The sequence below is a fragment of the Somniosus microcephalus genome, chromosome 8 (assembly GCF_052327205.1).
Source record: "Somniosus microcephalus isolate GS21.2 chromosome 8, FLI_Smic_1.0, whole genome shotgun sequence".
NCBI lineage: Eukaryota > Metazoa > Chordata > Chondrichthyes > Squaliformes > Somniosidae > Somniosus > Somniosus microcephalus.
In genome coordinates, this window is record NC_140994.1 from 130,375,817 (window position 1) to 130,519,995 (window position 144,179).

At 48.0% G+C, this 144,179-nt stretch overlaps 1 protein-coding gene across 2 annotated transcripts; it reads right to left on the reverse strand.

Annotated features, from left to right (window-relative positions):
* Nucleotides 1–8,185: 8,185 nt before the first annotated feature.
* On the reverse strand, nucleotides 8,186–88,396 carry LOC147113792 (dedicator of cytokinesis protein 2-like). 2 transcript variants are annotated; one of them, XM_085995118.1, is made up of 11 exons: nucleotides 88,321–88,396; nucleotides 73,427–73,527; nucleotides 65,384–65,442; nucleotides 63,700–63,848; nucleotides 60,236–60,321; nucleotides 56,924–57,080; nucleotides 35,497–35,537; nucleotides 19,948–20,038; nucleotides 13,749–13,868; nucleotides 10,757–10,846; nucleotides 8,186–8,317 (listed from the first exon to the last, which is right to left on the reverse strand). In XM_085995118.1, the coding sequence occupies exons 1-11, from the start codon at nucleotides 88,360–88,362 to the stop codon at nucleotides 8,201–8,203; spliced, it is 1,053 nt and encodes a 350-aa protein (XP_085851244.1). In that variant the 5' UTR covers nucleotides 88,363–88,396; the 3' UTR covers nucleotides 8,186–8,200. The 2 variants fall into 2 exon arrangements, 1 of the variants encoding a protein (XP_085851244.1); XR_015079272.1 differs by lacking the exon at nucleotides 8,186–8,317 and adding an exon at nucleotides 11,856–12,055.
* Between the last annotated feature and the right edge of the window lie 55,783 nt (nucleotides 88,397–144,179).

Consider the following 144,179-nt stretch of genomic DNA (forward strand, 5'->3'; position numbering starts at 1 on the left):
AGAAGAAAAACAAAAGAGATGAAGAGAGACGCGACTGAGTGAATGATGTAATTTAAAGCAGCCTCTCCCCGCTAAAAGGTGAGAGCTGGAGGGAGATTTTGCGGGTGAAGAAGGGCGGCTTCAGGCCCGGCTGGTCTTTAATGGCCGCCACTCACCTCAGCTCAGCTCCCGCTCAGCAGTTTGAAGGATTAGGCCCCGCCCACAAACGTCATGAAACGCCCCCCAATTGGTCAACCATCACGTCACTCAACGCTAATGAGCGGTAGGATTGGTCAACCGCTAATGAGCGGATTCTTGAATGTTTTTTGTATACTGTCCGAACAATTTTTGTCTGACCAAAAAGTAAATACGCCTATGACATTCCCCTGATCATCAGCTTTCTTTTGATGTAACATATGTGTAGGTACGCTCTATAACTTTTGAGTATATAGCGGACAGACAGACAGACATACATACAGACGGACAGACAGACGGACAGACACCACTATCCTTTTATATATATACTAGCTCAAGTGCCCAGCGGTGCCGAGGCTTTTTCAAGGGCATGTTGTTGTTGGAAGAGAGAGAGATTTATACACTGTTTATACACTGTATGAATAGAACTGCGTTTATGTGCTAAACCATAAATGTATTTTGATGCATTGGCAACATAAGATGTAACTTATCATGCCAATAAAGCGATTTGAATTGTGAATTGTGAATTGTGAGAGAGAGCGCGACTGGGGGGGAAGAGAGAGAGCGACTGGGAGGTAGAGAGAGAGCGACTGGGGGGAAGAGAGGGCGGGGGGGGAAGAGAGGGCGGGGGGGAAGAGAGGGGGGATGGGGAAGAGAGGGCGGGGGGGGAAGAGAGGGCGGGGGGAAGAGAGGGCGGGGGGAAGAGAGGGCTGGGGGGAGGGCGAAGGCGGGGGGGAAGGGAGGGCGGGGGGAGGGGAGGGAGGGCGAGGGGGGGGAGGGAGGGCGGGGGGGGAAGGGGGAAGGGAGGGCGGGGGGGAAGGGGGAAGGGAGGGCGGGGGGGAAGGGAGGGCGGGGGAAGGGATGGAGGGGGAAGGGAGGGAGGGCGGGGGGGAGGGGGGAAGGGAGGGAGGGTGGGGGGAAGGGAGGGCGGGGGGAAGGGAGGGCAGGGGGGAAGGGAGGGCGGTGGGGAAGGGGGGGCGGGGGGAGGAGGGGGGAAGGGAGGGCGGGGGGGGGAAGGGAGGGTGGGGGGGAAGGGAGGGCGGGGGGGAGGGAAGGGAGGGTGGGGGGAAGGGAGGGAAGGGAGGGCGGGGGGGGATGGGGGGGAAGGGAGAGGGGGAGGAAGGGGAAGGGAGAGGGGGAGGAAGGGGAAGGGAGGAGGAAGGGAGGGCTTGAGGCTGAGAGACGGTCACGGCCACGCCCGGTTGCCGGGGTAACCCTGCCGCGCCGCCCCCGCCCCGCACTCCCGAGAGCCCCGCTCTTGAAGCCCCAGCCGCCCTGCCCCGCACTCCCGAGAGCCCCGCTCTCCAAGCCCCAGCCGCCCCGCACTCCCGAGAGCCCCGCTCTCCAAGCCCCAGCCGCCCCGCACTCCCGTTGCCTGGGTACCCCTTCCCGCTCACCAAGGCCGAGATCCGCACTCTCGAGAGCCCCGCCCGAGCCGAGCGCGGAACAGAGAGAGACGCCGAGTCTCACCTGCTCCTGCTGCGCGTGCACCCTGACCCTCGTGGCTGACGCCGTTACCCCGGGTAACGTGACACGGGGGGCGGGGGGTTGAGGAGCTTAGCAGAAGCCCAATTACCTAGCTCGGGCCTGGCTGGGCAAGAAAGGCCCAGGCTTTCAGGCCTAAGAAAAAAACGGGGAAAGGTAGGAAAAAGAATCTTCAGGTTAGATAAAATATTTACAAATGAGTGATTTTTTTTAAAACAATTTAATAAATTCAATTTTATTTTGCTGGAAATGTATATTTGAAAAGAAAGACGCAGAAAGCAGGAAAAAGAATGGAAGCAAGATGGCGGCTACTCACCTCGGTTCAGAACGATAAGGCCCGCCCACACATGCACCGATTGGTCGACCGTCAGGTGACCAAAGCGTAGGATTGGTCAATCGTCCCGTCACTCGACCGTAGGAGGGCCCGGCCGCACGCGGCAGCAAGCCGGCGTACGATTGGTCGAGCTCGAGGTCACTCTGTCGCTAATGAGCGGATAATGAGATGCTAATGAGCAGAATGTTAAGGTTTTTCGGATACCGCGGGCACGATTTTAGCCCGGCCGAAACGTAAATACGCTTAAAACCGTTTTGGAAAGGTAAGCTCTCTTTCGACGTAACGCACGCGTAGGTACGCCCTGTAACTTTCGAGCGCATAGCCGCCCAGACGCACACGTGCAGACAGACAGAAGGACAGACAGAAGGACAGACAGAAGGACAGACAGAAGGACAGACAGATCGACCGATTTATATATATAGATAGATAGATATAAACAAATGTGTTCGAAGACTTTTTTTTTTAAAACACAATTTTTAACAGCCTTTATGATTCTTCTCCCTGGGCGTTGCTGGCAGCAGCACCCTGGAGATTAGCCTTTAATTCCTGGAGACTCCAGGGCAATCCGGGAGGGATGGCAACCCTACTAAGGGGTTCAATCTTCGAGTATGGGCTCAGGCAGTGAATCTGTTTGTGAGGCATCGCAACCAAACACAGCGCCCATGCACGTGCATTTTTGGGCAGAAGTTGATGGGCGGTGATCAGGAGCAGGAGCTCTGGTGCATTTATCCTCCCCCCACCCCCCCGAGTCCAATGTGCTGAGGGCATTTAAAACACTCCTCGCACCATTCCAGCGGCGATGAGCTAAATCAGTACAGACCAGGAATTGGTGGGAGTATTTACTAGCCTTAATAAGCTTTAATCAACTATATGCTTGATTTTTAACTACCCCCCGCCCTCCCCCCCGCCTCCCCACATGGCAGAAACCAGGCTGGGGTGGGGGGGTCAGTTAAAATGGAGGGGGGGGGGAGCGGGGATTTACCTATTCCTTTCCTGCCCCGATCTGACTTACTGCACTTGACGGCAAAGACACCTGGCCCGGGCCAGTAGGGTCATCTTTAAATATGCAGATCGGGCTCTGATGAGGTCATCGGGGCCCAGTCTGCTATTGTAACCCAAAGCCTGGGCAGGGTGAGCAGTCACAGCTTCTCCGTCAGGCCTAACCTGCCTGGACACTAGGAGCCAGGGCCAGAGGATGGCCCAGTAAGGTGAGCTTTAAAAAAAATTTATGACAGGGTTTCATTGTGGGCCAGGAGGAGTGGGTGTCGGAAGTGGTTTGCAAACAAGACCGAGCCATTAAAATTGTCCGTGCCTCCCTGTTACCGCTCCTGGATGGGTGGCCTGTCGCTAGGCTGTGTTCCCGCCCGGGAGTCTAATTCACAAATGGACCCATCCCCACAATGTTGAAATCAAGTCTCATCGCACTGTGTCCTACTCTAACTCATTCTTTCTCTCTCACCTTTCCTCAGTTTTTTCTTCCTTCTACTATCTGCTGAATTTGAAGCTCACGGTTTGGGCATCATCTGGTCACAGCTTCCCAATTGACCTCATCTCTTCCTAGGATAAGCTCACCGATCCCTAGCTCCCAGCATCAAGCCACTGTCGCTGGGACCATGGAGGGGTTGGAGATGGGGCTACAACACTGCAGCCTCGATTCTCTGACCTCCGCTCTCTTTGGACGTAGTTCCCCTCTGGGAATGTGGGAATGGAGCGTTAACCTTTATTGATCTCGGTGGTGTCCCAACCCTTCACCTTAGGTCTCTGGAATGTAAAGGAAGCATGCAATCTCGGTGGCCATTTTGTAATTTGTTACAGGGTGAACGGAACATCCTCTTGTATATCCGTTTTTGTGTTTTTTAAAAAATATCTTGCTTGTCTGTCGGTTCACTCTCCACTTCCCAACTTTTTGCAAGTTGTTGTCACCTTGTTACATTAAAATGGAAAGCAACTCAAGTAGATACATAGGGGGGAATTTTCCCAGCCCTGGGGAGGTGGATATGGAGGTGGGACTGCCAGGAAAATGGCAGAAACTGGGAGCAGGTACCGACCGCGCTCCTAACCCACCTCCATGCCATCTTCCTGGGAGGCGGGTCCCTGAGTCGCGCGGGGACCCGTCTCCTCGTGGCGGGAAGGGGATTAGAGCCGATTAACTGCCAGTTAACAGGAAGTTAACAGGCAGTTTTGAGGCTTTTCCCCATTTTACGCCTGTAAGTGCGGGCTTCCCGATGGCTGCAAACCTCGCCAGGGTCAGCAAGGCGAGCAGTGGATCTGCGGGGGTGAGAGGGGTCGAAATGTCAGCTGTAGAGGTGAGTGTTGGGTGCAAGTTTGGACAGGTGAGTATGAGAGGTGAGTGTAAGGTGTTGGAAAAAGTTTCCTTACCTTTGCTTCTTTCTGTAGGCTTCAATCTTTGAGGATCCAGAGGTGCCTCATCTCAACGGCAGAGATGACAGAATGGCTGCTGCATTCTCAGATGCAACAGCCATCTGCTATCTGCTGAGGAGAGAGGTCTTGGTAAGCCTTTGTGCAAGGGCTCACATTAGAACAGAGATTGTCAGCGTTTGACAGCTTCTCAAAGCTGTCAATTCATCTGTCAAAAATTTTTCTACAGATGAAGCGTCATACGCTGACGTCATCTGTCACCGGCTTTCCCTTAATTGGTCGGGGTTTAACAAGGCCAATCCAGGGAAAATAGCGTGGGTTGGTCAGACGTCAATGGGGACTGAAACCCGTAAACCAGAAGTCCCACCTCCAGCATGTCTCCATTGACAAAATCCAGCCCCATAACAACAGGAGCCGGCCAGTCATCCCCTCGAGCCTGCTCCTCCATTCAATTTGATCATGGTTGATCTGTAACTCAACTCCATTTACTCACCTTTGCTCCATATCCCTTGATACCCTTACCCAACAAAAATCTATTAACCTCAGTCTTGAAAGCTCCAATTGTCCCCCAACATCCACAGTCTTTTGGGGAGAGAGTTAAGATTGCTACTAACTGTTATGTGAAAAAGTGCTTCCTGATTTCCCTCCTAAATGGCCTAGCTCTAATTTTAAGATTATGTCCCCTTGTTCTGGATTCCCCCACCAAAGGAAATTCTGTCTGCTTAAACCCCTCTTCCTGCCTCCTCCACCCTCACTTCCAACAAGTGCAAGGAGCGCATGGACTTCTTTGTCACTAAGACTGAGACCATCCATTCAACTACCACTGTTGCTTCCCTCACTTCTACTAACCCACTGGGTCAAACTTCCCCCAAGGTTTTCCCCGCCCTAGACCTGAACTTGCATATTTCTCTAGATTCTCTCCTATCTACCCTCATGCACTCCGAGCTCATCACTGACATCCACCTTCTGCTTCTTCGACCCTATTCCCATCAAACAGCTGACCACCCAATTTCCCTTCCTGGCCCCCATGTTAGCTGATATTATTAACGGTTCCCTCTCCTCAGGTACTGTCACCTTCCTCTTCAAATCTGCGTCATCACCCCTCTCAAAAAACTCATCCCTCTGTCCTTGCAAACTACCACCCCAGCTCCAACCTCCCTTTCCTCTCCAAAGTCCTTGAACGCATTGTCGCCTCCCAAATCCGTGCCCATCTTTACCGCAACTCCATGGTTGAATCCCTCTAATCAGGTTTCCGCCCCTGCCACAATACAGAAACGGCCCTTTTCAAACTCACAAATGAATCCCATTGTGATTGTGACCGGGGTAAACTATTCCTCCTCAGCCTTCTCAACCTATCTGCAGCTTTTGACACAGTTGATAACACCATTCTCCTCCAACGCCTCTCCTCTGTTGTCCAGCACTCGCCTGTTTCCATTCTTATCTATCCAATCGTCACCAGAGAATCTCCTGCAGTGACTTCACTTTCAGCTCCCGCACCGTTACCTCTGGAGACCCCCCCCAACGATCTATCCTTGGTCCCCTCCTATTTCTCACCTACATGCTGCCCCTCAGCGACATCATCTGAAAACACAATGTCAGGGTTCACACATACGCTGACGACACTCAGCTCTACCTTACCACCATCTCTCTCAACCCCTCCACTATCTCTGATTTGTCACACTGCTTGTCCGACATCCAGTACTGGATGAGCAGAAATATCCTCCAACTAAATATTGGGAAGACCAATGCCATTGTCTCCATTCCCCACACAAACTCCATTCCCTAGCCACCGACTCCATCCCTCTCCCTGGCAACTGTCTGAGGCGGAACCAGACCGTTTATAAGTTTAGTGTCGTATTTGACCCCGAGATGAGCTTCCGACCACATATCCGCTCCATCACCAAGACATTGAGTCTGCCTCCACCACCCTTTCAGACAGTGCATTCCAGATTCTAACCACTCGCTGCGTAAAAAAGTTTTTACTTATGTTGCCTTTGGTTCTTTTGTCAATCACCTTAAATCTGTGTCCTCTGGTTCTCGACCCTCTGTCAATGGGAACAGTTTCACTCTATCTACTCTGTCCAGACCCCTCATGATTTTGATCACCTCTATCAAATCTCCTCTTAATCTTCTCTGCTCTAAGGAGAACAACCTCAGCTTCTCCAGTCTATCCACGTAACTGAAGTCCCTCATCCCTGGAATAATTCTCGTAAATCTTTTCTGCACCCTCTCTAAGGCTTTCACATCCTTCCTAAAGTATGGGGCGCTGAATTGGACACAATACTCCAGTTGAGGCCGAACTAGTGTTTTATACAGGTTCATCATAATTTCCACGCTTTTGTACTCTATACCTCTATTCATGAAGCCCAGGATCCCGTAAGTTTTTTTAACTGCTTTCTCAACCTGCCCTGCCACCTTCAACAATTTGTGCACATATACCCCCAGGTCTCTCTGTTCATGCACCCCCTTTAGGATTGTACCCTTTAGTTTATATTTCCCCTCCTCATTCTTTCTACCAAAATGTATTACTTAACACTTTTCTGCATTAAATTTCATCTGCCAGGTATCCACCCATTCCACCAGCCTGTCTATGTCCTCTTGAAGTCTATCACTATCCTCCTCACTGTTCACTATACTTCTAAGTTTTGTGTCATCTGCAAATTTTGAAATTGTGCCCTGTACACCCACATCCAAGTCATTAATATATATCAAGAAAAGCAGTGGTCCTAGAACCAACCCCTGGGGAAGACCACTGTATACCTTCCCCCAGCCCGAGAAACAACCTGTTTCCTGACACTTAGCCAATTTCATATCCATGTTATGTGGCACTTTGTCGAATGCCTTTTGAAAATCTATGTACACCACATCAACCGCATTGTCTTCATTAACCCTCTCTGTTACCTCATCAAAAAACTCGAACAAGTTGGTTAAACACGATTTGCCTTTAACAAATCCATGCTGGCTTTCCTTAATTAATCCACACTTGTCCAAGTGACTGTTAATTTTGTCCCTGATTATTATTTCTAAAAGCTTCCCCACTACCAAGGTTAAACTGACCGGCCCATAGTTGCTGGGTTTATCTTTACACACTTTTTTGAACAAGGGTGTAACATTTGCAATTCTCCAGTCCTCTGGCACCACCTCCGTTTCTAAGGAGGATTGGAAGATTATGATCAGTACCTCCGCAATTTCTTCCTTCACTTCCCTCAGCATCCTAGGATGCATGCCATCCGGTCCTGATGACTTATCTACTTCAAGTACAGCCAGCCTTTCTATTACCTCCTCTTTATCAATTCTTATCCCATCCAGTATCTCCTCTACCTCCTCCTTCACTATGACTTTAGCAGCATCTTCTTCCTTGGTGAAGACAGATGCAAAGTACTCATTTAGTACCTCAGCCATGCCCTCTGCCTCCATGCATAGGTCTCCTTTTTGGTCCCTAATTGGCCCCACCCCTCCTCTTACTACCCTTTCACTATTTATATGCCTATAGAAGACTTTTGGATTACCTTTTATGTTGGCTGCCATTCTATTCTCTTACCCTCTCTTTGCCCCTCTTATTTTCTTTTTCACTTCTCTGCTGACCTTTCTATATATAGCCGGATTCTCGTGAAAGGTGTTACATAAATGCAAATTGTTGTTGTTGTTGTACCCTATCGACTTCCTCAATCATTTTAACCACCTTGGTCAGATCACCCCTCAATCTCCTAACCTCAAGGGTTTACAAGGCAAGTTTATGCAACCTGTTGTCATAATTTAGCCCCTTAAGCCCCGACACTATTCTGGTCAATCTGCCCTGCTCCTCCTCCGAGGCCAAAGATTCTGATGTCAAAGACTCACCCTGAGGAATAGCGGAAAGCCACGACCGTAATAACCGACAGCGAAGTAATCGGGAGTCGGCCGCAGGATTTTCATGATGTTCTCATAGAATGTGGCTTGCTGTTTCTGCAAGTAGACAAATAAGGCTCCATAAGTGCAAGAAAAAAAATGCTACAAAATTTCAATCAACTTTCTTGTAAGTTTACAGTATTCAATGTCAAAACATGAAGACCTGGAGTTTCCTCCTTGGACGCAACCCGGTAGCTGCACCTGAAATTGTGCCCGCTTTGCCAATAGTAACTTACACCCAAGTACCCTCCCAATCTCGTTAGATAATACCCAAACTCAGAATGGGCGTGAATTAGCATAAATCAGCAGAAACGATCAGTGCTCGAGAAACATCGAACCTACCATCCCGAAGTACAAGGGCAGCAGGTGCATGGGGACACTATCACCTCCAAGTTCCCCAACAAGTCACACCACATCCTGAGTTGGACATATATCGCCGTTCCTTCATTGTTGCTGGGTCAAAACCCTGGAACTCTCGACCTGAAAGCATTGTGGAAGCACCTTCACCACATGGATTGCAGAGGTTGAAGAGAAGGCGGTTCACCACCATCTTCTCAAGGGCAACTAGGGATGCGCAATGAATGCCGGCCTTGCCAGTGATGCCCATATCCCCAGAATGAACACCAGTATTTTTCTTTTTCGAGTCTTAAAATTTCAAAGTTCAACTCATTGAACCGTCATTCATGCACCACAGGCACAGCATGTTTATGAACCTGCAATCGGGGAAGCTTTTCAATTTGTGTACAGCCTCCTCAATGGCAGATGGATGAAGATGTGGTCGCCTGGTCCGGAACTGTAACCATTCACACCTGGAACAACCCTGCATTCCATCCTGGACTCTGTTGAGTTGGCTGGTCTCAGTGCCACTGAGGGAGGGAGGAGGGCAACTGGGACAGCAGTCAGGTCACTACTGTTGGTCCCTAAGGGGGTGGGAAGGTGTGGGAAAAAAACCCGCCAGAATTCTTGTTCGCTGTTCTGTTGGAACGTGCATGTGTCAGACTGTTTTTTAAAAGGTAATGGACTAGTACATGTTGGTATGCTAGAGGGCGTGACAAGGTAGGTGCTAGAGGCTGTTTCCCCTGGCTGGAGAGTCTAGAACCAGAGGGTCACAGTCTCAGGATAAGGGGTCGGCCATTTAGAACTGAGATGATTAGAATTTCTTCACTCAGAGGGCTATGAATCTTTGGAATTCTCTACCCCAGAGGGCTGTGGATGCTCAGTCAATGAGTAGATTCAAGACGAGATCGATAGATTTTTTTACACTAAGGGAATCGAGGAATATGGGGATAGGGCGGGAAAGTGGAGTTGATGTAGAAGTTCAGCCATGATCTTACTAATTGGTGGACAGGCTCGAGGGGCCGAATGGCCTACTCCTGTTCCTATTTCTTATGTTCTTATGTCAGTGCAGACGACAGCTGAGAGCAGTGGAACATGACTGCAAGGCCCTCCCCATTTCCGAATTGCCTGTCGGTGTTCACTATCCAGGCTGACATGTGAGGAATGGCACTAGGGTGAGGTTGTACAGGAACCTTACCCCCATCAACAGATTGGCATTGAGAAGAGAGGAGAAACAGTCAGAGCTTTTTTTCCCCCAGACTATTTTGTGAAAGAATTGATCTGCAGGATGAAGGATGAATCTGCCTCTTCACCGCGCCTAGGGAGCCACTGTTACCTTTGGTCTCCGCACACACTGTGCAACCCCGGGGGTTCTGCCGCAGGAAACGTAAGTGGGCCTGCGGCACAGATGCACCGTCTCAGCCCACTGCCTCATTTTGCTGAGGTACGCGATCATTGGGATCAGCGTAGAACGGGTCCTTATTTCCTTTTAATTTATTCTCGGGATGTGGGTGTCACTGGCAATGCCAGCATTTATTGCCCATGCCGAGTTGCCCTTGAGAAGGTGGTGGTGAGCCTTCCTCTTGAACCGCTGCAGTCCGTGTGGCGATGGTGCTTCCGCAGTCCTGTTAGATTGGGAGTTCCAGGATTTTGATCCAGCAACGATGAAGGAATGGCGGTATATATGTCCAAGTCTGGATGGTGTGTGTGACTTGAAGGTGATATCGTTCCCATGCACCTGCTGCTCTTGTCTTCCTAGATGGTGGCGGTCGTAGTTTGGGGAGCAGGGCTGCCGAAGGAGCCATGGCGAGTTGCTGCAGTGCATCCTGTCATGACTCCCTCAAGGAATGGCCAACCACTGGCGCATCAGCCAGCATTTAAGGAACCAGCAAGGGTTAGAAGAGAAGGCGATAAAACTATACCTTACCTAATGTATATCTGGTGCCTGTCCTAGTGACCTCCGCAGACTGGGGATGAAGACACAATAGGGCGAGTTTTTAATTTTACTTACAACCCCTCCCACCAACCCAGGACAAGCTAAAGCACTCGGAGGGGGGAGGGGTCCTTCTGGCTGCTGTACTTTGGGCCAGGCGGCCAATGGATACCAACAGAGAAACATCAAGCCTTGGTAGGCGTGGTAAGCTGCTCATGGGAACTTACCAGGTTCTGGCTGAGAAGCTCGTAGTCAAATATTTCCATTTCAAACTGATCTGCCAGCTCTTTGCAGAGGTTCAGGGCTTCCTCCCACATCTAAAAGAGAAGCAGCATCCGTCAGCAAGTGGCCATGGTACTGTGCCAGCATTAAGTAGGTTGATTAGCGGGGGGTTGGCGGGGGGGGCAGGGGGTGGGGTGGATGTAAGTAAGAGTGAATATTTCTGTATTCTCTTTCTGTCTGTGTTCAGACAATCCCTTCACCTCTGACATTTGGGCCTGACTCCAGTTCAGTCATGAGAGGGAAGCGCCCACTCTCTGATTACGAGTGGATGTCAGGGGAGGGGGGGGACGGGGGCGGGGGCAGGGGCAGCAGATGGCTCCAGGCTGTAATCAAGAGCTGGTGGGGGGAGAGCCTGAGAGATTGAGGTCTCGCGATCGGGAGGAGGGGTGGGGAGTGACAAAGATCGGAAGGGGTGAGTCCCCCCAGGCCTCCCAAAGAAGCCTTCGTCCTCCTCAACCCCGATCTCTCAGGCTCTCTCCCCCTCCCGCTCGTGGCCCCGATCTCTCAGGCTCTCTCCCCCTCCCGCTCGTGGCCCCGATCTCTCAGGCTCTCTCCCCCTCCCGCTCGTGGCCCCGATCTCTCAGGCTCTCTCCCCCTCCCGCTCGTGGCCCCGATCTCTCAGGCTCTCTCCCCCTCCCGCTTGTGGCCCCGATCTCTCAGGCTCTCACCCCCTCCCGCTCGTGGCCCCGATCTCTCAGGCTCTCTCTCCCTCCCGCTCGTGGCCCCGATCTCTCAGGCTCTCTCCCCCTCCCGCTCGTGGCCCCGATCTCTTAGACTGGAGCACATAACCCAAGCTGACACTCCAGTGCAGTACTGAGGGAGCGTTGCACTGTCAGAGGTGCCGTCTTTCAGATGAGACGTCTGTCTATTAGAAGAACAGGGGAGTTCTTCCCGGTGTCCTGGCCAATATTTATCCCTCAACCAACTTCACTAAAACAGATTATCTGGTCATTATCTCATTGCAGTTTGTGGGACCTTGCTGTGTGCAATTTGACTGCCACGTCTGCTACATTCTAACAGTGACTACACTTCAAAACTACTTACAGTAATTGACTGTAAGGTGCTTCAGGACATCCTGAGATTGTGAAAGGTGCTATAGTTCTTTCTTTCCTTCTTTCTTTATTGCTTTCAATTCTCAATAAAACCTGATTTGTAGTTTGTAGTGTGCGACACTTGGCCTTTCTGTTATTTGTCTGTCCAGCACATTATAAGACATTTCTTGTTGTTTTCAGTGAGTTTATCACCTGCAAGAAAGAGTTTATTGCTCACCAGAGCATACGGCATTATCACATGCTTTGCACACAAGGTCATGCTTGCCAGGGATAGCCGTCCTCTGCATTAGCATAAGAAGAAATAACTGGTGAGAGCACTAATTGGAACACCCATGCTGGCACATGTTGGGGCCAAAAATATATCACCCATGCTGGTTGGCACATGTTGGGTCCAGATTTATATCACCCATGCTGGTTGGCACATGTTGGGGCCAAAAATATATCACCCATGCTGGTTGGCACATGTTGGGTCCAAAATCCTGCTCTACCACATTATTAGATATTACTATTCCCATTTTATTTGTTTTGTTTTCCACTTCAGCTGTTTAATGGCATGTGCCCCTTTTGGCCAGACCAAAGGATTGGGGGATTGGATTGGACTCCACCACACTGAGCCAATCAGAGAGTTCCCTCCCTCCCTCCTTTATGGGGAGGATACCACAGATGCCTCAGGAATGGAGGCCTCTATGCAAACTGAAATTACATGACATACAGAAAAATAAATGGAATCAGAGCAGCAAGATTGGTTATGAAAACACAAGCGATACCATGCAATACACCACAACAACAGGCATGGATGCACCAGCAGCTTGGCTTAGTGGTAGCACTCTCGCCTCTGAGTCAGAAGTTGTGGGTCCAAGTCCTACTCCAGATACCTGAGCACCTAATCTCGGCTGGCACTTCAGTGCAGTAGTGAGAAAGGCGCTGCATTGTCGGAGGTGCCGTCTTTCAGATGAGATGTTAAACCAAGGCTCCGTCTGCCATCTCAGGTGGATGTAAAAGATCCCATGGCACTATTTAAAGAAGAGCAGGGTAGTTCTCCCAGTGTCCTGGCCAATCTTCCTTTAAACAGTGAACAACACCAAAAACAGATTGTCTGGTCGTTTATCTTATTGCTGTTTGTGGGACCTTGCTGTGCACAAATTGGCTACCGTGTTTGGCAACAATATAACAAGTAATTCATTGGCTGCAAAGCACTTTGGGATGTCCTAAGGATGTGAATGACACTATTTAATGGAAATTCTTCCTTTGAAGCATCCAGTAACCAGGACATACCCATAGCCTAAATCACCTGGGTATCTACTAAACATGGGCAGGCAGCTGGAGACACATGGCCTGTCGTTACTGGACTTGGGAATGGTGAAGCTGATTGAAACTAGGAGCAGGTCCACCGAGATACTCTCGGACCTGCTTCCACCAAACAGCAGCCCCCAATCAAACAATGAATGGGTCATCTTCAGGACTGAAGTCTCGGGCATTGCTTGCAAATGAGTGGGCCGAAAGGAGCAATGTTGGTCAGTGAGTGGTAATTGTCCGATATTTGGACAAAACTGTTGCAGTTTCCTTTAACAAATTAGTTTGGACGATCTCAATCCAGTTCCTAGTGCACATAGGGCCACCGTACAAAACTGTTCCTAATCTCACTCAGAGAGGCCAAAGATGGCTGGTGTGGAAAATAGAAGATTGTCACACTGGTTGTCATCTGCATCCAACCTGTGCTGTACCTAACCCGGGAGAGCTTGAGGCTGACACTGGGTGCCTGACATGGGATAGTGTTCCATTCCCCAGCACTAACATCTTGCTTTTAAAACTACTAAATTCACAAAACAAATGCTTGTGATGCTGTTAGGATCTGGAGGTTCAATCTCATCTGTCTTGCACTTACCTTTCCCTTGTCAAAGTAATTAATGATGGTTTTGTACAGATTTTCTTTCAGCTGCCGCTGTGTTTGGGAAATGTGGAAGTCTCTTGGCATAACGTGGGATGTACATTGCTCATCAGACCACTAAAGTAGAGAATGAAAACTGGGTCAGTTCACACATGTATAAGGGCTCCATAGCCTGTAAGAGATTTCTTTTGAGGGTGACATTCCTTTTATTTTTCTCTCCTTTTTTCAACATTCTTGGATTCCCCACAGCAACTCCAACAGAGAGTGCAGGCAAGTGACTTGTTCCCAGACCAATGCCGCTTTTGAAAAAAGTCGCCAGGTGCGAGAGCGACCCAAGACTATTTCCTTCATTTTGTTTCTTCCTTCTCCCTGTTGGGCAGTGCCTGGTTCTGAACTATACCTTCCACTGTGCCACATCTAAAGATTAGTGAGCTAGTGTTCTAGAGGATTGGAGAGGCAATTGGCAATGGTAGCCCAATTGCCCCTCACAGGTGGCTTTTTGGGAAGACTTAGTTGTCCCTGTGCCTTTGAACCTCTATTTAGCAACAAACAACAACAACTTGTATTTATATAGCGCCTTTAACGTAGTAAAACATCTCAGGGTGCTTCACAGGAGCGTTATCAAACAACATTTGACACCATTGTCACACCTTGCTTGGCTGCAGGTTGCTGACCAAGCTGCGATACCTGGATGTGCTCTCTCCGTTTCTTGCTCTCCAGAAAAGAAGGCAAGGGTATGCTCTTGGGAGACACCTTCCATACAGTAAGTGAAAGGACCCTGTTATTTAACAGAACGATTGGGTCGGTAAGGAGGGTGGGGGCGGTGTGTTCTCTTCCTGTGGGGTGGTGCCTGCCCACCACTCAGCAACTGCCTCAGTGTGATGACTGAAATTGGAAAGTTACACTGTAGGCACCGACCACAACTCCAGGCACTCTATGATTCAGCTCTCCTGTCGAACTGACCCTGAATAAAAATGCAACGAGTAATGCTGGTGAAGACCCACCCTGGCACTCCATGATGCAGATTGGGGCCCCGGCTGTTACTGTACTGTCCTAACTATGAGGGTCTTAAAAAAAATAAAAAGCTCCTCTACCCAATGCTACAGCTGAGCAACATGTTACAAACCCAGTTAATACTTCAGCAACTCTCATCATCCACTAGTGGGTATAGGATGGTGCAGTGTTTTGGACACCAGTTAGTCATACATGAGATAGCTCAGTTAAGGATGAGGTTCACTGATTTTATGCCAGGTTTCTTGGAAGGCTGGTCAAGACCAGCTCACTGGTCCTATTTAAGAGACAGGTCAGTGCTGTGATGGAAAGAGAGCAGGGTTGGTATTCTGGGAGCATGAAGCCAAATGGGCTGAATGGCCACTTTTATCTGGCTCTATCTTATAAGTGAGCAAGTAAATTGATGGAGGTGTCTTGAAGGACTGGTGTGACATCAATCAATTTTTTTTATATTTATTAGTTCGTGGGATGTGGATGTCGCTGGCAAGGCCAGCATTTATTGCCCATCCCTAATTGCCCTTGAGAGGGTGGTGGTGAGCCGCCTTCTTGAACCATTGTTCTTTGTAGCGGTTTGGTACAACTGAGTAGTTTGCCATTTCAGAGGACAGTTAAGAGTCAACCACATTGTTGTGGGTCTGGAGAGCTTCAGCAATGATCTTCACTGGGCTGCAATTCCTAGAACAGAAATAAGATACTCCAGAGACAAATAAAATTCCCACTCCTACCATTATCCCACTCCACTTTCTCAAATAATTTCCGGGTTTGATTTGAACTACCAGGTTCCCTGCCCCTACAGACTTGGTCATCATATCAACTCAAAGCTGCTGAAAATGGGACAAATCCCCAAACAAACAGTAAAATGAAACAAGAAGAAAAAAATGAAGGGATGAGATCATAGGGGTGAAGCTTTCACACAGAATTCCTCTGTCTGGTAAATCTTTGTAAAAGCCAACCCCTTGTTGCCTTGAGAAGGGGTAATGCACTGCCTCCTTGAGGATCAGACCGGGTAAGGACAGCAGGTTCCCTTCCCTGAAGGACATTAGGGAACCAGTCGAGTTTTTTTTAGGATGATCTGGCACTTTTCCACAGCCACAACATTACTCTGCCAAGATAAGTGTTTTCGGTAAAACACTGGAACAATTTCATGCAGGCGAACAGGCACACTTGTTACCAATACTACACAACACATTTCCAACTCATTAATGTCATTCCTTGTTGCATGAAACTTAATTTTACCTCTCGTACCCATGCAGATTCATCATATACTTTGTGTAAATTTCTTATTGCCCCTACAGGGTTGAACTTTAAACAGAGTGGTTAGAATGTGGAACTCACTCCCACATGGAGTAGTTGAGGCAAATAGCAGAGATGCATTTAAGGCAAAGCTAGATAACTACATTCGAGAAAAAGTAATAGAAGGATATGCTGATAGAATGAGATGAAGTAGGGTGGGAGGAGGCTCGTGTGGAGGATAAACACCTGCACAGACCAGTTGGGCCGAGTGGCCTGTTTCTGTGCTGTAAAATTCTATGAATTTAGATGTGAAATGTAAGGAAAAATGAGACACAGATCTTTGAAGAAAAGTTTAAGGGAACAAAGATATTTTTCTTGGGAAAAATTATGAGATATTTAGGATCCCTCTGGTCTCCATATTATAAAAAAAGATATAGAGGCACTGGAGAAGGTGCAAAAAAGATTTACTAGAATTATACCAGAACTGAGAGGTTATAACTATCAGGAAAGATTGAACAGGCTGGGGCTCTTTTCTCTAGAAAAGTGAAGACTGAGGGATGACCTGATAGAGGTCTTCAAGATTATGAAAGGGTTTGATAGGGTAGATGCCGAGAAGATGTTTCCACTTTTGGGGGAGACCAGAACTAGGGGACATAAAGAAAGTTAGTCACTAATAAACCCAATAGGGAATTCAGGAGAAACTTCTTGACCCAGAGAATAGTTAGAATTTGGAACTTGCTACCCCACAAGGAGTAGTTGAGGTGAATAGTATAGATGCATTCAAGGGGAAGCACATGAAAGAGAAAGGAATGGAAGGATATGTTGATGGGGTTAGATGAAGAGGGGTGGGAGGAGGCTTGTGTGGAGCATGAACACCAGCATGGACCTGTTGGGCCAAATAGCCTATTTCTGTGCAGTAAATACTTTGTAATACTTTGCAAAGTGGGAGCTTGTGAATGATTAGAATTAAATTGGGATTCAGGATAGGATTCCTGCTGTCAACATTTTAGAAGAGCAACTTCACCGATCAGGAGATTGGAAGGAAGAGTGGTTGGACTTGCTGTCAACTTTATACCACTTACGTTGAAACGACTTCAGATTAAACTGTAACAGTATCAGCAAAAGGGCCACTATTGAAAGGCAAACTCAAAACCAATATTGGGAAGTTTTTGACACGAAGAGTGACCAACATGTGGAATGAACTTCTGGGTTATCTTAAAATTGGAACAAGTCTATTCAGTAGTGAAATTAGGAAGGACTTTTTCCACACAAAAGCTAGTAGAAATCTGGAAAACTCTCCCCCAAAAGTGTGTGGATGCTTGGGGTCAATTAGACCTTTCAACACTGAGTTCGATAGAATTTTGTTGGGTAAGGGTATCAAGGGATATGGAACCAAGGCAGTTAAATGGAGTTGAGGTGCGAATCAGCCATGATCTAATTCAATGGCGGAGCAGGCTTGAGGAGCTGAATGGCCTACTCCTGTTCCTAATGTTGCTATATTCTTATGAGGTAAAAATCCTGGAATCATTTAGTATACAGTTGGATTCTGTAATAGGGATGGGGGCAAGAATATGTAGAATTTTCTGAATGGATGATCTAAGATGCACCTTATAGCTTTGCTCAGCAAAATGGGCCAAATGGCCTTCTTCATCTGTACCTATCAATTGATCATCTCCATGAGATATTTTTTTAATTACTTGTGGATGCCACGATTGAGAACAGACAGCACTGTGTGGTGGGGTGGGGTGACAGTAGGCAGTAATGTCACCACATTCACTTCGAATCTCCACATCAATGTAGTTCCAATTTCAATTCACACTTAAAACACTGATGGTCTGGTTATAAGGTCTGAACACTCTGCCTGACCCAAGCTCAGTCATAAGATGCAGATCTCAACTATACCGCAGCCAACCCTGTTTCCCTACATACACAGGGTTAAATCACCTACGGGACATCTAGCAGTCAGAGCGTGTTGCTGTGGCTGAGTTGGAAACTGGAGGGCTATCAGTATCTGGCGCCTTTTCTTAGATCCTTCCCTACCTAAGCCCTCCCCCACTAGCTAACCCCCCACAACCACCATACCTAACCTAAGAACAATGAGCATGGTAAATTATGCACCAGGAGGTTTCCTGGCCTATGCTTAACCTCTGACCACTACCCAATAATCAACACTAGTCATGCCCTTGTGCAGTGCTAGCTCAACTGTCTGTAAACCTCTGTGTGTGTATCTGGGAGCGTTATATACCCTAAAAAGTACCTTTTATTACTTTAAATAAGAATAAATATTAGAAGCTTCTCCTGGTTAAAGCTGTGGGTAGATGAACTGGACAGACCAGGTGGTGCCAGGTTCAATCCCCACTCTATGCTGAGTCAGCTAATCTCCGCCAGAATGGAAGTAGGGGTTCTGTAATTGGCTTTGTGCCTTTGTGTTGGGGATGGGAAAATATTCTACCCAGCAACTCCTGCTAGAAAGTGTGTACGTATGGGTTTTGGGCGAGGACAGGGATTGGGTTTGACCTTCATGTCTGCTTACGGCCACATGGACTTCCAGCAAACAGTCCTTTTTTTATTCATTCTTGGGATATGGGCATCGTTGACAAAGCAGACATTTATTGCCAATCCCGAGTGGCCCTTGAGCCTTCTGCTTGAAATGCTGCAGTCCATGTGGTGAAGTTGCTCCCACAGTGCTGTTAGGTAAGGAGTTCCAGGATATTGACCCAGTGACGATGCAGGAACGATGATATAAGTCCAAGCTGGGACGATGTGTAACTTGTAGTGTAACTTGGAGGGGAACTTGGAGGCAATGGTGTTCCCAGGCACTTGCTGCCCTTGTCCTTCTAGGGGGTGGAGCTCATGGGTTTGGGGGATGGGGAGCTACCGAAGAAGCCTTGGTGAGTTGCTGTATTACATCCTGTCTAGACTCCCTGGAGGAACAGCTAACCACTGGAGCACCAGCCAGCGTTTAAGGAACCAGCAAGAGTTAGCAGAGGTGGCAAGAAAAATATATATTACCTGAAATTGAGGTGGTTAATCTGCATAGGAAAGAACATAGGAACAGGAGTAGGCCAGTTAACCCCTCGAGTCTGTTCTGCCATTCAATGAGATCATGGCTGATCCATATCTTAACTCCATCTGCCCGCTGTGGCTTCGTAATCCTTAATATCCTTGCATAACAAAAATCTATCAGCTCAGTTTTGCAATTTTCAATTGACCCCGAGCCTCAACAGGTTTTTGAGGGAGAGAGTTCCAGATTTCCACTACCCTTTGTGTGAAGAAGTGCTTTCTGACATCACCCCTGAACGGCCTAGCTCTAAGTTTGAGGTTATGTCCCCTTGTTTTGGACATCCCCATCAGAGGAAATAGTTTCTCTCTATTTACCCTTTCAATTCCTTTGATCATCTTAAATGCCTTAATTAGATCACCCCTTAATCTTCTATATTCCAGGGAATACAAGCCTAGTCTATGCAACCTGTCCTAATAATTTAACCCTTTTAGCCCCAGTATCATTCTAGTGAATCTGCGCTGCACCCCCTCCAAGGCCAATATATTCTTCCTGAGGTGCGGTGCCCAGAACTGAACACTGTACTCTAAATGAGGTCTAACCAGAACTCTGTACAGCTGTAAGATAACTTCCACCCCTTTGTATTCCCGCCCTGTTGAGATAAAACCTTTTTAATTATTTTGTGTCCACCAGCTATTAGTGATTTCTGTACTTGGACTCCTAAAGTTCTCTGTTCCTCCACAGTTCCTCGCTTCTCGCCATTTAGAAAATACTCTATGTTTCTTAGGCCCAAAGTGGATGACCTCACACTTTCCCCACATTGAACTCCATCTGCCACAGTTTTGCATGATGATTCATCAAATGGAGTATTTGGATCTGATAGTTAAACACTGGCTCCTTTCCCATCTCTACACTCAGCTGTGCATTTTTGTTAAAAGGAAAGTTCCTAACCTTGAGCAGCTTAGCATGCAGGAGGAGTGTGTAGGCAGCCTCAGTGTAGTTTTCACAGTCCAGGTGCAGATCTCGAAGCTTGTACAAATATCTGCAGAGCACAAACAAAACACTGAGAAATGCTGAAGATTACTGTTATCGTCTCTGTAATTACTGAGCTGTAATTAACTCTAGAAAAATTTAATAAATTATATGATTTTAGATGGTTGCAATGATCGGTATTGTCAAAATAACATTCATTAGTGAACATAATTGTTCTCAAGGGATGCAATACTAGGATAATGTTTGGTAACAAGGCTTTGTAGAGCAACCAGTTAAAGACTGGAAATTACTGTCAGTGATGTTGTTGTGTGAAGGCTTTACATGCCCCTCCCCATTTATTTTAAATGGGTTACTGCCTCCATTAAAATGACAGAGAGAGGAGTTTAATCTGAATGCATTCAGCGTTTCTCTGATAACATCGCTCAAAGTAATTTTCAGTAAATGCCTTGACTTATTCTGGCACCCCGGAGTGCTCTGCGACATTGCAGAACATATACTTCTGCAGCAAGTTCATTTTACCTGATTTCTTCTCATAGAGTCATAGAGAGTTTTACAGCACAGAAAGAGGCCCTTCGGCCCATCGTGTCTGCGCCGCCCATCCATCCCTGTCCAGTCTAATCCCATTTTCCAGCATTTGGTCCATAGCCTTGTATGCAATGGCATTTCAAGTGCTCATCCAAATGCTTCTTGAATGTTGTGAGGGTTCCTGCCTCTACCACCCTTTCAGGCATTGAGTTCCACATTCCAACCACCCTCTGGGTAAAAAAGTTCCTCCTCAAATCCCCTCTAAATCTCCTGCCCCTTACCCTGAATCTATGTCCCCTTGTTATTGACCCCCCTACTAAGGGGAAAAGTTCCTCTTTATCTACCCTATCTATGCCCCTCATCATTTTGTACACCTCAATCAGGTCCCCCCTCAGCCTTCTTTGCTCCAAGGAAAACAACCCCAGCCTGTCCAGCCTCTCTTCATAGCTGAGGCACTCCATCCCAGGTAACATCCTGGTGAATCTTCTCTGCACCCTCTCCAAAGCAATCACATCCTTCCTATAGTGAGGCGACCAGAACTGCACACAGTACTCCAGCTGTGGCCTCACCAGCGTTTTGTACAGCTCCATCATAACCTCCCTGCTCTTATATTCTATGCCTCGGCTAATGAAGGCAAGTATCCCATATGCCTTTTTAACCACCTTATCTACCTGTTCCGCTGCCTTCAGGGATCTATGTACATGTACACCAAGGTCCCTCTGACCCTCTGTACTTCCTAGGGTCCTACCACTCATTGTGTATTCCCTTGCCTTATTTGTCCGTCCAAAATGCATCACCTCGCACTTTTCAGGGTTAAATTCCATTTGCCACTTTTCCGCCCATCTGACCAACCCGTTTATATCGTCCTGTAGCCTGAGGCTTTCCTCCTCGCAATTTACCACCCCACCAATTTTCGTGTCATCTGCGAACTTACTGATCATACCTTTTACATTCTCATCCAAATCATTTATGTAGATCACAAACAACAAGGGACCCAGCACCGATCCCTGAGGTACCCCACTGGACACAGGCTTCCAGTCACAAAAGCAACCTTCGACCATCACCCTCTGCCTCCTGCCACTCAGCCAGTTTAGGATCCAACGCGCCATCTTCGCCTCTCCTTATACCTTCTCTCCTATTTCCCCCCTTTTATTCCCCCTGCTAGTTTTCATGATCCTTTATTGCCTCTCTCGTAGCTCCTCATATCCTCTCTCCTACACCCCCTCCTTTTTATTCCCCCTCCTCATCCTCTCTATAGCCCCTCTCTGTGCTCTTCTAATGACTTCACTCCTAGCTCCTCTTTATACCCTCTCTCCTAGCTCCCCTTTTCCTTTAGGTCTCCTTTCTTAGCTCCCTTTCTTAGTTGGAAGGTAGGAAGCGGAGAGCAGGGATAAAGGCATTGTTCTCTGAATGGCGGGATGTGACAAGCGGCGTTCCACAGGGATCTATACTGGGGCCTCAGCTTTTCACCAAAATTGTCAATGACTTGGATGGAGGAATAGAGATTTGTATATCAAAGGTTGCAGTTAACAGTAAGGTAGGTGCCACAGTAAGTTTATCTCCCCTTTCCTAGCTCTTTTCTCCTACAGCCTCTCTCCTTTAACTCCCCTCTCCTAGCTCCCCTTCTCCTTTATATTCCCTCTACTAATTCCAGTTCTCTTTTCTATTCCCTCTCCATCCTCCCTTTCCCTTTTATAGGCCAACTCCTTTATATCCCCTCTCCTAACTTCCCTTTTCCTTTCCATTGCCTCTCCTTGCTCCGCTCTTCTTTATATCACCTATCCCAGCTTCAAAATCCACCTCAATTCTCTCAGCTCCACTTCTCCTTGCTTCACTCCTCTCCGAGCGTCTGTCTCCTAGTTCCCCTCACCTTTATAGCCCCTCACTTAGCTCCCCTTTTGTTGTACGCCTTCTCCTAACTCCATTTACCCACCTTTCCGTATCCCTTGATACCCTTACCTAACTAAAATCGATCTCAGTTTAGGTCCTGATCCATGATGCCAGCGGAAAGCTGTGCTTAAAGGGTGTGCAGGTCAGAGATGAGGCAAATACACTGCTGCCCTGATTGTCCGACTCACCCTCCCCGTGAACTTAGCACCCTGAGAGGATGGTGGGTTGCAGAACTAACCCTCAGGAATCTAAGCTTGGGACCAACAAATACTACGATTGTAAAGATATTTATATAAAACTTAAGGCACCTTATCTTAACAGTGACAAAAGGGGTTTAAAAATAAACAATTTTACGTAGGGATATTGCTGAACTGGAGTAGCAAATTAGGATGTAGGTGTCTCTTGAACAAGGCATTGTGGAACCTGTCAATCATTGTGATATAAAGAAAGGCTTACATTTCTATAGCACCTTTCAAAACCAAAGCGCTTTACAGCCAATGAAGTATAGTCACTGTTGTAATGAAGGATACGTTGCAGCACACAGCAAGCCGCCACAAACAGCAATGAGGTAACGACCAGAAAATCTGTTTTTGTGATGTTGGTTGAGGGATAAATATTCACCAGGACACTGGGGAGAACTCTCATATTCTTCAAATAGTGCCATTGGATCTTTTAGGTCCACATGAGAAGGCAGACGGGGCTTCCATTTAACATCTCATTCAACAGTACTGCAACACCCTCAATATTGCAATGGAGTGTTGGCCTAGAATTTGTGCTCAAGTCTCTGGAGTGGGACTTGAGCTAACAACCTTCTGACTCAGAGACACAGAATGGCACAGCCGACACGTGCCAGAAGCCCCTGATTGGCACCATTGTGATTGGTAGCTGAGGGTTTATTGTGCGGAGTTAACTGTACAGCTGGGGTCCTTCACCCAGCTCAGTTGAAGCTCAGCATGGTTCTCAGTCTTGGTGCACATGGCCCTAGTGGTGCCAAAGAATAATGGGGGAGGGGAGGGAGGAGGCTGTCAGGACTGCCAGAATTAATGTGTTTTTTTTTGTAATGATTTTCTCCGGGTTCCCTCCTCCCTTACTGAAGCTGTAGTCTCTTACTGTGGTACAGTATCTGCTGCCCTCTGGCGCTTCACTCAATTAGCCCTAGACAAGGCTATCCAACCCCGGAGGGCATCACAGACCTGCCAGATTCTACCCTCACCTGCCACATCTCAGAAGAGATCGTTGGACAACAGTCGAGACCGGAAACCCCTGGCTGATTTTCCACCCCTCTAGCCCAGAGGCCACAACTTGCACCCTGGCCGAGCCCAGATACAGGCCAGCGGGAGGGGTGTGTGGTTGGGGTGTAGAGCCTGGGCCATAGAAACATAGAAGATAGGAGCAGGAGTAGGCCATTCGGCCCCTCGAGCCTGCTCCGCCATTCAATGAGATCATGGCTGATCATCCAAACTCAGTACCCTGTCCCAGCCTTCTCCCCATATCCCTTGATCCCTTTAGCCTTAAGAAATATATCTAACTCCTTCTTGAATCTATTTAATGAATTGGCCTCAACTGCCTTCTGTGGTAGAGAATTCCACAGGTTCACCACTCTCTGGGTGAAGAAATTCCTCCTCATCTCTGTCCTAAATAGCTTACCCCTTATCTTTAGACTGTGACCCCTGGTTCTGGACTCCCCCGCCATCGGGAACATCCTTCCTGCATCTAGTCTGTCTAGTCCTGTTAGAAATTTATAAGTTTCAATGAGATCCCCTCTCATTCTTCTAAACTCCAGCGAGTATAAGCCCAATCGACCAATCTCTCCTCATACGTCATTCCTGCCATCCCAGGTATCAGCCTGGTGAATCTTCGCTGCACTCCTTCCATGGCAAGAACATCCTTCCTCAGATAAGGCGACCAAAACTGCACACAATACTCAAGATGTGGTCTCACCAAGGCCCTGTACAACTGCAGCAAGACATCCATGTTCCTGTACTCCAACCCTCTCGCTACGAAGGCCAACATACCATTTGCCTTCTTAACCGCCTGCTGCACCTGCATGCTTACCTTCAACGACTGGTGCACAAGGACACCCAGGTCTCGTTGCACTTCCCCTTCTCCCAATCTATTGCCGTTCAGATAATAATCTGCCTTCCTGTTTTTGCCACCAAAGTGGATAACCTCGCATTTATCCACATTATACTGCATCTGCCATGCATCTGCCCAATCACCCAACCTGTCCAAAGCATACTGGAGTTTCTCGGTATCCTCCTCACAGCACACACGCCCACTCAGCTTTGTGTCGTCTGCAAACTTGGAGATATTACATCTAGTTCCCTCGTCTAGATCATGAATATATATTGTGAATAGCTGGGGTCCTAGGACCGATCCCTGCGATACCCCACTAGTCACTGCCTGTCACTCGGAAAAAGACCCGTTTATTCCAACTCTTTGCTTCCTGTCTGCCAACCAGTTCTCTATCCAAGTCAGTACCTTGCCCCCAATCCCATGTGCCTTACCTTTACACGTTAATCTCTTGTGCGGGACCTTATCGAAAGCCTTCTGAAAGTCCAAATACACCACATCCACTGGTTCTCCCTTATCTATTTTACCAGTTACATCCTCAAAAAATTCCAGTAGATCAGTCAAGCACAGTTTACCTTTTGTAAATCCATGTTGACTTTGTCCGATCCTGTCACTGTTTTCCAAGTGCTCTGCTATTACATCTTTTATAATGGACTCTAGCATTTTCCCCACTACCGATAATTCCCCTTTTTCTCTCTACCACCTTTTTTGAATAGTGGGGTAACATTAGCTACCCTCCAATCCATGGGAACTGTTCCAGAGTCTGTAGAATTTTGGAAGATGACCAGCAATGCATCTACTATTTCTAGGGCCACTTCCTTAAGTACCCTAGGATGTAGATTATCAGGCCCTGGGGATTTATCGGCCTTCAATCCCGTCAATTTCCCCAACACCATTTTCCTACAAATACTGATTTCATTCAGTTCCTCCCTCTCATTAGACCCTATGTTCCCCGACATCTCTGGGAGGTTATTTGTGTCCTCCTTTGTGAAGACAGAACCAAAGTTTGTATTTAATTGGTCTTCCATTTCTTTGTTCCCCATTATAAATTCCCCTGATTCTGACTGCAAGGGACTTACGCTTGACTTCACCAATCTTTTTCTCTTCACATATCTATAAAAGTTTTTACAGTCAGTTTTTATGTTCCCTGCAAGCTTACTCTCATACTCTATTTCGCCCCTCTTATTTAATCCCTTTGTCCTCCTTTGCTGAATCCTAAACTGCCCCCAATCCTCAGGTTTACTGATTTTTCTGGCCAATTTATATGTCCTCTCCTTGGATCTTATTCTATCCCTAATTTCCCTTGTTAGCCACGGTTGAGTCACCTTTTTTGTTTTATTTTTATGCCAGACAGGGATGAACAAATTCTGTAGTTCATCCATGCGATCTTTAAATGTTTGCCATTGCCTATCCACCGTCAACCCTTTGAGTAACATTCCCCAATCAATCCTACCCAACTCTTGCCTCATACCATCGTAGTTTCCTTTATTTACATTCAGGACCCTAGTCTCTGAGTCAACTACTTCACTCTCCATCTTAATGAAGAATTCTATCATATTATGATTGCTCCGACCCAAGGGACCTCGCACAACAAGATTGCTAATTAATCCTTTCTCATTACATAATATCAGTTTAAGATAGCCTGGTCTCTACTTGGTTTCTCGACATATTGGTCCAGGAAACCATCCCGTATACACTCCAGGAATTCCTCCTCCACAGTATTGTTACTAATTTGGTTAGCCCAATCTATATATAGATTAAAGTCACCCATGATAACTGCTGTGCCCTTATTGCATGCGTCTCTAATTTCCCGTTTAATGCCATCCCCAACCTCCACATTACTGTTTGGGGATCTGTATACCACTCCCACTAACATTTTCTGCCCCTTGGTATTTCTCAGTTCTACCCATACAAATTCCACATCATTAGAGCTAATATCCTTCCTTACAATTGTGTTAATCCCCTCTTTAACCAGCAATGCTACCCCACCTCCTTTTCCTTTTTGCCTGTCTTTCCTGAATATTGAATACCCCTGGATGTTGAGTTCCCAGCCTTGGTCACCCTGGAGCCATGTTTCCGTAATCCCAATCATATCATATCCGTTTACCTCTATTTGCGCAGTTAATTCATCCACCTTATTATGAATGCTCCTCGCATTAAGACACAAAGACTTCAGGCTTGTTTTTTTTAACACTCTTAGACCTTTTAGAATTATTATTTACTGTGGCCATGTTTGATTTAAACCCTTGATTTCTTTGACTGCCACCTTTGCTTTTCTCCTTCCTGTCTTTTGCTTCTATACTTGTTTCCCTTTCCTCTGTCTCCCTGCTCAGGTTCCCAACCCCCTGCCATTTTAGTTTAACCCCTCCCCCAGAGTACTAGCAAACACTCCCCCTAGGACATCGGTCCCGGTCCTGCCCAGGTGCAAACCGTCCACTCCTGATCTGCAGGGCTCGGGACCCACTGAGCCATTGAGGCGACTGGAAGAGTTTCATGAAGCACTTTGGCAAAAGGAAAGGAGGGAAATGCATCCACGAAAGCACAAGAACTGACAGGAAAAGATTAAGAATTAGTGAGAGATTTCACTTGTTTATATTTAATATCTAGGAGTGATTACAAGGCAGTAATCTAATTGAAAGGTTGTGATTACATTAGAAACCGTGGCAGCGAAACTCCAATATGTTCCACCTGAGCGCTGGGATTAGATTACTGTCTTCACAAAGCAATCTTATTGTTGTATAATATACATGGTTTTATGTGGGAGTTTAATTGAGGTTTGGGTCAGAGGAGAGACTATGACTATTCCCCCCACCACCACTCCACTGCCTCCTTCCCCCCACCCCCCCGCCCCACCCCGTGTCAGTGACGTACCAGCGAGATCTGTGAGAGAACTTGCAGATAGGGGCACAAATACTGAAAGGCTGATCGAGAAATCATTTACATATGAACATTGACAGGCAGGAAGAGGCCCTCCGGTCCATCTAGCCTATCCCACACAACTGTGATACCTTGGGTATCACAATATATACACTCTCCACGCCACTCTAACCCCCTGGGTGATCAAAACTAGACCAGGATTAATGCTACTGATCAATTTACAGCATGGAGAATGTTAACAGTAGAGACCGGCAGTTTTTGGCAATTTTGCTCCCCCTCATCTTCGCTTAAGGACTTGGCTTAGTTGATAGCACTCCCGCCTCTGAGTCAGAAGGTCATGAGTTTGAATCCCAATCCAGAGACTTGAGCCCATGATCCAGGCTGTGCTGAGGGAGTGCTGCACTGTCAGAAGTACTGTCTTTCGGATGAGACATTAAACCGAGGCCCCATCTGCCCTCTCAGGTGGATGTAAAAGATCCCATGGCTTATTTGAAGAAGAGCAGGGGAGTTCTCCTGGTATCTTGGCCAATGTTTATCCTGCATCCAACATCACTAAAACAGATTATCTGTTCATTATCTCATTGCTGTTTGTGGGACCTTGCTGACGCAAGTTAGCTGCCGCATTTCCTACATTACAACAGTGGCTACACTTCAAAAAGTACTTCATTGGCGGTAAAGCACTTTGGGAAGTTCTGAGGCTGTGAAAGGTGCTATATAAATGCAATTCTTTCTTTTTTCCCCATGAGGAATCTTGCTGGTTTACAGTTTTATGCACACGGGCAGGTCGCTAGAACGCGTTTAAGTGTCCATTCTCCATATGTGACTCTAGAGACTGAGTATCGGTGGGCTGTTCCACCATGGGGACCCAGCCCTATGCTGTCCTCATCCCACAAGCATATGTGCACAGCAGGGGTCCGTGGGGTACAGGAACCTTGGGTCAATTTAAAAAGTATATATATTTTGTGCTGATTCAGGTGAATGGAATTTTTCCTGTTTTATGGTATCTAGCATCAAAGCAACCTCAGGTCAGGTACAGCACAGCTAGATGCTAGTAAAGCTCCCTCAACTCTGCCCCACCAAAGTGTCTCCCCCCGGCACAAAACCTCCCAACAGTGCTCTGTAATGCATCAGGGGGCCTTCCCCCCCCCAACCCCCACCATTTTTCACACCAGCCTTCCTGTACCCTCCCTGTGTGAGATTACCAGTTGATGCTGAATGAGGGACAGTTTTATGCTGTAGGCCCAAGTCTCACTCAGAACGGGATCGAGACTGACCAACCAATTTCATACAGGACCCTTCCAGCCAGCAGACAGAGGAGCTGTTCATCCCATCAGTGTGGGCTGGATTTGAACTCAGGCCCCAGAGGAGAAAGACCAGCGTCGAAGGCATTATGTCACCTAATTTCCCCCCTCCACCCCCAGCAACAAGTAGGAATCAAACCTCGATTCTTTGGGCTGCAAACCAAATATTAGACCAGACAGTGTCTTTACCTATAAGACTGTATTCAGTCTTAGAAGGAGCAGTTATGTTGCAATTGTTTGTGTTAATGCAACATATTTCAACACAGACTGAGGTTTAACTGGGGAGTGAACTAACCATCTAATCAGTGCGTCAAACTAGTAAAAGTGTCAAAACACCTCAGAGATGGTTGTAGGATAAGTGCAACATGTGAAGAATTTTATTCATTCTTGAGATGTGGGCGTCACTGGCAAGGCCAACATTTTTTGCCTATAGCTAGTTGACCTGAGAAGATGGTGTTGGGCCATCTTCTTGAACCGCTGCAGTCCTTGTGTAATCTTCAAAGCAGTTTGATACAACTGAGTGGCATGCTCGGTTCAGAGGGCAATTAAAAGTCAACCACGTTGGTATGTGTAGTGTATGTAACCGTTCCACCTTTAAGAGAACTATTTTAAGGGTTGCACTACTTTATCTTGGCGGCTGTATACTGTAATACCGGTGGTGACCACACCGGTATATAAGTGCTGTGTAAGGATTTATTGGGCAGTTCCGCCCTGACCTTCAACTAGCAAAGACCTGTTAAAGTTTACTCTTGTGGTCTGTGTAGTAATTCGCAATATAACACACAGACTTAACAGTGGCGACGAGTACGATCTTACCCTGCGGCAGAGATACATCCAAGGCAGTTTAACGGGGGGCGTCGAGAGGAGGCATCCGCCCTCATCATTCTGCTGAGAAAAGACTCGGGTCTGCAGAGCAAAGGAAGAATTCTGACACGAAGCCTTCCATCAGCAACAGGCAGTGATCATCCCTTCTATCACGGTGGTGGGTAAGCCGATCAGCGACGAGCAGCAAGTCGGCCACGTTGACTGTGAGTAGGGGAGAAAATTTAAAAAAAACGGAGGATATAAGGGCGGAGAACTCGACCACGGCCGGGGAAAGGAGCCGGACAGAAGTCGGGGCCAGAGGCGCTGAGACTGGGGCAGCGTAAGGCACGGAAGCCGCGGTGCATGCAAACGCAGCCGGTGCGAAAGACCGGGCTGCAAGCGGGCTGGGAGACGCAACAGCATCGAGAGAGAGCTCGACCGCGACCGGTGAAAAAGGCCGGGCAGCTACCGAGGCCGCGAGGCGCAGCGACCGGGTCAGCGTAAGGCGCGGGAGAAAATAAAAAAAACCGCGGAGAACTCAGCCGCAGCCGGGGGGGAAAGGACCGGACTGCAAGAGGGGCTGGGAGGCACGATTTGAAAACTGCTGGGGGAGGGCGAACGCAGCAAATCGGCAATCGCCATTACAGCCAGCGGGGGGAGAAAGGCAAACGCGGGAAGCCGCCATTTTCGGAGGCGGGGGAAGAAGACAAGCGCGGGAAACCGCCATTTTGTAAAAGGAAAAAAAAAAAAAAAAAGTAATTCTTTTGTTTCTCAAGAAGATCGCGAGGATGCCTAAGCGTGGTAACATCAACGATTTCGATTCCGATGTTGAAGATTGGGCCACGTATGTAGAACGCATAGAGATATATTGTAAGGCAAATAAAATATCAGATGAAGATAAAGCACTAACCTTACTAAACTCAATGGGTGCGAAGACATACGGGCTATTGAAGCATCTTCTATCACCAGCTAAACCGGCGGATCAGACTTTCGCTAATATTGTTGCTGTCCTGAAGAATCATTTGAACCCCACACCGCTGATGTTAGCGGAACGATTTAAATTTTATGTGAGAATGCAACTGAAAGAGGAAAGCAACGTGGAGTATTTAATTGAACTGCGCAAGCTAGCGAAATACTGTCAGTTTGGGGAAAGCCTGACAGAGGCACTGAGAGACAAATTCGTGTGTGGATTGTCGAAAGAAGGAACACAAAAGCGGTTGCTTGAAGAGAATGATCTTACACTTGATAAGGCTGTCACTATTGCAGCATCACACGAAGCCGCAGCGAGAGGCACCGCGGAAATGCAGCTGAAGGCAGCGGTACTCAGCGTAGATCAAATGGCTTCGGGTACAATGAAATGTTATCGTTGTGGGAAGACAACACACGATCAGAACCAATGCTGGTTTAAAAACCAGGAATGTAGAAAATGTGGCAAGCTTGGTCACATAGCTAAAGTATGCCGGTCAGGAAAGAAGACCAGCAACAAAAAGTCACCACAGGAAAAGTGCAGAAAGGTACATAAGGTGGCTGAGAAGAGTTCGGATGAACAGAATTCGGATTCAGACTCCAACAGCAAGGAACTGGGTAGTCTGAGAATTCACAACGTGAGTAAGGAAGCTGACCGACAAACTATCTGGGTCACACTGCAGATAGCAGGAGTCCAAGTGAAGATGGAATTGGACACCGGATCGGCGTTGACGGTCATGAATAAGCAAGATTACAAAAAGTTATTCAAACATATTCCCCTACGGGATACGGAGATAGTATTGCAGACATACACAGGACAAAAAGTATACCCCATCGGAAAAATAAAAGTCAAGGTGATACGCAAGGGCAAAGAACACCAAGGAATGGACTTATATGTACTACCTGAGGGAGGTCCACCACTTCTGGGACGGGAGTGGATCAGGAAAATAAATATGGACTGGCACTCCCTAAACGCAATAACGGTAGATTCCGGAGCGAAAGATGTCAAACCTGAACGATTGTCCAGAATATTGGATGAGGCTAAAGAGGTGTTCCAACAGGGACTGGGAACACTGAGAGGAATTAAGGCAAAAATCAAGATTGCAGAACATGCAAACCCAAAATTTTTCAAAGCCAGACCGGTACCGTATGCAATACGACCTGCTGTGGAAGCTGAGCTGGAAGGGCTGGAACGTTCAGGAGTACTGTCTAAGGTGGGCTGGAGTGAGTGGGCCACGCCCATTGTTCCCGTCATGAAGCGTTCATCGAGTAACAAGCCAGGGGAACCGGGGAAGGTCCGCATCTGTGGAGACTTCAAGATCACAGTTAATCCGGTGCTTCGCACGGTGCAATATCCGCTTCCGCGGATTGAGGATATCTTTGCTTCATTGTCTGGCGGGAAACGCTTCACCAAGATAGACCTGGCGCAAGCGTACTTACAGATGGAAGTTGAGGAAGAGTCGCGCCAGTATCTCACAATCAGCACGCACAGAGGCTTGTATCGATATAATAGACTGGTTTTTGGAGTGGCTTCGGCTCCGGCAATTTGGCAGAGGGCCATGGAGCAGGTATTACAGGGAATTCCAAGCACTCAATGTTACTTGGACGATATCCTGATTACAGGAGATGACGATGAGGAACACCTTGCAAATTTGAAACTGGTGCTCACCAGGTTGAAGGAATATGGCCTTCGAGTTAATCGCCAGAAATGTGAGTTCTTTCAGGAACGGATCTCGTACTGTGGTCATGTCATTGACCAGGAGGGGCTGCACAAGTCACCTGACAAGATTGAAGCTGTTGTGAAGGCTCCCGCTCCGGAAAATGTATCCCAGTTGAGATCGTTCCTAGGGTTGATTAACTATTACCATAAGTTTCTGCCAAATCTATCCACGGTGCTGCACCCGCTGAATGCTCTTTTGCAGAAAGAAGTACCATGGAAGTGGAGCGAGGACTGTAAGAAGGCCTTTCACAAAAGCAAGACATTGATCACCTCAGAGGAAGTGTTGGCTCACTTCAACCCAACGCTACCTATTCGTTTAGCTTGTGATGCTTCTCCTTATGGTATTGGAGCAGTACTCTCACACAAGTTGCCAAATGGCTCGGAAAGACCAGTCACATTTGCATCCAGATCATTGACCTCCGCTGAGCGCAACTATGCTCAGATAGATAGGGAGGCTCTCAGCCTGGTGTGGGGAGTAAAGAAGTTTCATCATTACCTGCAGGGCCAGAAGTTTACACTGCTGACAGACCACCAGCCGTTGGTATCCATATTCAACCCTAAAAAGGGCGTTTCCATTATGACAGCGCAAAGGCTACAGAGGTGGTCTCTTTTCCTAGGGGCACACCAATATGACATAGAATACAAAGGATCAAAACAGCATGGGAATGCTGACGGTTTATCACGCCTACCGTTGCCAACGGTAGAAGAGGCGCCTACAGTGGACCCAGTGGAGATGTTCCACACAACCATAGTGGAATGTCTACCAGTAACAAATTCTACGATCGAAAAGGAAACAAGAAATGACCCGACTCTCTCACGAGTCTACGATTTAACGGTGAAGGGATGGCCAGCACATGGCGAACCACTGTTGCCAGCATTTTCGCAAAGAAGAGAACAGCTGTCAGTGTGCCGAGGAACTTTGATGTGTGGATCCAGAGTGGTGATTCCACCCAAACTCCAGCAAAAAGTGCTAAAGGAGCTTCACGAGGGGCATCTGGGTGGAGTGAAAATGAATACCCTAGCCAGAGCGTTCGTGTGGTGGCCAGGTATCGATGGAGACATCGAAGAAATGACCAAGAGCTGTTTAGGATGCCAGAAGGTCCAAAACGCCCCACCACAAGCTCCTCTGCATCCGTGGGAGTGGCCCTCATCTCCATGGCAAAGGGTACATATCGACTTTGCTGGTCCATTTATGGACTCAATGTTCTTAATCGCGGTTGATGCACACTCCAAGTGGCCGGAGGTAATAAAGATGTCCTCCACCACCACGGAAAAAACCATCACAGTATTAAGGACCATATTTGCCAGGAATGGGCTGCCGGAACAGATCTGTTCTGATAATGGACCGCAATTTGTGTCCGAAGAATTCAGGAAGTTCTTAAAAAACAATGGGGTTAAGCACTACACGTCTGCCCCATACCATCCCGCCACCAATGGATTAGCTGAAAGGTTTGTCCAGACCTTCAAGAAGGCCATAAAGGCCATGGGTAATGAAGACATAAATCTACAACATAAGGTAGATAACTTCTTGTTGGCGTACAGGAATGCAACACATGCGGTCACAAACCAAACTCCCGCCATGATGTTTTTCAATAGAAGACTAAGATGCCGGCTGGATTTGATCAAGCCAAACATCAGAAGGGACGTAGAGAACCGGCAATTTCAAGGCATGAATGAAAGGCCAACTAGAACCTTCCAGATAGGTCAACAAGTTTTGGCCCGGGATTACCGTACCGAGAAATGGCAGCCTGGAACTATTTGCACACGACTAGGACCGCTGATGTATACCGTGGACATTGGTGAAAGCATAATAAGGCGCCATGCTGACCAGATCATAGCGTCATCCGAAAAGAGACAACCTACACCACAACTCTATACGCCTAATGATGAAGCAGAGATACCCATAGTATCTACCTCCGATCCGGTGATACTGGAACCAGATGAACCCGACACTGACATTCAAGCCGAATCGACCTTGCCAAAAGAACCTACTACACCACCGAAAACTACTACACCACCGAGGCATTATCCGGACCGAGTCAGGAAGCCTCCAGAGAGACTGAATCTGTGAACTGTTTTTACATTAAGTTGTGTATATATGTTATGATGTTATGTTTAATGGGAAGATATACTGTTAACCTAAAAAGGGAGGATTGTAGTGTATGTAACCGTTCCACCTTTAAGAGAACTATTTTAAGGGTTGCACTACTTTATCTTGGCGGCTGTATACTGTAATACCGGTGGTGACCACACCGGTATATAAGTGCTGTGTAAGGATTTATTGGGCAGTTCCGCCCTGACCTTCAACTAGTAAAGACCTGTTAAAGTTTACTCTTGTGGTCTGTGTAGTAATTCGCAATATAACACACAGACTTAACAGTATGGCCCTGGAGTCACATATAGGCCAGACCGGGTAAAGATGGTAGGTTTGGTTCCCTAAAGGACACTGGTGAACCAGTTGGGTTTTTACGATAATCCGAAAGATTCATGGTCACTTTTACTGATACCAGCTTTGTATTTCCAGCTTTTTCATTAAACCGAATTCAAATTCTCAAACTGCTACACAACCGTACCCATTTAATTGAACAAGCTGTTGAGAGAGTTTGTTTGTCATTGTCTTCCTTTTTATATTGGGCGTACTTGACCTCAGCATATATCCCCTCATCAATCCATACACCAAACGAACTGTCTGCTGTGTGGCGCTTGACTGTTACAAGGATCCTAGGATGAGCCGGAATTGCATAGACCTTCTCACAGTGTCACAATGGAGTCCAAGCTCGATCTCCACGTTATATCGCTACTCAGTTGATGCTGGTCGTAGGGCTCAGTGACAACATGGCGATAAAAACGTGCGACAGTTTGGATTTTTTTTTTAATGCTCTACTTAATGACCTGAATCCCATCAGTCTGACCAAACTGACCGATATGAACAGAGAACATTCAGACCCCATAAGCCTCTAGAAGCTGAGTAAAACAGCCTTCAGGTTCTGAGTCTCGGGGGCTCAGGGAAGGGAAAGAGATGGGATGTTTCAGGCTAGGGTGGATTTTAGCCTGATGAGATGCAACGGCACACAAATGAGCTTATCTGTGTTCAGCTGAGATTTACCTTTGCCTCAGCTCCTATTTGCTCCCTCTTGATTGCCCAATTATTTGCTACGTTCCCAATTTGAATTTTAAAACAACATGCAGACTCCATATTGTTGTTTATCAGCAAATATACAATTTATCCTTTTCACTTCAGAAAACAACGATGAAGAGATTACGGGAATCATGTGGAATATGAGTCTGCGATGCTAAGCTTATAAAGAAGACAGGTCACATGGTCATGACTGAATGTTATTATTTACATACCTTATGTACATCTCTTCCCGATTAATATCCTTGTAGAAATTCTGCAGGCAGAAATAATAGCATCTGGTTATTTAAAACAACACACACAACTTTAAATAGCTTCAAAATCTTGCAGGAGAATTCAATTACAAGGCCGGAGCAGACTAAAACAGCCTGACCTGGAAGTAGGTCTGTAAAGAGCGAAGGCAGGTTAATGTTTTGTGTACCTTCCTTTCATCAGAAGCTGGAGCTGCGCAGACAACCACTTCCGTTTCTCTGGTTACTTCTTGCACCCGGAGAGAGGTGTCTCAGCACTTTACTTGGGGGCGGAGTAGGGAAATAGGGGAACCAGAGAAGCTGGGGTTGAAGGGAAAATGGATAGGGTTGGGGGAGGGGGAAAAGGCATGGGCAAAGAAATGGGTTTTACGGCGAATTATGGAGCAAGAATGCCGGAGTCAATGCAAGGGATTTAGTGGAAGAAAATTCTAGAAGATATGGGGTATAGTTACTGAAAAAAGTAGTCATCGATGGTGAAATCAGGAGTAGCCAGAGGGGAAAAGGATGAATATGGAGCTGAAGGTCTGGATTAGATCACTACGGTAGGGCGAGGTGAAGCCACGGAGGCATCTGAAAGCAAAGTCGAGGATTTTGAAGTCTATTTGAAGACCCATTGGAACATGGAGAGGACGGGACTGGTGGGGAGTGTGTGACTCAGTGCATGCTTCTCGACCTGACTTCTCGTTCGTGTCCTTCTCAACCTGTCTGCAGCCTTTGACATGGTTGACCACGCCATCCTCCTCCAACGCCTCTCCACTGTCGTCCAGCTGGGTGGGACTGCACTCGCTTGGTTCCATTCTTATCTATCTAATCGTAGCCAGAGAATAACCTGCAATGGCTTCTCTTCCTGCTCCCACATCATTACCTCTGGTGCCCTCCAAGGATCTATCCTTGGCCCCCTCCTATTTCTCATCTACATGCTGCCCCTCGACAACATCATCCGAAAACACAGCGTCAGTTTCCACATGTACGCTGACGACACCCAGCTCTACCTCACCACCACTTCTCTCAGCCCCTCCACTGTCTCTAAATTGTCAGGCTGCTTGTCCGACATCCAGTACTAGATGAGCAGAAATTTTCTCCAATTAAATATTGTGAAGAACTAAGCCATTGGAAGACCGAAGCCATTGTCTTCAGTCCCCACACAAACTCCGTTCCCTAGCCACTGACTCTATTCTGAGGTTGAACCTAGCTGTTCACAACCTTGGGGTCATATTTGACTCTGCAATAAGCTTCCGATCACGTATCTGCGCCATAACTAAGGCTGCCTAGTTTCACCTCCGTAACATCGCCCGTCTCCGCCCGCCTCGGCTCATCCGCTGCTGAAACCCTCATCCATGCCTTTATTACCTCTACTTGACTATTCCAATGCACTCCTGGCTAGCCTCCCACGTTTTACCCTACGTAAACTTAAGGTCATCTGAAACTCGGCTAACTCGCACCAAGTCCCCTTCACCCATCACCTCTGTGATCGCTGACCTACAGTGGCTCCTGGTTAAGCAGCGCCTCGATTTCAAAATTCTCATCCTTGTTTTCAAATTCCTCCATGGCCTCGCCCCTTCCTATCACTGTAATCCCCTCTAGCCCCACAACCCTGAGGAGATATCTGCGCTCCACTAATTCTGGCCTCCTGAGCATCCCTGATTTTAATCGCTCAACCATTGGTGGCTGTGCCTTCAGCTGCCAAGGCCATAAGCTCTGGAATTCCCTCCCTAAACCTCCGAACATACAAAGTTCTTACAAGGCTTGATAGGGTAGATGCAGGGAGGATTTTTCCTCCTTGCTGGGGAGTCTAGAACCAGGGGTCACAGTCTCAGATTAAGGGGTCAGCCATTTAGGACTGAGATGAGGAGAAATTTCTTCACTCAGAGGGTGGTGAATCTTTGGAATTCTCTACCCGAGGGCTGTGGAGGCTTAGTCACTGAGTATATTCAAGACAGAGATCGATAGATTTTTGAATATTAAGGGAATCAAGGGATATGAGGATAGTGCAGGAAAGTGGAGTTGAGGTACAAGATCAGCCATGATCTTATTGAATGGCAGAGCAGGCTCGAGGGGCCGAATGGCCAACTCCTGCTCCTATTTCTTATGTTCTCTCCGCCTCACTTTTCTCCTTTAAGACGCTTCTTAAAACCTACCTCTTTAATCAAGCATTTGGTCATCTGCCCTAATTTATCCTGTGTGGCTCGGTGTCAAATTTTGTTTGATAACATTCCTGTGAAGTGCCTTGGGACGTTTTACTATGTTAAAGGCGCTATATAAATACAAGTTGTTGTTGTTATTGGTGGTGGTGTAGACATGAGGCTTCACCTTCTGACTGAGTTGTAATTTGTGGAGCCAAGAGAACATTGGAGTACTCAAGGGTCAAGGTGATGAAGGTATGGACTAGGATTTCGACTGCAATGGAGACGAGAGGCAGAGGTACGAGAGTGAACCAAATGAAGGGAAGGGAACAATAACAGGGAAAAGTTAACAGTCAACTGTATTGGCTCCATCACAAAGAGGCAGCTAATGAGTTTAATGTTTAATAGCCTGTAGATAGATATATTTAACATGCTGGAAAGAAGGGAGATCATGCTAGAACGGGATGCAAAATTCATCCCTGAATTTCTTGCTTTATGAGTTAAGAAATGTTCTGTTTCAGTGCCACGTGGATGTGGTAGCAGAGGTTGTCTGAGAAAGTGGACTGCACATTAAGCCGAGGCCCCTTCAGCTCCCTTGGGTGGGCGTGCAAGATCCTATTGCATGATTTGAGGAAGAGCAGGGGTGTCCTGGCCAATATTTATCCAACATCATTAAAAGACAGATTATCTGATCATTGTCTCACTGCGGCTCGTGGGATCTTGTTGTGCGCAAATTAGCTGCCAAATTACAATGCATTATAATTTAACGTCTTAATTTTGCTAAGAATCAAATCAAAGCAATAAAAAGTAATTGAAGTGCAGTGGAGCAGCAAGATATTTCTCCGTGGGCTATTTGAGTGTGTGGGAATTGTATCCATGGCAGATGTGTTTGAACACAATCCACTTGAAACGATTCCTTACTTCTGAATAATGGGCTCCATCTCAATATTAACTGGAGGGTAGGGGCCAAGTGCGGGACACGAGTAAGGGTTGGAAAAAGGGGGCGAGAAGAAGTAGAGTGGGATGTAATGGCTAGGTGGCGTCAAGCTTGGGTTTTAAAAACTTAACGACTGCAAGAAGAAAGACTGAATTAAACACTGAATGAGATGTGAAAGGATTCAGGCTGTCACTGCCCAATGTGACAGAAGATGCAAGGAAAACTGTCTTCATGAAGAGGGATTTGATCAACTTTTTTGGTTCTAGTGGGAGACGACGGCAATTTTTAAGCTTCTGATACATTGATATCCTTTTGAAGTTGGGTGTTAAGAATACACCTTGAACCCCAACCATCATGCTTTCCATCACGATTTAGTGAGCAGTCATGGGCAGAGTAAGAACTTCCGCAGTCAACTTCTCATGTGTTCCTCCTAGTGGCCAGTGTCAGAACAGCATTGGAAGAGGCCTCTGCCGAGGTTACTGGTGGAGTGGAGGAACCCCCGAGGAAATTTATCCCCTAGAGTAGGTCACGCATCTGGCATATTTAGCTAGAGCTGGTGAAAAAAAGAGAAAGAACTTGCATATATCTATCTATCTATCTATCTATCTATCTATATCTATAAAAGACCTCTTCTGTCTGTCTGTCTGTCCATTCTCTATACACGCAAATGTTATAGAGCGTACCTACACGTGTGTTACATCAAAAGAAAGCTTACGATTCCGGACCGGTCATAGGCGTATTTACGTTTCGGTGAGACAAAATTTGTGCCCACGGTATCCCAAAAACGTTCAAAATTCCGCTCATTATCCCCTCATTAGCATTGAGTGACTGTGATGTCGAAGAGCTGCTATGATGTCAGAGCAGTTTTTGTGCTGTCATAAAGAAATCAATGCTTTCACTGTGCCCAGCCTACAGAGCTGGGGTGACTTGGGCCGGGCCTCTTCCTCTCTTCTCTCTCTCTCTCCCCGTCTCTCTCTCTCTCTCCCCATCTCTCTCTCTCTCCCCCCTCAGTCTCTCTCTCTCCCTCTCTCTCTCTCTCTCTCTCCCCCCCAGTCTCTCTCGCTCTCCCCCCAGTCTCTCTCGCTCTCTCTCCCCCCCACTCGCTCTCGCGCTCTCTCTCCCCCCCACTCGTGCTCGCTCTCTCTCCCCCCCACTCGCTCTCTCTCTTCCCCCCACTCGCTCTCTCTCTCCCCCCCACTCGCGCTCTCTCTCCCCCCCACTCGCTCTCTCTCTCCCCCCCACTCGCGCTCTCTCTCCCCCCACTCGCGCTCTCTCTCCCCCCCAGTCGCTCACTCTCTTCCCCCCAGTCGCTCTCGCTCTCCCCCAGTCGCTCTCTCTCTTCCCCCCAGTCGCTCTCTCTCTTCCCCCCAGTCGCTCTTTCTCTTCCCCCCAGTCGCTCTCTCTCTTCCCCCCAATCGCTCTCTCTCTTCCCCCCAGTCGCTTTCTCTCTCCCCCCCACTCGCTCTCTCTCCCCCCCACTCGCTCTCTCTCTCCCCCCCACTCGCTCTCTCTCTCCCCCCCACTCGCTCTCTCTCCCCCCACTCGCTCTCTCTCCTCCCCACTCGCGCTCTCTCTCCTCCCCACTCGCGCTCTCTCTCCCCCCCACTCGCCCTCTCTCCCCCCCACTCGCTCTCTCTCCCCCAACTCGCTCTCTCTCTCCCCCCAACTCGCTCTCTCTCCCCCCCACTCGCGCTCTCTACCCCCCACTCGCGCTCTCTCTCCACCGCACTCGCTCTCTCTCCCCCCCCACTCGCTCTCTCTCTCCCCCCCACTCGCTCTCTCTCTCCCCCCCACTCGCTCTCTCTTCCCCCCACTCGCTCTCTCTCTCCCCCCCACTCGCTCTCTCTCCCCCCCACTCGCTCTCTCTCTCCCCCCACTCGCTCTCTCTTCCCCCCACTCGCTCTCTCTCTTCCCCCCACTCGCTCTCTCTTCCCCCCACTCGCTCTCTCTTCCCCCAATCGCTCTCTCTCCCCCCCACTCGCTCTCTCTCTCCCCCCCACTCACTCTCTCTCTCCCCCCCACTCGCTCTCTCTCTTCCCCCCATTCGCTCTCTCTCTTCCCCCCAACTCGCTCTCTCTCTTCCCCCCACTCGCTCTCTCTCTCTCTTCCAACAACAACATGCCCTCAAAAAAGCCTCGGCACCGCCGGGCACCCCCAGCTAGTATATATATAATTGCTCTTCTGTCTGTCTGTCCGTCCTCTATACACTCAAAAGTTATAGAGCGTACCTACACGTGTGTTACATCAAAAGAAAGCTTACGATTCCGGAACGGTCATAAGTGTATTTACTTTTCGGTGAGACAAAAATTGTGCCGACGGTATCCAAAAAACGTTCAGAATTCCGCTCATTAGCAGTTGACCAATCCTACGGGGGAATTAGCATTGAGTGACTATGATGTCGAAAAGCTGCTATGATGTCAGAGCAGTTTTTGTGCTGTCATAAAGAAATCAATGCTTTCACTGTGCCCAGCCTACTCAGCTGGGGTGACTCGGGCTGGGCCTCTTCCTCTCTTCTCTATCTCCTTCCCTCACTTTCTCCTTCCCTCTCTCTCTCTCTCCTTCCCTCTCTCTCGCTCTCTCCTTCCCTCTCTGTCTCTCTCTCTCCTTCCCTCTCTCTCTGTCTCTCTCTCCTTCCCTCTCTTTCTCTCTCTCCTTCCCTCTCTGTCTCTCTCTCTCCTTCCCTCTCTGTCTCTCTCTCTCCTTCCCTCTCTCTCTCTCTCTGTTTCTCTCTCCTTCCCTCTCTCTCTCTGTTTCTCTCTCCTTCCCTCTTTCTCCTTCCCTCTCTCTCTCTCTCTCTCGCTCCTTCCCTCTCTCTCTCTCCTTCCCTCGCTGTCTCTCTCTCTCTCCTTCCCTCTCTCTCTCTCTCTCCTTCCCTCTCTCTCTCTGTCTCTCTCCAAACGGGGCGATACCGAATTTCTAGCCCTCTTCCTCTCTCTCCCCCCAATCTCTCTCTCTCCCCATCTCTTTATCTCTCTCTCTGTCTCCCAGTCTCTCTCTCTCTGTCTCCCAGTCTCTCTATCTCTTCCCCCAGTCTCTCTCTCTCTGTCTCCCCCAGTTTCTCTCTCTCTCCCCATCTCTCTCTCTCTCCCCCCTTAGTCTCTCTCTCTCTCTCTCTCTACCTCCCAGTCTCTCTCTCCCCGTCTCCCAGTCTCTCTCTCCTCCAGAATCTCCCTCCTCCAGTCTCTCTCTCCCAGTCTCTCTCTCTCTCTCCATCTCTCTATCTCCTCCAGTCTCTCCCTCCTCCAGTCTCTCTCTCTCTCCCCCCATCTCTCTCTCGCTCCCCGTCTATCTCTCTCTCTCTGTCTCCCAGTCTCTCTATCTCTCTCTCTCTCCCCAGTCTCTCTCTCCCTTCCCCGTCTCTCTCTCCTCCGTCTCTCTCCCCAGTCTCTCTCTCTCTCCCATCTCTCACTCTCTCTCCCCAGTCTCTCTCCTCTCTCTCCCCAGTCTCTCTCTCTCTCCCCAGTCTCTCTCCTCTCTCCCCCCAGTCTCTCTACTCTCTCTCTCTCCCCCAGTCTCTCTCTCTCCCCGAGTCGCTCTCTCTCTCCCCCCTCAGTCTCTCTCTCTATCTCCCCAGTCTCTCTCTCTCTCTCTCCCCCAGTCTCTCTCTCTCCCCCCCAGTCTCTCTCTCTCTCCCCGTCTCTCTCCCCCAGTCTCTCTCTCTCTCTCCCGTCTCTCTCTCTCTCTCCCCCAGTCTCTCTCTCTCTCCCCAGTCTCTCTCCCCTCTCTCCCCAGTCTCTCTCCTCTCTCTCCCCCCAGTCTCTCTACTCTCTCTCTCTCTCTCAAATTAAAATTCAAATCGCTTTATTGGCATGATGACAAGGTACATCTTATGTTGCCAAAGCATCGAAAAACATTCATGGTTGAACACATAAATATAGATCTATCCATACAGTGTATAAACAGATATATCCCTGAGTGTATAAATATACATTCATATAATTTGTATATACTCTTTTCTTATATTTAGTGGTTGTCCCTCTGTTTATGGCAAGCTGTAACATAGTGTGCCGCTAAGGTTACACAATTTATTTCTTCCCCTAGTAGGTATGGGAGTTTTTGGTCGTCATTCAAATTTCTGAATTCCGGGCATATTTTTGTGAATTTTGGGTAGAAATTCTCCCTTATGCCCTGATATTTTCTACAAGCTGTGAGGAATTGCATCTCTGTCTCCACCACTCCCTGACTGCAGTGAGAGCATATCCTGTCCTCTCTTGGTAGCCGGGTCTGCCTGTGTCTACCTTTTTCGATCGCCAGGCTATGTTCACTAAGTCTGTACATTGTCAAGGTTTTTCTCAGTTTGCTATCCTTTACCATGGTCAGGTAATCAGCCATGTTGTATTATCTGTTTAGGGCCAAGTAGCAATTGAGTTTGTTTTGGGTTTTTGTTGTTTCTGCCCAATATGACAGATATTTTTCCTTTTGCTTAGTGACGATTGTGTTGGGTCGAATTCTTTGTGTTACGCTGTCACTGTCCTGGGGCTGGTTATTGTTAGTAGTGTAAGTAGTTACTTCATTCAGTCCCAGGACTAGTTGACTGAGGGTATTCTTCTTTATGGTCCTCTCTTGGCATTTCAGCGCTTCGTAATGATAGCAGTGGGGGTTGCTCATTTTTAGGTGTTTCCAAAATTTGGTGGCTCTTTTTTGGATAGTGATTATTAATGGATATTGGCCTAGTTCTGCCCTGCATGCATTGTTTACGGTTTTCCTTTGAGTCTGGAGGATACTTTTACAGAATTCTGCATGTAGGATCTAAATTGGGTGTTTGTCCCATTTTGCAAATTCTTGTTGTGTAAGCGGTCCCCACACCTCACTGCCATAGAGTCTCTCTCTCTCCCCCTGAGTCGCTCTCTCCCCCTCAGTCTCTCTCTCTCTATCTCCCCAGTCTCTCTCTCTCTCTCTCCCCGTCTCTCTCTCTCCCCCCCCAGTCGCTCTCTCTCTCCCCCCAGTCTCTCTCTCTCTCTCCCAGTCTCTCTCTCTCCCCCCCAGTCTCTCTCTCTCTCCCCCGTCTCTCTCTCTTCCCCCGTCTCTCTCTCCCCCAGTCTCTCAATTCAATTCAATTCAAATCGCTTTATTGGCATGATAAGGTACATCTTATGTTGCCAAAGCATCAAAATACATTTATGGTTGAACACATAAACGCAGTTCTATTCATACAGTGTATAAACAGGTATATCCCTGAGTGTATAAATATACATTCGCATTATTTATATATACTCTTTTCTTAGGTTTACAGGTTGTCCCTCTGTTCATGGCAAGCTGTAACATAGTGTGCTGCCAGTGCTACACAGCTTCTCTCCTCCCCCAGTAGGTATGGGAGTCTCTCTCTCCCCCCAGTCTCTCTCTCTCTCCCCTCCAGTCTTTCTCTCCCCCAGTCTCTCTCTCCCCCCAGCCTCTCTCTCTCTCTCCCCCACTCTCTCCCTCTCCCCCCAGTCTCTCTCTCTCCCCCACTCCCTCCACTCTCTCCCTCTCCCCCCAAGTCTCTCTCTCTCTCTCTCTACCCCCATCTCTCTCCCCTCATTCTCTCTCTCTCTCACCCCCACCCTCTCTCTCTCTCTCCCCTCAGTCTCTCTCTCTCTCCCCCCCACCCCCCCGGTCTCTCCCTCTCCCCCCCAGTCTCTCTCTCGCTCTCTCTCTCTCTATCCCTCTATCTCCCCAGCCTCTCTCTCTCCCCAGTCTCTCTCTCCCTTCCCCCGTCTCTCTCTCTCTCCCCCAGTCTCTCTCTCTCTCTCCCCGTCTCTCTCCCCCAGTCTCTCTCTCTCCCCCTCAGTCTCGCTCTCTCTCCCCATTCTCTCTCTCCCCAGTCTCTCTCCTCTCTCTCCCCCCAGTCTCTCTACTCTCTCTCACTCTCCCCCGTCTCTCTCTCTCTACCCCAATCTCTCTCTCTCCCCCTCAGTCGCTCTCTCTCTCCCCCCTCAGTCTCTCTATCTCCCCAGTCTCTCTCTCTCCCCCAGTCTCTCCCTCTCTCCGTCTCTGTCGCTCTCTCTCTCCCCAGTCTCTCTCTCTCTCTATCTCCCCATTCTCTCTCTCTCTCCCCAGTCTCTCTCCTCTCTCTCCCCCCAGTCTCTCTACTCTCTCTCTCTCCCCCGTCTCTCTCTCTCTCCCCCAGTCTCTCTCTCTCCCCCTCAGTCACTCTCTCTCTCCCCCCTCAGTCTCTCCCTCTCTATCTCCCCAGTCTCTCTCTCTCTCCCTCTCCCCCAGTCTCTCCCTCTCTCTCTCTCCCCGTCTCTCTCTCTCTCTCTCCCCCCTCAGTCGCTCTCTCTCTCCCCCAGTCTCTCTCTCTCTCCCCCCTGGTCTCTCTCTCTCTCTCCCCCAGTCTCTCTCTCCCCAGTCTCTCTCTCCCCAGTCTCTCTCCCACCAGTCTCTCTACTCTCTCTCTCTCTCTCTCCCCTGTCTCTCTCTCTCTACTCCGTCTCTCTCTCTCCCCCTCAGTCGCTCTCTCTCTCCCCCCTCAGTCTCTCTCTCTATCTCCCCAGTCTCTCTCTCTCTCTCTATCTCCCCATCTCTCTCTCTCTCTCCCCCAGTCTCTCTACTCCAATTCCAATTCCAATTCAAATGCTTTATTGGCATGAAAGTTTACAGAGAACCATATTGCCAAAGCTTACATTGCAAAAAGGTACAGTTTTCCAACATTCTGTAGGTGTCAATCGATTTGACATTTGTTGGGTACATACAATATTACTTTTAAACAATATTAATTTTAAACAGTCTTTGTACTTCATTTGGTACGTTCAATATTAATTTTAAACAGTCTTAATTTTAAACAGTCCTCAGGTTGTGACATGTTGTTACATATTTGGCCCCAAGGTATGGTCTGTCTCCTTCTCCTAGGACTAATCTCAATTTTGACAGGTCATCCAATTCCTTGAAATCTGGGGTTGTTTGGCTTAGCTTGTTGAATAATATGTTTCTTGATGTGTTGAATTTTTCGCATTTTAGGAGGAAATGCATTTCTGTTTCAACCTCGCCAGCCAGACATTGATCGCATATTCTATTCTCTCTAGGCTGCCAGGATTTCTTGTATCTGCCTTTTTCAATTTCCAGTTGGTGGTCGCTTAGTCTGTACCTGGTGAGGGTCTGTCTCTGTTTTGTGTCTCTGATGGTCGTGAGGTAGTCTGCCAGTTTATATTCTCTTTTTAGGGCCCGGTAACATTCTAATCTGCTTTGGCTTTCGGTTATTTTGTTCCAATGTTCCAGGTAGGTTTCTTTGCATTGTTTAATGATTTGGTTCACTCGGATTGGTGTTTGGACAGCTGTGTTGGTCTGGGGCTGGTCAGGGTCCGGCTGAGTACTTAGTTTCAGTAGCAGCTGACTCAGGGGACTCTTTTCTGGGTTTAGCTCTTGGGTCTGAAAGGCTTTGAAATGAAGGGTGTCTGGGGAGCTAGATTTGAGGTGATTTAGGAAGTTTAGTGCTCGTTTTTGGATGTTTATTATCAGTGGGTATCTGCCTAGTTCGGCTCTGCATGCATTTGTTGGCGTTTTTCTTTGGGTGCGAAGGATGCTTCGGCAGAATTCTGCATGTAGGGCTTTTATTGTGTGTTTTTCCCATTTAGTGTAGCTTTGGTGATTTAGCGGGCCCCATACTTCACTACCGTACAGTGCAATGGGCAGGATTATGCTGTCAAATATTTTGAGCCAGATTTTGATTGGGATTTGGATGTTGTAGAATTTTCTTTTTATTGCATATAGGGCTCTTCGGGCTTTTTCTTTTAGTGCATTCACTGCTATGCTGAAGCTCCCTGATGCTGTAATAGTTAGACCAAGGTAGGTGTAGCTCATAGTGTGTCCTATAGCGGTATCACTGAGGGTAAACTGGTATTTGTTTTCCTGACATCTGGGCCTTTTTTGAAAAATCATGATGTTGGTTTTCTTTAGATTTACTGTTAGAGCCCAATTTTGCCAGTATTTGTCGAGTAGGTCTAGTTTTTGCTGTAATCCCTCTTTCTCTCTCTCTCTCCCCCCAGTCTCTCTCTCTCCTTTCCTCTCTGTCTCTGCCTGTCTCTCTCTCCTTCCCTCTCTCTCTCTGTCTGTCTCTCTCTCCTTCCCTCTCTCTCTCTCTCTCTCTCCTTCCCTCTCTCTCTCTGTCTCTCTCTCCTTCCCTCTCTCTGTCTCTCTCTCCTTCCCCCTCTCTGTCTCTCTCTCCTTCCCTCTCTCTCTCTGTCTCTCTCTCCTTCCCTCTCCAAACGGGGCGATACCGAATTTCTAGCCCTCTCCCTCTCTCTCCCCCCAATCTCTCTCTCTCTCCCCGTCCCTTTATCTCTCTCTCTGTCTCCCAGTCTCTCTCTCTCTGTCTCCCAGTCTCTCTATCTCTTCCCCCAGTCTCTCTTTCTCTCTCTCTCCCCCAGTTTCTCTCTCTCCCCACTCAGTCTCTCTCTCTCTCTCTCTCTCTATCTCCCAGTCTCTCTCTCTCCCCCAGTCTCCCAGTCTCTCTCTCGCCTCCAGACTCTCCCTCATCCGGTCTCTCTCTCCCAGTCTCTCTCTCTCTCCATCTCTCTCTCCTCCAGTCTCTCCCTCCTCCAGTCTCTCTCTCTCTCCCCCCAATCTCTCTCTCGCTCCCCGTCTCTCTATCTCTCTCTCTCTCTGTCTCCCAGTCTCTCTATCTATCTCTCTCTCTCCGCAGTCTCTCTCTCCCTTCCCCATCTCTCTCTCTCTCTCCCCCATCTCTCTCCCCAGTCTCTCTCTCTCTCTCCCCCAGTCTCTCTCTCTCTCCCCAGTCTCTCTCCTCTCTCTCCCCCAGTCTCTCTCTCTCTCCCCAGTCTCTCTCCCCCAGTCTCTCTACTCTCTTTCTCTCTCTCCCGTCTCTCTGTCTCTCCCCGAGTCGTTCTCTCTCTCCCCCCTCAGTCTCTCTCTCTCTATCTCCCCAGTCTCTCTCTCTCTCTCTCTCTCCCCGTCTCTCTCTCTCTCCCCCCTCAGTCGCTCTCTCTCTCCCCCCAGTCTCTCTCTCTCTCTCCCAGTCTCTTTCTCTCTCTCCCAGTCTCTCTCTCTCAATTCAATTCAATTCAATTCAAATCGCTTTATTGGCATGACAAGGTACATCTTATGTTGCCAAAGCATCGAAAAACATTCATGGTTGCACACAAAAATACAGATCTATCCATACAGTGTATAAACAGATATACCTCTGAGTGTATAAATATACATTCATATAATTTGTATATACTCTTTTCTTATATTTAGTGGTTGTCCCTCTGTTTATGGCAAGCTGTAACATAGTGTGCCGCTAAGGTTACACAATTTCTCTCTTCCCCTAGTAGGTATGGGAGTTTTTGGTCGTCATTCAAATTTCTGAATTCCGGGCATATTTTTGTGAATTTTGGGTAGAAATTCTCCCTTATGCCCTGATATTTTCTACAAGCTGTGAGGAAGTTCACACACTTCTCCAATGCGATCTCCTGGGAAGCCACTCTCGCCACCCTCACTCAGCGCTTCCTCAGCGGAGGCATCTACGAGAAGCGTGGGACGCCTTTTTTTCCTTCCCTTCTTGTCATTAGAGGATCTCCAGCAGCAGAGGCGGCAGCAGCAGAACCAGGAACAGCAGGATGAGCACCAGGAGCACCAGGCTGCTGCTCACTCACCTGAAGCTGCACAGGCCAGAAGGGGCCAGTGCTTGGAAGTGGCTTGAGAACACCTTGCTGTGCTTTAGGGGGCCATGGGGACCCGTATCTGCACTGGCAGTCCTACTCAGAAGGACTTCCATGAGGATCTGGTTTCTCTGTTCAACAGATGGCCAACGCTCCTCAAGAGATGTCATTCTCTTATGTGCACTCACCATGTTTTCCGTATCCTGGCGAGTTATCTCCTCCATGGAGGTTGCCAACCTTTCCATGGTGATGCGTTCATGCGCCAATGACTCCACAAAGGCTCTGCTCATGGTCGCTTGGGACTCCTCCATTCACTCCACACTTGCAGCGACCCTGGAGACAAAACCTGCCAGACTCCTGCATCTGTGCATGGAGATCCATCACCTCTTCTCTTGCGGATGGACCCAGAGGCAGAGGGTCGACATGCAGCGCAGCTGAGCTGAGCTGGCAGAGTCTTGCGCCCTCCGACGAGGACTCTCCACTGCTGTCCCTGTCTCCAGAATCTGCTGAGGCTCACTTGTGAGCTGTGAAACACCAGGTGACAACACTACTCTATGTCCCGAAGGTTCCCCCGAGGTGTGAGTGTCTGCGCTGGTGCTGGGAGCGCTTACTTCTGCTGACGCTGCACCCTCAGAGGTTGGAGCTTCCTCTGAGGAGTCTGGCTGCACAGCCTCTTCCTCCTCCACAGTGAGGATGGGGGCTCTGGATGGTACTGTGGGGGAGTAAAGGAAGGAGATAGAGATGTAATGCCAAGGTTCTTCTGGTGACTCCCAGCGAGTTGGCATCTGCTGACACCTGCATCCATGCAGCATTGGTCTCAGTAGGAGGCCTCTTCCTCCCTGACCTAGGGAAGAGGACCTCCCTGTGGGCCCTAACCCCATCCAATAATGCCTGCAGTGAAGCCTCGTCGAATTTGGAGGCAGCTCGGGGTCTGGCACTGCCCACAGCTGCTGCAGGCTCCTCTGCCATCCTGTATGGTTCGTTTGGAAGCCTTCAGAGGATGCAGTGCTTGCTATGGACCTTGAAAGCACCACGAATGATGACATCATACTGTGGGGATTTCTGACATGAATTGGACAATTAGCAAGGCTTCCCACATGCTGGGAATTAATTGGCCACTTGAGGGAAAATTGCGTGGAGCTGGCTGACACTTATTAATGTGTGTCAGAAACCCCACATTCGGGGAAATCCGACCATTCCCCACACAAGCCGAAAATCGGGGCCTTTGTGTCACCACAGGTGCGCCCCACTAGCAGCATGGACAGCATAGCTGGTGTCCGGGAAGTGACAGCAGTTTCTGCTCTAAACCCGAGGCAGAAGTTCAAGTGGCCCAGGAACGAATTTGCCCCATTCCTGAACCCTCCACTGTTCACCTCACTGTAAAAGAGAATTTCACCAACCTGCAAAAGTATGTAGCGCATTTCGGCTACGAAGTTCCCCCTCTTCCAGAACATCTTACCTCAATACTCAAAGCAGTAATAGTCTCACAGAAACATTTCTACACTCTGGAGCAGAAGACAGTAGAGATAGGGGCCAAGATATTGGACATTGTAGTTCCACCCTGGTGGGACATTTTTGAAAACATAGAGGTCCCTTCGTGGATTAGGCTGGCTACCCACATCCTCGTGGTTTGCCAGCTGGGAATAGTATTGTACCTAGTGTGCACTCAGTGCAAGGGAAAAGGTCAAATACTAGAATTCCGAAACCAAAGGACCTGGAAGGAGCATTATGTGAAGGTGGAGGGAGATACACCTGTTTGAATTTTTTTGTGTGTTTCTGAATAAAGATTGTTGTTTCTTTGTGTTCTTTTGTTGCTTTTAATAAAGACTTTCGACGTGTTACTTTAATAAAGAAGTGTGTGTACCAAGTGGTGCAGGGGTGTTGGGCCCCCTCCATGCTTGGATGTGTGTAAACGACTGTAATTATTCTATGTATGCTTATCTACACTACATTTTAACAGAATGGGAAATGCATGTGTCATGGGATCATAGATAGGTAATTACAGGGGAAGATTGACTATGGAGGGTTGGGAATTTTACTCACCTTGAAAGGATGATACTTAAAGCGAGTTTAGTATCAACAGGGGGGAGTGTAGGGTTCTCAAAATTCCCACATTCCCCAAAAGTTATGGATAAAGGGACCCTGTATGGACAAGTTACTAAAAAAGGGTACCCGAAATGGCTTAGGAAACCTCGTGACCAAGGCTTGCAGGATTTTAAAAGCAAGGCCCTGCAGAAGGCAGGCCCATTCAAATCTTGAAACGAAACCTAACATTCATGGATCTGTGAAAGACTTTGCCATTTTCTAAAGCCAGACAGCTAGGTAAACACAGAATATGCATTCTTCACCTTGGAACAGATCAAGTCAGGGTGGACCTAATCTTGAGGCCATTAACTTTTTGCATAAATAATCGGTAACAGCTCACAGGTAGCTACCAAGCCAGGAAAGATGATTACATTTCATAAATGACAAACAGCCAGGATATCGAAGCCATTAAACAAGGAGACAACCGCCCCAAAAACAGTTAAAGTGGATGACTATAATCATTTTAGACGATTAAACAAAGAACTGACCTGATTTGGCGCGCAGATAAGGGGTGAAGAACCGGGTATAATTGTAGGCCCACCGGTAGCTCTCGCTTCTCTTGCCTCTTGCTCCTGCCTCCCTCTCGACACCGGGGAAGCCCATTACAACACCGGGGGCCAAACGCGGGAGGAGAACGGAACCCGATTTGAACACACACAAGACACACGGGGCCGCAAATAGACGAGACGAGACGAACGGCAAAACCGATAGGCAGAGAAGGGCAGCGAAAAGAAGCGTTGGGGACGAGCGGGCATACACCCCGGCCTAGTTATAAGCTGGCGTTTGAAGCATGAGTAGAAAAATCAAAATGACAATATAAACCGCCAACCGAGCACCAACCACAACAAAACCGTCGGCGACCAAACCACTGCCAGAAGAACAACCATTCCTGCAAGGTGAAGTACCCAACAAAAGACTTTACTCCCTATTTTTCTAACGAAGGAAAAAGAAGGGTACTTCACACAGACGACTCCGCCGCCGCGCCCTGTGACCACGTGACGACGGCAGGCCCCAAAGGACAACAAGAGCGAACCCCAAAACCACAACCGGCTTAATCGACAGGTTTCGAACTGTCAAGGAAACCCCATTGGTGAGCATGAATTCCTGGCCCCTCGTAGCTTAATCTAGTTAGGTATTGGGATGGGATAAGGGTAAGGGGATTTTTAATGTGTTTGTTCCCTTTATGTGCCATGTGTTCCCCATTCCCAAATAAGTGTAATTTTATATGCCTGTAATTATTCTAGTAATTCTCAGTGTTGTGATTTTATTGTGCCTTTAATAAAAATTGCGGTTTTCTTGCACCAAACCAATTGTCTACTCTATTTTCTGTATCGCCGCCTGTACCTAAGTCCGGTCTAGAACCCAGGGGTGTGGGAGCGATTCGAACCGCTCAGAGACAGTCAGGGGCAGAGCTGACTGGGCACACGCCACCCCCTACACAGAGGTGAAGGTAGAAAACATTACACTGTGACACAGTCGAATAGATTACCTCCTGAGCTATTCCAAACTGTCTGTCTGTGATTTATTCAGCTTGCTGCCTCTCGAGATTAAATTAAGCAAAGCAGCTCCCTGATGTCAGGGAGTTATGTACAAACTCTCCAACATGCATCATTATTAAACATGCAGTTAGCTAATTAAGATCAGGTAGTTCATTGTGTTAATTCGTTGATTGCCAGTCGGAATTTCAGCACCTTAATGAGATGCTAAGTTATGCAGATTGCTGGAATAAACACACTGTGCAATTTTGGCTGGATAAAGCTCCTGGAACATTCTGTCGATTCACATGAAGTTTAGGTTGAGATGATTTGTCTCCAGTTAAACGCTGGAGAGGCCTATCATGCTCTGATCAGCCAAGGTACCAGGGAGCTACATTTTTTTTCTACCGACGTCGATGACTCTTGCTCGGGTAGACTTCCACAGGCGGCACCTGCTTTTGAATGCCTCAGCCAAGTTGCCCTTGAGCCTGGTACCACGTCGCCAGCCTGTGCAACTGCGGAGAGGCATTGCCTCGGAGCCCAGTGCTGGTCTCACCTGGGCACTCGTACTCGGCACCAGGATCAATCCCTTCCCTAGCCCGAGAGATGAGGCTAATTATAGCAACCCTACCGGCATCTCAGCTAACTGAGTACGGACTGAGAATTGGATCTGGGATCTTCCTTGTCTGTGTAGGTCAGCATCACTCACATTCCTGGCAGTGCCTGTTGATCAAAGCCCTGAACACCGCAAGACCAGCGCTGGGACTTAGACTATTAGCGAGCGGCCACTGCAAAAACCCTGGAGGCCTTGAGATAATGGAGTGGTGCACATGGGCAACCGCTGAACACCTTAGTTTTGAATTGTTCTCCCTGCTGCATTAGATGAAGCAATAACCCATTTATTTTAAATCAGATAGTGCCTCGGCTGAAGTAGCAGAGCGAGGAGGTTCAGAGCAACGCATTATGTGGTCACCTGTTGGCATCCTACAGCGGATTGTCAAGACCAGGATCTGTTAGCTGGCAAGAGTAAGAGGGCGTGTATGTATGATGCTTACAGTTGCCAACTCTGATTGGACATATTCTGGGAGGCTTCATCACAGGACCCCCTGCCTCCAAATGCCCCGCCCCCACACTCCCACCATTGGTCAACAACAACAACAACAACTTGTATTTATATAGCACCGTTAATGCAGTAAAAAGTCCCAAGGCGCTGCACAGGAGTATTATAAGACAAAACAAATTTGACACTGAGCCACATAAGGATACATTAGGGCAGGTGATCAAAAGCTTGGTCAAAGAGGTAGGTTTTAAGGAGCGTCTTAAAGGAGGAAAGAGAGGTAGCGAGGTGGAGAGGTTTAGGCAGGGAATTCCAGAGCTTAGAGCCTAGGCAACAGAAGGCACGGCCACCAATGGTTGAGTGATTATAATCAGGGATGCTCAAGAGGGCAGAATTAGAGGAGTGCAGATATCTCGGGGCGGGGGGGTGGATGGGGGGGCTTGTGGGGCTGGAGGAGATTACAGAGATAGGGAGGGACGAGTCCACGGAGGGATTGAAAAACAAGGATAAGAATTTTGAAATTGAGGCGTTGCTTAACCGGGAGCCAATGTAGGTCAGCGTGTTGGGTGAACAGGTCTTGGTGCGAGTTAGGACACGGGCAGCCGAGTTTTGGATGACCTCATGTTTACGTAGAGCAGAATGTGGGAGGTCAGCCAGGAGTGTGTTGGAATAGTCAAGTCTAGAGGTAACAAAGGCATGGAGGGTTTCAGCAGCAGATGAGCTGAGACAAAGGCAGAGACGGGCAATGTTATTGAGATGGAAATAGTTATGGCGTGGATATGTGGTCGGAATCTCATTTCAGGATCAAATATGACACCAAGGTTGCGAACAGTCAATCAGACAGATGTTAGGGAGAGGGATGGAGTCAGTAGCTAGGGAATGGAGTTTGTGGCGGGGACCAAAAACAATCGCTTCGATCTTCCCAATATTTCATTAGAGAAATCCCCCAACATGTCCATCCTCATGGTGCACCGTCTTCCCACGGCCAATCGGAAAGTGGACAGACTCATTACCTAATTGGATGATCCTTCACTGTCAGTTGACAGCCTTTTTTCCCCATGTCTGTTATTTTTATAACTAATAAACAAAAGTGTTCAAAGAATTATTTATTTTTTACTTTAAGGGCGAAAAATTGAGTGGCGCCCCCTTTTCAGTGCCAAGTATTTGTAAAAATGTTTGGCAAAATTTTATTTTTAAACAAGGCAATGCCCCTTTAAATACATAAAACAGCAAGTTCTTACCCAACGCTGACATTTGCTGAATGTCAGAACTGGGCACTTTGCAGCCTGCCGCACTCAACATTGAGTTCAACAATTTCAGATAATTATCCCTGCCCCCATTTTTCATGCAGTATGATTTTTGCCATTCCCATTTGCAACATTTTATCTTTCCTGCCTCTTACAAAAGTACAGGATGTTCTTTCTATTTCTTCCTCCCCTCCTAACCGCCCCCCCCCCCCCCGTCTCTGCACCTGCTTAATATCTGTTACATCTCCAGCTTTTTCCAGTTCTGATGAAGGGTCCCAGACCTGAAACGTTAACTCTGTTTCTCTCTCCACGGATGCTGCCTGGCCTGCTGAGTATTTCCAGCATTTTCTGTTGTTATTTCAGATTTCCAGCATCCGCAGTATTTTGCAATTATACTCCCATTATCATAGATTGATATGGCACAGAAGGAGGCCATTCAGCCCATCAAGTCTGTGCCTGCACTTTGAGAGAGCTCTCCAATTAGGCCCACTCCCCTGCTCTTTCCCCACAGCCCTGCAAATTTCTCCTTTTCAATTATTTACCCAATTCCCTTTTGACAGTTACTATTGAATCTGCTCCACTGCCCTTTCAGGCAGCACATTCTCGATCACAACAACTCGCTGCGTAAGAAAATTCTCCTCATCTCTCCTCTGGTTCTTTTGCAGGTTATCTTCAATCGGTGTCCTCTGGCTACTGAACTTCCTGCCACTGGAAACGGTTTCTCCTTATTTACTCTATCAAAACTCCTTGTAATTTTGAAAACCTCTATTAAATTTCCTCTTAACCTTCTGAGGAAAGTAATCCCAGCTTCTCCAGTCTCTCAACATAACTGAAGTCCCTCATCCCTGGGACCACTCTGTGAGACGTCAAACCGAGGCTCTCGCTTTGTGTGTTTGTCTCTCTCACTTTGTCTTTATCTGTCTTTCTCTTTCTCTGACTCTCTCTTTGTCTTTGTCTCTCTCTTTGTCTCTGTCTCTCTCTTTCTGTCTCTTCTGTCTATTTCTCACTCTGTTCACAGGTCGATTCTTGCTCTTACAGACTCTGTACCTGTCAGTTCCTCGTTAGTATAGTGGTGAGTATCGCTGCCTGTCATGTGGGCGACCTTGGTTCAATTCCCTGACGGGGAGGATTTTTAACATCCCCAATTTTAAACCTTTGGGCAGCTCCTTAAAATGCTCCTTGGAAAAGTTGAACAGAAAAAAATTAACTACAATAATTTTAAAAGATTTACTGGCATATGAAGAACAACTTCCTGCACCAGTTCCTCGTTAGTATAGTGCTCGCCCTCTGTTTCCCTCTCCCTTTTGTGTGGGGCACAGAGGAGGGAGAGAGTGACAGAGCAAATGAGATTAACAGGGATACGCACAAAAAGCGGGCGGGGGGGGAACTAAGCACAGCTGCTCTTTCAAAGAGACAGCACAGGCACGACGGGCCGAATGGCCTCCCTCTGTGCTGCAAGCCTCCACGAATCCATGAAACTCAGATGGATATCTGAGACATACACACACAAAGAGAGCACACACACATGTCTGTGTTTGTGTGTGTGTGTTTGAGTCTGTCTCAAGCACTGCACAACTACTTCCTCTACCAGGTCCTTGATAGTATAGTGGTGAGTATTCAATTCCCCGACGGCTTCTCTCTCTCTTTCGCTCTCTCTCTGTCTCTGAGAAAAGTACAGAAGTAACTAGATATCAAGGGGATGCCTACCCGCACTTGGTGCTGTGGTTTTGCAAACATGGCTTTTGTGCTCTCGCCTACAAAAAGTCATTTTGTACGAAAGGTATGCCTGGCGTGAAAGTGATCTGAATTTCAAGGGAGCAAGGAGGAAAGACTGCGTTGCTCTGCTTGCTGGCAGGACGCCTGCTGCAGCTACCCTAGTGGTCTAGTGGTTAGGATTCGGCGCTCTCACCACCGCAGCCCAGGTGCGATTCTCGGTCAGGGAACAGTGCGTTTTGGGGCTGTTTGAACTGCCACCAATCAAAGCACCCGTGCGAAGCAATGCTTGCTCCTGATCAAACTGTCAACTTTCCACACCGCTGCTACTGCCTCAACAGTCAGCAGTGCATCATTCAGTACAGCGATACAAAATACACTTCATTGCCTTCTGTAAAATGCCTGTTGTTTCAAAGTCAGCAGGAAATGATGAGCCCTTTCTGTCAACATTTGGAACTAGACACGTTAAATGCCCACATTTAACTGCAGCTCACAGTATTAAATGTGTTATCCAAACAGGACCTCGGGAAGTCATCAAATCTTTCCAAAATGCTATTCACTACTCAGCTTTATCTCCCCTTTCCTCCAGTCCATCATGTTGCCTCTCGTGCTCTGAACTCACCTGTCCCTCTCAGTCTGCCAAAAAGTAACACTCATCCTGGTATAATGCTACCCAATGGTACCATATATTCTCTATAGCAGTGAGTGATGTATGACTCTCAGGCCATGACTCACCCTATAGACTATTTCCAACTTTGATGTCTCATTATGGACCCGGCATTACACATCGGCCTTTTGTTCCAATCGGAAGCAGAAAAGCACACATTTATATCGCGCCTTTAATGTAAAAATGTCCCAAGGCGCTTCACAGGAGCGTAATCAGACAAAAATTGACACTGAGCCCAAGGAGGAGATATTAGGACAGGTGATCAAAAGCTTGGTTGGAAAGGTAGGTTTTAAGGAGCGTCTTAAAGGAGGGGAGAGAGGGGGATGAGGCAGAGAGGTTTAGGGAGGGATTTCCAGAGGTTAGGTCCTAGATGGCTGATGGCACAGCTGCCAATGGTGGGGCGAAGAGAGCGGGGGGGGGGGGGATGGGGGAGGAGGGGGTATGGTGGGGAGATTGACAAGAGTGAAGACGTTAAGCGGAGTATCTAAAGGAAAACTCGGTGTACGTACCAGCAGGTTAACTGTGCAGCTCATGCGGTTCCCCTTGCTTTCGTCACTCATCACCGACCTATAATCCAGTAGTTTCTCCAGGAGACCCTTGACCAGGTTAACGAAATGCTGCACTGACTTAGCAATATTCGGATGTTTCGAGGCACATTCTAGGAGGCTGATGGAGAGAGTTGGAAGATGTAACATGTTAAATAAAAATAGAACAGTTGCCCTGAAGACCCAGTGGGTAACTTTAAACGTGTCTCTCCCTGGTTTTTTTTATTATTCATTCTCAGGATGTGGCGTCGCTGCCAAAGCAGCGACGAGATTAATTCAAACTCACTCCAGCTCATGAAACGCCTCTACACATGTTCCCTGCATGGCCTAAGCTGGGGCATGATGAAGGGAGGGGGAGAATATAAGGAGCAGGGACTCTTTAAAGGGCTGCTGCTCAACATTAAAAGGCTGCGGTCATTTAAAGGGAAGTGCTTTTGATATATGAAGCCCTTGGAAGACATTTAGGCCTAGAAATTGGGTATAGCCCCGCTTGAGGCGTTAGAACTGGCGCTGCGCAAAGTTTATAGCCAGGCGAAACTTATCGCCGCCTGGCGCGATATTGGGTTGCATCGCCCCTAAAGGGGATTGAGGCGCGAATTCAGGCGTTACACGGGACTCCTAAGGCGCTAATCTTCTGGCGCAACCCAATATCGGAGCGGACGGGCGCAGCGCAGGTGCTCTCTTTACTGATGACCACGAGACTTCCAGGCGCTGGCCAGCTCTTAAAGGGGTGGGTCAGTCAGCTTCAGCATCCACACTCTGCGCCTTGTAGGCCTCAGAATCGGCGCAGGCCCTTCTCTGGCACTAAAAACTTGGACCAGATGGAGAAGGTGAGACAGAGAGCAGAGCGCTTCAACAATGAGGCTCTGGAGCAATTGGTGGCCGCAGTGGAGCGCCGGCGAGATGTTCTCTACCCAGACAATGGCATGAGGCCGAATCATAAGGACTACCGACGAGCTTGGAGGGATGTATGCCAGAGGGTCAACTCCAGCAGCATGGTGACCAGGAGCCCTGTCCAATGCAGAAAGAAATTCAACGACCTCACTCGGGTCGTGAGGGTGAGCGTTGTTTCTGCAAACTTCTGCATCCCTTCATTTGCACCTGACTTTACGGCTACAGGGTGGGCTGTGCCCCATTGGCATCTGCCAGCAAGCACCCATGGCCCTTTCTGGGCACACGCATGCACACTCAAGGCGTCATGTAAGGGCTCTTGCACCATGGGAGGCATGAGATGATCACTCAGGGCATTATGTAAGGGCTCTTCCACCATGGGGGGCATGAGATGATCACTCAGGGCATCATGTAACATAACTTCCCCTCCTTTCCCCTGCAGTCCAAGCTGGCGAGGATTGGCAAAGACCAGCTTCGCACCGGTGGAGGACCTCCACAAGTGGTCACTCTCACGGATCTCGAGGAGAGAGTCCACCAGATTCTTGGAGGACGTCTGAGTGGTCCTGTAACCACTGCAGCTGCCGACCCCATTGTCGACGGCGATGGTAAGGTTCTCACCTTTTACAACTGTCTCCTTCCACTTGTTCCCCCCGCCAGCATGCTTTCTCACTGTGGACCTGTGTCATAGCCTTGCTGCAATCTGGCACCCCTTGCTGCCAAGCTGTCCTTTTGCTAAAGCCACTCTTCCACCTCCCTGCTTTCAGATGCTGCATCACCAGCTCGGGAGCCGGGCCCTCAAGCTGCCAGTGCCAGTGCCTCCGAAGGCTCAATGAGAAAATTACTGTCCAGCAGAAGGTCAGCAACTCTCTCCAGCAACGATCAGAATGGCCAGCCCAAATGGCTGCAGCTTTTATACTAATGCTGTCCCCTTTAAATAGCGCCCCCCGAGTCCGAGAAGGGCCTGGGAACGCTCCATCCAACTGTCACTAATAGCGCCAGGCGAAAAGATTGCGGGCTCCACCGAATATCCGGTCCGGGGCGCCAAAAAGGCGTTGCACACTGAAATGATGTCATGATCTGCCTGCGCCCGCGGGCGAGCGAAAAGAATTAGCGCCGGCGCTAAAAGGATACTCAATATGGGAGGTGGCGCTATATTCACTGTGCCCGCCCGAAAATTGGGTAATGCCCCAATTCTCGGGCTCTTTAGGCGCTAATCGCTGGCGCTACCAACCGAATTTCTAGGCCTTATATTTTTAAAGGGCTGCGATCATTGCATTAGGCAAAGCGGCAAATTCAAAATTCACAAGAGGGGGAGGTGGAGGCAAGGTGCTATGGACCCAGAGCCAGAGTTAGGCAGACCGTGAATCAGTGCAGAGGTCGATTCCTGAAATGCATGAAGCTCAGCACCGTGAACCCCTAATCTGTCAAATTTAACTCAGTGTGGGCAGGCGTGCTCAGATTATCTCGGTACTTTGGGATTGGAGAATTGTACCCATTTTGGGCAATTAGGGATGCCAGCTCTCCAGGATTATCCCGGAGTGTCCAGGAATTGAAGTTTAATCTCCGAGACACTGCTTCGCGCAACCCCGGGAGACAAATCATAGAGCATTAAAAAAATGGAGTGTTTTTATTCATTTTCTTTGAACACTTTTGCTTATTAGTAATAAAAATATTGGAGATGCAAAAAGAGGCTGTTTGACTGACACTCAAGAAGCATTCAAACGAGTAACAAAGAGTTTTGCATCACAGTGGCCCCCAGGTAAGTGGGTCCAGGGGTTGGGAGATAGGAGGCCAGGGGGGTAGGATTGGAGGCCAGAAGTCAGAAGATAGGAGGCCAGATGTCAGGAGATAGAAGGCCAGGGGAGATAGAGGAGGCTTGGGAGGGATTGAGGGCCAAGGGTCAGGAGATAAGATGTGCTCAAACAGCAATGAATTGCTCCAGTTTGTTCACATGACCTCTAGTTCTGAATCCAAAATCCTTGCCTTCATCTGCAAATCCTTCCATGGCCAGCGCTGCAACCTCCTCCACTAGTCCAACTCTGGCCTCCTTTACATCCCCTCCTCTCTTCTCTCCACTCCACCTTCAGCTCACTCTAAACCTTTGCTACGTCTCTCCACCCCCTTCAAAAGCCTTGCCAAAACCTACCTCATTGACTACGCCTTTGGTTCCTTTCCCACCAGCTCTTCTGCAACTAAATGCTGCCTGTTGAAGGATCTTTATAACAAGGATCTATAGAAATACAAATTGAGCTCTGTTCTACTTATTTCTGGAATTTCTCTGCTGTTCAGTTTGACCTGCGATTCTGATTCTCTCTGTATTCTTCTCCTCACTGTGAAGTCTTTTTGTGTGTGTCGGATGAAATTTCTAAACAAACGGGATCTTACATTATCTGGAAGAGCTGCATGTACTGCTCATCACCATATCCTCCCTCCACCTCGTGATCCAATTTCAGGATTATTTCATCTTCGAACTGTTAAAAAGATCATTAGTTACACGAGGCATCCAACAGCACATTGAACAAAGCAGAGGAAGAACAATATTTGTGAACCATTATTTGAAAGATGGAAAGCACTGCAAATGGTGAGAGACATTTAGATGGTGGAAATAATATTTGTGATCAACTAGTAATCTATTCAGATTCCTATTGCTCCTACTCTTACAATAGCAAAATACTGCGGATGTTAGAAATCTGAAATAACAACAGAAAATGCTGGAAACACTCAGTGGGTCACAGACCTGAAACGTTAGCTCTGTTTCTCTCTCCATGGATGCTGCCTGACCTGCTGAGTGTTTCCAGCATTTTCTGCTGTTATTTCTGCTCCTACTCTTGTCATACGTAAACAATGTTTTTTTTATTAGTTTGTGGGGTGTAGGCGTCGCTGGCAAGGCCAGCATTTATCTCGCCAGTATTTCATTGCTGTTGCTTTTGGATTGACTCCCAGTGTTTCTACTTTCAAGGTCCTTGCTGTTATTCCCATGAAACCTTATCAAGATGTCGTTTAGCTCCTGTCGTATTGATTAGCAGAAAACACTTACCCGTGGAAAACATCAAACGGACAAGAAAGGCCATTTGGTCCATCCTGGCTCATCCAATCAGCACAAGCCTACAATTTCTCCCTTCCCCATCACACATTCCAGCTTTTTCCCAAATGATTTCAGGTTTTTTTTGCCCCCCTACCATACCCAGATTTCCATTCAACGTGTGGATCACTCTTACCGTGCAGAAGAATTTTGTGACATCAATCCTACTTTTATCTGTCATTGGTTTGAACCTGTTTACCTTATCCTACTGTTGGAGTTTAATCTAATAGAATCATAGAAATTACAGCACAGAAGGAGGCCACAGAAGGAGGCCCATCATGCTTGTGCCATCGTTAGCCAACTGGAGCTATCCACTGAAATGGCATTTCCTGCTCATAATCCTTCCCTTTCAAATACTTATGCAAATGCTCTTTCAAGTGGCTATAATATTTGCTTCAACAGCCACTTATAGTAAAGCATTCCCTATTGTAATAATTCTCTGTGTGCATAAAGTTTCTTCTAACTTCTCCTTTCATTCTTTTAATAGAATCATAGAAATTTATGGCACAGAAGGAGGACATTCGCCCATCGTGTCTGTGCCGACCGAAAGAGCTATCCAGCCTAATCCCACTTTCCAGCTCTTGGCCTGTAGCCCTGTAGGTTATGGCCCTTTAAGTGCATATCCAAGTACATTTTAAATGTGATGAGGGTTTCTGCCTCTACCACCTTTTCAGTGAGTTCTATAACCCCACCACCCTCTGGGTGAAAGAAGTTCTCCTCAACTCCCCTCTAATCCTTCTAACAATTACAGGAAACTCTCTTTTAACCGGCACCTAAATATCCGGAAATCTCTCTTAACCGGCAAAATTCAGGAGTAGGTTCAGGTAAGTTTTACTGTATATTAGTGGCCGTGTAACTGGGGTTCCTGGATCTGTGGCCGTGTAACTGGGGTTCCTGCACCTGTGGCCGTGCAAGAGGGACTCCTGGATCTGTGACCGTGTAACCGGGGCTCCTGCACCTGTTTACGTGTATGGGGTTCTCGCACCTTGGTAAATATACCTCTCTGTAATCAGGACTTTTTGATCAACCGGCACCACGCCGGTCCCATCGGTGCCAGATAAAAAAGAGTTTCCTGTACTTTAAATCTATGCCCCCTGTTTATTGACCTCTCTGCTAAGGGAAATAGGTCCTTCCTATCCACTTTATCTAGGCCCCTCAAAATTTTATACACTAATTTAATTTAATTTAATGTTAAGTTTTAAAGTTTAACCAGCTTTCAAGACAGAGATCGATAGATTTTTGTTATGTAAGGGCAACAAGGGATCTAGAGCAAGGTAGGAAAGTGCAGCCATGGCCTAATTGAATGGAGGAACAAGCTCGAGGGGCTGAATGGCCGACTCCTGTTCCTAATGTAGCCAATTATAGCTCCCCATCAACTGCCTCTGCTGCCATCAGCTAACACGCCACTGGCCTGGCTTTGAACCTGGGACCTTCTGATCTGAGTATTCTCACAAGGGGCGGTCTCTTCATCCACTAGGCCGTGAGCTGAACGCTAGCGGTTGTTACCATTGGGAATGAATATCTGGGAAGTCTGATGTGAATCAGAATTCTGATTCTGACTCCATGTTATCCACAAGGAACAGAGTCCCATCAAGTACCATAAGTGCACCGTTCACACCACATAATTAGTGTCTGCCCACGTGCTGCTGTTTATAATGCTCAGATGCAGACACCCTACTTTACATTGAGATGCAATCAAAAGTGTGGCCATTTGCAGTCTTTAAGCTAACCTGAATTTCTGAGCCAGAGGGCTAGTCAAGATTGACAGGAGAGAAATAGCTACAAACGATTGGTGGGGGACAGGTTACTACATTAGGAGATCCTTGGTATAACTTTCCGTTTAATGGCCTCAAACATTGGGAAGATGCCATGAGCAGGATTTTCAGGACCAGAATGAACACTGCACTGTGTTTGAGGAACTTATTGGTAGATACTGCCTTTGTTGTAACGTGGATTGGTAGGGGAATTTACTCAGGTACTCTTTGACTAGTGGGCCCCAATTAAATGTAATAGTGTATCTCTGATGTGCGATGTATTCTAATGGACCATCTAGATTTACTGATGCTTCTTGTTGGATTGGAGATCGTATGTTAGGTTCCTAGATTGATCCATGCCAAATGTTGTGCAATTCGACCCCTTATGCGCATGTGCTCGTGGCTTTATTTTTAAATATTCACCGCACTCTGCTTTTGCCTCTGGCCAAGGGTGGGTGGCTTTGCCCTATTCTTGGGGTCAGCTACCTTTTTTCTGGAATGCACTGTCTGACAAGGTGGTGGCAGGAGAATCAATAGTAACGTTTAAAAAGGAATTGGATATATGCTTAAAAAGGGAAAAATTTCAAGGCTGTGGGGAAAGGGCAGGGGAAGTGCAACTAATTGGCTAGCTCTTTCAAATAGCTGACACACCTCTTTCTGATTTGTAAGGTTCTATGATTCTACTTGTTCCTGTGTTCCAACAAATCTCATTATATGTGTTCAGTAGGGTGCATGCAGTATTATCTATCACTTAGACCTTAAATCCACAAGCACAGCCATTTAGAGCAAGAGATCTAGCTAATGCTGAAATTGTTGATTGCCATCCTTACTGTGAAATTATAGTGAACAGGTATCCCTAAATCCCTCCCTCCCCATTCCCCACAGACCCCTGCCTCCCCCACCTTTGGCTTCTGTTTACCAGACAAAAATTCTTGAGAACCATGCCCCTTTAACTATCTTCCAACATACTGCTTCATGAAGACTAGGAGATGACCATTATTCTTCCTTCATACCTTCCTGAACTTATTGCACACAGCGTACTCGCACAGCATCATGTCAAAGAAGATTGGGATCGTGGCTTTGCGGAGTTCGATCTCCGGGATCAGGGTCATTTCTAGGATTGGGCCAACCATCTCTGGGATGAAGTGGATCTTGTTTTGTGCTGTCATTCAATATGTAAATAAAAGCTGATTAGAAAACATGATGCCTGGAAATATTCCTCACTGCAAACCTGACCTTAATCAGTAACATTGGCTTATTATTTGTTAGAACTAACTTGTATTGTCAATGCTGTGCTTTTGTTCCAAATTTTCTTCCCTCCTCTTCTGAAGCCGCTGACTCAGTCCCCTGGGTGCTGGTCACCGTCCAGTAATTAACCCGAGTGACTGTTCCCTGTGTGTGAGCTTAGACAGAGGGTCACGAACAGTGTGGGGTGATTACAGCAGACCCACATCCTGACCTCTTACCACCCACTTGAGTGTACTTTCCCAGCGGAAAATTGGATAGCGAATGGGGCGGAAAACTTATCTCTACTGGGTGATGATCAGGGGCGAGAGCCTTGGCTCCACAGGGTGGTGTTCAGGGGTGAGAACCTTGGCCCCACAGGGTGATGATCAGGGGTGAGAGCTTTGGCCCCACAGGGTGGTGTTCAGGGGTGAGAACCTTGGCCCCACAGGGTGATGATCAGGGGTGAGAGCTTTGGCCCCACAGGGTGGTGTTCAGGGGTGAGAACCTTGGCCCCACAGGGTGATGATCAGGGGTGAGAGCTTTGGCCCCACAGGGTGGTGTTCAGGGGTGAGAGCCTTGGCCCCACAGGGTGATGATCAGGGGTGAGAACCTTGGCTCCACAGGGTGATGATCAGGGGTGAGAGCTTTGGCTCCACAGGCTGGTGTTCAGGGGTGAGAGCTTTGGCCCCACAGGGTGATGATCAAGGGTGAGAGCTTTGGCTCCACAGGGTGGTGTTCAGGGGTGAGAGCTTTGGCTCCACAAGGTGGTGTTCAGGGGTGAGAGCCTTGGCCCCACATGATGGTGTTCAGGGGTGAGAGCTTTGTCTCCACAGGGTGGTGTTCAGGGGTGAGAGCCTTGGCCCCACAGGGTGATGTTCAGGGGTGAGAGCTTTGGCTCCACAGGGTGATGATCAGGGGTGAGAGCTTTGGCTCCACAAGGTGGTGTTCAGGGGTGAGAGCCTTGGCCCCACAGGGTGGTGTTCAGCGGTGAGAGCTTTGTCTCCACAGGGTGGTGTTCAGGGGTGAGAACCTTGGCCCCACAGGGTGATGTTCAGGGGTGAGAGCCTTGGCCCCACAGGGTGATGTTCAGGGGTGAGAGCCTTGGCCCCACAGGGTGATGTTCAGGGGTGAGAGCCTTGGACCCACAGGGTGATGATCAAGGGTGAGAACCTTGGCAGCACTAGATAGTGATCAGGGATGGGAACTCTGGTTGATTTTTTTTACCCCCTCCCTAGCCCAAAGGCAGTCAGGCCATTTGTAACGTTGCCATCACTGTCTTAGCTGAGAAAGATGCTAACTCAACAGTGACTAAGGATCTGGATGGGTACTTTGCAGCTCAATAGCACTTTAGGTGAAACATTCACCCACTGAGCCAGCGGGATCCTATCCTATACTGAATCTGCAGTAACAGTGAATGCACATTGATAAGCCACTTCATTCAAAATGATCGTGAAACAATCTTTCACTCACCAAGCTTGTACCACATGTCACGAATATCGAATCCAATTAGACGCCTCATATCCCCGTACCTGAAAGGAATGGAGTGCTTTAATGTAATATATTGTACAACAGTCAAAAATTGGAAATAAAAATGTTCCCGCTACTTTAGCCCATTATTACTACCATTTCCTCTTACTTTAGGATGGCAGGGTATCCTGTGGTGCTTATTTATTCACTGATAGCTTCTTAACTGACTGATGTGAAATAGTTTGTTTCTACTCAGCCTCAGGATAAGGGGATGGCCATTTAGGACTGAGATGAGGAGAAAATTCTTCACTCAGAGGGTTGTGAATTTTTGGAATTCTCTTCCCAGAGGGCTGGGAATGCTCAGTCGATGAGTATTTTCAAGACTCAGATCAATAAATTTTTGGACACTAAACGAATCAAGGAATATGGGGATCGGGTGGGAAAGTGGAGTTGAGGTCGATGATCAGCCATGATCTTACTGAATGGCGGAGCAGGCTCGAGGGGCTGTATGGCCCGCTCCGGATCTCATTGAATGGTGGAGCAGGCTCGAGAGGCCATATGGCCCACTCCTGATCTTATTGAATGGCAGAGCAGGCTCGAGGGGCCATATGGCCCACTCCTGATCTTATTGAATGGCGGAGCAGGCGCGAGGGGCCGTATGGCCCACTCCTGATCTCATTGAATGGTGGAGCAGGCTCGAGGGACCATATGGCCCACTCCTGATCTTATTGAATGGCGGAGCAGGCGCGAGGGGCCGTATGGCCCACTCCTGATCTCATTGAATGGTGGAGCAGGCTCGAGGGGCCGTATGTCCCGCTCCTGATCTCAGTGAATGGCGGAGCAGGCGCGAGGGGCCGTATGGCCCACTCCTGATCTCATTGAATGGCGGAGCAGGCTCGAGGGGCCGTATGGCCCACTCCTGATCTCATTGAATGGCGGAGCAGGCTCGAGGGGCTGTATGGCCCACTCCTGATCTTATTGAATGGTGGAGCAGGCTCGAGGGGCTGTATGGCCCACTCCTGATCTCAGTGAATGGCGGAGCAGGCTCGAGGGGCCGTATGTCCCGCTCCTGATCTCAGTGAATGGCGGAGCAGGCTCGAGGGGCCGTATGGCCCGCTCCTGATCTCAATGAATGGCGGAGCAGGCTCGAGGGGTCGTTTGGTCGACTCCTGATCTCATTAAATGGTGGAGCAGGCTCGAGGGGCCATATGGCCCACTCCTGATCTTATTGAATGGCGGAGCAGGCTCGAGGAGCTGTATGGCCTGCTCCTGATCTCATTGAATGGCGGAGCAGGCTCAAGAGGCCGTATGGCCTGCTCCTGATCTCATTGAATGGCGGAGCAGGCTCGAGGGGCTGTGTGGCCCACTCCTGATCTCAGTGAATGGCGGAGCAGGCTTGAGGGGCTGTATGGCCCACTCCTGGTCTCATTGAATGGCGGAGCAGGCTCGAGGGGCCGTATGGCCAACTCCTGATCTCATTAAATGGTGGAGCAGGCTCGAGGGGCTGAATGGCCGTCTCCTGCTCCCATTTTTTATGTTCTCAGCACCATGCTTGCTTTCCCCTCAACTGCAGGTCTACCTAGCAGCCCAGTCAAAAAGCAGCAAAAATACGACTGTAGAGACCATCTACATAAGGATGACTGCTGAGATTTAGGCCGGCGGATCTGGTGCGGGTGATGTCGTTGGCAGGGCCAATTAGAAGAAGCAGGTCTGGCGACGTCATTCACGATGCATCATCAGCCGGTTTCCTTAAAGGGACCATGACCAACTTTCTTTTGACATTTGTGCTGTCAGTGTTCTACAGCACTGAAGTGCTGCAAACACTGACAATGACTGCACAGAGGTGCAGGGTTGCACCCAGGTTCTCCCATGACTCCCTCCATATGCTTATGGAGGGAGTCACAGCACGCAGGGAGGTCTTCTTCCCTTCCCATAGGCGGAAGAAACCACCCCAGGAGACCAACACAGCCTGGTTGCACATCGCACAGGAGGACACAAGCAGGGATGTGGTCAGGAGGATCTGGGTGCAGTGCCGCAAACATTTCAATGATCTCATTGGATCATGAAACGTTAGTACAAAGCCACACTCAGCCTCATCCTACTGTGCCTCTCATCACATCCCCATCATTCTGCCTTCCCTACCCTACTCCTGCACATCCTTACTCACACCAACTTACCTTGCACCTCCACCCATCCCTCTCTCTCTATCTACATTATCACTTCCCCATCTCAGTAGCCACCCCTCACACTCACCCTCATCCGAGTGTAATCATACCAACTAACAACACACAAGGGTAGGCACTTGGGTGTTTTATCCAATGTTCATGTAAAGTTTCTATTAATGTGCTGTCAAACATAAAAATCTTTATTTTCAACACTTTCCGGTCTTGGACAGATTTGTATGCACCTTTGGAAGTGGCTTAGTGAGTTGCAGTGAATGGTGAGACATAACGGTACCCCCCGCAATGGTGATGAGTGTGAAAGGAATGGCTTGGGTATTGTAGGGATGCTTTATGGTGTTGATGTGGGGTGGTGCCAACCTGTTGCAACATGTGGCAGCCAGTGTGTACAGCATAAAGTTAAGTAAATCTGGCCATGACGAGGTCATCCCTGACCTCCCGGGTAGCAACGTGCTCGGGTGCTGATGCCCTGTGTCTTGTGCAGCATCAGATGATTGCGGAGAAGGTTGATATTGTTGTTGGTGCTGCTGGTGTGCCTGGTGCTGCTGGTGTTGGGGCTCATTGTGGTCCGATTCAGAGGACCAAGGTGAGACAATATAAGCGGCACCCATGTTGATGGAATAGATGGCAGGTGAAGTACAGATGACAGAAGCATTCTGTCAATAGTGAGAGAGTTCCTCCAATGAGGCAAGACTGGATGGAGACTTTGCTGGAAACACTTGCAGCCTGCAGAATCTGTGCTGGAAATGGACTGAGCAACAGCTTCTGCTTGAGGAAAATTATCACCTGTCAGGTGGGAGCTTTTACTGTACATTAGATGCTATCAAGTACTCAGCTGGAGCAATGGCCACTGTACTCCTGCCTCAGATTGACAGACATGCTTCCCGAGCAGCGTGGTTGCCGTGGCCATGCATTTAAATTTAAAAAGTAAATGCAAAAAGCCTGTTATGGGTCTCACAACTAACTGTTAAGCATCTCAATTGGGTCCCACGCAGCTGCCGGTCGGGTCAGCTCCACGATGACAGACGCACCTGGGGAAAAGGCATGTTGGGACGTGATGACGATGGGTTCCTGACCCGCTGTCAAAAATAACAAATTTCCCACCCAACCCACCACCGATCGCGCCCGCTACAACCCCAGAAAATTCTGTCCTTTGTCTGTTGGCTGTATGAAATAATTTCTAATAGTCTAAACAGAGCTCTCAGTATGGATACTAGATTGGTAATTTAATTTTATTCGGGACAGTTCAGTAACAAGAGGACACAGATATAAGGTAATTGGCAAAAGAACCAGAGGGGTGATGAGAAGAAATCTTTTTACCCAGCGAGCTGTTATGATCTGGAATGCACTGCCTGAAAGGGTGGTGGAAGCAGATTCAACGGTCACATTCAAAAGGCTAATGGATAAAGACTTGAAAAGGAAATAAAAAATTGTAGGACTATGGGAAAAGAGCTGAGGAACGGCACTAATTGGATTGCTCTGTCAAAGAGCCGGCACAGGCTTGATGGGCCGAATGGCCTCCGTCAGTGTTGTAAGATTCTATGAAGCTCTTACTCTTGCAGCTGATGGGCTATATCTGGCCTGGGAGTACTTTGCACTGAGACTGAGTGCCTGGAAAATGTTACGTTCCCAGCACTAACACCTTGATGAACACAAAATTCATCAAAGAAAGTTAAAATAAAGCCTCTATTTTTGGCACCTGATAAGACAGACAGATGTGAGCCTGAAAAAAGGAAGATGAAAACTGTTTTAAACAAATGAATCTTTCAAGTTAAGGTGTAGACTTGATTCGGATCAGGCCTTCATCATGTCGGTAGTGACTTGATGCTAAAATAAGGCAACTGGGCAATTATCAAAGGGGATTAGAGGGACATCAGGCACCTGCAGTGATGGTATTCATTCTAACTCAAAGGTAAATTGAGATGGAAGAGACCATTCGACCCGCCTAGCTGAACCCTCCAAAGACACCTACTATGCTAATTCTAAGCTTTGGTAAGGCATCAGGCCAGGAATCACCCGATGTCGAGAAGAGAAGGCATCATCTCATCTAATAACTAAGTAAGAACATAAAATTCAAGGAAGAGAAAAGGCCACTTGGCCAATCAAAGTTCATCCCTCTAATACTCAACTTGTCCCATCATGGCCTGTGATGTATATTAAATAACCTAGGCCTAGAAATTCAGTGGCACCCCATTTGGGGTGCCAGCCTTGCCAGGGCACCGGAAGTACCGCCTCGGAAGTAGTCGCGGCTGCCCGCCGCAAATTCACTTTCAGCGCCCCAGAGGGAAGTGCGGCGCTACTCGAGGCGCCCCGCATCCCTCTTGGGGTGCTGCAACTAAAGATCGCAGCGCAACGTGCCGCAGCGCCACACGCTGCGGCACGGCGCGCTGCAGTACTGCAGGCCTTCCTCTCCTTCTTAAAGGGGAGGGGCCTGCTGCAGCACGCCCGAAGAGCGCGAGTGCCGGCAAAAGAGCCCGGCACCGGGGAGAAGTGGCGGGCTCTCAGGACACAGCCGGCACTCTGCGGGGGTGGGGGGGCTCAGGAGGTCGGGGATGGCGGCGTGGAGTGGTGCTGGCAGGCGGCCAGCAAAAAAAATGGCCGCCCCGCACCTCAGCGCCTCTACCGCCGCAGGTAGGCCCCCCTGAACCGGTCGCAAATTGCGACTGGCGTTAAAGCAGGGGGCGCTACTAAATTTCGCAATCAGGGTGGTAGCGGGGTGCTGCGCACACTGATGACGTCATCGGTAGCGGCGCAGCGCTAACGGCTAGCACCGCCATTAGCGTCCCACTAAATTTAGCAGGAGGCGTGGCCAGTGGCATACAACCCACTAAGTGCCCTCTTAGGGCACTAACGGGTGGCGCAGCCCACTGAATTTCTAGACCCTAGTGTTTTTACCTCTATTACCGTTCTTGGCAGATTATTCCAAACACTTATCACTCTATTAAAAAACCTTTTTTTCTGTTCTAAATATGCTTTTGACTGATTTCCATTTATTCCCTTTGGTTGTCCAATATTCAGGGAAGCAGTAGATGAAACTGTCCCAATTTACCATGAAGCCTTCAGTATTGAGAGTTACTTGGACGTGAGGAACAACAGTATCACTGATTGCTCATATTTTGCCTCACCGAGTCCTTCGAGCACTATGCCAACTACCTGAAGCTCTTTGGGTGACTTTGCTCGATCTGACCATTCATCTTATTCAACAGGCTCTGTCTATGTGTCCATCTTGATACGGAGTCATACAGACTAGGAAAGTCAATGGGCTCGATCCCTGCTCTGTATTGAGCTACATGATCTCAATGGAGGCAGTGGTAAGAGAGCTACTTTGGTCTCAGCTAGGGAGGGAATATTCATCTAGGGTGCCTGGTCCTGATCATTATCAGAAGCGATCTGTCAATGGTGAGAGAGGTAATGAGGTGAGACTGGATAGAGACTTGTGGAAAGACTTGCAGCATGCTGAATCTGTTGTGGAAATGCAGTGAGGAACAGCTTGTGGCTGAGGAAAGTGATCTCTGTCAGGTGGAAGATTTTACTGAAGCTGTCAAGGAATCAGCTGGAGCAATGGCCATTGAACTCCCACCTCAGGTTGACAGACATGATCACTGAACAGCGTGGTTCCCATGACCATGAAGTTAAAGTTATAAAGTAGGGTAAAAAAGCATGATAAGGGTCTGGTAAGTACATTGGGCCGGATATTCCGATCCCTACGGGTGGGTACGGGCTGTGTACACACCCGTAGGGACATCAAAATGCCAGGTAAGTTTATTAGCCCCATACTTTAATTTTTTTTTCAAAAAATTTAATTTTTGTTTAAAATATTCAATTTATTGTAATTTGAACTCATTTTAAAAATGTGATGTATTTTTAAAATTTATTTAATGTTTTACTGTGTTTTTGGGGTGATCTCCATTCATATATTTGACAGGTCTATCTGTCAAATGTATGAAGGGAGATTCCCTTATTTGATTGGCTCTCCATGCCCCACCTGATCCCAGGGACGCTGTGAACTACATGCGTCTCTGGGATACGTGGGCCCTGCGCACTTGGAGTTTGGAGAGGCCCAGGAGCGGAAGTGTGTGCGTCCCGGGAGCCCTCAGGTAAGGGCGTAGATTTTTCCAGCTCGCAGGCCTCCGCACGCGGGAGGCCTGCGATCAGAAAATACGGGCCATAATAATTAGTTTAATGGGGTCGCCCACCATTGCCTGTCGGGTCTGCTCAGCGCTGAAAGACCCGACATTGGAAAAGGCGTGTTGCGGCTGGTTGACAACAGGTTCCCGACCTGCTGTAAAAAAAAAACACTTTCCCACCTGATCCGCCAACGATCCCGCCAGCTGACACCCCGGAAAATTCCGGTTTTAGTCTCAGCCCCTCACCCTCAGGATCATGCATTCTTAAATCTGGATCTATGAGGGGACATGATCGAGTTCATTAAAATACTGATAGGCAGATTTAAGGAGGCTACTGAAACAGGACTGTGAGTACAAAACTGAAACTGTTATTTTTCCAGTAAGATCTGGCCTATTGCATTGATTAACTGATCCAATCATTAGCTGGATAATTCCCTTCTCAGTTCAAGGGCTGAGGACCTTGACAACAATTAAAGTGAAATTTTAAATGCTCTATGGACATGATAGTTCATGCACTGCCAAGGCCTAGGAGGAACATCCTACCAGGATAAAATGGTGTTGATGTGAGAATGGATGAATATTCTCAAATTTGGTTGGATTACCTAATCAGGGAGTATTTTTGTAAAACTCTCCCAGTGGAGATTAAATGGACGGGGTAGAGTCCATCACTGAGTAGAGCAGGGTGTCCAAGCTTTTTGTTTTATAACATAATAGCATGGTGCTTCATGGGCCATGCATAAAGTTTAAATCCACATCCCAGTAATTTACATATATTTGCGCTAATTTGCTAATTTACCACTGAGCTTCACCAACAACATGAAATTTCCATTCATTTGCAACTAACAGATCTTGGTGTTCTGATTTAGCATTTAACAAGAACAACTTGTGTTTATATAACACTTTTAACATAGAAAAACAGCCCAAGGTACTTCACAGAGGCGTAATCAGACAAAACAATCCAACGCCCAGTCAAGTAAGGAGGTATTAGGAGGAGGTGACCAAAAGCTTGGTCAAAGAGATGGGTTTTAAAGAGGGTCTTTAAAGGAGGAGCAGGAGATGAAGAAATTGGAGGTTTAGGGAGGGAATCCCAGAGTATGGGCCCTAGGTGGCTGACAGCACGGCCACCAATGGTGGGGCAAAGGGGTGGAGGGATGTACATGAGGCTGGAGTAAAAGGAATGGAGAGTTCTTGGTGGTCCAGCAGGGCTGGAGGAGATGGGGAGGGATGAGGCCGTGAACAGATTTAAACACAAGAACGAAAATGTTAAATTGGAGGTGTTGGAGGACTGGGAGCCAATGTAGGTCAGCAAGGCAAGAGTGATGGGCGAGTGGGAGATAGGATACGGGTAGCAGAGTTTTGGAGGAGGTGTCGTTTTCAGAACGTGGAGGATGGGAGGTTGGTCAGGAGATCATTAGAATAGTCCATTCCGGAGGTGACAAAGGTAATTAATCCACCAATGAGTCAACAGCACTAAGAAGACCCACAATATTCAATTAGGACAAACCAAGTAAGAAATATAAATGCAGATAAGACTAGGTTCCTAAGTCTTTGAGGGATAGTTGTCCAGAGCCTCCTGTAACCCACAGGGTACATTTTGGACACACCATGGGTAGACTGTACATGGTCTGCAGGAAGAGCTAGGACTGATTGGCTTTTTCTTGTTTCATGGTTTCTTCTCTTCTGATTATAAAGGGTCCTATCTGGGACTAAATAACAAAACATTTGTGAATGACACTTACTTGTTCAGGATCTTGGTGCATTTTGCCTGGGAAAACTGTTCCAGCTGCAGTGAAGCTTGGGTAATGAAGGACACGGCCAGATGAAAGTAGTTATTCCACAGCTATAGACAAAAACATTTAAAATTACACAGAAACGTAATTTAATTTTTACTATGCATCAAACCTATCACTATTAAAATAACACCTCATTAGCCTACTATTTAAATTATTCAGAAAAAGTTGGCATTTTTAAAACAATATAATAAAACATGCTTAATATTTGCACATACCTGTCAACCTAATTGTGCCAATATTTCTTCTTTATATTTGTTATGCATGAGCTTCATATTTTAAACCATTCCCAGATTTATTACTTTTTAATGAGGTGGCATGAAACAGGGAACAACAGATTTCCTAAGAAATGTAGTAAAGGGTTGCTGGGAACATAGGAAGGGACATAGGAACAGGAGTAGGCCATTCAGCCCCTCGAGCTTGCTCTACCATTCAATTAAATCATGGATGATCTGCATTTTAACTTCATTTACCTGCCTTGGTTCCCTATCCTTTAATACCCTTGCATAACAAAAATCTATCAATTTCAGTCCTGAAATTTTAAATTGACCCAGCCTCAACAGCTTTTTGGGAGACAGTGTTCTAGACTCCCACTACCCAATGTGTGAAGAAGTGCATCCTGACATCACCCCTGAACGGCCTAGCTCTAATTACAATGTTATGCCCCATTGTTCTGGACTGCCCCACCAGAGGAAATCGTTTTCCTGTGTCTACCCTATCATATCCTTCAATCATCTTAAACATCTCAATTAGATCACCCCTTAATCTTCTATCGTCCAGGAATACAAGCCTCGTCTATGGAGGCTGTCCCAATAACTGAACCTTTTAACCCAGGTACCATTCTGCTGAATCTGCGCTGCACCTCTCCATATATCCTTCTTGAGCCCAGAGCTGAACACAGACTTCAGGTGCAGTCTAACCAGAGTTCTATATAACCAGAGCATAACTTCCTCCCCTTTATATTCCAGCCCCCATAAGATGAAGGCTAATATCCTTTTTAATAATTTTTTGTACCTGCCCACTAGCTTTTTGTGATTTCTGTCCATGGACACCGAAATCTCTCTGCTCCTCCACAATTACTAACGTCTCACCACTTAGAAAGTACTCTGATCTATTATTCTAAGGTCCAAAGTGGATGACCTCGCCCTTCCCCACATTGAACTCCATATGCCATAGTTTTGGCCACTCATTTAATCTATCAATATCCCTTTGCAACTTTCTTCTCCCGTCTATTTACTGTGCCACCTAACTTGGTGTCGTCAGCAAACTTGGATATACTGCTCTCTATTCTTTCATCTAAGTCATTGATCAATATACAGGAAAAGTTCTGATATCTGGCACCGACAGGACCGGCGTGATACCGATCTATCAAAAGTTCCGGAGTGGTGAGCGGATTATCTACCCAGGCTGTTTTTAACTAAGAAAAATTTAAAAATCAAGAAATGTGCAATATACAGTAATTGGGTACTCACCTACAGAATGTTGTGTTAAATGGATGGTGAAAGATGCTTGATTAAGTACAGTACTGCCAGTTGATAGTAATCCATAACTCTTTAATAACTTAACAGTAAAACAAAACTTATAAACGACTTAACAGTACTGTAAAACAAAACTTATAAACGACTTAACAGTAAAACAAAACTTATAAACGACTTAACAGTAAAACAAAACTTATAAACGACTTAACAGTAAAACAAAACTTATTAACGACTTAACAGTAAAACAAAACTTATAAACGACTGTGCAGTGCACCAAAACTTAAACGACTGTACAGTACAGTATAAAGTACTGTACGGTGGTTGACTGTACACTTATTCCAAGCCAACTGGTTCATCAGGATCATGCATTTCAACAGATTGTTCAGGCACTTCCACTGCTCCAACTCTTTTGGAAGCTTTCTTAAACATGTCCCGGATGTCTGCTTGCTTAGCGGACTCTTGCCTTCTTTGTAGAAAGGTAGACTGCAGAATATGGAGCTGCATAACTTCTTGGGCAGAATAGCAAGAACGGCTTTCAGCAAATTTCATGAATGAAGCAAGATCTGCTGCAGCTTTAGCCCAAGAAATCTTGTTCACTTCAGAAATCTCATCGTCTTCAATTTCCTTCACACTTTCCTTTTCTTTCTTTGGATTCAAAACAGTCTCCATTATTTCATCATCACTTAGCAAATGCACAACAGCAACTTCTCTATCTGCATCAACCCACTGCTCAATATCACTTTCACTGAGGTGATGTAGAGGGTTTGCTGGGCCTACATCTTTCACCATGTCAGCCATTTCCACTACTGCAGTCTTCCACGGACGAACATTGAACCCACGAAATTCCTCCTCTGAAGAAGAACCTTCAGCAAACATTACAGAAGGCCACAATTTGCACCAGGCTTGTCTCAAAGTGTGACCTTTCACCAATTTCCAGGAACATGCAACATTAAAGATGTCGGGCTAGATTTTCAGTTTAGGCAGTTTTGGGGCGCTAGCTTTAGCGCCCGCCCGAAGTTAGCGCCCGCCCCAAAGTAGCGCCCCGTTGCCGGGAATTCAGTGGCTTCGCCCTAAGAGGTTGGTGGAGCGCTAAAAGAGGCGTTCCACTACTCTCTTTAGGCGCTAAGCCGGCGGTCCAGAGGGATAGCGCCCAGGCGGGGCGCAGCACGGGTGCGGTCATTTTTGCACTGACAGCAGACCCCGTGGTGCCGACCAGCTCTTAAAGGGGGAAGGGACGAATTAGTCTGCTGCCACGCCCTGCACACTGCAGCCTTGCAAAGAGGCCTCAACACTACTGCTCAGCCCCAGGGAGTCATGGCAACGCCAGAGAAGGCCCGTCAGCGTGCCCTGCGCTTCTCAGAGGGTGATCTGGACATCATGCTCACAGCTCTGGAGGTGAGGCGCAAGATCTTGTTTCCAGACAGTGGGAGGAAAACAACCCACCACGACTACACCAAAGCCTGGAAGCAGATCGCCCAGAGGGTGACATTCACCGGCGAGGCCCCCAGGACCCACACACAATGCCGTAAGAAGTACAACGATCTGACCAGGATTGTGAGGGTGAGTAGCCTTTCCAGTCTCCTCCTCATTCTTGCATGTACACCTGACATGATGGGCAAAGGGACCTGAAAGTCCTTTTGGCCAGCCCTCAGCCAGCAGCATTGGGACAGTCATGAGCATCAAATGGCCATTCGGCACTCTACACTTTGGCCAAGCTATTCCACCATGGGAGGCAGTGCACACTACATCAGGGCTTCACTCTGTCCAAGCTATTCCACCATGGGAGGCAGTGCACACTACATCAGGGCTTCACTCTGTCCAAGCTATTCCACCATGGGAGGCAGTGCACACTACATCAGGGCTTCACTCTGTCCAAGCTATTCCACCATGGGAGGCAGTGCACACTACATCAGGGCTTCACTGCGCCCTTACAGCCCGTCCTTTCTCTTGCAGGCTAAAGTAGCGTTTAATCGCCAGGCCCGTGCCAGGGGTGGCCGCGCCAAGCTGCAGGAGCTCACTCGGCTGGAGGAGCGCGTGTGTGTGCTCATGGGAGCACGTGTGATTGTCCCCACAGCGTGCGGTGTATCCGACCCTCCACTGCCCGGCAATGGTAAGGACCTCGCCTTTTGGCCCTCTCGCGTCGCACTGGCCCATCCGAGCTATCTCCTTTGCCACTGTCCCACCAATGCGCTGAATCCCACCAGTCCTAACTCCCTCGCTGACGCCGTCTCCTCACTCTGAAGCTACTCTTGTGCATTCCTGCTTTCAGCTGGTGACGACCAGGACCCTGAGGCTGCCAGTGACAGCACCTCCAACCAGGAGGAGGAGGAGGAGCAAGCCGGACCTTCGGGGGAACAGTCACGTCCCGCAGGAGAGGAGGAAATGCTCGACACCTCCTCACTGGACGAGTGCCTGGAGGAACTGTCGCAGGGCAATGCAGCTTCTGGGACCAGTGGCGTCCAGCCACCCAGCAGCCGTGCGCGTGGCCCGCGGCCTTCCCCCCAAAGGGGGGAAGGATCAGAGGGGAGTGCTGCTGCTCGGCAAACTCGCCGTCACCAACGCGGCAAGGGTCCCCTAGTTCGGCCCCCTCCTCCCCAGCGGGAGAGTCGCGACTCCAGTCCGGACACCTTCACTTCGGAGGAGGTGCGGAAGCTCGATCAGATGGCCGACGACTCGGACCGGCGCCACACGGAGCTCATGAGCGTGGTGGGGCGCATGCCTGAGGCCATCGAGTCGCTGGCGACCAGTGTGCGCGAGTTCGGGGCAGCAACTGCCGCGACTGGCCGCATGCTAACTGATGCCGTCAAGACCCTGGCGGATGTGATGCGCGCGCACACCAGGACCAGAGGGCCACTCACTGCTGCCACACGCGCTGTCTCAGGCAGGCATCGCCAGGGCAGGCGCCGCGCTGGACCATCCCAGCAAGCCGGCCGTCGGCTGATTGCTGCGGATCCTGCAGTGCGGGCCCGGCCGAGTGCCACCGCGCCACAGCACCAGCCAGCGCATCCCAGACGCCAGCTGGCCCACATTGCACCATCCGTCGCCGCCATTCCCCCTCTGGGGCGTCAAGGGCAAGCGGCTGCAGCTGATGGTGGCCAGGCTCAGGCGCGCCACTCAGGAGACGGCCCCTCGAGGCCCAAACGCCGTGTAGGCCGCCCCCCAGTGGCATCTGGCGGAAGGGCATCTGAGCCTCAGGCGCCTTCCCCCAGCCTCGCAGCAGCCACTGGGCAGAGCTTGCGAAGGAGCAGCAGGCAGGGCAGGGGAGGCAAAATGCTGGGCAAGGTCTCGCCCTCGCGGGCCACTCAGTAGAGGGTGTGGCCAGCTTTCCTTTAATATGGCGGTGGCCATCTTTATTTTGCCCATGGTTGTGCTTTTGGAGGGCTTTTTTTTTGCGTTAGGCCGACGTTGAGGCCCGGTTTCAATAAAGGTGGAGTGGCTCCTCCCCAGTTTGTGGGAGTGAGTCGTTTGTTGGGCTTTTTGTGGGGCCCGTTTATTGTTTTTGGGGATTCATGTGGGAAGGGCTTTTCATTTTTGTTTAATAAAAAATTATCTTTATTCATGCAGTCTCCATGGTTGTTCTTCTTAGTGTTTGTTGGCTTCGCCGGCTGAGGGCTTGCGGAGCGGCTGCATTCATCTTCCCTCATGGCCCCTGGCCATTCCCTGACAGGGGGCTTAGAAGTACCGTGTAATAAGGTGGCGTCGTGCGGCCCTTGGCCCTGGTCGCTCCCTCCTGGGAACGTACTCCTGCTCCTCCTCCTCCTCCTCCTCCTCCTCCTCATGCTCCTCCTGCTCCTCCTCCTGAGGTGCTGGTCCAACGTCAGGTGGCAGTGCCTGAGTCCTGCGGATAGCCAGGTTGTGTAGCATGCAGCAAACCACCACAAATTGGGAGACCCGGTCCGGCGAATACTGGAGAGCTCCTCCGGAGCGATCAAGGCAGCGGAACCGCTGCTTGAGGACCCCAATAGTTAGCTCGATGATGTTGCGGGTGGTTTGATGGCTCTCGTTGTAGGCCTCTTCAGCAGCGGTCCTGGGCGCGCGGAGCGGGGTCATGAGCCAGGTGCACAAAGGATAGCCTTTGTCCCCGAGTAGCCATCCTCTTGGGGGAGGCTGTGCCTGGAACATGTCATGCACAGTACTCTGCCGCAGGATAAAGGCATCGTGGCTGCTGCCTGGGAAGCTGGCATTGACTGCCATGATGCGCTGCTTGTGGTCACAGACCAGCTGCACATTCAGAGAATGGTAGCCCTTCCTGTTGCGATACTGCTCGCCATGCTCCAGAGGGGCCCGCAAAGCCACATGCGTACAGTCAATGGCGCCCTGCACCAAGGGGAATTCCCCGAGTCTGGAAAATCCCAATGCGCGCTGATGCTGGCTCTCCAGGGCCATGGGGAAGGAGATGAATTGGCTTCTCCTTCTGAACAGTGCTTCGGTCACCTGGCGGATGCAGCGATGCACGCCGTACTGGGAGATGTTTGCTATGTCCCCAGCAGCGTATTGGAAGGAGCCGGTGGCATAGAAGTTCAATGCCACTGTCACCTTCACTTCCACCGACAGAGACGTCCTGCACCTGAGCTTTGGCCGCAGATCTCGGCGAAGCAGGTGGCAGATCTCTGCAATCACCCCCTTCCGGAATCGGAGCCTTTTAACACATCGCGCGGCACTCATGTTTAGGTAGGAGCGCTGCTGGCGGTATAGCCTGACTGGGTAAGGCCTACGTGGCCGACGCCTGTAGCCCCCTCTGCCTCTAGCCAGGGCTGCCCCTCTCACAATACGTCTGCGAGCCCTACGGACATGGAGCTGCAGCTCCGCGTTGGCACCCCATGCAACCCCCATCAAATCCTGGCAAACACTCTAATTTCCAAATGGCCACTTGCAGCGCTGTTGCCTGAGTCCAAAAATACCTGGCTCTTGCTGCTTGAAACCAGTTAGCTATCCTCCTTGTTGTGTCTCCAGAAATGCGTTGCACAAGACTGTTTTCTGAAATAATGGATGGCCTTTATACTGGAGAGGACGTTCCCTTTAATTAGCGCCCCCCGGGGCCCGCGCTGGTTGTGTTGCGTTCCTTTTTCCAAACGCTCCGGCCGCCCGCCGCACAATGGGGCGGTCCGACTGAAGTTTGCAATCGGGGCGGCCAAAGGGCGTTGCACGAGGATGTGACGTCATTTTCTGCGCGCGCATCCGGGCGGGCGCTAAACTTTGCGCCGGCGCTAACGGGCAACTTAATTTGGGGCGGGGCGCAAACTGCGCTGCGCCCGGGCGCTACACGCATAGCGCCCGGAAATCACTTCTCTTAAGGCGCTAACTGCTGGCGCAAGCAACTGAAAATCTAGCCCGTCATCTTTAAGATTGTATTCCTTCTGAAATGCCTGAATACCTGTATTGTCATCTTGGCTTATCAGTCTACGTAGGAAGTCTTTCTTGCAATGACACTTGAGATTTTGGATAACTCCCTGGTCCATGGGTTGTATGAGAGAAGTTACATTTGGTGGCAAATAAATGGTGAAAATATTTCCAGAAACCAACTCGGATTCATGCGGATGGGCTCCACAATTATCCAGCAATAAAATGCATTTGCTATCTTCAGGTTTCCTTATTCTACGGAAATGTTCCCTCACAGATGGAGCAAAAGTATGATGGAACCAATTTGAAAAGATTTCCTTATCCATCCAAGCATTTGCTTGAGCTTTGTACTCAACAGGTAAGTGTCTCACATTTTTAAATGCACGGGGATTTTTATACTTCCCAATGACGAGAAGTTTAACCCAGTGTGATCCAGCAGCATTCGCACATGTTAGCACGGTTACACAATCTTTATTTTTCTTGTAACCTGAAGCATTAGCCTCACTAGCCCCAGCAAGTGTTGATTCTGCCAAAAACCTCCAAAATAAGCCAGTTTCATCGGCATTGTATAGCTGTGCTGGCGACAAATCATGTTGCTGCACAATCCAATTGAAATAATCGCAGTATTCTTCTGCGGCGTCGTGATCAGCTGATTTCTTCTCCCCGCAAACATCGAGTCGTCGTATCCCATGCCGTGCCTTGAAGCACGATAGCCATCCATCAGAGAAAGCACACTTGTCAGTGAGCTCCATCTTTGCGTAAAAATCCTTCGCTTTTTCGATTAGCATGGGTCCGGAAATCGGAATACCCTCTGAACGCTTCAGAGTAAACCACTTATAAAGCACAGTATCCAGCTCTTCAAGCTTAGGCTTACGAAGCGTGCGCCGTTTCTCTACACTCTTAGATGTCTCCGAGCTTGCATAAAACTTGAGCAGCTTATCCTTCTGCGCTTTGATGTCGTACATTGTTGACGAACCGATTTTGAATTCTTTCATAATGTGCATACGCTTCGCTCCCATTTCTAGTCGTTTGCATATATCAATTTTCTGTTTTAAAGTTAACACCACTCTCTTCCTTTTGGTTGGATCAACTTTTGGGATTTCCATAATGCAGTCCAATGAGTTGAAGCAGCGTTGGAGACACGCAGTACTGTACTGGAACCCCAAAAACTGGCGGATCAGAAGAGGCTACCGGCAGCGTGGGAGGGTGAGACTCCTGATGCAGGATTTCTGAGGTGATCAGAGTTCCGCTGGCGCCAAGAGGCCGAGTAGTGGCAGTTTGTAGAACTACCCCCACTGACGAACTCGGCAACTGTTGGAGACTCGGACTCGGAACCGGCAACATTGCCGGTTACTCAGGCGCTGTTTTCGGGGGGTGAATTCTGCCGGTAGAGCGAGGTTTCCGGACATACCACCTCCGGTTAAACCAAAGTTTCCTGTAGTGAAAAGCTGAGGGCAAGATACCACTAGTCACATCCTGCCAATTGGAGTACATACCCATTATCCATGATCTCCGTCTCCTACCCCCCCTAACCAATTCCCTACACACGCCAATAGATTGCCTTCAATTCCGTGCACTTTCATTTCTGCTAACAGTATCTGCGTGGAACCTTATCGAGTGTCTTCTGGAAATCCATATAAATAGCATCAATAGGCACTCCCTTATCTACCACATTAGTGACTTCCTCAAAAAATGTAAGTAGGTTAGTTAGAGATGACTCACTCTTTACAAATCCATGCTGGCTCTCTGATCAGTTCATATTTCTCCAAGTGCTCAGTCACGCTGTCCCTAATAACAGATTCTAGTAACTTCCCCACAACAGACGTTGGACTAATAGGCCTATAATTTCCTGGTTTATCTCTCCTACCCTCCTTAAATAATGGAATGACATTGGCAACTTTCCAAACCAAGGGGACAATTTCTGAATCGAGAGTTTTGGAAGATCATGACTGGAGCATCTGCAATTTCTTCACCTACTTTTAATTCCCTAAGATGGAAACCATCAGGTCCTGGAGATTTGCCTATCTGTAGTCTTATTATTTTCTTCATTACCATTTTTTTAAACTTGTATTAAGTCCCTCCCCTTGATTTAATTTTATTTTTCCTCGTGTCACTGGTAATTTATCCTCATCCTGTACTGTGAAGACTGATACAAAGTAAGTGTTTAGCCAGTCTGCCATTTTCTGATTTTCAATTACAATAATGCCTGTGTCTGTCTTTAAGGGGCCCACATTACTTTTAGCCACCATCTTTCTTTTAATATACTTGCAAAAATCTTTAGTGTTGTCCTTGATATCCCTCACAAGTTTTTCCTCGTATTCCCTTTTTGCAGCTCTTACTACTTTCTTTGTATCCCTTTGCTGTTCTTTATATCTCTCCCAGTCCACGGGATCTCCACTATTCTTTGCATTCATACAAACTCTTTCTTGTAGTTTTATACTATCTCTCTCACTTCTCTCATTGACCAAGGTTGTTTAATTACACAAGTAGAGCTCTTGCCCTTTAGGGGTTTGTACAGGTCTTGTATTCCGCCAAATATTTCTTTGAACACCTCCCACTATTCATCTGTAGTTTTATCAGTTAATCATTCCACCCAGTCTACTGTGGTCAATTGCTGCCTCATCCTTTCAAAAGTCCCTTCCATTAAAGTCAACAAAAATTAAAATTGCCTGTTTTACAAAAGTCCTGTCGAGTACCTCCTCTGTCCCTCTTTGTTGCAACCTCTCTTAACTTCATTTTATTAATATTAATGACATTGAGGGGGAGGTTTAACCCCCCCCACCCCCTCCCAGGACGGGCGGGAGAGGGGATTGGGGGGGAATAAAAATGCAAAAATGGGAAAACTGACCCCTACCCACCTCTAACTTCTGGTTTTAAAGGAGGCGGGTTGGGGGCGGGCAAATAACCTGTTCTCCAGAGGCGGCTCCATTATTGAAATATTTAAATGAGCCTGCATGCCTCAAATTTTAGCTGTGCTTTAAATTTAACAGGTGTGGGTCGGGTTTCCCAGGGCTCGGAAAACCCAGCAGCTGAAGGGAGGCGAGAACAGCTGGATTCAACAAGTAAATGCCTTTCCAGCACTGTTTGTGGGGCAGGAGGAGAAGGAGTGCTTCCCCCTCCCCACCAGCACCCCTCCCCTCCCCCCCACCGGCCCCTCTAAGAAAACCTGTTTCCCAATACCTGGTGCCACAGGCCTTCCCGTCTGACAGCTAGCCAGCCACTTAATCTGGGAAAATTGACCAGCCAGGAAATGGAATCCAAAAATTTAAATCAGGTTAAATTCAGCAGGACCTCTGGGAAACCCATATTTCCAGTTTTCCCAGCCACTACACCTCCTGTTCGCTCCCTCCCCATCTCCCGGTAAAGAGCGGGGTTATTGTATCTGCAAGTTCCTCTTTTGTTCCAGGCATGCAATGTTAAACAATCTTTCTCCTCTGTATATTCTTTCTGAATTGAAATCAGGGTTTATCACACCGTTCCCTCTTCTAACTTATTCTTTCCCAGGCCTTCAAAACTGTGGAGCTCCTCATCTCCTTCAGTCTACCCCTCCTCTATAGATTGTAAAAAAAAACAAGCACGATATCATCAAAATCACTACTCCTTGATTTATGTATCTGACACATAAAGAAGTCACTGTCTATTAATGTGGAAATCTTGCTGTTTTTGATGTCACTGTCTCTCTCAAGCAATCTCCTCACTATTTACTCCGATCCAATTATACGCTGCGACACGCTTAAATTATTTTGAGTGGGTAAAGTAAAAGATTTGGGGAGTTCCACAAGGAAAATCCCCAACGTCTGCTGCTTATGCTGCGCTAAACTTGGCAGAAGCTGTGCTCCTATTAGTGTCTCTCGATGGCTGCCACTCTCAGCTACTTTTTGATAAGCAACAGAGGGAACTGGACAGGCCAAGCACCTCTCAGTCCCCTCCGCCACAGAAACAGAGAGAAAATGAGTTTGCATCAGGAGGTCAATCATACTTTTAAAGCATTGTTTTACTTCTAAATAAATATCTTTGAAACCAAATATATCCAGGATTCTCACTTTTTTCAAAACATTGCTCTTCATAGGCCCAATTTTGTGACAACATCCTTATTTAAAGTGCTGTAAACAGGGGATTCAGGCATAGATACAAGTGTCAGCAGAGGCTCAGTGGCAGCACTCTCGTCTCTGAGTCAGAAGTAGGCTGACACTCCAGTGCAGTACTGAGGGAGCACTGCACTGTCAGAGGTGCTGTCTTTCGGATAGGATGTTAACCCGAGGTCCCCTCTCAAATGGATGTAAAAGATCCCCTGGCACTATGATGAGCAGGGGAGTTCCCTCTGGTGTACTCAACAATAATCATCCCTCAAACAACATCACTATAAACAGATTGTCTGGTCATTGTCTCATTGCTGTTTGTGTGACCTTGCTGTGCGGAAATTGGCTGCTGCGTTTCCCACATTACAACAGTGTCTAAACTTCAAAAAGTAAATCATTGGCTGCTGTGAAGCACTTTGGGACACCCTGTGGTTGTGAAAGGTGCTAAGGTGCTATATAAATGCAAGTTCTTTCTTCTTTCTTTAAATGTGTACACATGGGACATATTCACTTTGGACGTTATGTTCTCATCACGCCAGCGAGAAATGCAATGGCTCTACATTGGGCTGAAGATAATTTAATGACTCGTAGGGCTGGATTTTACCAGCCCCGAGGAGGCGGGTTTGGAGGCGGGACTGCTGGGGAAATGGGAAAAATTGGGAGCGGGTCCCAACCCCACTCCCAATCCGCCTCCGAGCCATCTTCCCGGGAGGCGGGTCCCCAACTCGCGCAGGGACCCGTCTCCTAGCGGCGGGAAGGGGATTACAGCCAATAAACTGCTTGTTAACAGGTAGTTAACAGGCAGTTAAGAGGCTTTTCTGCATTTTCAGCCTGCTGATGCGGCCTTCCCAACGGCGAGCTGTGGGTCTGCTGCAGTGTAAGTGTGCAAATGACAGCTGCAGAGGTAGTGCAATGGGTGCAATGGTGCACAGGTAAGTATGACAGATGAGAAAATGTAGTGAGAAATATCTGCAAGTGACAAGATTTGAAGTTTCTGTGAAGCCTCATCTGATCGGGAGAATTGACAGATGGCTTCTGCAATCTCACATGCAGCTGCCATCTGTTTTCTCCTAAGGAGAGAGTCATTTTTGGGCCTGGGTGCAAGGGCTCACCTTTGGACAGTGATTGTCAGTGTTTGACAGCACCTCAATGCTGTCAAACACTGACAATTCATCTGTCAAAAAATTATGGGGCCTGTCCCTTTAAGAAAACCGGCAGATGAAGCATCATGCACTGACGTCATCTGACACCGGCTTTCCATTAATTGGCCGGAAAGCCCGCTAAGCGGGCTTAACAATGTCAATCAAGGGAAAATAGCGTCTGTTCGGCAAACGTCGCTGGGGACGGGACTAGAACCTGGAAGACAGCAGTCCCGCCCCCAACTCATCTCGGCAGGTAAAATCCAGCCCATAGAATCTTACAGCACAGAAGGATTTCATTTGGACCATCATGCCTGTGCTGGCTATTTAAAAGCAATATCCAATTAGTCCCACTCCCCTGCTCTTTCCCAATAGTCCTGTAATTTTGTCCTTTACATGTATATATCCAATTCCCTTTTCAAAGTTACGACTGAATCTGCTTGCACCACCCTTTCAAGGCAGTGCATTTCAGATCATAACAACTTGCCATGTAAAAACATTTCTCCTCATCTCCCCTGTGGTTCTTTTGCCAATTATCCTAAATCTCTGACCTCGGGTTATTGACCCTCCTGCCAGTGGAAACAGTTTCTCCTTATCTACTCTATCAAAACCCCTCATAATTTTGAATACCTCTATTAAATCTTCCCTTTACCTTCTCTAAGGAAAACAATCCCAGCTTCTCTAGTCTCTCCATGTAACTGAAGGCCTTCATCCTTCAATGTTGGTTGAAAGAAGAATGAACTTTATCTCATATCATGTACCTTCCTTAAAACCCATCTCTTTGATCAGGCTTTGGGACATTCCACCTAATCTCCTTTCGCTTAGTCTCCATTTTCCTCAAGCCTCTGTGAAGCACCTTGGGACTTTTTTTTCGACATAAAGTCACCATATAAATGCAAGTTGTTATCTGACCATCTTATGCTCAGGCCATCTTCAAAAGAGAGATGGTCCTGAATGTTGTTAATATTATAATAAGGCCCTGTTCAGACATAGTTACCATTTAGCTACACCAGACTCTGAGGCCGTGATTTCTGCTACCTCAGCGGGATGGGACGAGCGACGTCGGTGGCGGGTCCTGACCCCACTGCTGGCTCCAGCCCACTGTGTAGAATGATTTTACAATGATTGGGCTTGTTAAGCCCACCCAGCGCGTTTGCCGGCCAATTGAAGGAAGTGGGTCTCATGATGTCATTTGATGACGCGTCATCAGCCGATTTCCTTAAAGGGACCATGCGCAAATTGTTTTTGACAGTTATGCTGTCAGTGTTCTATAGCATTGAGGTGCTGCAAACACTGACAATCACTGCACAAAGATACATGGCTGCACCCAGACTGTCCCATGACTTCCTCCATATGCTTATGGAGGGAGTCACAGCACGCAGGGAGGTTCTCTTCCCTTGCAATGGGTGGAAGAGACCTCCCCAGGACACCAACGTAGCCTGGTTGCACATTGCACAGGAGGACACAAGCAGGGATGTCGTAACGAGGACTAGGCTGCAGTGGCGCAAACCTTTCAATGATCTCAGTAGATCATGAAATGTTCCTGCAAAACCACGCTCAGCCTCGTCCTGCTGTGCCTCTCATCACATCCCCGTCACTCTGCCTTCTCTACCCTACTTACTCACACCAACTTACCTTGCACCTCCACCCATCCCTCTTTATCGACATTATCACATCCCCATCTCACTAGCCACCACTCACACTCACCCTCATCCTACTGCAAGCATACCAACTAATAACACACAAGGGTAGGCACTTGGGTGTTTTAGCCAATGTTCATGTAAAGTTTCTGTTAATGTGGTGTCAAACATTGAAATCTTTATTTTCAACACTTTGCATTCTTGGACAGATCTGTGTGCACCTTTGGAAGTGGCTTAGTGAGTTCCAGTGAATGGTGAGACATAATGGTACCCTCCGCAATGGTGATGAGTGTGAAAGGAATGGCTTGGGCATTGTACGGATGCTTTATGGTGTTGGTGTGGGGTGGTTCCAACCTGGCGCATCATGTGGCAGCCAGGATGTACAGCATCAAGTGAAATATATCTGGCCATGGTGAGGCCATCCCTGGCCTCCCGGGCAGCAATGTGGTCGGGTGCTGATGCCCTGTGTCCTGTGCAGCATCAGTTGATTGCAGAGAAGGTTGGTGTTGTTGTTGCTGCTGCTGATGTTGGGGTTGATCGTGGTGGGATTCTGAGGACCAAAGTGAGATAGTTTCAAGGGCACTGATGCTGATGTAATAGATGGTAGGTGAAATTGAGATGACAGAAGTGATCTGTCAATGGTGAGAGAGGTTGTTCCAATGAGGCGACACTGGATAGAGAGTTTGCTCCAAACACTTGCAACTTGCATAAAGCTCAATCGGTCTTCCAAAAGCAGTAAGCAACAGTTTCTAAGCTTGGAAACTGAACAGCTGTGAGATGGGAGCTTTTATAGCACATTTCCAGCTGTCAAGTAAAGAGATGATTCCATGCTCATACAACACTCGACCGCCTTACCTGACGTGATCCCCGAGCAGCATGGACCCCGTGGGCGACCTTGTAAAATGGTAAGGTGAGCTCAAAATACTGTTTAATGGGCTGTTAACAAGGTCATAATGACCTGAATTGCCTCCCCCGCCTATGCGTGTTGGGTCGGTTCAGCCCCAACAGATCCGACATCTGGGAAAGTTGCGTGATGGCGGGTTGACCTGCTGTCAAAGAATTTTTTTTTACCACCCGACCTGTCACCGAACGCGCCCGCTGACCCCCTGAAAAATTCCCCCGAGTATGTAACTGATTTATCTAACGTTGACTGCCACGCTCTCCTACCTGTTGCTCGAAGTTCATGTTCTCCAGGAATCTTTGGTTCATGGTTTCTGCAAACTTGTTAATGGCTCGTAGAAATACTCTGCAAAAAACAAAACAATCAATTAATCCAGATTTATTAAAATGCCAGTTTACAAGTGGTAGGTGAGGGGATACACTGGGGCAGAGCCCTCTTTATACTTCTGGTAAGTGGATCAAACTTAGCCAAGGCAGGTAGGATGAAGGTCTTCTTTCTCTGAAGACTGTAAAGGTCCTCGGTGAAAGGAGTCTGAATGGTCTCAATCTAATGGGAGGGACAGGTTTTTATTTCCGCCTCCCAATGCACATCGGGAGCGTATATCCGTAAATTCCTCATCACCTTTACATATGCCCTCTGTTAGTCACAGTAGGCAGAAAACCGTGGGCTGGGACTATGCATTTTCACAATGCGCTCCCCTTGGTGTGCATCGGGATCACCAAAGCTGAAAATTTCCCATCGAGTCTGGCCCCACAGTACAAAGCAGCCCCTAACTTGGCAATGTCACTCAGAGCATCTGCAAGGATGGCTTGTATGAGGACACAGAAAAATCTGCACTGTAAAGAGTACTCTCCTGAGATTGAAACCAAGGCAAATTGTTAGGGCACAGCACAGGGGACTTCACTCACCATCTAACTGTTCTACACCTGACGATGTTTGATGCTGGCAAAAATGACAATTCCTGAATTTTAATAGGTATAAAAAAGACCAGGCTACATACAGCTGTCTCTTAAGCAGCAGAATAATACAATGCCCATTACACGTCCTGGCATGAAAAACAAAGGATTCTAGAACTTACTGTGTACAGGAGCCACAGGAGGTCCTGTGTTTCTCAATCACAGACAAGAATGACATTTCGTGAAATTTAAATGTTAGTTATAAAAATTAATGCACTAATCAATTTATGTTTGTCCACAATACACTGATGAGTCATGTATACAATCCATATGAAGACATTCTGCAGACAGTTTTTGTCGATATTTGTTTATAGACTTACTTGTGGTTCCTATTTGGATTAAAGTAATCCCAGAGAGCAGTTCGATTGCTGCTCTGTCACAGGCAGCGATGTCTGAAAAAGTGACGGCTATATTTCTCGTTAGAAACAGGTTAACAAAGATGGCTTTAGCTACTATCAGTTGCAGCAGCAGCTGTGATGCTCCACTTGACCTCTGTGCCACAGATTCATCATCTGTTCCTGATCATCAAGACAAAGAGCAGTGAGATAAGTGACCAGAAAATCTGTTTTAATGTGGCAACTGAGGGATAAATATTGGCCGTGACACCAAAAAGTGCTGTGGGATCTTTGGCGTCCACCTCAGAGGGCCGCATCGGTTTAACATCTCATCCAAAAGACGGCACCTCTGACAGTGCGGCACTCCCTCAGTACCACATATTGAAGTGCCAGCCTAGATTTTGTGCTCAAGTCTCGAGTGAGACTTGAAAAATCCACAACCTTCTGACTCAGAGGCGACATTTATCCTTCAACCAACATCACTAAAACATTATCTGGTCATTATCACATTGCTGTTTCTTGGACCTTGCCGTGCGTAAATTGGCTGCTGTGTTTCCCTACATTGCAACAGTGACTAAGCTTTAAAACTACTTTATTGGCTGTGAAGCGCTTTGGGACGTTCTGAGGATGTGAAAGGCACTATATAAATGCAAGTTTAGTCAATTTGCCCCCCCCCCGCCACCGGCCCATATTGTTTGCAATTTTATCAACAGTTCTTGGGTTAGTGCTCCTATCTGTGACTGGTTAAAATGGCTGTCAACTTGGTTGGGCCAATTATAAATCATTACCTCAGCTCTGAATAAACGAAGAAAAGAAAACTGATGCAAGAATCACCTTCTCAGAGTGTTGAAACATGTCTGGTATTGAAGCCCCTGCTTTCGACATTCTTATATATTTATAACAGAGATTTATACCACTTGTCTCACTTTATCAGCATGTGGGAGAAATGTTCAGGAGAGAATAGGAGACAAGTTAAGCAGGTCCTATTAATGATCTAAGATTTATAGGAGTCTAGCTTCAGGCGTTAAGAACACATATTTGTAATTCGAGCTGGCCAAATGATTTTTCACCCTTTAAAATGAATGTGGAAGCCCAAAGTCTATAATGTTACAACACTAAATTGTGATTAGCGGCTTTCTGGTGCCACCTGCTACTGACTGGCGGGTCTTAAGCAGCTGCCAGCAAAACCAAATTTGCCTTGTCAGATTCACTAAGGTCCAGCGGCCGGGAAGACCTAAAATAAACTGTGACCACTGCCCCTAGCAAATCGGCAGCACTCCTTTGATGCTGCTGCCAAGATGCATGAGACACACACCTTGGCGAACCATCGGCACTGGTGAAGCATGACAGCAATACAAGAACAGCTTTAGCCTGCGAGAAAGCGGCCGGAGATGGACAACCATCTCCGGAGATGGGGGATCGTAGCTACAAGGACAGATTGGAGAAGCTGGATTTATTTTCATTAGAGCAAAGGAGGTTGAGGGGTGATTTGATACAAGTCCCCGGGTCCTGATAGACTTCATCCTAGGGTCTTAAAAGAAGTGGCTAGTGAGGCAGTTGTTGTGTTGGTTTTAATTTTCCAAAATTCCCTATATTCGGGGAAGGTTCCATTAGATTGGAAAATAGCGAATGTAACTCCTTTATTCAAAAAGGGAGGGAGACAGAAAGCAGGAAACTACAGGCCAGTTAGCTTAACATCTGTCATAGGGAAGATGTTAGAAGCTATTATTAAAGACGTTATAGCTGGGCACTTAGAAAAGTTCAAAGTAATCAGGCAGAGTCAACATGGTTTTGTGCAAGGGAAATCATGTTTAACCAATTTATTGGAGTTCTTTGAGGAAGTAACATGTGCTGTGGATAAAGGGGAACTGGTGGATGTACTGTACTTAGATTTCCAAAAGGCATTTGATAAGGTGACACATCAAAGGTTATTGTGGAAAATAAAAGCTCATGGTGTAGGGGGTAACATATTGGCATGGATAGAAGATTGGCTAGCTAACAGGAAAGAGAGAGTAGGCATAAATGGGTCATTTTCTGATTGGCAAGATGTAACGAGTGGTGTGCCACAGGGATCAGTGCTGGGGCCTCGACGTTTTACAATTTATATAAATGACTTGGATGAAGGGACCGAAGGTATGGTTGCTAGATTTGCTGATGACACAAAGATAGGTAGGAAAGTAAATTGTGAAGAGGACAAAAGGAGGCTACAAAGGGATATAGATAGGTTAAGTGAATGGGCAAAGAGCTGGCAAATGGAGTATAATGTGGGAAAATGTGAAGTTGTCCATTTTGGCAAGAAGAATAAAAAAAGAAGCATATTATCTAAATGGTGAGAGATTGCAGAGCTCTGAGATGCAGAGGGATCTGGGTGTCCTAGTGCATGAATCACAAAAGGTTACTATGCAGGAACAGCAAGTAATTAGGAAAGTTAACAGAATGTTATCGTTTATTGCGAGGGGAATTGAATACAAAAGGAGGGAGGTTATGCTTCAGTTATACAGGGCATTGGTGAGACCACATCTGGCGTACTGTGTACAGTATTGGTCTCCTTATTTAAGGAAGGATGTAAATGCGTTGGAAGCAGTTCAGAGAAGGTTTACTAGACTAATACCTGGAATGGGCGTGTTGTCTTATGAGGAAAGGTTGGACAGGCTAGGCTTGTATCCGCTGGAGTTTAGAAGAGTAAGAGGTGACTTGATTGAAACATATAAGATCCTGAGGGGTTTGGACAGGGTGGATGTGGAGAGGATGTTTCCTCTTGTGGGAGAATCTAGAACTAGGGGTCACTGTTTAAAAATAAGGGGTTGCCCATTTAAGATAGAGATGAGGAGAAATTGTTTCTCACAGAGGGTCGTGAGTCTTTGGAACTCTCTTCCTCAGAGGGCGGTGGAAGCAGAGTCTTTGAATATTTTTAAGGCAGAGGTAGATAGATTCTTGGTAAGCAAGGGGGTGAAAAGTTATCGGGGTAGGCGGGAATGTGGAGTAATCAGATCAGTCATGATCTTATTGAATGGCGGAGCAGGCTCAAAGGGCCGAGTGGCCTACTCCTGCTCCTAATTCGTATGTACAAGATTATGACAGGTTTAGATAGGCTAGACGGGGAAAGGCTGTTCCCACTAGTTGATGGTACAAGGACTAGGGGACACAGGTTTAAGGTTTTGGGCAAGAGATACAGGGGGGATGTGAGGAAGAACCTTTTTACGCAGTGAGTGGTGAGGGCCTGGAACTCGCTGCTGACGGAAATGGTGGAAGTGGAGACACTCAATGTTTTCAAGGGGAGACTGGATAGGCACTTGAGGGAAATAAACTTGCAGGGCTACGGGGCTAGAGCGGGGGAATGGGACTGACTGGATTGCTCTGTGGAGAGCTGGCATGGGCTCGATGGGCTGAATGGCCTCCTTCTGTGTTGTTATGACTCTATATCCAGGCCCTGCCCTTCATCGGGTGCACCCCACAGCATCAGTTCTGCTGGGGAAACTGCATCAAGGACTCAAAGAATATGAGTCTTATTAGAGGAAGCATGCATGCCAACTGTCTGATTTTCACATGGGCATTCAGCTTTTTCACCCACCTGACCACTGGAAAGGAGTTGATTTCGGGCTCCATGGCGCAAAGTTTCAGTGCATTCACAGAAGAGGTGAGCGGCAGTGTGTTGTGGGGTGACTTCAAGGAGCCTCAAATCAGCTGTTTTCCAGTGGCCAATGCGAGCAGCATGATCGGAGGCTGAAGCAACGGTATCCTAGTGGTTATGGTGTTGGACTAGCAATCCCGAGGTTGTGCGTGCAAATCCCACCATGGTAAATTGGAAAACTGAATTGATTAAAATCTGGTGATTTGTGGTTTGGTACCAAATAAAATAACATTGAAAGATTATTGTAAAAACCCAACTGGTTCACTAATGTCATTCAGGCAAGGCAACCAGTCACCCCGACCCGGTCTGTGACTCCAGTGCCACACGACATGGTTGACTCTCAATGCCCTCAGGGCAACTAGGCATAGACAATGAATGCTGATCTTACCAGCAACATCCACATTCCAAGAAAAAGAACGATTCTGCCTCTTCCATGCATACTAAAACTGAATTATATGTCACTTTGTTCTGAGAACTGGTTTGACACAGTACCAAATTCATTTCTAATGGGACAGTTACAGCCAACAAAGAGCGGAGATTTCATGGCATAAATCAGAGGGAAAAGGTCACCAGCCAGTTGACTCCAGACTCCAAGTGCGGCAAAACATCAGAAAATGTGTTTTTGAAACTGAGCCTTCCAACCCATCTGCTCTGGACCCTGTGGTTCATGTAATGACTAAAATTAGTTTCCCTTTCAGAAAAATTTACATAAACCTATTCAGAAAACAAAACGCTGCAGCAAGCGGAATTATGCTAATATGGCCCACATACATAATTTGATCTTCCCACGACTAATGGGGGGATGGAAGCTTATATTTTGTGATTATGCGGAAAATAAGAGGCATTGCCAGTCAAATTGACATGCCACTGAACCTGGGTAGCATGTTACCGAGAAGAATTAGGCCACCAGGTACTCTTTTACTGAGGTCTACATACCGTGCCCAAGGCAAAAGGCACACAATCTCACCCTTACCTAATACTTCCATCAACTCAACGAGCCGGAGAATTCACATCACAGTTCCACTGCCAATTCAAAATTTATACACATTTTTGCTCATCAAAGTGAAGCTCATTTTAAAAAGGAGAGAAAGGGATAAAGCAAAGTGACTACAGGCCAATTAGTTTAGCGTCAGTTGTGGCGAAAATTGCTAGAATCCATCATCGGGGACAGACCAAGTGAGCACTTAGGAAAGTATAAGCTGATTAGGGAGAGTCGGCAGGGTTTGGCGAAAGGTAGATCATGTCTAACTAACCTAATAGAGTTTTTTTTGATGGAGTCACTGAGCTGTGCTTAGAGGAGGATCGATGGATATTGTATAATGGATTTTGAGAAGGCATTTGATAAAGTTCCGCATGAAGACCATGGAGACAACCTTGTGGCGTGAAAAGGAAATTGAGAGGGAGGAACTTGCATAAAAGGGGCATTCTCAGATTGGTGGTCAGGGACGTAATGTCCCTCAGGCATTGGTGCTGAGAGTCCAGCTTTTCACTCCATATATAAATGACTTGGATTTGGGGGATAGTGGAAGTACCTCTAAGTTTGCAGATGGCACTAAGCCAGGAGGTATACGGAATTGTGAAAAAGGGAGCAGTAAATTGCAAATGAACAGATTATGGGTGGGCAGAACAATAGCAGACGCAGTTCAACATACAATGTGAGGTCGTATACTTTCGATGTTAGTGTGGCAAATGGGAGTGTAATCTAAATGGGAAAACACTGGGCAACAGGTGAGCAAAGAGATTAAGGACTCAGTGATTTAGATCATTAAAAACTAACTTGCAGATAGAAAATATTAATGGGCTTCATCACAAAAGGCATAGAAAATAAAAGCAAGGAAGTCCCACTGTGATTTTGCAGTGCATTGGTCAGACCCCATTTGACGTGCAGTGTTCAATTGTGGCTGCCCCTCTCTTCTCTCTTAGGCAGTCCCTCGGAACTGAGGATGACTTGCTTCCACATTAAAAATGAGTTTGCAGGTGACTGATGAGTCCAATGCGGGACCTACAGTCTCTGTCAGAGGTGGGGCAGACGGTGGTTGAAGGGACGGGTGGGTGGTGTGCTTGGGTTGACGTGCGCACCTTGTGCTGCCTGCACTTGGCTTCCGCTTGCTCCCGGCGAAGAGACTCGAGGTGTTCGGCGCCTTCCCGGATGCTTCTCCTCCACTTTGTGCGGTCTTGGGCCAGGGATTCCCAGGTGACGGTGGGGATGTTACACTTTTTCAAGGAGGCTTTGAGGGTGTCCTTGAAGCGTTTCCTCTGCCCACCTGGAGCTCTCTTGCCGTGCCGGAGCTCCGAGTAGAGCGCTTGTTTTGGGAGTCTCGTATCGGGCATGCGGACAATGTGGCCCGTCCATCGGAGCTGATTGAGCATGGTCAGAGCTTCGATGTTGGGGATGTTGGCCTGAGCAAGAACACTGACGTTGGTGTGCCTATCCTGCCAATGGATTTGCAGGATCTTGCGGAGGCAGCGTTGGTGGTACCTCTCCAGTCCTTTGAGGTGCCTGCTGTACATGGTCCATGTCTCTGAGGCATACAGCAGGGCAGGTATCACTGCTGCCCTGTAGACCATGAGCTTAGTGCCGGGTTTGCGGTCCTGGCCTTCAAACACTCTGTTCCTCAGGCGACCGAAGGCTGCACTGGCACACTGAAGGCGGTGTTGGACTTTGTCGTCGACATCTGCCCTTGTTGACAGTAGGCTCCCGAGGTATGGAAAGTGGTCCACGTTGTCCAAGGCCTTATCGTGCATTTTGATAATCGGGGGGCAGCACTGTGTGACGGGGGCAGGTTGGTAGAGGACCTTTGTCTTACGGATGTTTAGTGTAAGGCCCATGCTCTCGTATGCTTCGGTGAAGGTGTTTACGATGGTTTGGAGTTCGACCTCCGAGTGAGCGCAGACGCAAGCATCGGCTGCATACTGTAATTCGATGACAGAGGATGGGACGACCTTGGATCTAGACTGGAGGCGACGGAGGTGGAACAGTTTCCCGTTTGTTCTGTAAATTAGCTCCACTCCAGTGGGGAGCTTACTGAGGGTGAGATGGAGCATTGCTGCAAGGAAGATTGAGAAGGGCATTGGTGCGATGACACAGCCTTGCTTGACCCCGGTTCGTACGTGAATTGGGTCTGTGGTGGAACCGTTGGTCAGGATCACGGCTTGCATGTCGTCGTGAAGCAGGCGGAGGATAGTGACAAACTTTTGAGGGCAGCCAAATTTGAGGAGCGTCTGGTCTGCACTCAAGGCCTCCATAATCAGCACCTGTGAAGAGACGCTCGGTCACTCAACCAGGAAACACCAAGACTGGTTCGACGAGAATGACCAGGAGATCCAGGAGCTAATAAGCCGCAAGCGCAAGGCATTTCTGATCTGGAAACAGCAACAGAACTCGAGAGCAAGAAAGCAGCTCTACAGAAGCCTGAAGGCCGAGGTCCAACAAAAAACTCGCGACCTAAAGAACAGATGGTGGGTGGAGAAAGCGCAGGAGATCCAGCAGCTAGCCGACAACCACGACATGCGTGGATTCTTTAGCGCAGTCAAGACCATCTACGGCCCAAGCACCCAAGGCCCTTCCCCACTGCGGGCCAAGAACGGAGAGGTACTCATCAAGGACAGGAAAGCAGTCAGTGCCCGCTGGAAGGAGCACTTCGAAGATCTCCTTAACCATGACTCTGTCTTCGACACGAGTGTCCTCAACTCCATCCCACAGCATGCTACCCGCCACCATCTCAGCACAACCCCAGCCCGGCATGAGGTTGAAAAGGCCATCTGACAACTGAAGAACAACAAGGCCTCAGGAGCAGATGGAATCCCCGTCGAGGCACTAAAGCATGGCAGAGAAGCACTACTGGCGCGAATTCATTAAATTTCTCTTATCTGGAAGGAGGAGAGCATGCCAGGGGATCTCAGAGATGCCGTAATTGTGACCATCTTCAAGAAAGGTGACAAGTCCGATTGCGGTAATTACAGAGGAGTTTCCCTGCTATCTGCCACAGGGAAAGTAATCGCAAGAATCCTCCTCAATCGCCTTCTCCCAGTGGCCGAAGAGCTCCTCCCAGAGTCACAATGCGGATTCCGCCCACTAAGGGGCACAATGGACATGATCTTCACCGCACGTCAATTACAAGAGAAATGCAGGGAACAGCACCAACCACTGTACATGGCCTTCTTTGATCTCACAAAGGCCTTCGACACTGTCAACCGTGAGGGATTATGGAGTGTCCTCCTCAAATTCGTGGCTGCCCCACCATAGGAAGGACACACTGCCTTGGAGTAAGGCCAGCCACGATTCACCAGGATTGTTACCTGGGATGAAGTTCTATGATAAGAGACTGGCCAAACTTGGGCTATCGTCTCTGGAGATGAGGTTGGGGGTAATTTGATTGAGGTGTCCAAAACAATTAAGGGAATCAATAGTCTAGATAAGGAATTACTCTTTCCTCTAATAATAGATTCTGGAACAAGCAGGTATAATGACCAATTTTAAGACCAGGTGCTAGCTGCGCATATCAGGAAATTATGAGCTCACTGCTTATGATTTTCAATCTAATATGGGTAGCTAGTGGGCCAGCATCTCCTTTGGTAATGTGCATTTGTAAAATTGTCCCTGGAATTCAACTAATCTGCTTAAAAGTTAGACGAAGGAAAATCTTATTGACACAAGTGGTTGAGGGAATGTGAAACGTATTTCCCCGGAATGCCATGAATGGAAGAATGTCCGGGGTTTTTAAAAGGGAGAGAGAGACTTCGGAAGTAAGAATATTCAGGGATATGGAGAAAGAGCAAGGGACTGGAGTTAGAAATAAAGAACTGCCATAGGCTAATAAAATGGTGGGAGCAGGCTCAATGGCCTCTTCCTGGTCCAAGTCATGAAATGGTGGAGCAGGCTCAATGGCCTCTTCCTGGTCCAAGTCATAAAAGAAGTCAGTGCTGAGAAAAGGATTTTTTTTTACTTTCTATAACTAGCGTCAGCATCAATCACTCCCACATCAGGTCAATCACAGCCAGATGCAGCATATAGCATGTGCCATTCTGCCTCAACAATGTTCCTCAATTTCAATCTCAGAAAAACACCCACTACTGCACTAGTGTGATGTTTCTCCATTTCCTACATCAATCATTCTGAGTTACATTGTCAATTTGCGGAGATTTTTTTGAGTAGTTTTGTGTTAGGCCCACTAGGAACTGGACTCACACTGTTTAATATAATTTCACATTGGGCTTTTACAATGAGCAATCTTGGCCAAGTGCGAACCCAGGACCCAGTGATGAAAAAACAGCTGACAATTTATCCTGGTTTTTGCACCCTCACATATCCAAACTGTCACCTGTGTCACACCGGCTGTGAAGTAACGTATAAGCTACAGGAGAAAAATGAGGTCAGAGGTCATAGTTCAGGACAAGTCAAACCTCCATTTGTGACTGTTGTATCCGTGTGTTAATGAAGGCACGGAATGCAGGAGTTGGTTTACAGGTGTTTACTGGACAAAGTCTGGAGGTGAACTAACAGATACAAGACAATATACAGGCTTATATAGCCCGAGTGGCCATTACCGGCATTACAGTACACAGGGGGCTCTTAAAGGCACATACACCACAATTCCTCCCCTTTTAGACAACTAGTACATACTATTTCAAGTAATCATTAATTAACATTTTACAAGAACAATAATCTACACATTGCTGCAGTTAATCAATTATAAGTCAGTCTCTCTGGAGGCTTCCTGACTCGGTCCAGATAACGCCTCGGTGGTGTAGTAGTTTCTGGTGGTGTAGTAGGTTCTTTTGGCAAGGCTGATTCGGCTTGAATGCCAGTGTCGGGTTCATCTGGTTCCAGTATCACCAGATCGGAGGTAGATACTATGGGTATCTCTACTTCATCATTAGGCGTATAGAGTTGTGGTGTAGGTTGTCCCTTTTCGGATGACTCTATGATCTGGTCAGCATGGCGCCTTATTATGCTTTCTCCAATGTCCATGGTTTACATCAGCGGTTCTAATCGTGTGCAAATAGTTCCAGGCTGCCATTTCTCGGTAAGGTAGTCCCGGGCCAAAACTTGTTGACCTATCTGGAAGGTTCTAGTTGGCCTTTCATTCATGCCTTGAAATTGCCGGTTCTCCACGTCCCTTCTGATGTTTGGCTTGATCAAATCCAGCCGGCATCTTAGGCTTCTATTGAAGAACATCATGGCGGGAGTTTGGTTTGTAACCACACGTGTTGCATTCCTGTATGCAAACAAGAAGTTATCGACCTTATGCTGAAGTTTTATGTCTTCATTACCCATGGCCTTTATGGCCTTCTTGAAGGTCTGGACAAACCTTTCAGCCAATCCATTGGTGGCGGGATGGTATGGGGCGGACGTGTAGTGCTTAACCCCATTGTTTTTTAAGAACTTCCTGAATTCTTCGGACACAAATTGCGGTCCATTATCAGAACAGATCTGTTCAGGCAGCCCATTCTTGGCAAATATGGTCCTTGATACTGTGATGGTTTTTTCCGTGGTGGTGGAGGACATCTTTATTACCTCCAGCGACTTGGAGTGTGCATCAACCGCGATTAAGAACATTGAGTCCATAAATGGACCAGCAAAGTCGATGTGTACCCTTTGCCATGGAGATGAGGGCCACTCCCATGGATGTAGAGGGGCTTGTGGTGGGGCGTTTTGGACCTTCTGGCATCCTAGGCAGCTCTTGGTCATTTCTTCGATGTCTCCATCGATACCTGGCCACTACACAAACGCTCTGGCTAGGTTCTTCATTTTCACTCCACCCAGATGCCCCTTGTGAAGCTCCTTTAGCACTTTATCCTGGAGTTTGGGTGGAATCACCACTCTGGAACCACACATCAAGGTTCCTCGGCACACTGACAGCTGTTCTCTTCTTTGCGAGAATGCTGGCAACAGTGGTTCGCCATGTGCTGGCCATCCCTTCACCGTTAAATCATAGACTCGTGAGAGAGTCGGGTCATTTCTCGTTTCCTTTTCAATGGCAGAATTTGTTACTGGTAGACATTCCACTATGGTTGAGTGGAACATCTCCACTGGGTCTACTGTAGGTGCCTCTTCTACCGTTGGCAACGGTAGGCGCGATAAACCGTCAGCATTCCCATGCTGTTTTGATCCTTTGTATTCTATGTCATATTGGTGTGCCCCTAGGAAAAGGGACCACCTCTGTAGCCTTTGCGCTGTCATAATGGGAACACCCTTTTTAGGGTTGAATATGGAGATGAGGGGTTGATGGTCAGTCAACAAGGTAAATTTTGTCTGTGTAGGTAATGGTTGAATTTCTTCACTCCCCATACCAGGCTGAGTGCTTCCCTGTCGATCTGGGCATAGTTACGCTCAGCTGAGTTCAATGAGCGTGATGCAAAAGCTATCGGCCGTTCTGAGCCATCAGGGAATCTTTGTGATAATACCACTCCTACGCCGTAAGGGGATGCATCGCACGCCAGTCTGATTGGCAGTGATGGGTTGTAATGAGCCAAAACTTCCTTGGACGTGATCAAGCCTTTACATTTATGGAAGGCACGTTTACAGTCCTCGCTCCATTCCCAAATTACTCCCGTTTGTAGCAGTTCGTTAAGAGGGTGCAGAACAGTTGACAAGTTCAGTAAAAATTTATGGAAGTAATTTATTGATGGGCCTTCAATAACCACAAAACTAGAAGTTACAGACTTAAACAAGTTGGCTTTTAATCACTAAGATCAGAGCTAACATCTCAACACGCCGACTGGTTCACAGGAATGAGTCATACAGATCCTGGGATCTTTATGTAAGAGAAGTCGGGGCGGAGCCAAGAGCCAAGACCTGGAACCTCCCAGGTTAGTCGGGAAAGAGGAAGTGAAACTATACACAGTGGGGGAGGGTAATCTACATGAGTGCAAAACGAATACAGGATCAAGACAAACAGATTTCATTACATTCACCCCTTCTATAGATTTAGTCCATCGGGGTGATGTTTCTTAAAAGTTGGTATAAGTGAGTCTGTCAGGAGGTTTTGCAGTTCTCAGTGATCGGCGCAAAGCCGGTTGGGGTGCCTCTAGGGGAGTGGATTCTGGTTCCTCCGCTGTCCGGGCCTCCGCAGTGTCTTCCAGGTTATCTGCAGTGTCCTCCAGGTTAAAGTTGGGTATTGATACCTCTGGGCGTCCTGTCTCTTTGTAGTGTAGGTCTTCATCGGGTAGTCTCCCATCGTTCTCTCCGCTCCCCGAGGGAGCGAGGTCTTTTATGGAAACAGTGTCCTCTCGCCCGTCAGAGTATTCGATATAGGCATACTGAGGGTTTGCATGGAGGAGCTGTACCTTTTCCACAAGGGGGTCCGTTTTATGGCCTCTCACGTGCTTCCACAATAGTACTGTCCCCGGAGACGTCAGCCACGCGGGTAGAGATATGCCCGAGGTGGATTTCCGGGGGAAAATGAACATCTTTTCGTGAGGGGTAGCGTTAGTGGCAGTACATAACAGAGACCTTATGGAGTGGAGCACGTCTGGGAGGACTTCCTGCCAGCGGGAGGTCGGAAGGCCTTTTGACTTTAAGGCTAAGGTGACAGCCTTCCAAACAGTAGCATTCTCCCTTTCCACTTGCCCATTACCCCGGGGGTTGTAGCTAGTGGTTCTGCTAGTGGCTATCCCCTTCGAGAGCAAGAACTGGCGCAGCTCGTTACTCATGAATGACGTCCCCCTATCGCTGTGTATGTAGTTCGGCACGCCAAACATGCAGAATAGATTACAGAGACACTTGATGACCGTGGCACTGGTCATGCCTGGGCAGGGAATGGCGAAGGGGAAGCGGGAATATTCATCAATGATATTGAGGAAGTATACGTTACGGTCGGCAGAGGGAAGGGGTCCCTTGAAATCCAGACTTAGGCGCTCGAATGGCCGTGTGGCTTTGATAAGGTGTGCACGGTCAGGCCTGTAGAAACGAGGCTTGCATTCCGCACAGATGCGGCAGGCTCTGGTCATTGCCCTGACCTCCTTGATGGAGTGAGGCAGATTGCGGGACTTTATAAAATGGTACAGTCGGGTGACCCCTGGGTGACAGAGGTCGTTGTGGAGACCCTGTAATTTGTCCGTATGAATGCTGGCACACATTCCCCGTGATAGGGTGTCTGGGGGTTCATTAAGGGCTCCCGGCCTGTACATAATATCATAGTCGAACGTGGATAGTTCGATCCTCCACCTGAGTATTTTGTCATTCTTGATTTTCCCCCTTTGTTTGTTATTAAACATGAAAGCCACCGACCGCTGGTCGGTGAGCAGGGTGAAACGTTTGCCGGCTAGGTAGTGTCTCCAGTGCCGCACTGCCTCCACTATAGCCTGTGCCTCCTTCTCGACAGAAGAGTGCCTGATTTCAGGTCCCTGAAGGGTTCGGGAGAAGAAGGCCACAGGTCTCCCAGCCTGATTGAGGGTCGCAGCTAAGGCAAAGTCTGACGCATCGCTTTCGACTTGAAAGGGAATGCATTCGTCCACTGCACACACTGCAGCCCTTTCAATGTCCTGTTTAATACTGGTGAAAGCCTCCCGAGCTTCAGCTGATAGTGGGAAGGACGTCGATTTAATGAGGGGTCGGGCCTTATCAGAGTAATTGGGCACCCATTGGGCATAATACGAAAAAAATCCCAGGCACCTTTTTAAAGCTTTGGGATTGTGTGGCAGGGGCAGTTCCTTTAGGGGGCGTAATCGGTCAGGGTCCGGTCCAATTACCCCATCTTCCACCACACAGCCGAGGATACAGAGACGGGTTGTGTTGAAGACACATTTGTCTTCGTTGTAGGTTAGATTCAGCTTTAGGGCAGTTTTTTAAAATCTCGCAAGATTTAGATCGTGGTCTTGCTGGTTGTGCCCGCAGATAGTGACATTGTCCAGATAGGGGTAGGTAGCTTGTAGTTTATTCTCGTCAACCATGCGGTCCATCTCACGTTGGAAGACCGAGACCCTATTTGTTACTCCGAAGGGCACTCTGAGAAAATGGTAGAGGCGCCCGTTCGCCTCGAAGGCGGTGTATGGGTGGTCCTCCGTTCTAATGGGGAGCTGGTGATACGCGGATTTGAGGTCGATAGTCCAGAAGACACGGTATTGCGCAATTTGGTTGACCATTTCTGATATGCGGGGTAAAGGGTAGGCGTCCAGCTGGGTATAAATATTAACAGTCTGGCTGTAGTCAATTACCATCCGTTTCTTTTCGCTATTTTTAACTATGACTACTTGGGCACGCCACGGGCTGGTATTGCATTCAATAATGCCTTCCCGCAGGAGTCTGTCCACTTCCGCCTTGATAAAGTGTCTGTCTTCCAGACTGTACCGGCTACTTTTGGTCGCTATGGGCCTACAGTTCGGAGCGACATTAGCGAATAAAGAGGGCGGGCTGATTTTTAAGGTTGATAGGCCACAGACTGTGAGTGGCGGCTGGGACCCGCCATATGCTAGCGTGACACTTTCGCGGTGGCACTGGAAGTCCAGGCCCAAGATTACATTAACACAGAGTTCTGGCATCACGAGGAGTTTAAAATCCTTGTAGTCCGTGCCTTTTACAGTCAGTGTTACCACACAGTAGCCCAAAATGTCCGAAGTGTGGGGCTTCACAGCCATAGCAATTCTGCTCTGTGTAGGGGTTACCGTTAATGAGTGCCGCCGTACCAGGCTAGGGTGGATAAAACTCTCGGTACTCCCACAGTCAATTAAACATTTCGTTAAATTCCCGTTTACCTGTGTGTCCATCATGGATTTTGTCAACGGGTGTGGCCTGGATTGATCCACCGTGATCGAAGCCACTGTTGGGCCCTGGGCGGCCGTTGAGTCGGGAAAAGATGGCAGATCCCAAGATGGCGGCCCACACGGCACGCACGAGGCGGTGACGGAGTTGGAAATCGGATTCCCCCTGCAGACTTTGCTAAAATGCCCCTTTTTCTTACATTTGAAGCATGTAGCGTCCTTCGCTGGGCATCGTTGTCTGGGGTGCTTGGCCTGGCCGCAGAAGTAGCATTTCGGGCCTCGATACATTGCCGCTGTAGTAGGACTCTTGGGTGAACTTCTGTGTGGGGACTCCGGCGGCGTAGAGCTGGTCTGAGACCTGGATGGGGAAGATGGCTGATTCCAAGATGGCGGCCCCCTCGGCGCGCACGAGGCGGTGGCCGGAAGAATAAGAGTCAGAGTTTTTCTGGGCCACGTCCAACGATCGCGCAGTGGCCACTGCCTTTTTTAAGTCCAGGACCTCCTTCTCCAGCAGTCTCTGCCGGATATAATTCGATTTGAGGCCCGTGATGAAGGAATCGCGGACCAATTCGTCAGAGTACGCGTTGGCCGTCACGGCCTTGCAGTTACAGTCCCGGACCAGGTCCTTTAGGCCCTGTAAGAAATCGTCCATTGATTCCTCTGGTCGCTGCCTGCATGTAGCCAGCAGATGTCTGGCGTACACTTCGTTTACCGGCCTCTGGTATTGGGTCTTCAGGATAGTGATGGCCTCCGTGTAAGAGGTGGCGTCCCGGATGAACGAATAAATCCGATGACTTACACGAGTAGTCAGTAGACTCAGTTTATCTACCTCGCTAGCGGATGAGGCCCCCGCAAAGAGTTCGAAGCATTTGAGCCAGTGTCCAAATTGATTTGATGCTTCAGCAGAATGTGGCTCCAAGTCCAGACGCTCTGGTTTTAGGAGTCGATCCATCCTAGTATTCTTTAGTGATTAAAATTGATGGGCCTTCAATAACCACAAAACTAGAAGTTATAGACTTAAACAAGTTGGCTTTTAATCACTAAGATCAGAGCTAACATCTCAACACGCCAACTGGTTCACAGGAATGAGTCAGACAGATCCTGGGATCTTTATGTAAGAGAAATCAGGGGCGGAGCCAAGAGCCAAGACCTGGAACCTCCCAGGTTAGTCGGGAAAGAGGAAGTGAAACTATGCACAGTGGGGGAGGGTAATATACATGAGTGCAAAACGAATACAGGATTAAGACAAACAGATTTCATTACATTTATCAATCCCAGGAACGACCTTAATTGTGAGACATTTTCAGGTGCTGGTGCTTTTATGACCGCTTCAATTTTCTCAGGGGACTTATGCAACCCTTCTTCATTAATTATGTGGCCACAATATGATATTTGTTTCTGGAAAAATTCACACTTGGGGCGGTTTGCTCGTAGGCCCCGTTCTCTCAGCCTAGTGAGCACCTTCTCCAAATTGGCAAGGTGTTCGTTGTCGTTTTCTCCTGTTACAAGGATGTCGTCTAGGTAGCATTGAGTCCCAGGAATCCCTTGCAGGACTTGTTCCATAGCTCTTTGCCAGATAGCTGGAGCTGATGCTATTCCGAAAACCAGTCGATTGTACTGGTACAGGCCTTTGTGTGTGTTTATTGTGAGATACTTTTTAGAGGCCTCCTCAACCTCCATCTGTAGATATGCCTGTGCCAAGTCAATTTTTGTGAAACGTTTCCCTCCGGATAGTGAGGCGAAAATATCTTCTATCCTCGGAAGAGGATACTGTACCGTTTGAAGGACTGGGTTTACAGTCACCTTGAAGTCCCCACAGATGCGAATTTTTCTCTGTTCTTCAGATTTATCATTATTTAACGTTTTCTTCATGACCGGGACGATGGGTGTTGCCCACTCGCTCCAATCTATCTTGGATAACACGCCTGTCTTTTCCAAATTCTCCAGCTCTGCCTCGACTGCTGGACGAATTGCGTATGGCACCGGCCTTGCCTTAAAAAACTTGGGAATTGCCGCATCTTCCACCTTTATTGAGGCGGTGACGCCTTTCAAGGTTCCTAGTTCCTGTTGGAACACTTCTTTGGCGTAGGCCAAGATGTCTTTTAATCGTTCAGGTATGATGTCATCATCATTTTTTTTCTTACTGGTCACCGTCAGGGCCTGAATGGAGTGCCAGTCCAAACGTATCTTCCTGATCCATTCACGTCCCAACAGCGGTGGACCTCCATCTTGCAGAACGTATAAATACAACTTCTGTATTTCCTTGCCGTTGTATACAACAGGCACCTTTATTTTCCCTTTGGGGTATACTTTCTGCCCCGTATATGTTTTCAAGATAATGGATGTGTCTTTCAAAGGTATATGCGGAAATAGCCGCTCGTAATCCCGTCTACTTATGACGGTCAGAGCTGATCCTGTATCTAGCTCCATTTTAACTGGGGACCCCGCTATCGTGAGGGTAACCCAAATGGTCTGGTAATCTTCTTTAGCAATTACATTATGTAATTTGAGAGAGCTTAGTCTCTTGTTTCCGGAGTCGCTATCACTCTTCTGGTCTTCGGAGCTACTGTCCGTCATCATTTGTACCTTTCTGTACTTTTCCTTCTTGATTTTTTTTCTGTCAGTGGATTTTTTTGTTTCCAGATCGGCATACACGTGTAATGTGTCCCATCTTTCCGCATTGCCTGCATGCTTTGTCCTTGAACCAGCAGTCCCTCTGGTCATGGGTGGATCTGCCGCAGCGATAACATCTCTCGAAACCCCGTGTCATTTCATGGGTGCCGAAGTCCTGTGGCTTTTGCTGTATCTCTGCAGCTCCTCTTGCTGCTGCTTCGTATGATACAGCTACACTGAAAGCCTTGTCCAGTGTCAAATCTTTCTCAGAAAGTAGCCTTTTTTGTGTTCCTTCACTTAGGAGACCGCAGACGAATTTGTCTCGTAGAGAATCTGCCAGTCCTGCCCCGAATTGGCAGTGTAGGGTATCAACAATCTCCTTAAAATTCTTGTCCATCGGTTTGGCTGGAGTGATTAAGTTTCGTAACAGCCTGTATGTCCTTGCGCCCATTAGATTTAGAAGTACCGATGCCTTTTTATCATCCTTTATTTCATTCGCTGTGCAATATACTTCCACTCTTTCCACATATGTGGCCCAATCCTCTACATCACTATCGAAAGTAGTAATGTTGCCAGTCTTAGGCATCCTTAAAAAAAATGGCGCCTCCCGCGCTTTCCCGCCGCTGTTGCTGCTGACAACGCTGTTCTCCGCGGTTTTTATTTATACAAATATTTTTAATAGTCGGAGACTTGTTCCCGCCGGACTCTCTGGGACTTTCCCCACCCTCTGCGTGGTCCGAACGCTGACCTGCTTTGCAGAGCTGGCCATCTCCCAAGTGCTCCACCCTTCGTATTTGTTTGCCTACGCCTTCACTGCTTGGCCCCGCTGTAGAGCCAGCCGATCGAGCCCCAGCACGCCGCCCAGGAAGGATTATTGCAGTACCTGCCACCAGCCTGGCTAGCTGGTGAAACCAGTTTTTTTTTTCTTCTTCCTTCGTCTGAGGAATCGATCTCCTTGAGGTGCTGCCGAATTGCAGATAAGTCCGTTTCCAATTCGTCGCCACTGTTGTATCCGTGTGTTAATGAAGACACGGAATGCAGGAGTTGGTTTACAGGTGTTTACTGGACAAAGTCTGGAGGTGAACTAACAGATACAAGACAATATACAGGCTTATATAGCCCGAGTGGCCATTACCGGCATTACAGTACACAGGGGGCTCTTAAAGGCACATACACCACAGTGACCATAAATGGGATTTTATAGAATGCAATGATAAAGTATTTGCATTTACAGATGCCCTCTTACTGCAGTAACTGTCAGTGTTTCATACGTTTGAGTATGTAACTTACAGACGTACCCTAAATGATCAATATCTGACAATGTTGCAGTTCGGCAGCCAGTTTTATCCAAACTGGAACATCTAAAAATCTGCAGACTGGCTTTTATACCGACAGCCGTGAGGGCTTTTGTCGAAACTGTAAAGTCGCAAATGCTGCAGAAATGACTGGAAGACATCTTGTTGAAGTCATTAAGATAACCCATTAATGTGGGGAAGCATGACACATTCTTTATTTTGTATCATTATGTGCAGATAAGTTGTACTGATTGAATTGAGTCAGATCAGAACTGCTTGTCTGCATGTTCCCTTACTGTAAGATAAAGCAGCTTGTCAATTCGCATCAGGCCTCATCTCCAAATCTTTGCTCAGTTCGCATTTGGAGAGATTGATGAAGCATTCATGTGAAAGACGCAAATGTCCAGTCCAGCTCACAAAGTGATGCCACTATCACATCCCTGGATTATGCTATCGTGCAAGTAGACTTAGGGTAGCATGAGTCAACTCTCATAAAATGAAGACACTCAGACCGCTAATGGGACTGACTGATGTCACTGAACCAGAGAAGGTATCTACAACAGACCCAACGGAACACCATCATTGTGGGCTTTCGCCCTACCTCTAGGTTTCAATTAAAAAAGAACGTTAGTGGGATGGCCTGGGTGTGTCTCATACCAGTTCCACAATAAGATCTGTTACTTGGGAAATTACACCGATGGTAGTGTTTTTCTTTCCAAGGTCAGATGGCCCATGAGCTGCTCTGGAAGGGATTGGTGGCACAAAATGTTGGCTTCCGTAACAGTACAAAGACAAATGATACTTAGTGCAAATATTACATATAGTTCCGCCCGTGCATATACTTATTTTTGTCAGAGAGCTGGGGAGGAAAGTATTTTAAACATAACGTTCTCCATCCAACTTTTCTTCCTTTTTTGTTGACTGTTATTGAGAAAAGTTGATGAACGACCAAGGCACACAATGCAGATAAAAAGGAGTAGCAGATGAGATTAGGTAAATCAAGGTCCACAGTGAGACGGGCACCGGTGATTGAAAGGAGTAGAAGGTAAATCAAGGAGGAGTGATATGATGATATGGAGTTTGAATTTTGAAACCTATAGATAGCGAGAGCAGGATCTGTTTCTGTCTGATACAGAGATCACCCCGTACAAAAGGTAGGTACAGCATGGCATTATCAGGTCTGGGGTGATCTCCTGGACTAGCTTTTGATCACCTAAGGGGGTCGGATAGGAATTTCCCAGATTTCTTTCCCCAAATTGGCCTGGGTTTTTATCTAGTTTTTTTGCCTCTCCCAGGAGATCACACGGTTTCGGGTGGGGTGGGGAGTGTATATGTTGCGATGCACAGGGTATCACAGTTGTGTGGGACAGGTTGGATGGAGCAGTTCATCAATGTTGGTATGCTCGTAGATGTGTAGGAGAAAGGGAAGACTGGGGGAGGTTAGGTGTTCTGCAGTCATAAGGTCCTGAAAAGAATACATTAAGAGTAGGAGAATGTGTGATATGTCTTGATTGCAGTTTGATGAGCATGCAGGGAGGTGGAAGAGTATTTTTTTTTAAAAAGCAATTGAAAAAAGGCTGAGGAAAAACTGCTGATCTAATACTAAGATGTATGGTGTTGTCTAGATTATTAGACTTGTGACTGCTCTTCAGACACTTCTTCAATAACAGTAAGCACTGCAGGCCAGCAATAATGATTAAGAGAATGTAAACACCCTATATCTGACAGGCACGCATGTCATTAAGACTTTAATCGTCACATATAATACCAGGAAGAGATAACTTTCCCTTTAGGCTGTGTCTTGGAATAGGTAAATAAAGCTTCTCCATGTGCCCCCATGTCAGCGTAAACTAAAATAAATTAAATCTCTCTCATGGGTTTTGTATGTTAGACAGCTATCAGATGATAATGCGCTATGTATTTCATATGAGTACATGGATAACTGCCTTGTGGCCAGGCTATTAGGTAGTTATCATATTTTAATACTGAGAGATCATCAAACACAGGTTGATAAAGTAGTGTCATCATAAAAAAAAACATTTCACATTATTGGCTTCTTCATTTTCATTACAGTTATGGAAATTTCACAAGAAGAAGTGATATGAAGTCATTCCGGTAGTTGAACCATTTATTCCACAGTACGCTGCAAAGACTTGCTAATTAAGTCACAGCAACTGGATGAGCTTTTGATAGATCCCACTTGTCAGGCTCTACTGTTGTTAACAGGACATTATCATCTCATAATTTTCCATGTTTCACTTGCAAAGCCACACCAGCCATTTTATTTGAGCAAGGCCCACAGTGTGGGCGCAAATCGCGAGGTTCGGCCGGATTTAAATAATAGTTCCATTCAAATGAGGCTCGTGCATGTGTCATTTTCACCCCTGCCACTAGTTGCCGCAAGACACGAATGCCACGAATCGGACCCGATTTTACGCCTATCACCAGTGCGAGGCTCGCAAAATTATACCGATTCCCCCAAAGTAAGAAAAGAGATATTGGACCGTTTGAAAGAATATTGGGCCAAAAGGGACTTAAAATCAAAATCCCAGGATTTCTGCTAGTTTAAAAGGCATGTTCAGGCCTGTGGAAAAGCTGCAACAAAGGGAATGGGTTGGACACTGTGGGGCAGACAGTTTGAGTATTGGAAAAGGCCAGATTGTCTGAGAATGTTCTGGGCCATCCCAGCCATTCTACATAAAGACAATAGGCCCATGGGAGGACAGTTCCCGCTGAAAACCTACAGGGCCATCAAGAACATGAATAATACAATACATACCACTAGTCAACAAAAGAGACCCTGGCCCCAGCAGGAGAAAGACAATCAAACAACAGCTTAAAGCACTCAGAAAGATTTCCAAAACCACTTTGCACGCTTAAACTGATTTTCGAAGCAATCCCGAAACTAGTTAAAAGCCAATTAAAAATAGATGGGACCAGCCCCGAAACTCAATGAGAATTTTAAAACTATTAAAGTTAACGAGCCCGCCAAAATTAACAATGGACCAGAGGAGATTTGGCGGTCAGATAAGCCAAGCCTGCTTGTTCAGTAAAAACGAACAGTTCAACAGACAGTTCAACGGAGAGTCAGTTGAGGACACAGCTCAAGAAGGTTCAAGTTCAGTACAGGAGAGAGAAAGTGCGGTTCAGAAAGAGTACTACTCATTATCATCATCACCGTACATAGTCGGAGGATCGGCGACTTGAGGAAAGAAGAACGAAACGAAAGGAAAAAGGAATCGCGGCAACCAAAGGCCTCAAGAAACCAACAACTAACAATATTACCACCAACTAGGTAACATTGGGCCACTGCGACCAACAGGAAACCAACCAACAAGAAGTCGAAAATTCGCAAGTTTGTTTCCACTCTACAAGCTAGTCTGACTTACCCCTGGGTAAGATTTGACACAAAAGACTCTAAAAACTATACCTATCCAAAGGAAATTGGGTACTTACCCGATAAATCCAACTACGCATCCAACCGCATCAGCAGACAGGCGAAGACTGAAAACCCAACGCAGGTGCAGTCTTCCACCATGTCCGGGGTACGGCAGGCCCCAACCGCCACAACTAAAGAGAACCCTGAAATCGCGAACCTCTACAATCTGTCAAGAAAGTCATTTGGTGAGCATTTCCTGGTCCTCTGGAATTCAACATAGTTAGGATAGTGGGATTGGGAGGGGTAAGGTGTTTTGACTATTGTCATTCTCCTTCGCATATTCCGAAGTGTTTCCCCTTTTAGAGTATAAGTTTTATTGTATTGTATATTTTTCCTGTCTCAAAATAAAATTTAAAAATCTTTTGACCAACTCAGGTGTCTGTTGCAATTTCATTACAACCCCCAAATAAGTCCAAAGTCTAGAACCAAGGGAGTGGGAGCGATTTGAACCGCTCAGGGAGTCAGAGGTGAAGCTGACCATACACACTACCCCTTACAGAAAATGGCGACCGCGGCAGGACCTTGGCAAAAGGGATGTAATGCAGTAGACACTGTTTTTGAGGACAGAACGAAGATGGAAGCGAGGATTTCCTCTTATGTGTTTGAGAAGGTGAACATCACCAAGAAATGGGTGACCAGTCTGTTGCGCGCTGAGCGTCCCATGGACGCTGCAGCCAAATGGAATGAGAGCAAGGATCATAAGAAGTCGATAGAGAAGGACATCTGGTTGGTCTGTGCCCTACGACAGATCCAGCTTTTAGATCAGCACATTAAAATGTTAACAGAAGAGCTGCAGGAGGCAGCCAAACTGTCTCAAGCAAGGGCTCTAGCAGGGGAACGATTATTGGAGGAATTAAACACCCAAAATCAGGAAAGACTACAGATAGTAGAGAAACATAGGAACAAACAGGAATATTTTCGATGTCAAGTCACCGAGGCTAAAAGTAATGAGTTAGTATTGAAAGAGGAGAACGCTCGCCTAACCAGACAGTTAAAAGAACAGGAGGAAAAGTTCAGAGATGTGAAGGCAGCTTATGAAGTAGCAAGCACTAGGGATTTTGAAGTGGGAGATCACGGCCCCTGTCAAAAGCAGATCGACAGTTTAAAACTTGCTCTGTCCAGAGCAAAAGCATGGTATGCTTAGTAAGCCCGGGTGCGGCCCGGGTAGACCTGGAAGTAGAAGTAGGAACTGTTCAGACGTCACCTGTGGCGCCGGGGAACAACCCAGTTGGGCAGCAGGAGAGACAAGCAATCTGTAGGGAGGACAGGGAGGAGTGCACACCACCACCACCTGTGGCGCCGGGTTTTGACTCAGTTTGGCAGCAGGCAGCAGGGGGCAAACCAATGCAGGAAAGGTCGGAGCCGGGGCCGTTGTGCCCAGCTCAGCAGCAAAAGTTTGGCCCGCCCGGTGGTGGTGAGGGCCTGGGGCCCCTTGAAAGCCCAACAGCTTAGGGCTATGGTAAGCCACCTGAGCAAGCTCACCCAAAAGGGAGACCCCTCAGTCCACTTTATGGAAGTGGAACAAGCAGCAGGCATTAATGAGTGCGACGACTCAGAAATGGCCAAGATGCTTCTGTTCACCTTAGATGGCAAACTGTACCAGTCCCTCTCTGCTGAGTGCAAGAAGGGACAGGGAGGGTACGCTGCCATCCGGGATCAAGTTCTGGAGGCAAAGGGGATGAATGATGGTAGTCCGTTCTCCTGGGTGGAGAAGACTACCCAGTTAGCAGGGGAGACCCCACAGGCTTACGCAGACAGGCTGTGGCCTGTGTATAGGAGTGCCTGTAATGGGGATCTCGACTGGGCTAACTTGAACCAGGATGAGCTGGCTCACTGGCTCCGAAGTCTGGTGGCAAACAGCTTGCCACGGATCAGAGCCAAGGCCGAGCTGTGGTTCGACCCAAAGGGCCCCTAAGTTACCGAGGAGACAGTGGTCAGACAACTGACCCTGGCTTACCGCAACGGTAAAGGGGTGGAAGAACCACAAGCTAAAGGAAAGGTTCACGAGTTAAAACTCAGCCAGAGTAAGAAGGAATGGCACCAGGAAGCGGGTATCCCTTCCGATACGAGATGTAACTGCTTCGGGTACGGGAAAAGTGGGCATTGGAGAAGGGACTGTAGAAATCCTTGGAAAGATAGAGTGGGGAAAAATTCCCCAGCTCCTGCCCCAAAGACAGAAACACCGACCTCTCCCCCCACAGTTGATTCGTTAGTAGCTGCACTTCGAGTTTTGTTGGCTGGCCCAGGGAGGGTAGCCACAGCCACTGGTGCTTTAACTCCATCTGCCCCAGCTAACACAGACTTATGACTAGAGCCAGTGAAGCCTGTCTATCTGTGTCCCCTTGAGTACGATGTATGGAAAAGACCGCTTGTTAAGATGGAAGTGGAAAAGGTGAAAGGGACCTATCTGTTGGACACGGGAGCTTCGAGCACCATAGTCTATTCCGATAACCCCGCCGTCTCACCTCTGTCTAACGGGGTCCTGTACAGTTTAGTGGGGTTCACAGGTAACGAGCAGGTTGGCTCGTTCTCTATCCCACTGTCCATTCATTTAGGAGCACTCCACACCAAGTGGACTTGTGTTTTAATGAAGTGGGAGCAGGAAGGGAAAGGGATCCTGGGGGCTGATTTTATCATAGGCCACAGGATTCTATTAGATCTTAGGAACCACTGTCTGTGGGGAGCATGCACCAACAAGGAGAGTGAAGTGGCAGTCATCCCAGAGAAACAGGGCAAGGGGACCTTGTGTGCCCTAAAACCCAAGGAGGGTTACGACCTTGAGCAAATGGTCAGTAACACTCCAGAGTACCAGGCATTTGTGCGAGCCCACCTCGGCGCATTTGCCACTCACAAGCATGATTGTGGGAGGTTGAACGGGGTCGAAGTAAGTGTAGATGGGGACCACATGACCCGACCACAAAAGCAGTATAATTTCCCCAAAGAGGCGGAGGCAGACATGGAAACGGCCATGACCTCTCTGGTCAAACAGGGGGTATTGAGACCGATAGCCACTCACGTAAACCCTCCACTGTGGACAACCAGACAACTCCTGGAGAGCCACAGTGGACTATCGGGTACTCAATAGAAACATCCCCGCCTGTGCACCCACGGTCGCAGCTGTCGCCGACCTCATTGGAAGTATTCCAGCCTCTGCGACCACCTTCATGGTGCTGGATATTTCCAACGGGTTTTGGTCCATCCCTCTACGGAGGGAGGACCAGTACAAGTTCGCCTTCATGTTAAAAGGTCAACAGTACACCTGGAACTGCCTACCACAGGGGTTCCACAATAGTCCCAGCATCTTCCACCAGTGTATGGCAGATTGCTTAAAAGGCTTCAGCCGACCCCGACAGTTAGTCCAGTATGTGGATGACCTGCTCCTATTCACTGATGAAGGAGAGGAACACGGTCCACTCCTGGCTGAACTGCTGGAGTTGCTCAGGCAGGAAGGTTTTAAGGTAAACCCCAAGAAGGTACAGATCGGCCAACAGGAAGTAAAGTTCCTAGGGCTGGCTGTATGAGCAGGGGAAAGGGCCATAGATAAAGCCAGAAGGGAAGCAGTGCAGGAGTTACCAGCCCCCAATACAGTGACAGGAGTGAGATCTTTTCTAGGGCTAACAGGGTACTGCTGAGATTTTATTGAGGATTACGCCGCCACAGCAGCCCCTCTGCGCCGACTCCTACACAAGGGAGTGGAGTGGGTTTGGGATGAGGGTTGCGAGGCAGCATTTGTAAAACTCAAACAAAATCTGCAGACCGCGCCAGCTCTAGGGGCCATTGATGGGGAGAAAGAGTTTTTCTTGGAGGTAGCAGCCAGCGGGGACAGTCTGAGTGCAGTGCTGCTCCAGGAGCGGCACAATCAGCTAAGACCAGTGGTTTACTCCTCCAGGATACTCACGGATGTGAGGAAGGGCTATTCCAACTGTGAGAGGCACCTCCTCGCCACTCACTGGGCTGTGAAAAGATCGTTGATCTTCACAGGTACCTCGCCCATCACCCTCCTCACCCATCACACGCCCACCCAAATGCTCCTAGATGGGAGAATTAAGGATGGGACAGTGAGCAGTGCCCGCATTGCTCGCTGGACCCTGCTTCTCTCCCAGATGGACCTAAGGGTGAAAGGTCTCTGCGAGCCCAAGCTCGCAGCCAACATGATTTATCCAGGGATGGCCCACCGGTGTTCCATTGAAGGAGTATGGGAAGCCAACATAGGTTTTCGGGCCGGTATACACCCCAGCACCATGAGCACCCAGCAGGCTGAACTGTCCGTGGTAATGTACGTGGTTACACACCCAGAGAAATTCCCTACCCCATACACGATTTGCTCGGACAGCATGTTCACGTGCAATTCGTGTATGGAATACCTGCCTATCTGGTCCCGTCAGGGGTACACCTCCGCCGACGGGAGACCCCTGGCAATCAAGCCTCTGCTGGAGAAAATCATGACAGCCGTAGGGGAGGAAGGGAAGGTCTATATCCATAAGGTTAAGGCCCAACCGAAAACAGAACAAGGTTTAGTCCCCTCCTGGATTAGCAACAAGCACCTCGCAGCCCTCCACCCGTTTAGTAATTCGCTGAGCCCGTGTCAGCTCCGTCTAGCCTCTGAAGCCTACCCTCTCCCAGTGGATTGTGGACGTTCCAATCACACTATCATGGGGATAGTAGTGAGGATGCCGGTCATGGGTGGGACAGCCCGACCCGCACCGGTATACAGGGTGGAGAACATTGGGATCATTCAAGGGGGTGCACACATCCGTTTCGCAGAGGTCCCACCTTATGTCATAAAGTGGGAGCACGCTATGACAGGTACAGACCTCTCCGGGTGCTGGAGCCAGGGAGCACACATAATACTGTGTCCCCAGCACTTGAACGCCTATTCGAGACCACAGTGCGGGTTTAAAGCTGCTGGCGCACAACCTGTGAACTGTACCATGGAGGTAATGGCACAAGGCCATGTTTCCCCACAGGTAGCATTCATAGGGGGTGGGACATATTGTGTCACCACAAGCCAATTAAAAATAGATGGGACCAGCCCCGAAACTCAATGAGAATTTAAAAACTATTAAAGTTAACGAGCCCGCCAAAATTAACAATGGACCAGAGGAGATTTGGCGGTCAGATAAGCCAGGCCTCAACGCAGTATAATTGAGGCCTGCTTGTTCAGTAAAAACGAACAGTTCAACGGAGAGTCAGTTGAGGACACAGCTCAAGAAGGTTCAAGTTCAGTACAGGAGAGAGAAAGTACGGTTCAGAAAGAGTACTACTCATTATCATCATCACCGTACATAGTCGGAGGATCGGAGACTTGAGGAAAGAAGAACAAAACGAAAGGAAAAAGGAATCGCAGCAACCAAAGGCCTCAAGAAACCAACAACTAACAATATTACCACCAATTAGGTAACATTGGGCCACTGCGACCAACAAGAAACCAACCAACAAGAAGTCGAAAATTCACAAGTTTGTTTCCACTCTACAAGCTAGTCTGACTTACCCCTGGGTAAGATTTGACACAAAAGACTGTAAAAACTATACCTATCCAAAGGAAATTGGGTACTTACCCGATAAATCCAACTACGCAGCCAACCGCATCAGTGGACAGGCGAAGACTGAAAACCCAACGCAGGTGCAGTCTTCCACCACGTCCGGGGTACGGCAGGCCCCAACCGCCACAACTAAAGAGAACCCCGAAATCGCGAACCTCTACAATCTGTCAAGAAAGTCATTTGGTGAGCATTTCCTGGTCCTCTGGAATTCAACCTAGTTAGGATTGTGGGATTGGGAGGGGTAAGGTATTTTGTCTATTGTCATTCTCCCTCGCATATTCCGAAGTGTTCCCCCTTTTAGAGTATAAGTTTTATTGTATTGTATATTTTTCCTGTCTCAAAATAAAATCTAAATTCTTTTGACCAACTCAGGTGTCTGTTGCAATTTCATTAAAACCCCCAAATAAGTCCAAAGTCTAGAACCAAGGGAGTGGGAGCGATTCGAACCGCTCAGGGAGTCAGAAGTGAAGCTGACCACACACACCACCCCTTACACCAGCGTGACGTCGTAAATCAGACCTGTGGACTCCTCATCATGGGCTTTAAAAAAAAAATGTTTCCAAATAAAAGTATTCTTGGGTAGCACAGCTGCCTGAGTCAGAAGGTCAAGGGTTCAAGTCCCACTCCAGAGACTAGAGCGCATAATTCAGACTGACACTTCAGTCTTTTGGATGGAACTTTAAACCAAGGCCCCGTCTTCCCTCTCAGGTAGACGTAAAAGATTCCACAGCGCTATTTTGAAGAAGAGCAAGAGAATTCTCCTTGGTATCCTGGGCAATATTTATCCCTCAAAAGAGCATCACCAAAACAGATTATCTAGTCATTATCAGTTTGCTGCTTATGGGACCTTGCTGTGTGCAAATTCGCTACATTACAACACTGACTACACTTCAAAAGTACTTCATTGGTTGTAAAGCGCTTTAGGACATTCTGAGGTCATGAAAGGCGCTATAGAAATCCAAGTCTTTTTCTTTTAATGACACCCTATCTTCACGCTTGCCCTCTGATGGAAGAATTATAGCCTCGGACGCCTCTTTCCGTCGATGTGCGACGTTGCTTACTTTAATTTACTTTGCTCGACCCGAGACTTGTGAAGCAGCTGGATGAAAGAGATTAATCAGGTGCTGTTTATGTCCTGTGGCAGTGTAATGGTTGCCTTGATAGAAACAATCTCCATCCATCCAGCTGGATGCTGATTGAATTAGACTTCAGTGATCAAATCATCCATAAAATCAAATCATTATTTTAACGTCACAATACAATCACTTCTAAATCAGAAGATAGCCCAATTTCATCTCACCCATCTGAAATACTAACCCTATGGTCTTCTCATTATAGCATCAACCTCTTTCTTAAGTGAACCCGGTGTCCTTGACCACCCTTCCTAGCAGCTTGTTCCTGCTGTTGTTTGCCCTCTCTGTAAAGGATTACTTCCTGTCCTAAACTCTCCCTTCACAATCAACAACGACAACTACAACTTACATTTCTATAGCACCGTTAAGGTAGTAAAACGTCTCAAAGTGCATCACAGTAGTGTTATCTAACAAAAGTTGACACCGAGCCATATAACAAGATATTAGGACAGATGACTGAAAGCTTGGTATTAAGGAGCATCTTCAAGGAGGAGAGAGAGGTAGAGAGGCGGAGAGGTTTCGGGAGGGAATTCCAGAGCTTAGGGCCTAGGCAGTTGAATGTCAATGATGAAGCAATTAAAATCGGGGATGCGGGGACCCTCAACCTTTGCCCTCTATTCCTGCTGCCCAAGCATATGTCAGTGTATTGTTAGGTACAGGGCTGAAGCTCAGAAACTCTGTAAGGGATCACTATGATATTGACCTTAGAGAAGGTTGCCCAAAGCTCCTATCTTGGGGTTTGGTAAAACATTTGGCCTCTGTTGGTCATGCATAACTGAGTAAAGACAGCCGAGGTGGGTTCTGGCCTGCGTGCTTAAGACTTTGTGTTCTGGTCCCAAGATCGGCCTGATATGCCTTGCTCAAAGTTGAGTGCTCTTTTCTCCATGTGTTCTTGACGCAGAATCTTGTTGGGTTCAGAATGATTTTTGTGCCGTTCCATCAGACTGCAGAACTTGTGTTGGTTTTAACAACATAGGGTCGGTAATTGCAGCTGTCACCACTATTTGGAAGTTGCTAATATACCTTGTTTCTTTACTATTTATTGTTCTGGTTTACAAGGGTTTATGAAGCAGCTGCAGGGCCACAGGATCAGGCTTTGTTGAGCTGCTCCCCACAGCTAAATAGCCTGATGTTCACCATTTGGTGGGCCACTTTGGTAAGTGCTGGGGTGGGGTGGGGGGGGAGCGTGGGTGCTGGTGCCCATGGAATAGTACCACACCAATTGGGGGCAGATCTTGAATTGTGCATTAGTGTACAATGGGCACCAATGAATCGGCAGCCTGCTTTACATCTCTTGTCATTTTGATTTCCATTGCAGTCAATGAGGGAAGAGATGTAAAATGGGCTATTGACTCACTATCACCCGTTTTGCACTATCACACAAAGTGTCAAGATCTACCCCCCCAGGAATCAGAAACTTCAGGAGAAGAAGGGAGAAATTTGTAGAAAAAAAAATCTAATACGATATTGGAACTGAAATTCAGAAGCAGGCCCCCACCAATCAGATGTTAATAAAGCTGGAATCACACCAAACATAGGATAATACAGCACCTTTGTGCTCTGGTTTAGTAGGACATTGGTTGTCTCTGTCACTGCCCACATGGTTAGTACCAAATCGTCTACTGACGGGTGGAGAGAGATAGGAAAAATCTATGATCTGAAAGCTCACCTTGCTTACAGTTACAGAGGCTTGAACCCAGGCTGAGTAAGTGGTACTCGAGATTTGGAGAAGGTAGGGGATATAAGCTTTACATGGGGCAAAAAAAAGTACATTTAAAACTTTCCAGCTTTAAAAAAAATCTATCTACTAATACTAGGTTGCTCATTATAAAGTTGGGTTAAGAGGACTGGGATGTGCGGAGCCCTTTTCATCTCTAGGTACTTCGCTCACATACCAGCCCAGAGCCATCAGATGGAAATCTCTGCTCTCTCCTGCTATAGCAGCCCCAAGTGCTACATGCTCAGGCATTCTTCACTCAGTTCAATGGGAACCATGGATCCACAGCACTGAAATGATCAAATGTTGCTTAGTGCTAAGTTAGGGGCAGGTTTGTGTTCTGGAACCAGGCCCAACAGGAATCTAGGCCTTCCAAACATACAGCCGGCAGAGAGGAGGCTTCCATCCCATCAGCCTGAGCTGGACTTGCACCAGAGACCTAGAGATGGACACACAGCTCGACAGAGTCTCAACTTTTTAAATAAAATATAGCTTTACTCTCATGGCATTGCTTGTCTGGAGCAAGGTTGTGATAGTTAGCTGTTAACCTGGCCTGTGCCTTTAAGGACACTGCATTGATTTCTTTGTGGGTTCAATGATGAGACATTTATGAAAGAGAATGAGTTTTAATCTAAAGTCTATTCAACTCTTTTATACAGCTTTTACAGGAGACACGATGCTGTGATGCATCTAGAACGAAACCGAAACTAAACTAACTGCCTTGCTTCTCTCGGTCACATGCCCTCTGCTGGTCAGGCACAAGCAATCAATACATGCAATCATGCTATTAAGGCATCATAATCGAACAGGCAAATACCATCTCTATTTGCTGATATCATTACATCTCCTTTTCTTAAAACAAAAGTATTTTACTTTTAACTAACAACATGTTTTCTTTGTATTAATCTGCATTTTAACTGTAACACTTAATGAACTTACATTATCATTATCATGATCAAGGTTTTTTAACCTTGCTTTGTGTGTTCACATGAAATATGTCAATACACTAGAACTTGAAGAAAGAATAAGATAACATTACTTCCTTCTATAACAATAGTCCTTAAATTTGCTCAATGAGTCTCTCAGAAGGCTTCACGTGTCTTGAGGATTTTCTGATTCATTGTCCTTGAATCTGAGTTGTTGCCTCAGATGATTGGTTCTCAGCTGTGTGATCAGGTTGTTCAACAGTATCAGTCTCTTGACCTGCTGTGGCTGGTCCCATGAGAAGATCCCTACGATTTCTTCTCAGAACAGCACCCTCATCTGTCTGAATGGTGTATGATCTTGGTTGAACTTCACTCAGGACAGTTCCCTTCTGAGTCCATGTGTTTGTTTTGTCTTTCAACCTTACTTGGTCACCAGTGTGGAGTTCAGGTAGGTTTTGTGTTCCTCTGTCATAGTAGTACTTTTGCTTTTCTTTCTGTTGTTCTTTGAACTTCCTCACTTTCTCCCCCTCTTTTGTTTTCAGGAGGTTCTCCGGGATGGGTAGGCTTGACCTTAGCCGACGTCACATCAGGAGTTGGGCTGGTGACATACCACACTCGAGCGGCGTTGTGCGGTATACAAGCATGCTTTGGTAGAAGTCAGTTCCACTGTCTTTTGCCTTGTACTTCAGTCTTTTCACTGTGTTTGCGGGCTCTCCTGGGTCAACAGCTCTGGACAACGTGTCTGCTGTATACATCAGCTTACCCGGTGTGTACGCAACATTCAGTTCATCATAGACTGTCTCTCCTTCGCTTTCCACAACGAGGACTCTCTTTACCAGGTTCAGTCTCTCACAGGCTTTTAAACCTAGTATGGCTTGCACATCCTTTGGCACCACGATTAATGCTAGCGTGTGCTCTCTGTCCTTGTGTGTCACTTTGACAATGCATCTTCCTTTCACTGGTATTTCAGTACCTGAGTATCCTGTCACTTTCGCTTTGATTCCATGTATCTTTGGTCTGGGTCTAATTTTCTTAAAATCAGTCTCTGATATCACATTAACTTGTGCTCCAGTATCCAATTTAAATGGAATGTGTATGTCATTCACTTTTAGTGTCAACATCCAGTCTCTTTCTTCTTTTTTGTTTTCAGACACAACATCTACATTGAACTCCTCTATGTCGCTTTCATCTACTGCATGGACCTTGCTTTGTTGCACTTGGTTCTTACAGCAACGGGCATAATGGTTGTTCTTGTTGCAACTATTGCATGTTTTACCATATGCTGGACACTTTTTTGGTGGATGCTGTGTACCGCATCGACTACATGTCTTTCGATTGTCCCTTTCATTTTTGTTCGCTGGCCACGCCTCTTTTTTCACATTGGCGCTCTTTTTGTTAAATGGTTTGTATCCGTTCTTTCTCACTGCATCCACGTTGCAGCTATTGTCACTGAACAGCTCCTTTGCTTGCGACTTCACAGTTTCTGTAGCCCTACACAGTGCTATGGCTTTTCCCAGGTCTAGATCTTGCTCTCTTAGCAGTCTTTCCCTTAGACCATTATCTGGAATACCACACACCAGTCTGTCTTTTATCAGCGAGTCTGTCAGTCCCCCAAATTCACACGATTTGCTTCTGTTTCTCAGTTCAGTCACATACTGATCAATAGTCTCACCCGTTTTCTGTACACATGTGAAAAATCTGTGCCTCTCAAACGTCACGTTATGTTTAGGTATGCAGTAGGCCTCAAACTGTTCCATTATTTTATCTAGCTTCATTTTGTCTCCATCAGCAGCGAATGTGAAGTTATTATACACCTCCAGCGCTTCATTACCCACGACATGTAAGAACAGTGACGATTTCTTTTTATTACTTTTCTCGTCAGCTCCGATTGCCGCTAAATACAACTCTAAACGTTGTTTGAATCTCCTCCAATTTTCAGCCACATTACCTGTCAACTGAAGCGTCGCCGGTGGGTGTAATCCTTCCATTTTTTCACTTCGTTAGCTATTCTCTAATGGTAAGTAACGATGTTCTCTTTTGGCTTGCTAATTTGTGGAGAGCTGATTTAACTTCAGGTTTTTTCTCTTCTGTTCTCTTTCAGCCACTTCTGACACCATGTATTGATTTCTTTGTGGGTTCAATGATGAGACATTTATGAAAGAGAATGAGTTTTAATCTAAAGTCTGTTCAACTCTTTTAACAGCATTTACAGGAGACATCAAGCTAGTGATGCATCTTAAATGAAACTGAAACTAAACTAACTGCCTGGCTTCTCTCGGTCACATGCCCTCTGCTGGTCAGGCACAAACAATCAATACATGCAATCATGCTATTAAGGCATCATAATCGAACAGGCAAATACCATCTCTATTTGCTGATATCATTACAGACACTACTTACGTACTCCTCGTGGGGATCCAGTTACCTCTAAATTGGTGAGGTCAGTAAACTGTTTGTAAATTTCAGGCTCTAGCTGAGAAGAACTCAGAATGAAATAGCTGGCTTTCCTCCTGTTCCTTTAAGATTGTTTTGCATATTTAAAAAATAAGGTGATGTCTGGAGTACAGTATAATGGAAATGTCTGGACATCAGGGGGGAAAAATTCAGTTGATTGGCGCCTCCAGTTAGCGGCCTAAGAGGGCGCTAATGGGGTGCAAAGAAACTAGTGCCTGGGTGCGGCAATGTTTGCGCCGCTCGCGAAATTGACCAGACATTTTGCGGTGGCACTAAACACTACCGCCACGATTTCCTGCGCCTGCAGATTGTGACGTCAGTTGAGCGTGCAACGCCCCGGTAGCGCCCCGGACCGGATATTGAGTGGCGCTCCCTGCATTACCACCTGCCACTAGGAATGACAGGTAGAAAGGAACTTTTGCTGTCGGGAAGGGACTGGGGGAGTGCTATTTAAAGACAGCCGCTTCCTGCCTTGTTTTGTCGGTGACATTTTTGCACCATGCATTCTGAGAGAGAGAGAGAGACTTCTGGAGAGATTCAGTGCTGTGTGAAGGAGGTTTGGGTACTGAGCAGCACTTTGCAGGTTCATTTTGATTTGACCTCCCTTGCATTGATTTAGAAGAGGCTTGGGGGCTGCACTCTGAGCTCTTTCCCTGAGCCTCTCCATTGTTCTTTCCAGCAGATTTGATGTACAGGTCTCTCCAGGCCGAGATTCAAGGCAGCAATGAGCATGGTGTGGCTGGAGAGCAAGATTGACCCTCCCCTTTAAGAACTGGCTGGTGCCAGTGTGTCTGTGTTCCATTGTTAACTGACATCACATGAGCTTCGCCAGCGCTCTGAGGTAGCGCCTCGCTCCTCAGCGTTAGTGCCTTAAGATACGTGTGTAGCGCCTGATTTAGCGCTCCAATCACCTCCAGGGGCGATAGAGGCCAAGTTTGCAGTCGGAAGTGATAATTAGCACCAGGCGCTAAACTTTGCGCCCGGTCGATAAATGCTCCCCAAATAGGACGATACCGAATTTCTCCCCCCAGAGTTCTTGATATAGAAAAGTGGATCTCCCCTAAATCAGATGTTTTACTGTTTTATAAGGCCCATTTTATACTGTACTAGCTGGGGGTGCCCGGCGGTGCCGAGGCTTTTTTGAGGGCATGTTGTTGTTGGAAGAGAGAGAGGGAGCAACTGGGGGGAAGAGAGAGAGGGAAGGAGAGAGAGAGAGAGGCAAGGAGAGAGAGAGAGGGAAGGAGAGAGAGAGAGAGAGAGGGAAGGAGAGAGAGAGAGAGATGGAAGGAGAGAGAGAGAGAGGGAAGGAGAGAGAGAGAGGGAAGGAGAGAGAGAGAGGGAAGGAGAGAGAGAGATGGAAGGAGAGAGAGAGAGATGGAAGGAGAGAGAGAGAGGGAAGGAGAGATAGAGAGAGGGAAGGAGAGAGAGAGAGGGGGAAGGAGAGAGAGGGAAGGAGAGAGAGAGGGAAAGAGAGAGAGAGAGGGAAGGAGAAAGAGAGAAAGAGAAAGAGGGAAGGAGAGAGAGAGGGAAAGAGAGAGAGGGAAGGAGAGATAGGGGAAGGAGAGAGAGGGGGAAGGAGAGAGAGAGAAGGTGAAGGAGAGAGAGAGAGAGGGAAGGAGAGAGAGACGGGGTGAGAGAGAGAGAGAGACTGGGGGAGAGAGAGAGAGAGACTGGGGGAGAAGAGAGAGAGAGAGATTGGGGGAGAAGAGAAAGAGAGAGAGATTGGGGGGAAGAGAGAGAGACTGGGAGTGTGAGAGAGAGAGAGAGAGACTGGAAGTGTGAGAGAGAGAGAGAGACTGGGAGTGAGAGAGAGAGAGAGAGAGAGAGACTGGGAGTGTGAGTGAGAGAGAGAGAGAGACTGGGAGTGTGAGAGAGAGAGAGTCTGGGAGTGTGAGAGAGAGTGGGAGTGTGTGTGAGAGAGAGAGAGAGAGACTGGGAGTGTGAGAGAGAGAGAGAGAGAGAGAGACTGGGAGTGAGAGAGAGACTGGGAGTGTGAGAGAGGGAGTGTGAGAGAAAGAGTGGGAGTGAGAGAGAGAGAGGGAGTGTGAGAGACAGAGAGAGAGAGAGAGTGGGAGTGTGTGTGAGAGAGAGAGAGAGTGGGAGTGTGAGAGAGAGTGGGAGTGTGTGTGAGAGAGAGAGAGAGAGAGAGAGAGACTGGGAGTGAGAGAGAGAGACTGGGAGTGAGAGAGAGAGAGAGAGGGAGAGAGAGACTGGGAGTAAGAGAGAGAGAGAGAGACTGGGAGTGTGAGAGAGAGAGAGACTGGGAGTGTGTGTGTGAGAGAGAGAGAGAGAGAGAGAGACTGGGAGTGAGAGAGAGAGAGACTGGGAGTGAGAGAGAGATTGGGAATGAGAGAGAGAGAGAGAGAGAGACTGGGAATGTGAGAGAGAGAGAGAGAGAGACTGGGAGTGTGAGAGAGAGACTGGGAGTGGGAGTGAGAGAGAGAGAGAGAGAGACTGGGAGTGAGAGAGAGAGAGAGAGAGAGAGAGAGTGGGAGTGTGAGAGAGAGAGAGAGAGTGGGAGTGTGAGAGAGAGAGTGGGAGTGAGAGAGAGAGAGAGAGAGAGAGTGGGAGTGTGAGAGGCAGAGAGAGAGAGAGAGTGGGAGTGTGAGAGAGAGAGAGAGTGGGAGTGTGAGAGAGAGAGAGAGGGAGTGGGAGAGAGAGAGAGAGTGTGAGAGAGAGAGAGAGAGAGTGTGAGAGAGAGAGAGAGAGAGAGAGAGAGAGAGAGTGGGAGTGTGTGTGAGAGAGAGAGAGAGAGAGTGGAAGTGTGTGAGAGAGAGAGAGAGAGAGAGAGAGTGGGAGTGTGTGTGAGAGAGAGAGACTGGGAATGTGTGAGAGAGAGAGAGAGACTGGGAGTGTGTGAGAGAGAGAGAGACTGGGAGTGTGAGAGAGAGAGGGAGGGTGGGAGTGTGAGAGAGAGAGAGAGAGCGAGGGAGTGGGAGTGTGTGTGAGAGAGAGAGAGAGAGAGAGAGAGAGTGGGCAGACACAGACAGACCCGGCTGCCAAGAGAGGACAGGATATGCTCTCACTGCAGTCAGGGAGTGGTGGAGACAGAGATGCACTTCCTCACAGCTTGTGGAAAATATCAGGGCATCAGGGAGAATTTCTACCAAAAATTCTCACAAATATGCCCTGAATTCAGAAATTTGAATGACGACCAAAAACTCCCATACCTACTAAGGGAACAGAGAAACTGTATAACCTTAGCGGCACACTATGTTACAGCTTGCCATAAAGAGAGAGAGAGAGTGGGAGTGTGTGAGAGAGAGAGAGAGAGAGAGAGAGAGTGGGAGTGTGTGTGAGAGAGAGAGAGAGAAAGAGAGGGAGACTGGGAGTGTGTGAGAGAGAGCGAGAGTGGGAGTGTGAGAGAGAGAGAGAGAGAGAGAGAGACTGGGAGTGAGAGAGAGATTGGGAGTGAGAGAGAGAGAGACACTGGGAGTGAGAGAGAGAGAGAGAGTGTGAGAGAGAGAGAGAGAGAGAGAGACTGGGAGTGTGAGAGAGAGAGAGAGAGAGAGAGACAGGGAGTGTGTGTGTGAGAGAGAGGGAGAGACTGGGAGTGTGAGAGACAGAGAGAGAGAGAGAAACTGGGAGTGTGAGAGAGAGAGATTGGGAGTGTGAGAGAGAGAGATTGGGAGTGTGAGAGAGATTGGGAGTATGAGAGAGAGAGAGATTGGGAGTGTGAGAGAGAGAGAGACTGAGAGTGTGAGAGAGAGAGAGAGATTGGGAGTGTGAGAGAGAGAGATTGGTAGTGTGTGAGAGAGAGAGATTGGGAGTGTGAGAGAGAGAGAGAGACTGGGAGAGTGAGAGAGAGAGATTGGGAGTGAGAGAGAGAGAGATTGGAAGTGTGAGAGAGAGAGAGTGGGAGTGAGAGAGAGAGAGATTGGGAGTGTGAGAGAGAGAGAGATTGGGAATGTGAGAGAGAGAGAGATTGGGAGTGTGAGCGAGAGAGAGATTGGGAGTGTGAGAGAGAGAGAGATTGGGAGTGTGAGAGAGAGAGAGATTGGGAGTGTGAGAGAGAGAGAGATTGGGAGTGTGAGAGAGAGAGAGATTGGGAGTGTGAGAGAGACAGAGAGATTGGGAGTGTGAGAGAGAGAGAGAGATTGGGAGTGTGTGAGAGAGAGAGATTGGGAGTGTGAGAGAGAGAGAGATTGGGAGTGTGAGAGAGAGAGAGATTGGGAGTGTGTGAGAGAGAGAGATTGGGAGTGTGAGAGAGAGAGAGACTGGGAGTGTGAGAGTGAGAGAGATTGGGAGTGTGAGAGAGAGAGAGATTGGGAGTGTGTGAGAGAGAGAGATTGGAAGTGTGAGAGAGAGAGACTGGGAGTGTGAGAGAGAGACTGGGAGTGTGTGAGAGAGAGAGACTGGGAGTGTGAGAGAGAGAGAGCGATTGGGAGTGTGAGAGAGAGAGAGATTGGGAGTGAGAGAGATAGACTGGGAGTGAGAGAGAGAGATTGGGAGTGTGAAAGAGAGGGAGATTGGGAGTGAGAGAGAGAGATTGGGAGTGTGAGAGAGAGAGAGTTTGGGTGTGTGAGAGAGAGATTGGGAGTGTGAGAGAGAGAGAGATTGGGAGTGTGTGAGAGAGAGAGATTGGGAGTGTGAGAGAGAGAGAGAGATTGGGTGTGTGAGAGAGAGAGAGATTGGGAGTGAGAGAGAGAGATTTGGAGTGTGAGAGAGAGAGAGATTGGGAGTGTGAGAGAGAGAGAGATTGGGAGTGCGAGAGAGAGAGAGATTGGGAGTGTGAGAGAGAGAGAGATTGGGAGTGTTAGAGAGAGAGATTGGGAGTGTGAGAGAGAGAGAGATTGGGAGTGTGAGAGAGAGAGAGATTGGGTCCATACCCAGACTCCAAGAGGACCCCCCCCCCGACCACCAGAGATCAGCGGGGTACATATCAGGACCACTACAAAGACCACCACCACACCAACCGAGACCAGAGAGGATCCCCATACACAACAATATCAGACCTGCACCACTCCTGTCCCACAGGGGAACAGGACCGCTCCCAGCCAGACAGAGGGAGAGATGCACAGGATGTACGCAATACCTCAGACAGAGACAATCCATTAAGAGACAATAAGCAGATGTGCAGCAGCATCTACTTCCGCCTTATGGATCAAGGACTAATTAATAGAAAGAACTGTAACCAAATAGTATTAACTTTTATAGACAACTGAGATGATCTTTTTTTCCCACACTTAGACACGACAAACACGTACCACTCTTTAACCTATCATAGTAAAAGATCAAACTTAACATGAAATCCTTATATATTTCGACCTGGAATATCCAAGGTCTACGCTCTTCGGTGCTAGATGTGAAGAGTACGACCCCAGAGTTCATAGATGAAACTAAAGATCTAGATATTATCATTTTACAGGAAACTTGGTATAAAGGAAAAGGACACACTGGCTGTCCCCAAGGGTACACTGAGCTGGTGGTTCCCTCCAATAAATTACCAAGTGTAACCCAAGGCAGAGACTCCGGAGGCATACTGATCTGGTTTAAAACAGAACTTAAGAATTACATCAAATTTATAAAAAAGGGTGAAAACCACATGTGGCTCAAAATTGAGAGGGAGATTATCTCAAACACCCAAGATGTTTACATTTGCGCACTTTATATCCCTCCAATGGATTCCCCGTACTTTAAAGAGGACACCTTCTCCAACATAGAGGGGGAAATTATCCAATACCAGGCCCAGGGGAACGTGTTGATCTGTGGGGACCTCAATTCAAGAACGGGCGAAGAACCAGACTTCACCAATAATCAGGGAAACAATTACGTATTTGGGAATAACCACTTTGACATCCCTTCCCTTCCATACAGGCATAACTGCGACAAGCAGACAAATACCAACGGAAAACAGCTACTACAGCTCTGTCGAAACCTGGGTATGTACATTGTCAATGATAGGTTCATAGGAGACCTCCTAGGAAGATCGACCTATTGCTCACCTCTTGGCTGCAGCACAGTAGACTATATGATTACAGATTTGGACCCATCCTCTTTCAGAGCATTCACAGTCAAACCACAAACAACACTGTCAGATCACAGTCAAATTACTATGTATCTCAAAAAGACAGAAACAAACAACATAGAAACACAACCCAGTAAACTGTACAACACCAAAAAATCGTACAGATGGGCCAAAAACGACACGGAAAAATACCAGAAAACAATTAGCAATGCATCAACTCAAGCTCTCTTGGACACCTTTCTGGGTTACATATACACTCACAATAAAGAAGGCGTAAACCGGGCAGTAAATAACCTAAACAATATTTTTGATAATTTGGCAACAAGTGCAAACTTGAAAGCTCGCAAGAACAAACCCAAAACAAAAAACTATGAAAAATGGTTTGACCCAGATTGCCATAACATGAGGAAAAAACTTAGAAAAATATCAAACCAAAAACACAGACATCCAGAAAACGAGGAATTACGCCTTACTTATTGTCAGACACTAACACAATACAGAAACACACTCAGAACCAAAAAAGAGCAATATATTAAGAATACACTCAGCTCCATGGAGGAATCCATTGATTCCAATTGTTTCTGGGACAACTTGAATACACTACACAAAAAACAACACGACGAATTGGCCATTCAAAATGGGGACACATGGGTAAACCACTTTGAAAAATTATACCAGAAAAACGCACTAAGGCCAGAGCAACACCAAATATGCAAAAAACTGGAAAAGCTAGAAATGGCCATAAAAGATAACCAAAACCCGCTAGACTCCATAATAACAGAAAAAGAACTTTTTGAAAAACTCAAGGACCTGCGACCAGGAAAAGCTTGCGGGACAGACGGCATACTAAACGAGATGATTAAACACACAGACGACAAAATGAAACTGGCTATCCTAAAACTCTTCAACTTGGTTCTGAGTGTCGGTTACTTCCCTGATATCTGGAACAAAGGATTCATAACGCCCATATACAAAAGTGGGGACAAAGTCGACCCAAACAACTATCGAGGCATCTGTGTAAACAGTAACCTGGGGAAGGTATTCTGTAGCATCATAAACAAAAGACTTATAAACTTCCTTGAGGAGCACAATGTCTTGAGTAAAAGCCAAATTGGATTCCTGCCAAACTATAGAACATCAGATCATATCTTCACCCTACAGACCCTAATTGACAAACACGTTCACCATAACAAAAGCAAAATCTACGCATGCTTTATAGATTTCCAGAAGGCTTTCGACTCCATCTGGCATGACGGTTTATTCCTGAAACTTATCGAAAGCGGGGTAGGGGGAAAAACATATGATGTAATTAAATCAATGTATACAAACAACAAATGTGCAGTTAAAATTGGAGACAAACAAACAAAATACTTCCCACAGGGGCGGGGGGTGACGCAGGGCTCGCCAATCTCACCGACACTCTTTAATATTTACATAAATGAATTGGCAAAACTACTTGAACAATCTACAGCACCCGGCCTCACCCTATATGAATCCAAGGTTAAATTCCTCCTCTATGCAGATGACCTGGTTCTGCTGTCACCAACTAAGGAGGGTCTACAGCAGAACCTGGACCTGCTGGAGTCGTACTGCCAGACTTGGGCCCTGACAATAAATCCCCAAAAAACCAAAGTCCTTGTGTTCCAGCAAAGATCCAAACATCAGGGACCCAAAATAAATTTCACACTAGGAACAACCAAAATTGAACAAACCACTAACTACACATACTTGGGCTTAAAAATCAGTTCTACGGGAAACTTCAAACTGGCTGTGAATGAACTGAAAGAGAAAGCAAGAAGGGCTTTCTATGCCATTAAAAAATCAATCCAAATAGAAATCCCAATTAGCATTTGGCTAAAAATTTTCAAATCAGTAATTGAACCAATTGCACTCTATGGCAGTGAGGTATGGGGACCGCTAACACAACAAGAATTTGCAAAATGGGACAAACACCCAATTGAGATCCTACATGCAGAATTCTGTAAAAGTATCCTCCGGACTCAAAGGAAAACAGTAAACAATGCATGCAGGGCGGAACTAGGCCAATATCCATTAATAATCACTGTCCAAAAAAGAGCCACCAAATTTTGGAATCTCCTACAAATGAGCAACCCCCAATGCTTTCACTACGACGCCCTGAAATGCCAAGAGCTGACCATAAAGAAGAATACCCTCAGTCAACTAGTCCTGGGACTCAGTGAAGTAACTACTAACACTACTAACAATAACCAGCCCCAGGACAGTGACAGCGTAACACAAAGAATTCGACCCAACACAATCGTCGCTAAGCAAAAGGAAAAATATCTGACATATTGGGCAGAAACAACAAAAACCCAAAGCAAACTCAATTGCTACTTGGCCCTAAACAGACAATACAACATAGCTGATTACCTGAACATGGTAAAGGATAACAAACTGAGAAGAACCTTGACAAGGTACAGACTTAGTGAACATAGCCTAGCAATCGAAAAAGGCAGACACAGGCAGACCAGGCTGCCAAGAGAGGACAGGATATGCTCTCACTGCAGTCAGGGAGTAGTGGAGACAGAGATGCACTTCCTCACAGCCTGTGGAAAATATCAGGGCATCAGGGAGAATTTCTACCAAAAACTCTCACAAATATGCCCTGAATTCAGAAATCTGAATGACAACCAAAAACTCCCATACCTACTGGGGGAGGAGAGAAGCTGTGTAACACTGGCGGCACACTATGTTACAGCTTGCCATGAACAGAGGGACAACCAGTAAACTAAGAAAAGAGTATATATAAATAATGCAAATGTATATTTATACACTCAGGGATATACCTGTTTATACACTGTATGAATAGAACTGCGTTTATGTGTTCAACCATAAATGTACTTTGATGCTTTGGCAACATAAGATGTACCTTATCATGCCAATAAAGTGATTTGAATTGAATTGAATTGAATTGAGAGAGAGATTGGGAGTGTGAGAGAGAGAGATTGGGAGTGTGAGAGAGAGAGACTGGGAATGTGAGAGAGAGAGAGATTGGGAGTGTGAGGGAGAGAGAGATTGGGAGTGTGAGTGAGAGATTGGGAGTGTGAGAGAGAGAGAGAGATTGGGAGTGTGAGAGAGAGAGATTGGGACTGTGAGAGAGAGAGAGAGAGACTGGGCCGCCGCGGCCGCTCACCTGATGGCTTTGGGTCGGGCTCTGGGGCGGGGCTGTTGATGCCGCGGTGAAGTTTTGTGCGCGGCAGCTCCCGGCCTGGCCCGCCGCGACCGGTGACCTGGTGGCTTTGGGTCGGGCTCTCGGGCGGGGCTGTTGACGCCACGGGGAAGTTTTGTGCGCGGCAGCTCCCGGAACGGCCCGCCGCGGCCGGTGACCTGGTGGCTATGGGTCGGGCTCTGGGGCGGGGCTGTTGACGCCGCGGGGAAGTTTTGTGCGCGGCGGCTCCCGGCACAGCCCGCCGCGGCCGGTGACCTGGTGGCTTTGGGTCGGGCTCTGGGGCGGGGCTGTTGACGCCGCGGGGAAGTTTTGTGCGCGGCGGCTCCTGGCACGGCCCGTCGCGGCCGGTGACCTGGTGGCTTTGGATCGGGCTCTGGGGCGGGGCTGTTGACGCCGCGGGGAAGCTTTGTGCGCGGCAGCTCCCGGCACGGCCCGCAACTCAAGGCCCAGGCTTCCCGGGCTGCTAGGCCGTGCCCGGCGCCGGCACAGCCGCTCGAAATGGCTGCCAAAGTAGGCGAGCCTCCGGGCGAAGGGCAGGGGATCACTTCATTTCCTACTGTTGCTAAATACAATTTAAAACTCAAATAAATTGTTATTTTCCTTAGTTCCCTAACACACAGAAAGTGTGGGAAAAAAATCGTGAAGAATCAAGATGGCGGCCACTCACCTCGGTTCAGAATGATAAGGCCCGCCCACACATGCACCGATTGGTCAACCGTCAGGTCACTGAACTGTAGGATTGGTCAATCGTCAAGTCACTCAACACTCAACTGTAGGATGGCCCGCCCGCACGCGCAATGAACCCGCCCCCATGATGCAGCGATTGGTCAACCGTCGGTCAACTGTCAGGTCGCTCGACCGTACGATTGGTCAACCTTCACATCACTCAATGCTAATGAGCAAATGAGCGGAACTTTTCCCATTTAATGAGCGGAATTTTGAATGTTTTTTGGATACCATGGGCACGATTTTTGTTTGACGGAAAAGTAAATACGCCTATGACCAGTCCGTAATGGTAAGCTTTCTTTTGATGGGACACGCGTGTAGGTACGCTCTATAACTTTCGAACGTATAGAGAACAGACAGACAGACAGAAGAGGTCTTTTATATATATAGATAGACTAGCTGGGGGTGCCCTGCGGTGCCGAGGCTTTTTTGAGGGCATGTTGTTGTTGGAAGAGAGAGAGGGAGCGACTCGGGGGGAAGAGAGAGAGCGACTGGGGGGAGAAGAGAGAGAGCGACGGGGGGGGAAGAGAGAGAGCGACTGGGGGGGAGAGAGAGAGCGACTGGGGGGGAGAGAGAGAGCGACTGGGGGGAAGAGAGAGAGCGACTGGGGGGGAAGAGAGAGAGCGAGAGACGGGGGGAGTGAGCCCGACTGGGGGGGAAGAGAGCGACTGGGGGGAAAGAGAGCGAGAGACTGGGGGGGAAGAGAGAGAGCGAGAGACTGGGGGGAAGAGAGAGAGCGAGAGACTGGGGGGAAGAGAGAGAGCGAGAGACTGGGGGGAAGAGAGAGAGAGCGAGGGACTGAGGGGGAAGAGAGAGAGCGACTGGGGGGAAGGGGGAGGAAGTGAAGGGGGAGGAAGAGAAGGGGGAGCGGGAGGGGGAGAGGGGAGGGAGGGAAGGGGGGAGCAGGAGGGGGAGAGGGGTGGGGGATAGGGGAGGGGGGAGGGAAGGGGGAGAGGGGAGGGGGGAGGGAAGGGGGGTAGGGAAGGGAGGGGGGAAGAAGGTGGGGGAGGGAAGAGAGGGGGAGGGAGGAGGGGGGAGAGAGGGGAGGGAGAGAGGGGAGGCAGAGGGAAGGAGAGAGATAGAGAGAGAGAGAGGGAAGGAGAGCGAGCGAGAGGGAAGGAGAGAGAGACAGAGAGAGAGAGAGGGAAGGAGAGAGAGAGAGAGAGAGGGAAGGGGAGAGAGAGAGAGATTGGGAGTGTGAGAGAGAGAGAGATTGGGAGTGTGAGAGAGAGAGAGATTGGGAGTGTGAGAGAGAGAGAGATTGGGAGTGTGAGAGAGGAGGCGCCCCGGTCACTATGTATATAGTTCGGGAACCCGAACAAGGCGAAGAGTTTGTTCAGGCATTTAATGACCGTGTTACTGGTCATGTCTGGGCAGGGGAAGGCAAAGTGGAAACGGGAATACTCATCAACGATGTTGAGGAAGTACACATTACGGTCGGATGACGGTAGGGGCCCCTTGAAGTCGATGCTCAGACGCTCGAAGGGGCGGGTGGCCTTGATCAGGCTTGCTCTGTCCGGCTTATAGAAGTGCGGTTTGCACTCAGCACAGATCTGGCAGTTCCTGGTCATGGTCCTGACCTCCTCGATGGAGTATGGCAGGTTGCGGGCCTTAATGAAATGGTAGAGTCTGGTGACTCCGGGGTGGCAGAGGTCATTGTGGAGGGTCTGAGTCTATCACTTTGCGCGCTGGCGCATGTAATGCGTGAAAGAGCATCAGGGGGGTCGTTCAGTTTACCGGGCCGGTACAAGATCTCATAATCATAGGTGGAAAGCTCGATTCTCCACCTCAAGATTTTGTCGTTCTTGATCTTGCCCCTCAGCTTGTTATTAAACATGAAGGCAACCGAGCGTTGGTCGGTGAGGAGGGTAAATCGTTTGCCTGCCAAGTAGTGTCAAATCGATTGACACCTACAGAATGTTGGAAAACTGTACCTTTTTGATATGTAAGCTTTGGCAATATGGTTCTCTGTAAACTTTCATGCCAATAAAGCATTTCAACTGAACTGAACTGATTGGGAGTGTGTGAGAGAGAGATTGGGAATGTGAGAGAGAGAGAGATTGGGAGTGTGAGAGAGAGAGAGATTGGGAGTGTGAGAGAGAGAGAGATTGGGAGTGTGAGAGAGAGAGAGATTGGGAGTGTGAGAGAGAGAGAGAGAGATTGGGAGTGTGAGAGAGAGAGAGATTGGAAGTGTGAGAGAGAGAGATTGGGAGTGTGAGAGAGAGAGAGATTGGGAGTGTGTGAGAGAGAGAAAGATTGGGAGTGTGAGAGAGACAGAGATTGGGAGTGTGAGAGAGAGAGAGATTGGGAGTGTGAGAGAGAGAGATTGGGAGTGTGAGAGAGACAGAGATTGGAAGTATGAGAGAGAGAGATTGGGAGTGCGAGAGAGAGAGATTGGGAGTGCGAGAGAGAGAGACTGGGAGTGTGAGAGAGAGACTGGGAGTGTGTGAGAGAGAGAGACTGGGAGTGTGAGAGAGAGAGAGATTGGGAGTGTGTGAGAGAGAGAAATTGGGAGTGTGAGAGAGAGACTGGGAGTGTGTGAGAGAGAGAGACTGGGAGTGTGAGAGAGAGAGAGACTGGGAGTGTGAGAGAGAGACTGGGAATGTGTGAGAGAGAGAGATTGGGAGTGAGAGAGAGAGATTGGGAGTGAGAGAGATAGACTGGGAGTGAGAGAGAGAGATTGGGAGTGTGAGAGAGAGAGAGATTGGGAGTGTGAGAGAGAGAGAGATTGGGAGTGTGAGAGAGAGAGAGATTGGGAGTGTGAGAGAGAGAGAGATTGGGAGTGTGAGAGAGAGAGAGATTGGGAGTGTGAGAGCGAGAGAGAGACTGGGAGTGTGTGAGAGAGAGAGAGACTGGGAATGTGAGAGAGAGAGATTGGGAGTGTGAGAGAGAGAGAGATTGGGAGTGTGAGAGAGAGAGAGGCTGGGAGTGAGAGAGAGACTGGGAGCGTGAGAGAGAGAGAGATTGGGAGTGTGAGAGAGAGAGAGATTGGGAGTGTGAGAGAGAGAGAGATTGGGAGTGTGAGAGAGAGAGATTGGGAGTGTGAGAGAGAGAGATTGGGAGTGTGAGAGAGAGAGATTGGGAGTGCGAGAGCGAGAGAGATTGGGAGTGTGAGAGAGTTTGCGATTGTGAGAGAGAGAGAGATTGGGAGTGTGAGAGAGAGAGAGATTGGGAGTGTGTGAGAGAGAGAGAGATTGGGAGTGTGGAAAATATCAGGGCATCAGGAAGAATTTCTACCAAAAATTCTCACAAATATGCCCTGAATTCAGAAATCTGAATGACGACCAAAAACTCCCATAACTACTGGGGAGCAGAGAAGCTGTGTAGCACTGGCGGCACACTATGTTACAGCTTGTCATGAACAGAGGGACAACCAGTAAACCTAAGAAAAGAGTATATATAAATAATGCGAATGTATATTTATACACTCAGGGATATACCTGTTTATACACTGTATGAATAGAACTGCTTTTATGTGTTCAACCATAAATGTATTTTGATGCTTTGGCAACATAAGATGTACCTTATCATGCCAATAAAGCGATTTGAATTGAATTGAATTGAATTGAGTGAGAGAGAGAGAGATTGGGAGTGTGAGAGAGAGAGAGATTGGGAGTGTGTGAGAGAGAGAGACTGGGAGTGTGAGAGAGAGAGAGATTGGGAGTGCGAGAGAGAGAGATTGGGAGTGTGAGAGAGAGAGAGATTGGGAGTGTGAGAGAGCGAGAGATTGGGAGTGTGAGAGAGGGAGAGATTGGGAGTGTGAGAAGAGAGAGAGATTGGGAGTGTCGAAGAGAGAGATTGGGAGTGTGAGAGAGAGAGATTGGGAGTGTCAGAGAGAGATTGGGAGTATGAGAGATTGGGAGTGAGAGAGAGAGAGAGATTGGGAGTGTGAGGGAGAGAGAGATTGGGAGTGTGAGAGGGAGAGAGATTGGGAGTGTGAGAGAGAGAGAGATTGGGAGTGTGAGAGAGAGAGAGATTGGGAGTGTGAGAGAGAGAGATTGGGAGTGAGAGAGAGAGAGAGAGATTGGGAGTGAGAGAGAGAGAGAGATTGGGAGTGTGAGAGAGAGAGAGATTGGGAGTGTGAGAGAGAGAGAGATTGGGAGTGTGAGAGAGAGAGAGAGATTGGGAGTGAGAGAGAGAGAGATTGGGAGTGTGAGAGAGAGACATTGGGAGTGTGAGAGAGAGAGAGATTGGGAGTGTGAGAGAGAGAGATTGGGAGTGTGAGAGAGAGACTGGGCCGCCGCGGCTGCTCACCTGATGGCTTTGGGTCGGGCTCTGGGGCGGGGCTGTTGACGCCGCGGGGAAGTTTTGTGCGCGCCGGCTCCCGGCACGGCCTGCCGCGGCCGGTGACCTGGTGGCTTTGGGTCGGGCTCTCGGGCGGGGCTGTTGACACCGCGGGGAAGTTTTGTGCACGCCGGCTCCCGGCACCCCCCGCTGCGGCCGGTGACCTGGTGGCTTTGGGTCGGGCTCTGGGGCGGGGCTGTTGACGCCGCGGTTAAGGTTTGTGCGCGGCCGGCTCCCGGCAGGGCCCGCAACACAAGGTCCAGGCTTCCCAGGCTGCTAGGCCGCGCCCGGCGCCGGCACAGCCGCTCGAAATGGCCGACAAAGTAGGTGAGCCTCCGGGCGAAGGGCAGGGGATCACTTCATTTCCTACTGTTGCTAAATAGAATTTAAAACTCAAATAAATTGTTATTTTCCTTAGTTCCCTAACACACAGAAAGTGTGGAAAAAAATTGTGAAGAATCAAGATGGCGGCCACTCACCTCGGTTCAGAATGATAAGGCCCGCCCACACACGCACCGATTGGTCAACCGTCAGGTTCACTGAACTGTAAGATTGGTCAATCGTCAAGTCATTCAACACTCAACTGTAGGATGGCCTGCCCGCACGCGCAATGAACCCGCCCCCGTGACGCAGCGATTGGTCAACCGTCGGTCAACTGTCAGGTCGCTCGACCGCACGATTGGTCAACCTTCACGTCACTCAATGCTAATGAGCAAATGAGCGGAACTTTTCCCATTTAATGAGCGGAATTTTGAACGTTTTTGGGATACCGTGGGCACGGTTTTTGTCTGACGGAAAAGTAAATATGCCTATGACCGGTCCGGATTGGTAAGCTTTCTTTTGATGTGACGCGCGTGTAGGTACGCTCTATAATTTTCGAAAATATAGAGAACAGACAGACAGACAGACAGACAGAAGAGGTCTTTTATATATATGGATAGACGAGCTGGAGTGCCCGGCGGTGCCGAGGCTTTTTCGAGGGCATGTTGCTGTTGGAAGAGAGAGAGAGCGACTGGGGGAAGAGAGAGAGCGACTTGGGGGGAAGATAGAAAGCGACTGGGGGGAAGAGAGAGAGCGACTGGGGGGAAGAGAGAGAGCGACTGGGGGGGAAGAGAGAGAGCGACTGGGGGGGAAGAGAGAGAGCGACTGGGGGGGAAGAGAGAGAGCGACTGGAGGGGAAGAGAGAGAGCGACTGGGGGGGAAGAGAGAGAGCGACTGGGGGGGAAGAGAGAGCAACTGGGGGCAAGAGAGAGAGCGACTGGGGGGGAAGAGAGAGAGCGACTGGGGAGGAAGAGAGAGAGCGACTGGGGAAGAGAGAGAGCGACTGGGGGGAAGAGAGAGAGCGACTGGGGGGAAGAGAGAGAGCGACTGGGGGGGAAGAGAGAGAGCGACTGGGGGGGAAGAGAGAGAGCGACTGGGGGGAAGAGAGAGAGCGACTGGGGGGGAAGAGAGAGAGCGACTGGGGGGAAGAGAGAGAGCGACTGGGGGGGAAGAGAGAAAGCGACTGGGGGGAAGAGAGAGCGACTGGGGGGGAAGAGAGAGAGCGACTGGGGGGGAAGACAGAGAGCGACTGGGGGGGAAGAGAGAGAGCGACTGGGGGGAAGAGAGAGAGCGACTGGGGGGGAAGAGAGAGAGCGACTGGGGGGAAGAGAGAGAGCGACTGGGGGGGAGAGAGAGAGCGACTGGGGGGGAGAGAGAGAGCGACTGGGGGGAAGAGAGAGAGCGACTGGGGGGGAGAGAGAGAGCGAGAGGCGGGGGGAGTGAGCCCGACTGGGGGGGAAGAGAGTGACTGGGGGGAAAGAGAGCGAGAGACTGGGGGGAAGAGAGAGAGCGAGAGACTGGGGGGAAGAGAGAGAGCGAGAGACTGGGGGGAAGAGAGAGAGCGAGAGACTGGGGGGGAAGAGAGAGAGAGAGAGAGACTGGGGGGGAAGAGAGAGAGTGACTGGGGGGAAGGGGAGGAAGGGAAGGGGAGGAAGTGAAGGGGGAGGAAGAGAAGGGGGAGGGGGAGGGGGAGAGGGGAGGGGGAGGGAGGGAAGGGGGGAGCAGGAGGGGGGAGAGGGGTGGGGGATAGGGGAGGGGGGAGGGAAGGGGGAGAGGGGAGGGGGGGAGGGAAGGGGGGTAGGGAAGGGAGGGGGGAAGAAGGTGGGGGAGGGAAGAGTGGGGGAGGGAGGAGGGGGGAGACAGGGGAGGGAGGGAGGGGAGGCAGAGGGAAGGAGAGAGAGAGAGAGAGAGAGGGAAGGAGAGAGAGCGAGAGGGAAGGAGAGAGAGACAGAGAGAGAGAGAGGGAAGGACAGAGAGAGAGAGAGAGGGAAGGAGAGAGAGAGAGAGATTGGGAGTGTGAGAGAGAGAGATTGGGAGTGTGAGAGAGAGAGAGATTGGGAGTGTGAGAGAGAGATATACACTCACAATAAGGAAGGCGTAAACCGGGCAGTTATTAACCTAAACAATATTTTTGATAATTTGGCAACAAGTGCAAACTTGAAAGCTCGCAAGAACAAACCCAAAACAAAAACTATGAAAAATGGTTTGACCCAGTATTGCCATAACATGAGGAAAAAACTTAGAAAAATATCAAACCAAAAACACAGACATCCAGAAAACGAGGAATTACGCCTTACTTATTGTCAGACACTAACACAATACAGAAACACACTCAGAACCAAAAAAGAGCAATATATTAAGAATACACTCAGCTCCATGGAGGAATCCATTGATTCCAATTGTTTCTGGGACAACTTGAATACACTACACAAAAAACAACACGACGATTTGGCCATTCAAAATGGGGACACATGGGTAAACCACTTTGAAAAATTATACCAGAAAAACACACTAAGACCAGAGCAACACCAAATATGCAAAAAAACTGGAAAAGCTACAAATGGCCATAAAAGATAACCAAACCCGCTAGACGCCATAATAACAGAAAAAGAACTTCTTGAAAACTCAAGGACCTGCGACCAGGAAAAGCTTGCGGGACAGACGGCATACTAAACGAGATGATTAAACACACAGACGACAAAATGAAACTGGCTATCCTAAAACTCTTCAACTTGGTTCTGAGTTTCGGTTATTTCCCTGATATCTGGAACAAAGGACTCATAACGCCCATATACAAAAGTGGGGACAAAATCGACCCAAACAACTATCGAGGCATCTGTGTAAACAGTAACCTGGGGAAGGTATTCTGTAGCATCATAAACAAAAGACTTATAAACTTCCTTGAGGAGCACAATGTCTTGAGTAAAAGCCAAATTGGATTCCTGCCAAACTATAGAACATCCGATCATATCTTCACCCTACAGACCCTAATTGACAAACACGTTCACCATAACAAAAGCAAAATCTACGCATGCTTTGTAGATTTCCAGAAGGCTTTCGACTCCATCTGGCATGACGGTTTATTCCTGAAACTTATCGAAAGCGGGGTAGGAGGGAAAACATATGATGTAATTAAATCAATGTATACAAACAACAAATGTGCAGTTAAAATTGGAGACAAACAAACAAAATACTTCCCACAGGGGCGGGGGGTGACGCAGGGCTCGCCAATCTCACCGACACTCTTTAATATTTACATAAATGGATTGGCAAAACTACTTGAACAATCTACAGCACCCGGCCTCACCCTATATGAATCCAAGGTTAAATTCCTCCTCTATGCAGACGACCTGGTTCTGCTGTCACCAACTAAGGAGTGTCTACAGCAGGACCTGGACCTGCTGGAGTCGTACTGCCAGACTTGGGCCCTGACAATAAATCCCCAAAAAACCAAAGTCCTTGTGTTCCAGCAAAGATCCAAACATCAGGGACCCAAAATAAATTTCACAGTAGGAACAACCAAAATTGAACAAACCACTAACTACACATACTTGGGCTTAAAAATCAGTTCAACGGAGAACTTCAAACTGGCTGTGAATGAACTGAAAGAGAAAGCAAGAAGGGCTTTCTATGCCATCAAAAAATCAATCCAAATAGAAATCCCAATTAGCATTTGGCTCAAAATTTTCAAATCAGTAATTGAACCAATTGCGCTCTATGGCAGTGAGGTATGGGGACCACTAACACAACAAGAATTTGGAAAATGGGACAAACACCCAATTGAGATCCTACATGCAGAATTCTGTAAAAGTATCCTCCGGACTCAAAGGAAAACAGTAAACAATGCATGCAGGGCGGAACTAGGCCAATATCCATTAATAATCACTATCCAAAAAAGAGCCACCAAATTTTGGAATCGCCTACAAATGAGCAACCCCCAATGCTATCACTACGACGCCCTGAAATGCCAAGAGCTGACCATAAGAAGAATACCCTCAGTCAACTAGTCCTGGGACTCAGTGAAGTAACTACTAACAATACTAACAATAACCAGCCCCAGGACAGTGACAGGGTAACACAAAGAATTCGACCCAACACACTCGTCGCTCAGCAAAAGGAAAAATATCTGACATATTGGGCAGAAACAACAAAAACCCAAAGCAAACTCAAATGCTACTTGGCCCTAAACAGACAATACAACATAGCTGATTACCTGACCATGGTAAAGGATAACAAACTGAGAAGAACCTTGACAAGGTACAGACTTAGCGAACATAGCCTAGCGATCGAAAAAGGCAGACACAGGCAGACCAGGCTGCCAAGAGAAGACAGGATATGCTCTCACTGCAGTCAGGGAGTAGTGGAGACAGAGATGCACTTCCTCACAGCCTGTGGAAAATATCAGGGCATCAGGGAGAATTTCTACCAAAAATTCTCACAAATATGCCCTGAATTCAGAAATCTGAACGACAACCAAAAACTCCCATTCCTACTGGGGGAGGAGAGAAGCTGTGTAACACTGGCGGCACACTATGTTACAGCTTGCCATGAACAGAGGGACAACCAGTAAACTAAGAAAAGAGTATATATAAACAATGCGAATGTATATTTATACACTCAGGGATATACCTGTTTATACACTGTATGAATAGAACTGCGTTTATGTGTTCAACCATAAATGTATTTTGATGCTTTGGCAACATAAGATGTACCTTATCATGCCAATAAAGCGATTTGAATTGAATTGAATTGAATTGAGTGTGAGAGAGAGAGATTGGGAGTGTGAGAGAGAGAGAGATTGGGAGTGTGTGAGAGAGAGAGACTGGGAGTGTGAGAGAGAGAGATTGGGAGTGAGAGAGAGAGAGATTCGGGGTGTGAGAGAGAGAGAGATTGGGAGTGTGAGAGAGAGAGAGATTGGGAGTGTGAGAGAGAGATTGGGAGTGAGAGAGAGAGAGAGATTGGGAGTGAGAGAGAGAGAGAGATTGGGAGTGTGAGAGAGAGAGAGATTGGGAGTGTGAGAGAGATAGAGATTGGGAGTGAGACAGAGAGATTGGGAGTGAGAGAGAGAGAGAGATTGGGAGTGTGAGAGAGAGAGAGATTGGGAGTGTGAGAGAGAGAGAGATTGGGAGTGTGAGAGAGAGAGATTGGGAGTGTGAGAGAGAGTGATTGGGAGTGTGAGAGAGAGACATTGGGAGTGTGAGAGAGAGAGAGATTGGGAGTGTGAGAGAGAGAGATTGGGAGTGTGAGAGAGAGACTGGGCCGCCGCGGCCGCTCACCTGATGGCTTTGTGTCGGGCTCTGGGGCGGGGCTGTTGTCGCCACGGGGAAGTTTTGTGCGCGCCGGCTGCCGGCACGGGCCTGCCGCGGCCGGTGACCTGGTGGCTTTGTGTCGGGGTCTCGGGCGGGGCTGTTGACGCCGCGGGGAAGTTTTGTGCACGCCGGCTCCCGGCACGGCCCGCCGCGGCCGCTCACCTGATGGCTTTGGGTCGGGCTCTGGGGCGGGGCTGTTGACGCCACGGGGAAGTTTTGTGCGCGCCGGCTCCCGGCACGGCCTGCCGCGGCCGCTCACCTGGTGGCTTTGTGTCGGGGTCTCGGGCAGGGCTGTTGACGCCGCGGGGAAGTTTTGTGTGCGCCGGCTCCTGGCACGGCCCGCCGCGGCCGGTGACCTGGTGGCTTTGGGTCGGGCTCTGGGGTGGGGCTGTTGACGCCGCGGGAAAGTTTTGTGCGCGCCGGCTCCCGGCAGGGCCGGCAACTCAATGTCCAGGCTTCCCAGGCTGCTAGGCCACGCCCGGCGCCGGCACAGCCGCTTGAAATGGCCGACAAAGTAGGTGAGCCTCCGGGCGAAGGGCAGGGGATCACTTCATTTCCTACTGTTGCTAAATACAATTTAAAACTCAAATAAATTGTTATTTTCCTTAGTTCCCCAACACACAGAAAGTGTGGGAAAAAAATCATGAAGAATCAAGATGGCGGCCACTCACCTCGGTTCAGAATGATAAGGCCCGCCCACACACGCACCGATTGGTCAACCGACAGGTCACTGAACTGTAAGATTGGTCAATCGTCAAGTCACTCAACACTCAACTGTCGGATGGCCCGCCCGCACGCGCAATGAACCAGCCCCCCGTGACGCAGCGATTGGTCAACCGTCGGTCAACTGTCAGGTCGCTCGACCGCACGATTGGTCAACCTTCACGTCACTCAATGCTAATGAGCAAATGAGCGGAACTTTTCCCATTTAATGAGCGGAGTTTTGAACGTTTTTGGGATACCGTGGGCACGATTTTTGTCTGACGGAAAAGTAAATATGCCTTTGACCGGTCCGTAATGGTAAGCTTTCTTTTGATGTGACGCGCGTGTAGGTACGCTCTATAACTTTCGAACATATAGAGAACGGACAGACAGACATACAGACAGAAGAGGTCTTTTATATATACGGATAGACTAGCTGGAGTGCCCGGCAGTGCCGAGGCTTTTTCGAGGGCATGCTGTTGTTGGAAGAGAGAGAGAGAGCGACTGGGGGAAGAGAGAGAGCGACTTGGGGGAAGATAGAAAGCGACTGGGGGGAAGAGAGAGAGCGACTGGGGGAAGAGAGAGAGCGACTTGGGGGAAGATAGAAAGCGACTGGGGGAAGAGAGAGAGCGACTGGGGGGAAGAGAGAGAGCGACTGGGGGGGGGAAGAGAGAGAGCGACTGGGGGGAAGAGAGAGAGCGACTGGGGGGGAAGAGAGAGAGCGACTGGGGGGAAGAGAGAGAGCGACTGGGGGGGAAGAGAGAGAGTGACTGGGGGCAAGAGAGAGAGCGACGGGGGCAAGAGAGAGAGCGACTGGGGGGGAAGAGAGAGAGCGACTGGGGGGAAGAGAGAGAGCGACTGGGGGAAGAGAGAGAGCGACTG

Coding starts and splice junctions, on each gene's coding strand:
- LOC147113792 (XM_085995118.1), bottom strand. CDS start 88,362: ATGAACCAAAGATTCCTGGAGAACATGAACTTCGAGCAACAG. Junction 73,528..88,320: donor ACATGAACTTCGAGCAACAG/GTAGGAGAGCGT, acceptor TTTTGTCTATAG/CTGTGGAATAACTACTTTCA. Junction 20,039..35,496: donor CGGGAAGAGATGTACATAAG/GTATGTAAATAA, acceptor TGTGCTCTGCAG/ATATTTGTACAAGCTTCGAG.